Source organism: Ammospiza nelsoni, chromosome 5, assembly GCF_027579445.1.
Source record: "Ammospiza nelsoni isolate bAmmNel1 chromosome 5, bAmmNel1.pri, whole genome shotgun sequence".
Lineage (NCBI taxonomy): Eukaryota > Metazoa > Chordata > Aves > Passeriformes > Passerellidae > Ammospiza > Ammospiza nelsoni.
The window spans coordinates 47,267,513-47,401,534 of NC_080637.1; the positions used below are offsets into that span (position 1 = coordinate 47,267,513).

General features: G+C 45.2%; 23 protein-coding genes across 31 annotated transcripts; 14 read left to right on the forward strand and 9 right to left on the reverse strand.

The window, feature by feature from the left end:
- Positions 1-14,527: 14,527 nt before the first annotated feature.
- MGP (matrix Gla protein) lies at positions 14,528-21,076 on the forward strand. The gene is made up of 5 exons (XM_059473317.1): positions 14,528-14,595; positions 17,211-17,361; positions 18,147-18,182; positions 19,335-19,410; positions 20,698-21,076. The coding sequence occupies exons 2-5, from the start codon at positions 17,301-17,303 to the stop codon at positions 20,837-20,839; spliced, it is 315 nt and encodes a 104-aa protein (XP_059329300.1). The 5' UTR covers positions 14,528-14,595; positions 17,211-17,300; the 3' UTR covers positions 20,840-21,076.
- A 3,090-nt stretch (positions 21,077-24,166) lies between these two features.
- LOC132073259 (osteocalcin-like) lies at positions 24,167-29,141 on the forward strand. Of its 2 annotated transcripts, XM_059472169.1 has the most exons (5): positions 24,167-24,344; positions 24,830-24,865; positions 27,037-27,106; positions 28,354-28,400; positions 28,477-29,141. In XM_059472169.1, the coding sequence occupies exons 1-5, from the start codon at positions 24,278-24,280 to the stop codon at positions 28,650-28,652; spliced, it is 396 nt and encodes a 131-aa protein (XP_059328152.1). In that variant the 5' UTR covers positions 24,167-24,277; the 3' UTR covers positions 28,653-29,141. The 2 variants fall into 2 exon arrangements, with proteins under 2 accessions (XP_059328152.1, XP_059328154.1); XM_059472171.1 differs by having other exon boundaries at positions 28,354-29,141.
- A 2,575-nt stretch (positions 29,142-31,716) lies between these two features.
- On the forward strand, positions 31,717-40,880 carry SMCO3 (single-pass membrane protein with coiled-coil domains 3). Of its 3 annotated transcripts, none has more exons than XM_059473204.1 (3): positions 31,717-32,128; positions 34,225-37,268; positions 39,173-40,880. In XM_059473204.1, exon 3 carries the CDS (start codon positions 39,187-39,189, stop codon positions 39,862-39,864), a length of 678 nt encoding a protein of 225 aa, XP_059329187.1. In that variant the 5' UTR covers positions 31,717-32,128; positions 34,225-37,268; positions 39,173-39,186; the 3' UTR covers positions 39,865-40,880. The 3 variants fall into 3 exon arrangements, with proteins under 3 accessions (XP_059329187.1, XP_059329185.1, XP_059329186.1); XM_059473202.1 differs by lacking the exon at positions 39,173-40,880 and adding an exon at positions 32,652-33,369 and having other exon boundaries at positions 34,225-34,967; XM_059473203.1 differs by having other exon boundaries at positions 34,225-40,880.
- A 2,710-nt stretch (positions 40,881-43,590) lies between these two features.
- Positions 43,591-54,270, forward strand: WBP11 (WW domain binding protein 11). 6 transcript variants are annotated; one of them, XM_059473050.1, is made up of 13 exons: positions 43,616-43,713; positions 44,249-44,395; positions 44,749-44,866; positions 45,670-45,701; positions 46,312-46,405; positions 46,793-46,989; positions 47,837-47,970; positions 48,722-48,921; positions 49,710-49,904; positions 50,385-50,486; positions 51,385-51,699; positions 52,300-52,482; positions 53,181-54,270. In XM_059473050.1, the coding sequence occupies exons 3-13, from the start codon at positions 44,803-44,805 to the stop codon at positions 53,612-53,614; spliced, it is 1,950 nt and encodes a 649-aa protein (XP_059329033.1). In that variant the 5' UTR covers positions 43,616-43,713; positions 44,249-44,395; positions 44,749-44,802; the 3' UTR covers positions 53,615-54,270. The 6 variants fall into 6 exon arrangements, with proteins under 6 accessions (XP_059329031.1, XP_059329033.1, XP_059329036.1 ...); XM_059473053.1 differs by having other exon boundaries at positions 44,783-44,866; XM_059473047.1 differs by having other exon boundaries at positions 44,787-44,866.
- A 1,382-nt stretch (positions 54,271-55,652) lies between these two features.
- LOC132073684 (histone H2A) lies at positions 55,653-56,646 on the forward strand. Its single transcript, XM_059472886.1, has one exon. The coding sequence runs from the start codon at positions 55,680-55,682 to the stop codon at positions 56,067-56,069; it is 390 nt and encodes a 129-aa protein (XP_059328869.1). The 5' UTR covers positions 55,653-55,679; the 3' UTR covers positions 56,070-56,646.
- Positions 56,647-57,893: 1,247 nt separating this feature from the next.
- On the forward strand, positions 57,894-58,937 carry LOC132073406 (histone H1). The gene has a single exon (XM_059472456.1). It carries the CDS (start codon positions 58,216-58,218, stop codon positions 58,870-58,872), a length of 657 nt encoding a protein of 218 aa, XP_059328439.1. The 5' UTR covers positions 57,894-58,215; the 3' UTR covers positions 58,873-58,937.
- Positions 58,938-60,237: 1,300 nt separating this feature from the next.
- On the reverse strand, positions 60,238-61,595 carry LOC132073759 (histone H2B 1/2/3/4/6). Its single transcript, XM_059472987.1, has 2 exons — positions 61,575-61,595; positions 60,238-61,037 (listed from the first exon to the last, which is right to left on the reverse strand). The coding sequence occupies exon 2, from the start codon at positions 60,694-60,696 to the stop codon at positions 60,316-60,318; it is 381 nt and encodes a 126-aa protein (XP_059328970.1). The 5' UTR covers positions 60,697-61,037; positions 61,575-61,595; the 3' UTR covers positions 60,238-60,315.
- A 1,830-nt stretch (positions 61,596-63,425) lies between these two features.
- On the forward strand, positions 63,426-63,806 carry LOC132073133 (histone H4). Its single transcript, XM_059471921.1, has one exon. It carries the CDS (start codon positions 63,431-63,433, stop codon positions 63,740-63,742), a length of 312 nt encoding a protein of 103 aa, XP_059327904.1. The 5' UTR covers positions 63,426-63,430; the 3' UTR covers positions 63,743-63,806.
- Positions 63,807-64,186: 380 nt separating this feature from the next.
- Positions 64,187-64,589, forward strand: LOC132073132 (histone H2B 7). The gene has a single exon (XM_059471920.1). The coding sequence runs from the start codon at positions 64,209-64,211 to the stop codon at positions 64,587-64,589; it is 381 nt and encodes a 126-aa protein (XP_059327903.1). The 5' UTR covers positions 64,187-64,208.
- A 102-nt stretch (positions 64,590-64,691) lies between these two features.
- LOC132073771 (histone H4) lies at positions 64,692-65,191 on the reverse strand. Its single transcript, XM_059472999.1, has one exon. It carries the CDS (start codon positions 65,174-65,176, stop codon positions 64,865-64,867), a length of 312 nt encoding a protein of 103 aa, XP_059328982.1. The 5' UTR covers positions 65,177-65,191; the 3' UTR covers positions 64,692-64,864.
- Positions 65,192-74,715: 9,524 nt separating this feature from the next.
- LOC132073760 (histone H2B 8) lies at positions 74,716-75,824 on the reverse strand. Its single transcript, XM_059472988.1, has one exon. The coding sequence runs from the start codon at positions 75,781-75,783 to the stop codon at positions 75,403-75,405; it is 381 nt and encodes a 126-aa protein (XP_059328971.1). The 5' UTR covers positions 75,784-75,824; the 3' UTR covers positions 74,716-75,402.
- A 270-nt stretch (positions 75,825-76,094) lies between these two features.
- Positions 76,095-76,823, forward strand: LOC132073750 (histone H2A-IV). The gene has a single exon (XM_059472978.1). The coding sequence runs from the start codon at positions 76,159-76,161 to the stop codon at positions 76,546-76,548; it is 390 nt and encodes a 129-aa protein (XP_059328961.1). The 5' UTR covers positions 76,095-76,158; the 3' UTR covers positions 76,549-76,823.
- A 10,062-nt stretch (positions 76,824-86,885) lies between these two features.
- LOC132073770 (histone H4) lies at positions 86,886-87,500 on the forward strand. Its single transcript, XM_059472998.1, has one exon. The coding sequence runs from the start codon at positions 86,896-86,898 to the stop codon at positions 87,205-87,207; it is 312 nt and encodes a 103-aa protein (XP_059328981.1). The 5' UTR covers positions 86,886-86,895; the 3' UTR covers positions 87,208-87,500.
- Positions 87,501-89,581: 2,081 nt separating this feature from the next.
- LOC132073744 (histone H3) lies at positions 89,582-90,041 on the forward strand. Its single transcript, XM_059472971.1, has one exon. It carries the CDS (start codon positions 89,582-89,584, stop codon positions 89,990-89,992), a length of 411 nt encoding a protein of 136 aa, XP_059328954.1. The 3' UTR covers positions 89,993-90,041.
- An 886-nt stretch (positions 90,042-90,927) lies between these two features.
- Positions 90,928-91,316, reverse strand: LOC132073773 (histone H4). Its single transcript, XM_059473001.1, has one exon. It carries the CDS (start codon positions 91,300-91,302, stop codon positions 90,991-90,993), a length of 312 nt encoding a protein of 103 aa, XP_059328984.1. The 5' UTR covers positions 91,303-91,316; the 3' UTR covers positions 90,928-90,990.
- Positions 91,317-96,531: 5,215 nt separating this feature from the next.
- LOC132073754 (histone H2A.J) lies at positions 96,532-97,478 on the reverse strand. Its single transcript, XM_059472981.1, has one exon. It carries the CDS (start codon positions 97,419-97,421, stop codon positions 97,032-97,034), a length of 390 nt encoding a protein of 129 aa, XP_059328964.1. The 5' UTR covers positions 97,422-97,478; the 3' UTR covers positions 96,532-97,031.
- Positions 97,479-97,730: 252 nt separating this feature from the next.
- Positions 97,731-98,268, forward strand: LOC132073761 (histone H2B 1/2/3/4/6). The gene has a single exon (XM_059472989.1). It carries the CDS (start codon positions 97,745-97,747, stop codon positions 98,123-98,125), a length of 381 nt encoding a protein of 126 aa, XP_059328972.1. The 5' UTR covers positions 97,731-97,744; the 3' UTR covers positions 98,126-98,268.
- A 1,051-nt stretch (positions 98,269-99,319) lies between these two features.
- On the reverse strand, positions 99,320-100,229 carry LOC132073742 (histone H1.10). The gene has a single exon (XM_059472969.1). It carries the CDS (start codon positions 100,214-100,216, stop codon positions 99,551-99,553), a length of 666 nt encoding a protein of 221 aa, XP_059328952.1. The 5' UTR covers positions 100,217-100,229; the 3' UTR covers positions 99,320-99,550.
- Positions 100,230-112,243: 12,014 nt separating this feature from the next.
- On the forward strand, positions 112,244-112,622 carry LOC132073769 (histone H4). Its single transcript, XM_059472997.1, has one exon. The coding sequence runs from the start codon at positions 112,267-112,269 to the stop codon at positions 112,576-112,578; it is 312 nt and encodes a 103-aa protein (XP_059328980.1). The 5' UTR covers positions 112,244-112,266; the 3' UTR covers positions 112,579-112,622.
- A 1,350-nt stretch (positions 112,623-113,972) lies between these two features.
- On the forward strand, positions 113,973-114,444 carry LOC132073746 (histone H3). Its single transcript, XM_059472974.1, has one exon. The coding sequence runs from the start codon at positions 113,987-113,989 to the stop codon at positions 114,395-114,397; it is 411 nt and encodes a 136-aa protein (XP_059328957.1). The 5' UTR covers positions 113,973-113,986; the 3' UTR covers positions 114,398-114,444.
- Positions 114,445-117,949: 3,505 nt separating this feature from the next.
- On the reverse strand, positions 117,950-118,853 carry LOC132073774 (histone H3). Its single transcript, XM_059473002.1, has one exon. It carries the CDS (start codon positions 118,845-118,847, stop codon positions 118,437-118,439), a length of 411 nt encoding a protein of 136 aa, XP_059328985.1. The 5' UTR covers positions 118,848-118,853; the 3' UTR covers positions 117,950-118,436.
- An 887-nt stretch (positions 118,854-119,740) lies between these two features.
- On the reverse strand, positions 119,741-120,593 carry LOC132073768 (histone H4). Its single transcript, XM_059472996.1, has one exon. It carries the CDS (start codon positions 120,568-120,570, stop codon positions 120,259-120,261), a length of 312 nt encoding a protein of 103 aa, XP_059328979.1. The 5' UTR covers positions 120,571-120,593; the 3' UTR covers positions 119,741-120,258.
- A 7,524-nt stretch (positions 120,594-128,117) lies between these two features.
- Positions 128,118-128,872, reverse strand: LOC132073740 (histone H1.03). The gene has a single exon (XM_059472967.1). It carries the CDS (start codon positions 128,870-128,872, stop codon positions 128,192-128,194), a length of 681 nt encoding a protein of 226 aa, XP_059328950.1. The 3' UTR covers positions 128,118-128,191.
- Positions 128,873-134,022: the final 5,150 nt, after the last annotated feature.

The window sequence follows — 134,022 nt, forward strand, 5'->3', positions numbered from 1 at the left end:
GAAGACTGTAAAAGTACAGTATAGATGTTAAGAGTTGAAGGCTGTGCCCCAGAGAGAGGGGAAGGGTCTAAGGTGTCAGAATACCTTGCTGCTTTTGCTGTGGGAATGGGCAGAGGTTGTAGCACTGGGCTGGAACGACCTGTGAATGAAGCAGCTTTGGTGTTATCTGTGTGAAGGTGTGAGCACAGGGATCAGCCCCTCTGAAACACCGGGGAGCCAGGGGCTCCCATCCTGGACCCTGTCACACTTCAGCTCTGAGGATGAGACATGGCTCACCTCCCACTGGCCCAGAACCCAGGCAGAGCAAACTCACGCCTGCCTTCCAGAATCCTCATGGCAGTGACGTGTGATGGGTCTGAACTCCTGGTTCTATGCCAGCCCTAGAATGTGCAGGGCTGTATCTCCTGCCAAGAGCCCTGCTCACTTTCCCTCAGTTGGAAAAGTGCTCCTTTTTACAGCAACAGCTTGCTCCTCCCTAGGAAGGGTTTATTCCTTTATCTGCAGTCTGACAGAGAGGGAGAGGTCTTCTGGGGAGACATCTGGGAGGAGTCTTAGCACAGTAGGTGTTTCCAGCACCATGCACATCTGTCTGTGGCCCAGATCAGAGTGTGGGGGCCCTGAGCTGCTGCACAAGCACCTGAAATCTGTCTTGGCCAGCTGCAGAAACTGGGCACAGCGACGTGACTCTTTCTCAGTGCTGCAGGGAAAAAAAATAGGACATGAATGAAGTTCTGGTTCTGCAAACAAGCCTGAGAGTAGAAGCAGTGTCCCCAGTGACTGTGCTCACTGTGTTCACAGCTAATTATAGGGATAACTTTTCAGGAGCTTATGTACACTGGGGACTTTATTCCCTCTGCACCTTCCAGGGCTCTGCATCTAACCAACAAACTTGGGAGCCGCAAGCAAGGCACAGGAAAAGCCTCCTCCTCCTCCTTCTCCTCCTCCAGCGGTTCTGCAGTGCTTTTCGGGACTGACACAGCACAGACAGCCCTGGGGTGCTGCACACAGATGTGCACAGATGTGGTGGCAGTGGAATAAGGGGTCTGCCTTACTCCCTGTGCTCAAAGGCTTCTACAGTGCAGCTTTGGTGGGCTTAGCCACTGCAACAGGGCTTTGGAGGCAGAAACCAGGGGCAGAATCATGTGCATGGGTCAATCTCTTGTTTGCTTTATTTTTGGGCCTTGTGCCCCGTTGTGTGATCTCTGACCTGAACTTGTGATGGATGTGGCCCAGATGTGTTGAGCTGTCTGGGGAGGCTGGTTTGGTTTGCAAATGGAGGAAGTGCTAGATGCAAATTGACAGAGGGCAGGATGAAGGGGTTCCCTTTCCCCTCAGCGCTGCAGACATACTGTGGTATGAGAACCCCTGCTCTGCAACAACATCTGATCTCAAAGGACATTCAAAATATCTTAGATGAAAGCTCCATTTGCCTAACAGGAAAGTGAGGCTGCAGAGGCATGTCAGAGCTGCTGTCTTCACCCCACGGAACAGGGAATTGGGTTGTGTTGTGTAAGATGCAATTTCATATCCATCTTTGGTGGGAAAGGATTTGAACATCTCCAGAAGCAGAATGTTATAGAGACCTGGAGGTTCAGCGAGGGGACCAGCATTTTCTTATTTTATTCCCTGAACTGTTGTGTATGACATTAAACAATGAAGTGTTGCTTAGACATGAACTAGCTCCCATCTGCTTCAGGTTGAACCAAGACTTTGTATATGAAAATCTGTGCCTCAGCTTTGCCACTTCAGTCCCACTGCACTCAGAGTTATGGCTCTGGCTGCGGGGGACTGCTGAGCTGCAGAGAATCTGCCTGCAGAAGGACTGAACAACCTTTGCACCTACCCTGAAGAAGAGGAGAGGGCACTGTAAGTGAATCTGCCTTGTCTGCATTGCTCCTGCTCTTGGCAGTGCCTGGGAGGTGCTGAGAGACCTCTGAGAGCCCGCACAAAGGGAGGAGAGGTCAACCACCAGCACAGCAAGGCAGGACTGAATTTCTTCCTTTCTTGTAGCAATCCTGTCAGCTTTGAATATTGTTTTTTAAAATCTCTCAGCTATTTCCCAGAATAGCTATCACAGAAAGAAATTTATGGCGCCTAAGTCAGATCCCATCTCATGCACAGAAATCCAGCACTGAGCTGGGCCTGAGTTCCCAGCACAGGGAAGAGACAGTGATGATTTAGAATGACATATAGTAGGAAAAATTATCCTCCTTATTATAAACAGATGAAGGACATGGCTGTCTGACACCTCTGTTCACAGAATCATAGAATGGGTCTGGTGGCAGGGACCAGTGGGGTCATCTGGTCCAAGCTCCGTGTCCTAGCAGGGTCATCCCAGGGCACACGGCACAGGATTGTGTCCAGATGGTTCTTGAATATCTCCAGTGAGGGAGACTCCACAGCCTCTCTGGGCAATCTGCTCCAGTGCTCAGCCAGCCACACCATAAAGAAGTTCTTCCTTATATTCAGGTAAAACTTCCTGTGCACGAGTTTCTGCCCATTGCCTGTTGTCCTGTTGCTTGGCACCACTGAGAAGAGTCTGAATCCAACCTCTTGACACACCCCTTTCAGATTACAAACATTGATGATGCCCTCTTTCAGCCATCTCTTCTCAAGCCTGAGCAGGCCCTGCTCCCTCAGCCTCTCCTCATGAGAGAGATGCTCCAGTCCCTTCATCCTCTTTGTTGTCCTCTGCTGGACTCACTGCAGGAACTCCATGTCTCTCTTGTGTTGAGGGGCCAAGGATAGATCATCTGGAAGGAGGCTAAACCAATACATCTGGGCAGAAATATTAGAAACAAACTCTCTCTTGCTGGTGGACAGATCACAGGACTTGTCACTCTTAGTCACCTCCACACAGGAGGATGGCTTCCTCTCAGTACCACAAGTGACAGCCCATGGGACAGCACAGACCTGGGGACAGCTGACACAGGAGGACGAAATATTGTCTGAAGGACACAGCTGGGACAGTGGTTTGCAGAACCATGAAAGAGGAGGGCAAGGAAGAGCCAAAGGCTGTTTTGAGAGGAGAGAACTTGCCCAAGGAGTGATGTGGCCAGCAATGGGTAAGGGTCAGTGAGGGAAGGTGCTGGGTGGATACCACAGAGAGCTGATAATGGTGTAGAAGAGAACACACAAGTGTTTTTTCTAAGGCTGTGAATCAAATACCTCTTTCACCCATTTTGGCTTAGTCACTAAGGAAACTTCAGAGGAATATTTTCAGTGGAAAAATCTGCAAAACCACAAGATGCACATTGAATAAGAGCATACTTGTTCTCTCATTTGAATTTCTCCCTTCTCTGCTGAAGTGCCTGCAGATCCATACAGGCAGGCAGGCTAGTTGCATGATCTGTAAAGCAGCAGTTTTGTCTGGGTTAGAGGAAAGGCCCATGGATAGCTGCATCCCTGCCTGCACCAAGCCTCCACATATGGCAGCTATGCAGAGCTGCCCTCTGCACCCCAGCTGCAAACAGCGCTGTGTCCTCCTCCCCTTGAGCTCACCAGGGCTCATTGTATATCCATGGATCACAACAGCCCCTGGAGAGCCCCACATGGTGTCCACATCCAGGCTGAAACGCCAGCCCCATCCATTCTCCAGCCTGAGCACATGGGCTGTATGAGCACTCCAGGTTTCTCCTTACCCCTGTGTTATGAGTATCAGATATTCTTTGTGTCTTCCACCTTCCTCTCTTCCTAGGCAAGAGCCCACATCTCATCATTTGTTAGGGATTAGTGTAATTCTATGCCAGCCATGTCATGTGTTCTGTCTGTCTACATCACCAGCATTATTTCTTGCCTTTTACCTTGTAGATGAGGCATTGCAATCTGTAACTTTCTCAGTCCAGCTTAGTACAGCACATCATTACTTCCACAGGTGCCAGAAGACATATCATGGGTGCAGTCCAATTCTAGTTCCTTTGTTTGTGTGAGCAACTGCAGACAAATGTCAAATCCTTGAATATTCTAATCAGCTGTCAGAAGAGCAGGATGGGAACTTGCAGTTTTCTTGTTTTCTTGCTCTGTTAGTTGCTGGAAGGAACAGAATAATCACCTCAAGAAAAAATGTTCAGCTGTTTTCTTCTCCACTAAAGGAGGGGGAGATAGAGGAAGAAGAGAGGGCTGTATGCCTGAAAGATTGCATTTTAAAATACAGAGGTGATGTTTTCAACATAAATCTGTTGTGCTCAGAGTATTCTTTGGCATCTTGGAATTCAATGCGGGTGTTGATCCTGGATATATCACGACTTCCCATTGCAATCAAGACTTTATTTTCCTTGGCCAATTTTTTCTGTTCTTTGGCTGAGAAACAGAAAAGACAGACAGTAACTTACCCCAGGCTGTTGATGAAGCCTGTAGGCAGAGCTGGAGACAGAGCCCAGATCTTCTGCATGCAGATCTCCTGAATGTAAGCCATATGGCCACACTTTCCCTTCACCTTCCCTCTCCCTGTGACTCCCAATGGCTATTTGCTCAAGTTGAAATGGCAGTATTTCACCATGAGTAGAAGGCTGTCTTCTTTTGTTGCTTGTTTGGCACAGCTGAAGCCAAGCAGATCAGGATTGTTGTTTTCCCTCCATCTCCCACTCCTTGCCAGTGAGACCTTTCCTCCTGGATGAACTTCTTTATTCTTTTGGGGTCTGATGGTGAATGGGCTTCCTGGCTGCATTGGTTTCTCCGAGCAGTTGCCATGCTTTCTTGGATCTCTGGGCATCCTGGGTTTCAGACCTCAACTCGTAGCAATGTTTTCAGGTTTTCTGCTCTGTTGAGATACTAGTAGTAGAGAAAATATTATGTTAAGCAGATATTAAGAAGATATATTTGTGTCATCAATGTTTTAATTTTGTATAATTAGTAAATTATACAAAATTTTATTTTGTATAATTATACAATATTATTATTTTGTATAATTAGCAAATATTTGAATATTATTTTGTTTAAAATATTTTATTACAAAGATATTAAGAAGGCATATTTGCATAATCAAGAAGTACAGGTGGCAGGTGAGAAGAAAATGTGAATGAACCCTTGCTTGGTACATTTTAGTCATGGCAAGACAGTAGCAGAAAGGAAGGTATTGTTAAAGTGAAAGGCAGTTTCTCATGCTATAATTGAGGTAGTAATACTTATATCAAATGATCAACGGTCTTTAAATGTTCATCAATCTTCTTTCCACTGACCTGTTCTGCCATCCAGGAGTCTGGATACTGCCATGCTTAATGGGGCTTTCAGGTGCTTCCATCTTGCAGGTCTCTAGCATGGGAACAGCACATCTTTGGAGTCTCTGCTGTGACCAGGTTGCTCACAGAGACACAAACCACTCTGGAGAGATGCACTGCTCCCACAGAGCAGCAGGCAGAAGCAGGGTGTCCTGAGAATCACCCTGGTGAGGTTATTCTCAGGATCCCAAACAGGGTCTCCTTTCTCTTCTTTCTGCCTTGCTATCTGCAGGCAGCATGGAGACTTGAGCGTACAAGGCACTCCACAGGTTCTCTCTCAGTCTCCAGGACAGGGCTGGCTCTCACTGCACCCTCCTCCTCCCTGCTGGCCCCCTGTATCTGTGTGAGTGACAGCTCCTCTGACCCTGGTACGATTTTATTTCTCTTTTTGCCCATACCCATGCCCTAGTGGCAGCTCTGCCTCAAGCATAACACTGCTGCTCCCAGGGAAAGTGCCTGCCTTATCGTTTGTGCCCCAGGCACTCTCTTTTAAAAAGAGCAAATATCCTGTGCCAAAGGAGAACAGAGAGAAACCACCAGGCACCCTCTGTCAGAGTGGTGATGAAGAAAGACTTAAGCAACACAAGCAAATGGATTAGCTCTTTGCCTGGGGCCCTGTTCAAAGGTTTCTGAGAGTGGTATTTCAGTGGACTCCTTCTTGGCAAGTCTGGCTTTGTGATTTAGGACACTAAAATCCTTCTTCTTTTAACAATAAAGATAACTGCATCCAGAACATTTCAAACTCAAGAAACTGCTTTACCAGCATTTTACAAATAGGGTGGGATTCTTTCTTTGGCTATTCCTATGGAAATGAGGTGATCTGTGTGTCTGCTTGTCCTGTCCCCACTTTCAAAATATCAGACACACCTGACAGTAGGGCAGTGGTCCCTAAGGTATTAGGGTGCTACTGGTTTTGTGAGACCATGTGTTGGGCAGAAGTGGAAATTCTCAGAACTGCATGATTAGGTTTTTCATGTCAGGGGCACCGTAGCCTTACTCATAACATGCCCTCACATCCTTGCTGGAATCCTCAAGTCCCCCAGGATGAGCTGTCTGGGAGCTGCTCCTTGCCCATTGCCTTTAATGGTACCAATGGTTCTCCAGCTCACTCAGTGCCACCTTCCTGAACATTCATGCAGGATTGTTTACTTCAGTTTGGGCTGGGTTTATCTGAATGTCTGTCCTTGTGCTGGGAATCCATCAAGCATGCAAACCCAAAGCTCCTGAAGTAGTTGGCTTCTATTTCTGGCCATGACAATCAGCCAAAGACTTGGCGCTGCTTTATTTATGTTTGTTATATTAAATCTGTCTGTGAATTTCTCTGTGACAGACAGAGATGTCACAGATGGACAACATGTGTGGGAGGGGACTGTTTCTGGACAAGCACCATCCTCCTCTGCTTCTCACCAAGCTCCACCACCCACTTAGAGAAATCCCAGGGAGCCCATTCCCCAGATCACTGGCAAAATCAGCAAAAGCTCCCACTAAGAGCAAGGACAATGGATGTTCCTGGGGCCCAGGAGCTTTTCAGGGAGCCCACGCCATTTGGCAGAATGAAGCCATCAGGCAGGCAGGGACAGGCAGGAAAAAACTTCAGCAGAAAGACATCAGGAATCTTTTTCTCTAGAGCAGCTTAAGGTAAACCTTGTGCCTCAGTGCTAAGTTTCGCATGGAGGAGGCAGAAACCTGATCTGAGATTTCAGGTGCTTGCTGACAGGCAGGGGAGAAGGAGCTAAGCCAAGCTCTCAGCTGTCATGCCAGCCTTGCAGATCTCTCTTCAGTGGCAATACAGAGCTCCTCATAGCACTCCTGCTGCTGTTTCACTGATGGTGTCCCCTTCAGGAAGTGAAACTCAGTGTGATAAATTATTTTCTTATGTTCCTGCTTACTCAAGATCTTCCCAGATAAGGTAATGACAGAGATTTCTATTTAGCAATCCAGTGCTGCAATAGAGGATTGGGGCAGTAACAGATCATTGTCAGAGTGATAGCACAGAGAGCCCAGAGAGATCAGACAATGCAGAAGAGCTCCAGGGGATGAGAAAGAGAGTGAACTTGGGGGATGCCTGTGTGTCACTTGTCACCACCAATCCCCCTGCTTGGGAAGGCCAGGCAGTGATAAGAGGGCCCTTGGCTGAGGGAGTTGCTCCTGCCAGAGCTCTGCTCCTGTGGAGGGCTGAGGACAGGCACATAGCCACAGGTCTCTCCCTCCTGCAGCTTGTGCAGCACTTGGCACAAACAGGACCTTAACCCTAATGAGATCCCTGGGCAGCTCTAATGAAATGCCTGTGCTGACTGCAGTCCTTACTGCTCATTTCAGGTCTCAAAATAGACAAGGGTCTGTTTAGGAGATAGTGGATATGTCTTATTTATTGTGCAGTGTTGCTATTTTGTTTATTGGATCCTCCAGTAGGTTTGTTAGTTCCTCCTCCAGTTCACTAGTGAAATGACCATCAAGAAAGACAATCACCTGCCTCAGAGAGATGAAGCAACAGACAGATGCTTGGCCAAGTAACACGGGGGGAGGTGTGTTCTACAGATGTGTACAGATGTTTGGTATATAATATATGCACAGCAGAGATTCTGATTCAGTGTCTGCTGTATGGAAATGTATGGCAGCAAAGAACATTGTCACTAATCTTGGGCTTAGCCAGCCAGCAGGGCTGTAACTGCTTGTGTACCCAATATGTGACTCATGAAGTGTATTTTCCTGATAAATGTACAGTAATATTTTCCAGTGGCTGTAGGTGGGAGACAGTGAAAAGAAATCCCAAATAATACAATCCAGTTGGTGCCAGGAAGTATTGTAAGCAGATTCTATTTCTGGAACAGAGGGGAAGAAAACATTGGTTAAAGACCAGGAAGGAAGGGACAAAAGTGTCTTTGTTGGCAAAAGTCTTTAAAGGAAGATTCTGCTGTGGAAAATAGTAGAATGCAATTTCTATGACTGATACATGTTGTAAGTCATATGTGTGTTTTTATGTGATTTTTGACATCTGTATCGAATCTTAAAATTACATCCTTCATCAGGTAGGTAGACAGAAAGGGACAGACAATTTCAGCAGAAGAGACCCTGGTCAGCTTTTTCTGAGCAAATGAGGGGGTATGTTGAATCCAGAACCTCATGCCTGCAGCACTGGAGTCTTGCTCTTTTTCTTGTACACCCATCCTGGTTTTCCTCCCAGTGCCTGGCTAAAAGGATCATGAGATGAAATGGAAAGAGCTCTGAAAGAAACTTATTACCAAGCAAATGACTTTCAAAGCTGCAGAACAACTTGAGATGGGTTTGGATAAAGCGTTTTCCATACTAAGGACATCATAAGAGGTCTTTATACTGCCTTCTGATACATCATTTTGTAGTGATTATTGTTTGCAATATTGAAGTCAGAGAGGCCAATGCAAGACACTATAGAAACCAAAGGTTATTTTATTTCAAACCACTCTGATTTCACTCACTCAGACCAAGACCCTCATAACCACATATTCATAGGCAACAGAAGGCATTTGTTCATACTATTTCATTTTCTGGCAATCACATAGAAGGTTTAATTCATGGGCTGTGGAGTTCTTGTCAGGTCTCTGGTGTTTCTCTTAGTTTGGCCACCATATGCTCATTTTAGATGCATCTTTTGCATCCTGTAGGAGTTGGCAGTAACTGTTGTCTATTTTGTCTCCATCCTTTCCCACCTGTGAGTATCATTAGAACTCATCCTCCTTTGTCTTCTCATCTATGTATCTTAGAGCTCAATCTTGTTCTTCATCCAAGCACCATCATCTCCAGGCATCTAATTTTTTTCTTTTAAAATCTTAGTTGTACTCTGCCTTTTGTTTTAAGACTTACCTGGTTCTAAAGAGTGGTTTATTTTTTCCCCCCCATCTGGATATGCAGAGGATCTGTGTCAATATGCTGGGATTTTAATGATCTGCTAATCCAGCTTCCATCAGTATGGGCTGCTCTTGTAGCCCTTCTTATGCCTTTCTTCCCAGTGCTTCTGTGCCCAGACCTCTTCTTTGTTCTCCATTTCTATTATTTTATTGTTTCTTTTATAATTTGAAGAAAATCAGGACCACTAATGACAAAGACACCTCTCAGAGAGTGGTGGGTTTTGGAGTCCAGTGCCATTTTAGGAAGAAGGAAAAACTAATCTGAAAGATCTGATTTATCACAGAATCATTGAATATACTGATTCAGAAGGGACCATCAGGATCATTGAGTCCAACTCATGGCCCTGAGCAGAAAACCCCAGGAATCACACCCTAAGCCTGAGAACATTGTCCAAACATTTCTTGCATTCCTTTTATCTTTCCTTCTCCTTTTAAAATTCTTTCCTGCTTTATGTGAACACAACATTTCTTAATAAAAATGCCCAGTTGCCAAGTTTAATGCAAATAAAATAAATATGTATACAAAAAGCATATAAACAGTTTGAAATTAATATTAAGGAAGGTCATCAAGTCAAATGATTTGACTACCATATGATGTTAGGAACATTAATATAATTTGTAGTTATGCACAAGAAGATAAGAGTAATCAGATTTCATGCTTCAATAAATAAGAATGCCTTTCTTCTTGCCACAAACAGCATTTCACAATTAGCTGTGTATTGTGTATTTCCCTCCACTCCCTAGCATTCCTTTGTACTCTATCTGATATTAACAACAGAGGCCAAGACCAGGGGCTTGATGTGCCACAGAAAAAGTTATTTGCATATTTGCAAGTTGTTGCTCAAGACAACATTTATGATCCTTTAGATACTGAACTGAGATAGAACAAAGAAACGGATATAATACTGCAGGGATGCTTGTAAATACTTCAGTGGCCTCCTGCATTCAAGACAGACAGAACATAAATGTTTCAATCCAATCTTAGCTTCACAAGGGCTGGCAGATTTGGGATCTAAGATGCTATCCTAAGTATGCTGTTAAAAAAAAAGAAGAAGCATTATTGTTTTGTTTTTTTTTATTTACCAGATGGATGAGAAGAGTGAAACCACAGCTGCTCTTATCTCTTCCCATGTCTGTACAGGAAATAAGGCGGCTAAATCTCATCTGATCCCAAAGAATTAAGCAGGTCAGGACATTTTTGTGTTCATGTGGTGAAGCAAGGGGGATGGGTGTGGAAAAAGAAGAGACATTTCTGTTCCCTTTTCCCATAAATGCAACCCAGAAGCATGCCTTGTTTATATAGACAAAGCCTGAACATTTTGATTGCCCTGTTTTTCATAGGATTCTTCAAGTACAAGAAATGCAGTTTTCTTATATGGGTTATTTAATCTCTGTGCAAGAACCTCTGCCAATTTTTTCAACATCCAAGTAATATTAATATTATCCTGTCTCTTCCTCCTTTCCCGGATTGAAGGAGAAATATGCTGATCAGTGGATGTGGCCATGTGTGGGTGGGTGGGGGCGAAGCCAAAGGAAGCAACAGAGTTAGCTCTTAGCCCTGAAATGTTTTGGTTGCTGTATTCAGTGAACTGAATAACCTTCGTCTGACTTCTGTGAAATTTTAGTCTTCTCTGCTTATGAACTTCCTATTACCAGCCAAACACAGCTGTTCTGGCAAGTCCTGGCCAAACAGAGATAGTCAGTCTTTGAGGTAACTCAGTGATATTCCATGGAGTGTGCAGAGCTTTGGACTTGAAGGCTTGAGCCAGGCTCACTGTTTTCCAACAAGCAGAACTGGAGAGCAGTGTGCTCCCATTAGGCTGTACTGCTGACTCCAAATGCTCCTGTATTCATAGCCAGACTGAGATTTTTCTAGCACACTGGGCTTTGTTTTGAAGCTTGATGGATTACAGGGAGTAACTTTGAGGATCACAGCTGCATAGAGGTTGTGTCTGGACACTAATCTCTGAATTTCAGTAGAGTACATGAAATTTAATTTTCCACTAACTAATTTTCCATCACTAACACAATGCAGTGCTAAAAGCCTCCCCAGTTTACCAACCAACCAACCAACCAACCAACCAACCAACCAACCAACCAACCAACCAACCTCCACAGCTCACCAACTTTAAACCTCTCCTTATGGTCATGATTAATGTGGAGACAGGCCTGAATTCTCTAAGTCAGAGCAAGTGGAAGAAGAATTATCCTCTCACCCTCTGAATTTGTTCAGGGAAGAAGGATCTGGGCCTTTAAATGGTGTTTATTTTCAGTCCTGGTCCTCAGCCCTGGGATACTGAGCAACCATTTGTCCCAGAGCCCAGAGTGACATCCTTCAGGCTGGACATGCAGGTGTACTCCACATCCATGGGCAGGAGAAAGTTACTGGCAGTTATTATGTAAGATGGAAAGGGAAGCTTCTGAACTGCCCAAAATGTTGGAGGAAGCATGAAAGGAAAGAGCAGTAAGATGGTGTGCGAACCCTCCCACCCACAGAAGACTGACACTGTCTGTGAGCTTCAGACAGTGGTTTTTACAACACTCCAAAGACTAGATCCACATTGTTAGAACCAATTTGTATTTTCACACTGGAAACTTTTATTTTTGCAGAAAGTTGTAATGCTGGGGCCAAAATTTTCCACAGGGGAAATGTCAAGACAGGTCAAAGATATGTGTTTAAATATTTTTGAAGAAAACTCCATCACTTATTTGTTATGAAATTACTCTTTTTTCCCCATTCCATCATGGAAGTGGAAATTAGTCATTGCAGTTATTTTGAAAAAAATGTTTGAATGATATGAAACTAGATTTTCCTGTTTATGTGCTCCCCCATTCTTTTAATCTTTAGAAAATTTTAAATCTAGTTTTGAAATATTTTTTTTCCCGAGGTTTAACTAGCATTTGAAGTAATTTTTAATTTTGAGTGGCTGAGTTTTCTGCCAGAGCTAACACACATTCAGATATGTATATCAAGTTCTTTAAATATCTGAAATGTGTTCTGTTTATTTTTATTTCATAGTCTTTCATAGCTTCTGTGTTTAAAAAACATCTCCCTTTCTAAAGCTTAGTGTCAGTATGCTAGTTTTCAGCACGATTTATTCCATGAGGTTGTTGACTTTAATTATATTGTGGATAGTCAAACACTCTTACTTAGTGGCTCAATTATTCTTGCTTCTTGGACCAGTTCCTAGGTATTACTTAGGACTAAATGGAAAAGTAAAAATAAAGTCTTGTTTTCTCATGTGCTGTAGAACTAGTTGTTCTAAGAAGCACTTGTTTATCAGGTTGAGAAATCTCTCCGTAAGCCATAGACCATGTGGTGGCTGACTAACTTACATCCTGAAACACAGAAGCAAATTTGGAAAGGACTGTCCAGATTGGTAAGTCCAGTTACTGTATACTCAGGGTAACCTAGGTTTGGAAACCCTGCTCAGCTGCAGAGCTGATAGGGTTTATTCCCTTACTGGAGCACTCAGCAATCTGCTGAAGCCTTCCTAGTATCAGCTGGGCACTCAGTGAGGGAGACATGGATGTGGATCATGGCTAAAGACAGAGGCTGGAGATGGGACTTCTCCTAATCATGAGAGCTGTGGACTGTGACACAGCCCCTGGGGGGGGACTGGAAACAAAACCTGACTGCTCGTCCATTGTCCTGCTGGAAACAACACCTGACTGCTTGTCCATTGTCCTGCTGGAAAAGCCTTGAGGTCAATGCAGGCATGGAGAGGCTTAGCAACTCCCACAGGCTATGGTGAAAAGGTCTGTCATTTCGGGTGTGAATGCAAATCATATTTAAGTCCTCATCTATAGCACTCCCAGCAGAATTACTCCATGTGGGGGGTGATCTGGGCCATGCAGAGGAATCCTGCTGAGATCTCCTCGGTAACTTATCCAGTGGCACCAACAGATGCCCATATCTGCTGGCACATTCTCAGTAGATATCTCAGAATGCTGTGTCCTTACCTTTATGATTGTTGGTTCATAGTTCTTCTTTTTGTTCCCCAATTACTTCTAGCTTATGAGCTTTTAATTTACAGCAGGATTCTTACTGCTAATCCCAATGGCAGACCTGGACCTTGCCCTATTGCAAATTATTCTGTTCCTGTTAATGAAGATTTAAAGGTCATCCTTTTCATCCTGTAGGAGCTCTCAGACTTCCTTTTCACTGCTGTTGATCTCTTCCTTTGTGTTATCGACAAAATTCCTCAACAAGCACTCATTTTTAAAGCCCGTCATTAAAAGAAGTAATGTAAATCTAGTCCCAAGAGAAATTCAATTGGCAATTTCTCATAATTTCTCCTTTTCACTGCTGAAGTTTTTGGCCCATTTGCCTGGTCCCCTACTATCTTGCCATTTTGGTTTTAATGCCCATTTTCTTCTACTTAACTAAGAGTTTACCAGAGGGCACTGGGACCAATCATTTACCAGTATCTAGGCAGATGAGGGTGACCAGATCTTCTGAGTCCTGATTTATTTCAGGGTTCATCATGTCATAGGGTTGAAACTTAGATGACCCTGAAGAGTGGTAGACAAGGGCAAGAAATGCCCTCCTGTTTGCACTACTTTTTAAAGGTGGTTCCTGATCATGCACCCTTTGCCTTGAGGACAGTTCAAGATTGCTGTCCTCAGGCTCTAAGGACCAACAGCTGCCTGTACAAGGACACAAATAACATGGTACTTCATTGCCACAGTGAAGTCTGAACCTTCCCCAAACTCATAGAGCACTGAAGGAGCTAAAGATAAATCCCTTGGACAGGAGTTGCTCACTGTTCTCTATCCAAACAGTGGTGGTTCTTTATCTCCATGGGTGTGCTATCATTCTCATTTTGGGCCAGGAGCCCAAAGCCCAGTCCAGCACTCACAGGTGCTGGGCTGCCCAGCTCTGCTGTACGCCCCATGTGAGCAGAGGGTGCGCCTCAGGGGGTTGGGTTTGTGTGTAGCTCTGTCACTTTTGGGGGTTTTGGAGCCATGTGAGTTTCAGTCTGATATTAGACTGCCATTAAGAGGGGGATCAGTCGTAAAAGCAGCATGAAATGAGATGGGAGAAGGCTCCTGGCCTACTGTTCCCTGTGGAGGAACAGGTGCCCTGGCTAGCACTGTAGCTTGGGACAGAGTACAGCCAGAAAAGGAGGGGGTGAAAGGCAGGGGGGTTCCTGCACCAAAGAAGGAGACTGGAGCTTGCTCTCATGTCTCTGTCCACTCACTGCTCCCAGGCACAGAAAAGCCACCTGGATGTGGCTGTGTCCCCTCTAGCTGCTGTGCGTGCTCTGGCTCTGTCCCTTCTGGCTCAGCTCTTTGATGTTGCTGGCTTCCCGGCTGTGGGCAGAAGGTGGTTCTGATGGTAGCCTGGGGGTGGACCAAGAATGGGAGAGGGGAGGAGTCACTGATCGATGCTAATGAATAAAAGGTCCCTCTTCTTCGGTCCAGGGTGCAGGACGCCAGGAGAGCTGCCCCCTGAGACAAGAGCTGCAGACTGACAGGGAAGCAACAGCTTAGTGAGTATTCAGGGACTGCCTTGCTTTTCCTGGACAGCTGCTTATTATCATTGCCTTGCTGGTGCTTCACCGCTGTAAAGTGTCAGGAGTGATTGCTACAGCATGTGTAGTGTTGTGATTTTCCACTCCAGCAGCAGACACATCAGGGCTGCTTTTCTGAGCCCTCCTTTATTTGTGAGTCTACAGAGATTTCCCTGGCATGTGCAGATTTGTCTTAGCTCTTTTCTGTATTTCTAACCAGTGGATGCTGAAAGAAAGCAGAGGGATTGGGCTCACTGTGCTGCATGGTATGTTACCCTCAGGGCAGCCCACTGCTGCTGAGTAGGGGAGATGTGTGCTGGGAAAGCATGGAGTGCAGGGGGAGCAGAAAGGAGTGCTTTAGCAAGAGGAAAAATTCCCCGAAGGAGATTTGTTGGAATAGGGCTGTGTAGCTGGCATGCTCTTTCATCCCTTGAAAAATGTATTGCTTCTGTGGTAGCAAATGAAACATTGGGGTTAAAGTGGTGTTTGTGGCTGTTCTCCTGTGGTTGATGGCAGGGTATGCTCCAGGCATTCTGGGATCAGAGTCCTCTGAAATGCGAGCAGAGTCTCCTAGGGAGCAGAAAGCTCTGCCCTGAGTGAAGGCAAATAAAGAGGGTTTGGCTTGAAAGCGTGTTGGAATTTCTCACTGGGCAGCTTCACTTTCTTTCCAAAGTACACCCAGCATCTTCTTTCTGTGCCCCACTGCTTTCCCACTGGAGTCTGTCCTCCAGCCTCTCCCTCATGTTTTTCTTTATTAGCAGCTACTGTACAAGACGTTTGGGAAACCTATAAAATTCACATTCAACAATAAGTCCAAAACTTCTAAGTTCTAAGAAATGAAAAGGATCCCAGAGCAGAGAATTTCCTTAAAGAGACTGGAGTGGCAGGGCACAGAGTGGCAGCAGCAAAGTCTCAGTTCCTGTTTCACCTTGTGTCTATAGCAAACTTATAGCTTTTCCCCAAGTTTTCCTCTTCATTTCAGGCTAAACTCTAAACAGGCAAGAAGTGGATGTGTATGGGGGGACCTTGATGGTGCAGGACTGAGCTGCTCTTGACATGAGATGAAGTGCAATTCTTTCTCTTTGGGCTGAAGTTGAAGTCTGGTCAGTGTTTCTTCTTGAGATAAGAGGCTTCAGGTAAGGGTCATGAGTTTGACATTGAAAGAGTAAATTGCGAAGCCCAGAGAAATATTTCTCCAATGAATTTCACTCCTCACTGATTAAGTGTTAGGTTCTGGCTAGATGCCCCAGTGGTTCTTGGCAGTGTTACCTTCAGTGTGGCTTCACGGATTGGCCTCTGAAGGTGACAGCAGTGACAACAGCACAGTGGTTTGGGGAAAATGGTCTGCAGCCAGGGTGCCTTCACTTTGCATCCTGTCAATGAGAAATCCTGATACCTGCCTATACACAAAGACAAAACAGGCAGTAGTCACAGCTTGGATGAGACACAAGAATGGTTCCTGTGGCTTAGGTTCATCTCCAGGCAGTGTGTGGGGTTCCAGCCCCATCACTGCCACTGGGAGGGCTGGCAGTCAGTGGTGCCCACCTCCCTCCCTACCTTGCCTCCAGTAAACTCCTTCCCTCTCACCCAGCAGGGACAGCCATCTCTGTAACTCCTTTTCTCTTTCACTGCTTTCTACTGTTCCAAGAGCTGGAGAGTGGAACACCCCATGTTTTGTCCATCTCTGCTGCCCATGTTATCGGATCCAGTCAAACTCTTCTAGGTGTTAAAGGCAAGGTAATTCTCCCTGAGACTGCTGGCCTCGAAGATTCATCCCAGATGAAAAGCCTTATGTTGGCTTGTTGCTTAAGTGCCCATGAGGCAAGGACTGCTAGTGCTAGACCAGAGAGGGAAATGTTTGCCTCTGACTCCACCAAGATGCTGTCCTTTGGGCTGCAAGAGGAGTCTGGGGTCAGCCCCACAGTGAGAGCCTTCAAAGATAGAGTTCTGGGTGCTGCTGTCATCTCAATGCAAAAATAATGATAACACCAGCAGAGGGATTCTTTCGGGTTGCTTCTTGTCACTCCTGAAGCAATAAAGTAGGAGATGAAAAGGGGCAGCAGGTTGTATTCCTCCTGTGATAGCTGGCAGGCTGACATTGCAGCAGAGGGCAGCTGGAGAGAGGGGGACTGAGCGGGACAGGAATGTTTGAAGCCTCATGCTCCATGTCTCCATTGGCAAAGCTGACAGAAGAGTTTGGCTTGTTGTATACAGACAGAATATGGTGAAGGCAAAGAGAGCAGATCAGAGGAAAAATCAGAAAAACAAACATTTATATTTGGGATCAACACACACCTCTGCCTTTGGGGCCCTGGCAGCCTGTGAAATTCCTTCCACTTGCCTAGGCCAGCTTTTCTGAGTGTGGAGTGCTAGTGACATGTTTGCCTCTGGATCATGTCCCCCAGCCCTGAGCTATGAGGGGAAGGGGGCATGCCCCTTCCTTCCCAAAACCTAATCCAGTCTGCTAATAGAGGATGTTTTGTAGCAGCTCCAAGAAGAGTGTGTACCAGCTAGCTGTCACCTTGCCCAGGCTCTTTCACAGGCTCCCTCCTAGCTCTGTTTTCATAATAAACATTCCACTGCTAATTTTGCAGTCAGCCCAGGATCTCCAGCAACCCTCAGTGAGAAGAGAGCAGAGCCCAGTGAGAAGGACAGAGTGAGAGGTTGGTCCCTGCCCTGGCACAATGCGCGCTCTCGTCGTCCTTGCGCTCCTGGCTGTCCTGGTGCTGGCTGCCACTTCCTATGGTAGGTGACCTTCATTACTGGGTAGAATGAAAACTCCCAACCTGCAGACATTTATGAGTCTGTTCAGATGTTTGTTATTTAACTTTGTGCCTTCTTTGCCCTTAACTTGATCTCTTAACTGCTTTCCTGCCCTTGTGTCAGACCCTCCTAGCCCTGATCCAGAGCTGTTACCTCCAGCCTCTGGAATTCATGGTCCAGGATGCTTTGATCCCTTCCTCTCTGCTCCAGCTCACCTCACAGACTGCTCCTCTTTTTGTCCCTTTGTTGTCTGAACTATGATAAGACGGCTAATTCTTAATTATTCCTTGCTAATTGGAAGATTTTCCTTTTTCCTTTGGTAATATCATCCCCTTTTCCTGGTGAGGCACACAGTTCCATATTGGTGGAATTAAGATGCTGCTTCATGCAAGAATCAAGTGCATTTCACTGTGCTTATCCATTCTCTAAGAACACATGCAAGCTTTGAAGGCAAATAGGTATCCTATCACTGTAGTGTCAGGAGCAGAAGGTGAGGAACTGTGCTGGACAATCCGGCTGGATGACCAAGTGTGAGTCTGGAAGCACTGACTAAATCACCAGGTAGCTCTGTATTAAACTCCTGAGCACTTTAAACTCCTCATATAAATTCTAGGTCACACCACTGATCCCTTTCTCTTCCTTTGGACATGTGCCTTAAAGCCTGGCTTGTCTTATTTCTGTGTGTGTTCCATTGACCTGTGGTGTATGAAATACTGAATCCCATCAATACAGTGTCATAATACATGTTTCATTCTTTCTTTCCACAGAGTCCCATGAGAGCATGGAGTCCCATGAGTATCTCAGTAAGAGACTGCTTTACTATTTTATTGAATTTGAAGAGTGCTACAGACATGTCCCAAGATCATTTACTTGTACTCCTACTAGGGATAAAATAGGTAGAACAACTGAGCCCAGGGAAACTGAATTTACTGAGTGATGGAGTTTCAGAATGAAAAGGGAGAGAGTTCAAAGAAGACTTCACATGTTTTGGCACAAGCTCATACTCCTATTTTGCATAGAATATAATGAGAATTGGAAAAAAAATTTAAGAACAGAGCTCAGGTCTCTGTTACATGTACCAAAACCAAGTTAACTGACTCTAAAAAAGGGCATTGCTCAAAAAGCTCTGGGATGAGCATGGAAAGAGCCACTCTAGAAGCCACATACAGAATTTATTCTCCCCCAAGTACAAGGAGAGCCTTACTCTAAGCACCTTGGAAGCAGGCAGGGTGTGTGAATAGAAGGGATCCTTTGGCTGGAAGAGAGAAAGAGAGTGTCACAGGAAAAGCATGAAAAGGGTGAAGCGTCTCACTTTGGAATAAGCAATATCCTGGAGAGGTTAGAGAAGAGGTGAATCAAAATTAAAAAGAAATTAGGACATTTGGACATCTGGAAGAAGGACTTCACAAAGCAGACAGTTAGCAACAGAAAGACACGTGACATCCACACGCTCCTGAACTCTGCAACAGGACTGTGATGTTTCTCAAAATTGTCAGAAGGAACTTTCAGGCCCCCCAATCCAAAACTGCCACACAAACTTCTCAATGACTGTCTAACCTTGGAGGCAGATTTACTCAGGCCCCTCCTATGCACAGTTTCACCGTTCTTGTGGTTCTTCTGAGTGTGCTCAGATGTCCCATGGTCTGTGTAGCTTGGTGCCTACCTCTTCTGGGCCAAGCTCCACTCAATCAGAGGGGCTGTGGCAGCAAAATCACAGTAACGTTCCTCTGGGTGGTCTGAATAAAAGCAGCATGGGTACTTCTGTACAGGCTGCACTGGCCACTGACAGAGCCTGTACATGAACCAGCCAGGGGACAGGAGGGAATATTAAAAAGTCCTGGATTTAACTGTACACAGGAGGGCAGACAAGGAAGCTGTTCTAAAGGAGGAAGCCAGCTTTTGTTGAACTCTGGCATTGACAAAGTGCCAGTCTGAATAACCCCTTGCTTTTTCAGATCCCTTCCTCAACAGGAGAAGGGCCAGTGACTTCATACAGTCTGACACCAGGCTCAGAGGCATCACTCAGGAGAGGTATGTCATGGCCTCAGGAGGCTGAGCTTGGGAGTGGGGAGACATTCCTCCTAGCCAAGACAGGCTGTTAGCAGGGGTGGCAGCCATGGTGACTGGTGAGAAGCCTCAGTCTCTCTTTTAATGTGAGGTACCATTTCAGTCCCCAAACCCAGGAAAATCGAGAATTCAGATAACACAGAGCAGGTCCTTTGATTTGGTGACATGTCACATGCTGAGAAGACTGATTAATTTTTCTGAAGGAAGCACCAACAGAAGGAGAGAGAATGAATGTGGGATGGTCCAAAAGAAAGCTCAGTTTGAGATCTTTTTTTAGTCCTCAGCTCTCATGCAGAACTTGCATGACCTTTTCTAAATCAAAGGGCCATCTGAGGGCCTCCTTGCCTCATTTATAAAATACAGGGATAACTAATTTCATGCCTTATTCAAGGCTTGTGAAAATAAAGATTGAAGCACAGAAATAATCTCTTAGCAAGGCATAAGGCAAACCTTCTCCTCAGTTCCAGTTGATCCCTTTGCAGAATATTTCAGGTCTTTTTCCTATGTATATGTTTGGGAAAGAGCAGAAGAGCTGAAGAGATCAGGCTGAGGAAGGCTGCAAAGGGAGGACCCTTCCTCAACTTGAGGCAGGAGCCATTCCCCTCTTCCTATCACCTCACTTAGCCCCTAAACAAAAGGTTGCCTGAGGAGGCAAAACATTCCTGCTATAGTCCCTGGGTGTAGTAAACACAGAAGCTGGTGTGCTAAGAGCTCTGTAGCTGGATGACGGACTCTGATGGTGGATCCTTGTGGAATTTTTCATCACTCGGGGTCACCAGTTGTGGTGGTGTTCACTGGGGTGCCAGGATGAGGGAAGAGACAAGAATCTTGACTCCATATTTCAGAAGGCTGATTTATTATTTTGTGATATATATTATATTAAAACTATACTAAAAGAAAGGATTTAATCAGAAGGCTAGCAAGGAATAGAGAAGAAATGGAATGATAAAATCTTGTGACTGACCAGAGTGTCCGAGGCAGCTGGGCTGTGATTGGCCACTAATTAGAAACAACCACATGAAACCAATCACAGATCCACCCGTTGCATTCCACAGCAGCAGATAATCATTGTTTACATTTTGTTTCTGAGGCCTCTCAGCTTCTCAGGAGAAAAGATCCTAACGAAAGGATTTTTCATAAAATGTGTCTGTGACAGATCCTTAATCCAAGCGAGGAATTCAGGACAGGAAAGGGCTGCAGAGAGATGTTTAAGATGGCAGCGCTTACCCCTCTTCTCTCCTGCCTTTCCAGGATGAGGGAGCGCAGTAAGGCACACTACGAGCACCAGAGGGAGCTCTGCGAGGACTACTACCCGTGTGAGATGTACGCCTACCGCCACGGCTACCCCGCTGCCTACAAGCACTACTTTGGGGGCAGGAGGAGGACTAAGTAAAGGATGGCCTGTCCCCACCCTGGGGCCTGGAGTCCAGGGTATCCTCCCCAAAATTGCAATGGCTCTGAAACGTACTCAGTTGCTTGTATCCCTGTATGTTATCCTGCCTGCTGCTTCTCTCTCATGTAGCCATGGATTCTGACACTGTGTTAATTAGCGCTGAGCTGATGTAGCAGAGATCACAGAGAGTTCAGGATGTGGGTGTTTACTACAAAATAAACTGCTGGTTTGATACTATCTTCTCATGAGTCACAGTATTTTGGAAGGGGGGTATGCAATTTTCCATGAAGGAACTGGATTTGTGTATCATACATTCTGTTGCAGATTATGGGGAAAAATGTCATTACCTGGCAAGCATATGGCTTTGGAAGAACCTATAATGTTCTTGTTCCAGATTCTACAAGTAGCTTCTTTCAGAGGTCACTGGACAGTTTCAGCTCCCAGTCTTAGTCTAAAACCAGGGGGCTGTTCAGAATGTGAACACACTTTTTGAAAATCAAATCTTTCCTCAGTTGGGGAAACAAAATCCAGAAGGCACTTATTTAATCTTTAAACGAAGTCAGAGTGAGAGTTGGTGACAGAAAAAGCCTGTAAATTGCCTTTTGTTTATCCAGCTACCATCAGGTCCTGATGTTAGGTGCTCCTTCAGAAAGGAGTGTGTGGTCCAGACTTAAATTTGTATTTCCTTTTGCAATCCCCTTTCAAAACCCTTCCATTTGAAACTACTCTGGTAGCATTTGAAAGCTGCAGAAATCAAAGCTGGAGAGGGGCTCCTGCTGGTAAATAAAAAGAAAAAAAAAATTCCAACGTTTGGGGTCAGGCCCAACCTTGTTCACATAGAACAATTTCATTTGACTGTTCACAAATTATTTGAAATCAAGATGTGGCTTGACCCTGTGCACAAGTTACTGAGCCCTCCTGCACCTCTGAGGAGTGAGTATGGCTGCATTCTGCTCACCATCACCAGGGCCTTTCCCCAGGCCAAAAGGCACCAGTGCTGGCATGTCCAAGAATTCCGTGCTGCTCTGGGCTTGACAGCAGCCGCAGCAGCTGGGACACGCCTTGGTGAGATTTGTGTGGGAGACATAACTTCCATCTCAGCTCCACACAGATGGTTTCAGCACTCACATCTCCAGGCTTACACAGGCATCTGCAAATTATAGAAGCTGGAAAGATCCATGGCATGCAATCAGTCTGTGATGTATAAAGTATCCCAATGTTGACTAATCTGTGAAATTAAGTCTGGAGCCAAATCTACCTGGCTCATTAGAAACATGCATCTCCTTCCAAAATATGCTTCAAGGTTTGCCAGCTTTGAAACTGAATGTGATTTATTTATTGAAAACACTTCTGATAGGAAACTCCACCCTGACAGTTGCTAAAGTTTTGTCCAGAGGAGAAAGTGAGAGAGAAATAATTTTAAGGAAAAAAAAACCTGTACAGATTAGGTATATTCACACACACTTGCTCTCTATGTGCTCAAGTAGGTGAATCTTGCCATCACCAACCACAGCAAAATCACATATGCTGAAGTCAACAAGTCTGCAATGTCTGGGTTTCACTTGACACTGCAGTGACACCACCACAACAGAAGGGACAAGGTCTAGTGCTATCTGGGTCTGTGTCCAGAAATATCCAGTGATTCCAATCCCCAGTTAACCAGTATAAATAATGAATAACACCAGAGATTTCTGTGGGATTTCATTAGCATAGGCAACAACCAAACAGATTTAAGAGACTACATGCCGGTTAGAAAGCTTGGGAAAAGAATGGAAGGATAAATAAAGCTGTTTGGATTGCTAGAATTGTCCATTTATATATTTATATTATTTCAAGTATTCATATGGAAGCATAACTTTCCTAGAATACCTATTATTTTTAGATGTTTATTTACTTTTTAACTGTTGCTCTTTTGCTGGAATAATATATATACAAGACCTTTTGCTGGACATCATTAGTATATATATTCAGCTTTTCTGACTGTAGAAAAGTTAACAGGGACAAAAGTTAGGGTTTATTTTAATCCTGAAAATTCTCTAAGCTAAAAGACAGTGTTTCTAAGAATTGGAAAAATCCCTAATGGCTCTGATTTTCCTTGGAGCCTCCTAAACTTTACTTCTGTAGCCCTGCCCAAGGATCTGAAGAGAACTGGATATGAAGTGGAGAAAGATTATATCTCTGCTACCAGAAAGAATGAGCACACTTGATTTAAAAAACCCACAAAACTACCCAAACTTGGTCACCTGATCTGTTCAGCCAGGAGGAGATCCCATTGCAGTGTTCAACATCCTCCTAAGGGGCACTGATCGCTCTCTGGTGATCAGTGATAGAACCTAAGGGAACAGCTGGGACTGTGTCAGGGGAGGTTTAGTTTGGATATCAAGAAAAGGTATTTCACATCCAGAGGGTGTTTGGGCACTGGAGTAGTCTTCCCAGGGCAGTGGTCACAGCATCAGCCTGACAGAGCTCAAGAGGAGTTTGAATAATGCTCTGAGGCACAGGGTGTGAGTCTTGGGTATCCTGTAAGGCCAGGAGCTAGAGTTGATGATCCTTGTGAGTCCCTTCCAACCCAGCATATTCTGTGATTCTGTGGTTCCCATGGTCTTTGTGGGATGTGGCTTTGGTAACTTGGGTGGTGAGTTTGGGGAGTGTGGGGTTATTGACACATAGCCCATGCAAGGCCCTTGTTGTACCAAGTAACTTTAGCACTTGGGTTCTGAAGAATAAAACACTTTTGGAGTATAAACATCTATTTGACTATTAGACAAGAGAAGCCAGGATAAAGCTTCTAAATTATGAAGATTTCCAGGAGAAAAATAGAAAGGTTTTCCCTCAAACTAACTTCCGAAGTTCCTAAAAGTATAAAAATCTCATCTCTACAAAGTGATTTGGTGTAACTGTGAAACTGTCGGAAAAACTACAGTGTTTGCCCTATGCAAACTGATTTACAGGTTTCTTTACCCTCAGGGTAATGAGTCAAGGTGGGGTGGAAGAAAAGGTCACCACTGTGTTCAGTCTCATTTGAGAAACTCCACATGAGAGAGCCCCATCACGTGAAAAGAATTGCTCTACTTCAGTGTGTGCTGGTCTCTCCCCTGGCTTTCCAGCATGACAGAATGACTTTCAAGTTTGTAAGAAAAATGATTTTTTAAAATCCAGTTGTTTTTCTTCAACAGCCCCATTCAAAACCTCAGATAACATCTTCTGGAAATGCCCCGAGCCATGAGATGGATGCCAAAATGACTGCCAGGACCCGGTATCTCCCAGCCCAAAGGACGGGCTTTGTTTTGGAGCACACACACAGGAACACAAGCCAGACCCCTGATCTCTCCAAGAAATCACAGGATATAAACTGCTGCCCAAAAGCAAGCCCCGGAGAACTTCAATAACCTCCAGGAAAGCTCTGAGGTTAGGGAGACTAGCACAGCCAAAGAAGACATGAGGAGTCTGCTGGCACTGCTGATCCTGACTCTGGCCCTGGCCGCACTCTGCTGTTGTGAGAAAGGTAAGGGGACATCTTCCCAGGAAGGCTCTCAGAGCTGCTGAGCCCTGCAGCTTGCTGTCAGCCTCCCTCCAGCCAGGGAGAGGCACAGAGCTCTGGGGGAGGAGATCACCCCCAGTCATTGCACAGCTTCAGGTCTCTGCTGGAGAGTCACGGGTGACAGAGGGCTTGGCAACAGAGACCCCCCATCTTCTGCTGGGCATCTTCTTCCACTGGTCAACACCCACTCACCCCCACCTCCGCTGCATATTGAATTGCAGCAGGGAATTTGAACATTTTTGATATGTTTAAGATTTCAACTGGTTTATCATTTAGTCTCTTTCTAAATGATGGGTGTTAATAAAATCATTTTGGGAGAAACAGAGCTTCTATGTAAGTGGGGGGAGCAGGATCAGTCAGTGGTGGGATTCAGTTACAGAGGAGGATGACTCAAAAGCATAGAAGGACTCACAAGCAGACTCCTTTCTGTCTGTCTGTCTGTCTTCCAGATCCCAAAGAACCCTCAGGATCTCTCAGTGCTGACAGTGAGTATACCATTCTGCCTGATGCTCAGCTTCATTCTCCTGCATCTGCCTTCTTTCTCCCCTTTGACAGGTTCAAGGGCTGAACAAGAACCATGCTGAGTCCCTCTCTAACTCTTCCCCTTTCACTCCCTAACTCTGCAGTCCCTGAGGGGCAGGAGCACGTGCAGCAAACAGAGCCCCTCCCGTGTAAGCAGTGACAGGAGGGCAGCCAGTGTCCCTGCAGCAGCAAGACCAGCACTGCTCACAGTGTGCAGGTGGTTGGCAGAGCCTCTCTGCTCTGACCTGCCCTCAGAGACCTGCCCAGAGCGTCTGCTCATCCCCAGGCTGCTGTGAGAGCAGAGGCTGCCCACATCAATGGGTTGTGACATCCCTGCCAAACCCAGCAACAAGGAAACCCTGAAAGGGGGGGGCTTCCTTGGCTGCTCCTGAGTCCCTCCTGTCAGGTCACCTGGGATGCTGGGATTTGCACACCTTGGGTTGTTCACAACTTCTGCAGCAAGCTGATCCTGGCAGAAATCTGTATGGAAAATCCTTTTTGTTCTCTCACATCTCTCCTTTCTCACACTTTAAAGGATAACATTGCTGCTGAGAAGCATGAAAGCTGGTATTTTTCCAGTGAGCCAATACAAACACAGATTGGGAAAGAGAAAAAAAAGATGTAAAGACTATTCAGGGAAAGGTGATAGTTTCTGACAATTCATTAACTGGCAATTTCTGTGTAGTCAGTATTTTGATCCAGACTAAAGCTCAGTTTGCTTGAGATGGGGTACCTCTCACCTCCAAAGAGAAACACAGCCAAACACTCCATGATGATGAGGGAAGGGACAATCCCCACCATCTCCCCACAGGCAGAGATCTGAGAATCTTTTTCCCCCAGAGACAGCAACAATTTGGCAGTTTCCAGGCTGAAATGTGTATTGGTGTGCTGCTGCCTCTGCTGCTGCCTCTGCTGCTGTTGTGGGACCATCCCATGGAGTGAGGCTGTGCTGCGCTGAGCCCTGGCTGGGGCTGGGAAGTGGCTGTGCCTGGTGTTTGTGGGGGTCCTTCACAGCACCATGGTGTTGGCACAATGACAAATCAAGGCAGCAAAGAAGAAATCTGCAGACATAACGTGTTAGTGGAGAGCAGGGGCAAATGCTCTCATGGCTGAAACATCTCTCATGTTCTCCAGGTTCTGAATGCTGGAATCTTTACACATCTTGGGTGAATTTCTCACTGAGTGATGTTTACTGTCACTATTTTATACTCTTCATCTTTCACAGAACTCTGTACATGTGAGCACTGGTATTTCTGTGGGCTGCCTGTTGCTCATGGCTCATTGGAGGCGCTTTAAGGTCTTCTGGTTGGTATCCCACATCATTCTCAGTCAGAGTCCAGACACAGAAAGGAAGTCAGAACTCTAAAATTAACTAGGCCAGGGAGAGAGGGTGCCATTCTCCTAATTTTGTTCTTATTCATATTTTATGCCTTCTGCACATTTGCTGCAGATGCAGATTATGGTGTGTGATAAGGAAGTGGAGTTTATGACAGAAAAAGCCCTTGCTTCATGGAGATGTGAAGGCTGCAGTGAGGAGGGAGCTTTGAGTGGACAGTGGGATGGGGAGAGATGAATGGACCACTAGGATGGTTTGTGGAAGTCATTTGCTTGTGAAGAAAGCAGATTCTGCTTTTCAGAGGTTGGACTAGTGTAATGGACATATTTTATGAAAAATCCTTTTAGTAGGATTTTTCTCCTGAGAAGCCGAGAGGCCTCAGAAATGAAATGTAAACAATAATTATCTGCTGCTGTGGAATGCAACAGGTGCATCTTTGATTGATCTCATGTGGTTGTTTTTAATTAATGGCGAGTCATGGTCCAGCTGTCTTGGACTCTCCGGACAGTCACAAGATTTTATTATCATTCTTTTCCATTCTTTTTCCTTGCTAGCCTTCTGATGAAATCCTTTCTTCTATTCTTTACTGCAGTTTTAATATATAATTCTCTTTTAACATAATGTATATCATAAAATAATAAATCAGCCTTCTGAAATATGGAGTCAAGATTCTCATCTCTTCCCATGCTGGAGTTGCCTGCGAATTCAACATTTGGTGACCCTGAGTGAGGATCAGTTCCACAGACTGGTCTGCGTTTCAGTGCTGCATCTCTAACCTGACGTGCTCTCTCTTGGCAGGCATCAAGATCAAAAAAGAAGTTGCCAATGCCTTTGTGAAGAGGAAGAAGAGAGCCAGTCCTTATGAATGGTAACAGCTCAGGAGCTGGGCTGAGAGCTGGACTCTGGACCTGCTCTGAAGAGGGGGTGGGAAGGCCATAGGGCATGACAAGGCATTATTCTGTTGTACATCTATATTATTACCTTCATATGTTGAAGGAGAAAGGCTGTAGGAGACATTCAGTAATGGAAAAATGGTTCTTTTTTCATGAAAACCCATTTGAAGGCTCATAGCTGGACTCTAGTATTCCTCCCAGGGAGAAAGACAGCACTACTGTGCTAGCCATGGAGACAGTGGGATACAAGTTAGAAGCTGCTCCAACCTACAGGGTCATCAGAAGGAATTTTTAGGATAATGAAAATCACAGAGCCTTGGTCATTGCCTCTGGTTTCCCACAAAGGAACAGCTTTTCCCACAACAGCTTTGTTGCAGGAATAAGACTCGATCAGCTTGGCTGTTCTTTCTGAAGCTGTAGAACATATATTTGCTCGTGCCAAAAAGGAGGCACAAAGATTTGGAGAATCCCAGCTATTTGAGAAATTTCAGGCAATGCAAGGAAGTTCTTCATACGTTTCATGGAAGAGGTTGTTAAGCTACTCTTTCCGATACAGAAATGAAGTAAAAATTCATGAGGTACTGGTGGAATTTCTGTGATGGTGTATACAGTCTTCAGGAAAGATTAACCAAACATAGAAGAGGAATTGAGAATGACATTCAAAGTGTACAGCTAAGACTGTACACTTTGGATGTACAGTAAAAATATTTGGACTTTCTTAGCCTGGCAAAAAAGAAAAGAAAAAACTACGTGAGATAATGCTCCTGTATACAACAGACGTGAGGATTGTTAGAGAGAACTGTTTAAGCTAAAGGAAAATAATGGCTAGTGGGCAAAAATAAAGGTAAGCAGGAAATAATAAAATAAATATATAATTAAATAAATAACAAAGGAAAAAATTTCCTGTGTAGGTGGGGAATGAAATTGAAGACAAAAAAACAAGCCAGATCCTTACAGCTTCTGTGGTATCCTTTGCTGATAAAACCTCAAGAGCAATTGATTTAATTTGGGTTCAATCCCATATTTCCCAGCATTGATCAAGCAGCCTAACTCTGTGCAAGCAGATGTTTAACTCAGCATGACCAGTGCTCTGCTGGGTCTCCCTGGAGGATTGCAGGGAGCATTGCTCCAGAGGATCACTTCTTTCCTGTCAGTGTCAGGTGTATGAGCAGTGCCCAGTGCCTGGGCTGAACCTGCAGAGTGGTGTCTGTGTCTCCTGCAGGTACCTGGAGTACTACAAAAGCCCGATGGAGCAGATGCACGAGCGCTGTGAGAACTACCCCCCCTGTGACTATCTCTCCGACCAAGTGGGGTTTGCCCTGGCCTACAACCGCTTCTTTGGCAGGTACTGACCGTGGGAAGGTCTCTGCTCCTTTGCTTGGAACACTACAAACCCCGCAGGAGAAAGAAACTGTGCCTGGGAAGGAGAGAAGGAAAGCATCTGGACTGGCATCTTCTGTTGTGTCCCAACCAGCTGGAGCACCAAGGCTGGGATTATCCCACTTGTTGAGCTTCCATTAACTTTCTTCCTTTCATCAATAAAGTCTCCCTTCAAATAACTTTTATCGTATTTTGAGCTTCACCAGAAGACCCTGTCTTATTTCCTTCCACCTGAATCCCTAGCACACAATATTTGGAAAATAGGGATTAATTTCAAGAAAACCACTGCATGCCTTAGAATCATCACTAGATCTCTTATCCTCTTCTGCAAAATACAGGAGGGTTATGGAAGAAGAATGTCACAGTGTGTGTAAATGTGATGGATCTGATCCTGGGATGCTCGCTGTGAAGAAAGAAGAACACCTGCCTCCTGCTCCAATTAGTGGGAAAGTTCAGTATTTTCATGTAATATAATCACATTAAATATGCATCACAGTAGGATCATTTGTAAAGATAGAAGCGTGCAAACACTCTTGCATAGATAGCAATCAGCTTCTGGTACACTCTTCTGATTACTCTGTTATAAAATTTGCTGTATAGCAACAATAAATAAATAAATCCCAAAAAGTGTGTTTAAGGAGTCCTTTTAGATGATCCCAGCATTTGTGTACTGCTTTTCATGACTGTAAAAAAGACTTTGAATTCTCTTGGTTTTTCTGGTTATTTTTGGTTTTGGTTTTGTTTCTTTTTTCCCAAGCGGCTCCTAGTGAAACTAAAAATACCCAGCAGAACAAAAGAAAAAAACAACACACAAACCCTCTTCTCCTCTGTTGCTTTTGCATTTATGCTTGAAGTACCTAGACAGCTAAAAAAAAAAAAAAAAAAAAAAGAAAAAAAAAAAGAAAAGAGTGCTCTAAACATTATGAAATTTAAAAAAAAAGAAAATTTGTTCAAGGATGGATTGAAATTGGGGCAGTGTTTTGTTTATTCAAGACAATTGGTAGCCATATATATATATATATATATATATATATATATATATATGTAATGTACATGTGTTTTTATCCACATATTGTCTTCCCTCTGCACTACTTCATTCTGTCCCCTGGCATTAATATTATACCTTAGCAGCTTTCTGCATAACCTTCCTAATTTACTCTGTCAGCTTTCCTTCCCTGAGGGGTGGACAGCGGATCACACCTCCAAGGACAGGGACTGCGGATGCTCAGGAAACTGGCAGAGTCAAATCTCTGGTTACATGTGAGCTGGTGCAACCACCCTCAGCTGCTCACTGCAATAAATTCTGCTATGTAAGGCAGGCTGGTCTGCTGCTTCTTTCTGTACAACCTTTACCTGAGGTAAAAGAGATGCCTGGAAGACATGGCCTGCTTTTGTGAAGCCTGCAGAGCAGGAACCCAGTGCGTGAGGCTTCCTTCTCCCCTCCCATGCCCCAGAGTGAATTAGAAATGATGACACTGAAATTTAGGTCATAGGTTCAGCACTCTGTGACACTGAGGGAGAGGAGGGCCAGAAAAGCCTTGTCCTGCAGTAAGGACACAGGAGAAGTCTGCAGAGGTGGCTGCTTTGCTTGGCAAGCTGCTGTGGCTTGCACTGCTGACACTGATTTTGGCCAAAGAGAAGACAATAAATGTCTTCTCTGCAGGTCTTGATCCAACGCCCGTGACTGGTTCCTCTATTGACATAAACTAACGGGGCTTCACTGCTCACAGTAAAATCCTCCTCTGAACGCCATCTAGTAAAAATTAACAGAGTGCTTCATTGAAAATAGTGAAATTTTTGCTTGGAAAAACACCAGAGAGATTAGCAGAATCCTAATATCCAGTGTAGTAATAGAATAGGGGTATTTTGATTGTTGTATGCTTTTGTTAGCACAAAAAGTTTCCTGTCTCTATTTGCATCTTTCTGTTAGTTTTATATTTTTTCTCTCCCTTTCAGTAAATATTTTTTTCAGGCAAAAAGAGTTACACCCGGAGGCCTCCATTATGTCATCTTCTCTGTGTCATCAGATCTCTTCATGGGCTGAAGTCATTAAGACCTTTGGGGATCTGAGCACTCAGATCGCGTTACAAATTTACTGCTGAAATGGAGGAATTCGATTGTCGCTTGGTCAATGCAGCGCTAAGCACCGCCACAAATCCTCTGCTGCCATCTTTCGGCCTTTGTATTTGTTGTCGTTAATGATAACGCGTTTGGAAATAGAAATTCCTGTCCTCCTGATTCCCTTCATACGAAACATTCACTTACAGGTCAGAGGGGAAAACCAGGGACATAATTTACAAACGGATTATACGCAGCTGAACTGACATTTTAGTGGGGGTGTTTATCATGCCTGCCAAGCTCCCAAGGGAGCCTGGCCCAGTTTAGCTCTGTTTTATCTCCACACAAACAGAGGTGGAGTTGCCTTTGAATAAATTTGTGAGCCCTCCTGTGAACTCGCTTTTAGCAGTCAAACAACCACTTTGTGAAATACAGCCCAAGATAACAGAGACATTCCAGGATAGAGTCTGCATCCATCACTTCATGGCATCATCTCATGTCACCTGCAGCAACTGCTTTGAAAGGAGTCCAATATGAGACCTTTATGTTGCCCCCCACCCCATCTCAGCAATATTTTGTAGATGCTCTGTCCACTGACTCCAAGTAGCTTCACAAACCTCCCTTATCTCAGGGAATCACTCCATGTCTGGAGGTGCCTCCTTCACCCAAACTATCATTATCAGGCCATGGAAAATGGGCTTCACTTTTCTGTAGTCAGAACCAAAGCCCTGACAGTTCTTGGCCTTTTTTCCATACAGAAAAGTTATCAGAGGCCATGGGGCTCTGTGGGTGAATAACTCACTGCCAGTATTTGGAAGGGTGTCCAGAAAGCAGCTGCTAGAGAAAGGTTTGTCTCAGCACAGGATCTGCTTTTACACACTCATTTTGGCTGTGCCAGTGCAAACAGTCCAGCAAAGTGCCACTCTGCAGTGCTGTAGGAGGAGGATTGGCAGCACAGGAGTAGAAAGCAGGGGGCGATAAGGAGGAGGAGAGTTAGGTTATCGCTGCTTCCAGATGGGATCCCAACCTACATTGCACTTCTGTGTTGGCTTTATCAGAGTCAACTTCTTTAAAAGGGCTTTTAAACTCTTAACCAAGGAGCAGTCACCCTGACACACCCCTCCTCAGGGGGAGTGCCTTAGACTTCTCCAAGCCATGGTTTTCTTCCTTTTTGCAAGAACAACACCAAATACCCTGGAATCAAAAGAACTGTCAAGGTGATGGACACTCATGCCAGCTGAAGTTGGTGCAACCAGACACTTCCTTATGGATTTTGGGCACATTTCTGCCAGTAAATTGTCTGCTTGGATTGATTAATGACTTCTGAATTGCAGTGAGAATTTGGCAAATGATCTCTGGCTGAAGAACAGCCACGAAAAACTGAGTGAAAATTACAAACTGCAGAATTTTCCAGTTCAAAGAAAAACAGAAAGAAATAGGTGCAAATTACCTTTCCTTAAAAAAAAATGTTCTTTACAGTGTCTTGGATGGACTCTGGGAAGCTGGTGACACTGGGCAGCCTCCTGTTGCTGATCTTCTCACAAATATTAATAAAAGAGGTAAATATTGCTCTTTATTTGAATTAATGAAATTGCTTATACCACAGAAATTTTTTTTTCCATTTGAAACGCGTTCTTTAAGGAGTTTTGGGTTCAACTTAAACTTTTCTGCTTTCAGTTCCTCTGTTCCATTTCTTACCTTTCTTAATTTGTTTTAGTTACTTGGTTGGAATTTTCCTCTTGTTTGCAGCCAGATGATTTCATGGAGTGTTTGTGAGTAGACCTCATGGAATCTTTCCTCTCATTTTCCAGCCTGTCTATATTGACAATGCTCCTGGGAGATTCTAATGTAGCACATCCATATCAAATAGGAACTCTGTCATCCTGACCTGTGGTGGGGTATAGACAACAACCTGAGGTTGCTCAGGAGGGTTTTGCTAAAGATTTGTTACCTGCCTTGCTTGCTCAGCCAATAATGACAAAGGGGCAAGGAAAGGGTAGAGAAAAACTTGGCTTGCATCCACAAACATAAACAAGAAATTCTCACTTCTGATGCTTATCTTCATTTGCTTTTGTGTTGCAGGCTGTATCCTCCATCCTGATGGATATGGCTCTGCAATCCTTTGACGACCAGTATCTGGGGTGCAGGGAGGAGATGATGGAAGAACTGGACCAAGGAGACTATTTTCAAAAGGAAATAGCTGCTAACAAGGACTACCTGCGTCTCTGGAAGAAGGCTCAGGAGGCTTTGTTGAAGAGTCCTGTAGGTCTGCTGAGGGAAATGCGTGACAGCCATGCCACAGCCCTCATGGCTTACTCCATGAACTCCTCCCTGCACTCCCAGCTGAACTGGGCCACATCCACAGCAGGAATCTCTCCAGAGCACTACAGACACAACTTCAGCTTTAAATACTTTCACTTCTACCTAACAACTGCTATCCAGATATTGAAGGAATGGCAGAGCAGCATGGGGAAACATAAGTGCTACCAGGTGCACAGGGGTGTGAAGGATTTATTTATCGAGGCCAAGGAAGGCAGCAGTGTGCGATTTGGCCGTTTCACTTCTACCTCCCACCTCAGGAGTGAAGCTCAGAAGTTTGGGAATGAAACTTTGTTCACAGTGACCACTTGCCTGGGAGCAGCTATGCAAGGCTTTTCTTACCACACATCTGAGAAGGAAGTCCTCATTCCCCCTTATGAGATATTTCTTGTCAAAAGCTTCCTTCAAACCCAGCAGGGTAACCGGCTGCATCTGCATTCTGTGGGGAACTACAGCAAGTACCAGTGCCAGCTGGTGGAAGGTATTGTACAGAGGCTCCCATGCAAGGGGGCACAGGACAGGCTGCTCTCCACTGCCCCAGGCAGCCCTCACCAGCTGCACCCACATGGGGCCACACTCAAGGCCAAACCTGTAGCTCACCTGCTGTGTTTGCCTATGAGATCCACAAGACCCAGCTTTTACCCTGTTTCAGTTTGCTGTGAAACCTGGGACAGCCCCACAGCTCACTGAAGATGAATCAACAGCAGGTCTCAAGGCTCTTTGCAGCCCCCATTTATCCCAAGGGTCACTGCAAGGATGTTGTAGACTCATGGCTTTGGGTCCCCAGCATTGTTATTGCAAGAGTGGGTGAGATTTGCTTGAACCAAGTAATCTATGCTGGTGTCTTGCAATGCTGCTACACTTCACGTTTCAGGACTGTTCTAGGCTTTGGTCCACTACTACTCTGGCAGGCTAACACTTCCACACTTATCTCTGGCAAGCTGAGAGAAGTGTAAACAAAGCTACTGTCATTTTAGCAGTGACCTCTCTCCTAGCAGGGAGAAAAGGTATCTTTGACAAAGAACACACTGAGTTTCCTGGTTATAGAGAGACCTCAATGCTGGAATACCTCATGGGGCCTATTTCACATCCCTGCCTTTCTGTGAGTCTACCACCAGTCCAGGACTCTTGCTTTTGTCTCTTTGTTCAGCAGTGTGTCAATGCAATCTTTGAGCTCAAAACTATCATTTAGGAATGAGGGTTTGTGCCTCCAAAGCCAAACTAAGAGACAGAGTTGAGAAAAAGGCCTTTGTGGGCAGAGGTTGTGTTAGCAAAACCAAAAAGCTTTAGGCAGTGAATAGAGGTCTGAATGACTGCTCTCTTTATTTTCTTTCAGCTTCAAGAAGCAAGAACAGTGGTTATACTGCACTCGCCTCTGCCATTCTCCTAAGTGTGCTTGGAGTTTCCCTGTGCTTGGCCCACAGTCTCTGATTCTCTGGCTGCATCCAGATATGTGCCCTTGAACAGTAGGCAAGAAGCCTCTGGAGTTCCTGCTGCTACAGAAGGTTCAATCTTCCCTCTGCTTTCAGCTGCAACTCTGCAGCTGAGACTGGAACATTCAGCCTGGTTCATCAAAACAGACATTCCCTGTACCATTTAGGTAGGAGGAAGGTTATCTATGGCCTTTCTGAAGACTAGATCAGGGATAACCTTCACTGAAGACAGCTTTGTCCTGAGGCATTCAGGAAAGACACACAGGGACTTTGGACTCCTTACAGATCTCTTAATAGCTTTATTTTTAGTGAGAAAGAGTCAGTCTGTGGGATGTGGAAGGCACCATGGCAGTAAATTTAAGCGGGTAACTGGGCAGCTGTGCACATCTCCTTTGGGAGCAGGGAAAGGTGGTGCCAAGATGTGCATTGAGGAGTTGGATTATTGTGTTGGCTGAAGAGACAGAGAAGTGCATTAAGTTGTGCAGATTCTGGCAGACCCTGAACAGCCTTTCTTTGCCACTCTTAAAAAAAAGATGAACAAACATTTCTGGAATGATGTCTGACTCTCAAAAGCAAACAGAGGAAATCCAGAAGGTGTTATTAAAGGGGAATTACAGAGGAATAAAGGTGGATATATTTTTTGCTAGATTGTGACATTTCTGAAATCAATTTTCCAAACTGCTAGCCCAGCTGACCTATTCTTCCCCAAGACATTAGCTGGAAGAAAACATAGACAAAGTTCTTGACAGCCTTTGCTGGGACCTTACCAAGCAGCCAGAAAAATATGGCATAAACAGCTGGAAGTATTCTTTCCCTGATGGCTGCAGGAAGTATGACTTTGACTTGCATTCTCCAAAGTAAGAGAAGTGCTGTAAATTAATTATTCTTACATTGTGATGGTTTTTGGTAATTTTGTGCAAGTCCTAGAAAACAACTACTTTGCATCATCCTCAGAACTATAATCCTTCAGTCTGTAAATACTGGTGGGTCTACACAGAACTGAACAGTCATTTTTGGGTGGGGGGAATAGACACAGCAAAGTCAAACTCATAACATCTACGTTCAAGGGACAAAGCAATTGAAGACTGAGTAATGACATGTTTTGTCATGTTACAGTTCCCTTAACATGATTTCTATTAGTCAGGTAATACCCTGACTAGATGGTGCAAGCATCCCTTGGTAGGTGGAAGCCCAAAACATTCTCCTTGCTTGGGTGCCCATCATGATACCATTTTGACTGCTAAGAAAGTTATGTCCTTCTGCTTGCACCTCTGAGTTCTCACAAGGCCAACCAGAGATACACTCCTGGGATAGTGTGCAGCTCAGAGACTGCTCCTGATGTTGCCTTTGCTTGTGCCAGAGCCCTGTCAAGCTGGGCTGGTTGCAGCAGACATTTCATCAGCTATTGCTGTGGTTAGATGTGCAGTCAGCAGTGTTCAAGCAATTGCAACTTCCTGTCCCACTGTATACTTTCAAAACCTTATTTTCAGAACTCAGTTCAACCATCTGCCTTTTCCTCCATTTCTTTCCTATGGCAAAAGGGGTCTGAAATTGCATGAAATGGCAAAATTTATTTTAGCCTTCACTGCTGTTCAGAGCTGAGTCTGGGCCTCCACAACACTTCTACTCCCTCTGGCATCAGAGACCTGGCAAATTGCAGCAAGAAAGGATGACTGACACCCCAGATCAAGTATTTTCCTCCAACTTAATAGGCCTGCAATAATAGCTATTAATCCTCCCAAAAGATCCAGAGTAAAGCAGGAACAAAACTGTCTTCATATTGTTCAAATTATTTTCTGTCTTGTTCCAAACTATGAGGGCTCTAAAAGAAAAGAATTTGTATCCACTGCAAACACAGAAGACCTGAAATCAGTTTCCAGAATGTGACCCACAGGCAGCTGCCAGCCTGATCAATTCAATTCACTTCAATACTGCACGAAGTATTTCAGGACTACATGGCATTCTCAGTGGAAAATACTCAGCAGTCACAACTAATTGACATTTCCAGAACTATAGCAGTTAAATCATTTAGTGCTCTCTTGCAGCTTATGTTCTCATGCCCACAGTTCTGACAATGGAGTTTGGCACTCTGACTGTGTTCATTAGAGTTGAATACAGCAGCTCAGCTTTCAGATGAAAACACGTTAGTGATTGCAAAGTGCACATTTTATGCTTCACCTTGTATTTTCATCTGAGAACTCAGCCATCCTCTAGAGTGGAAGCAGTGTTCCTAGTGAGACCCTTGTGGGCTGCAGGTCCACCTTTCTAAGGACAAGAGCATGAAAGATGTCTAGCTTGGTTGAAGGCATATGTACAAGCTTGTCTTACTGGAACAGACAAAGCCTATTTCCACTCTCTGTGGTGTCTATTTTTCAGTTTATGTGGGACCATTCAATTTTTCTTCTGTAATTTGCAGGTGTACAGAAGCAGTCATTGCAAATATTCATTATTTCAAGGCATAGGTGCAAGCATTAATGTTTATATTTATAAACAATAGAAACCAGTAAAAAACATAATCTTGTATCTATTTGAATTAGAAGTGCTGTCCTACACTTTTTATGTTCTGAGGACAGCAAGTAACACCATTCCCTTTCAGCTGTAGCTGCCTATGATGGCACCTCTGCAGCAGGCAGGAGGGATTTGTGCTCTACCCATTCTCTCCAGGAACAGAAGGCCTTTGGATGATCTAGTAATTGGGAACTAGCATTGAGTAAACTGAATTCTCTTAAAATTGGAAGGAAGGGAAGAGGTGGAAGAAAATGAGATGAATCTGGGTAAACATCACACAATAGAATTAATGACAGGCAGGCACAGGATGCAGCTGAAGCCCAGCCTCTGGATCCCTAACTCATCACATGCTGCTGGAAAACACCAGGCGAGCAGAGGGGAAAGAGGCTGAAGTTACTCTCCCATACACATTTCAACAGGAGCATTCAGACCAAATCAGGTAGGCAGTGTAAATGTTTAATTAGAAAAGTTTCTGTGGTAAATCTCCACAGAGAAATCACTGGAGAAATAGAAATACAGAAATATATGTGGCCTGCCTAATTCTAAAAGGAAAATATAAAAGCTAATGGAAGTGCTAATGTGAAGAGTAAGAAGTAATTTTAACATTAGAAGATATAAAATCTAGAGCAGCTGTAAGAAGATGAAATAATCATATGTAATGAACAGATTCTAAAAGTCTTCTCCACATCTGTCTAGTATGTAAAAGTTGAAGTATTATTCCTTCTGAAAAAATTTGTCTTCTCAGTTTCTACCAATAAGGGAAAACAAATGACCTTACAACAAAACAGCACTGGAGTGGAAAGGTTTTAGTATCACATTGAGTCAGAAAGCAAGCCAGCAACATCCCTGAGGCAGGATTGATACGAAATCATAGCCTGCATTATCATGGCTTTATGTTTCCAGAAAATCCCAAACCTTTACTGTATATGTATTTGGCTCCCTACAGCTTGTATAAGAAGATGTGTTAAGCAGTTTATTCTCTTGGCAGAGATTAAAGGTAAGTGGTATACAGTACTGTGCAAAATATTGGGGGAGAAAAACTCTTTTCAGGCTGGCTTGTGTTTCAACACTGAGATTAAAAGTTGGCAGGGGATTGTGGAATTCATTCTGGTTTTCTACAGTGATCTTGTGGGGGAGGGTGTGTTTAGTAAAATACAGCTGGGTCAGTGTCAGATGATTTGCAGCTAACAGATAGTGCAAGAACTACAAAGGACCAAAATGGCACAAAGGTATCTTTTCAAGAAGAAAAATCTGGGTAGTGCCCTACACATAACTATTTGTAGCTCTAACTGTGGTATGTAGGCACTAACAGCAAGAAGAGAAACATAGAAAAATGCAAAGCACTGCACAAAAGTAGCCCAGATTTGCAATAAGAGGGCTGAGACCATGGAAAGTACCAGCAAAGAAATGAGTCATCCTACTCATTCATGGTTTTCCCCTGTAGCAAAGATGTTTGCATTTAAGATGAAATAATGTTAAAGCGTTTTCACTTTGCAGCTGGTGAAAGGTTAAAGGAAGTGACAGTATTGATTTCAGAATCTTAGTGATGAGGAATTACTCCATGATCACTGTTAATTCAGTCTCTTTGGACTCTATGTTGGCAAGCAGTTTATGAATAAATAAATATCAGGGAAGGAAATACAGTGAGAGATATATGTAAGGTGATATAGGTTAGGATGGGGTTATTATAGACAATTTTACTATTCATTATGAATTCAGAGGATAAGCTTCTTAGTATAAGCACAGAAGGCTTATATAGTATCATTTTCTCTTGAATGTTAGAAGAAAAAGGCTATACTGGCATAAAATGCCTTTATTGTGGCACAAACCATATCCACCAGTCATCAGGGTTGCTGAAAAATTGAACGCCACTAAATGGATAAAATAGGCTACAAATAAAATGGGTACAAAAGGGTGCCTGGAACAACCCTTTAGTCTTTAGGCCACATCTTTAATTTTGCTGATTAGATGAGATTGTTTCATTTTTGAACTAGTGAACTAGTTCAGCTTCTACCATCTTCAGTTTCCAAGGCTGACTTTTGACTTCAATCTTCAGTTGCCAATGGCTCACATCTATTTTACCAATCTGCTCATTACATATTTGTTAGCTATTTTTGTTGCTCTGAGCATACCCAATGTCTTACAAGGTGCTTTTCCAATCACTTGGCAAAGATCCAGAACAAGAATTAAGATTTCTACATTTACAAACTATGACTTGGGATTTGACCTGCTCAGTATGAAAAGAACCAGTGGGGCAGAGACAAAGCAGATTTCACTGCTCTTTAAGGGCTATGGTTATGGGTGTTAAACAGAGTAAGAAATGTCTTTTCTCTCTTGAAGTAGCCTATTTCTGAAGAATGGCATTGAGTGACCTCCTTTACCCAGATAATCCCAAGAGAAAGCAAGAACTGATCCATCTGCATCAGGAATTGCTTGACTGTATGTCCACAAATTTCCATGCAACAAACGAGCTGGTTGGAGTGCTGAATGAGCACCTGGGCTGCACCATTACCCCCATTGAGATGAGAGAGAGCAGTACAGTCAAGGAAAACTGTGAGAACATCATTCAAGTGATGAGTGAGATTCAGCACCAGGTGCAGAAGATTGACAGTGACATGAAGGACAAGCTCGAGCCAGTGCTGTACCAGAAGCTATATGATATCAAAGAGCCCGAGCTGGAGAAAATTGCAATAGCCCAGAGAGTTTTTTCCATAATTTTTGGAGAAGCAACTTCAACAGCTGCAATGGTAGCTATCAAACTTCTTGGCTCCAATCATTTAACTCTCACTGCGAGCAAGCTCATGGGTGTCCTGGCGCAGATTGGGGCCTCTGTTCTTGGGGGAGTTAGCATCACCATCATTGGGCTGGGCCTGGAGATGATTCTCCATGCCATCCTGGGAGCTGTGGAGAGGAGCCAGCTGCTGACAGCTGTGAGGAGCTATGAGAAGCACCTGGCTGAGTTTAAAGCAGCCTCAGAAAAGTACCAGCGTGCCATACATGAAGTGACTTCTTTGGTGAGACAGCAAGTTCAGTAAATGAAGGTGGAGTTCTCTCTCCTGCTGTCACAGCAGCTGCAGCAGCTTATGCTTGCAGAAACCTTTTTGATTCATTATGACAAATGAACTACTGATGGCTTTTTATTTTCTTTTTTGTGGCAGCAGAACAAGAAAAGTGACAGTTCAGGAAATACATTAATAGAGAACTGGTTTACAGGTCTTTTGGGGGGCAGTGTTTCAAATACTTTGCACCTTTCCTTAAGCTTATTTTCTGGGAAGCACTGTAGGTAACCTTGAACTGTAATTCATACTGGAGACAATAATACAGACTGCTGGACTGGTAGTGGCAAGAAGGTGTGTTTCTGTATCAAAGATGACAACACAAAGGGAGAAAACAATTTCAACAAGGCAAAGCATGTGGAGGCTTTATGAAGACATCTAAACCCTTACTGTGCTTTAGTGCTTAATCTGATAGACTGAATTCAATTACAAGAACTAGCTGAAGCATATTTAACTGCTATTTTCTGCCCTCCTAAGGAGCCAGCAAGAGATCTTCTTTAAATAAACTCTAATCCCAGTAGATTGGCAGGTAAGAGAAGCCTGGGCCTACATGCAAACAGACACAACCTTGCTCCACCACTGAGAGAAACCAGCTGCTGCATTCTGGGTGTACCTGGCCATGAATAACCTCTTGTGCTTGTGATGCTCTGCTCCTGCCAACTCACGTATAAAAATTTCTGTGCAAAGTTGCTCTTTTGTTGATTGGAGTGGGATTATACACATGTACAAGTGCCTGTAGGATTGCAGCCCTATTAAACTAAAGTTATTTTCAAGTCTTTACCTGATCCCACCAATGTGGGACTGCCAAGAATATGCTCAGATTCTGCATTTCACAATGTGCTACCAAGTGTCCTTATTTTTTAGATTTTAAAACCAAAGCTGGGAGCAAGAACATTATTTGTAGCGTCTTGCTGTGATTTGCTGTGAATTGTTTTTTCATATCTTAGAAACAAAGGTAATTTAAGAATTAATAAAAATGTACATGAGTATTGGAAGACTTCTCTTTTCTGTACTTGCTTTGTTTTGTTTGAGGTTTTTATTAATCTCAAAACCAATCTTAAACCAAATAATAAATAAGTATTAGAAGCTTCATTATACAAGCAATTTTTTTTTTTTAAATCCATGATAGACCAATCTAGGAGGGTTGTGCATAGCTTCCTTTTTTTAGTACCCACTTCCCCCATACTAAAATCATATCCAAATTCATACATGTTTGCTAATATTCAATATTAGCAATCTTAATTTATTAATAAGTAGATAATCCCTATGAAATAAAGAAATGGGTAAGATTCACAACCCTTCCATTCTGGGGTTTGGGGGGGGGGTTATTTGTTTGTTTGGTTTTTATTCTCTTCTCTCTAATATTTTCTGACTCCTGTTTTATGCACAAAAGCCACTAGATGGCAATGAAACTGCTGGTACCCAGCAGCTCTGCCAAGTCATCAGGGAGAAAGCCCAGGGATCGGGAGCAAAGATGGGAGCCAGGGCCTGAGAAACTGGGACCAGCTGCAGTCTGGGCTATGTGAGTCAGGAAAGGCACTTCAGCGGTGGCAGAAAGCACTGCCTTGCCTGCACGAGGTATTGAGGTGGATAACGTGGTGACCTGAGGCATCACTTCTCCAAGATGGAACATCTCCTGTCTCCTGACACAGATGGCACTCAGTTTAGAGGTACTTCTGCAGAGGCAAGAGACTGTCAGTCAGCAGAACAGCAAAAATCGTGTGTTGGAGAGGCAGGAGTTCCCGGTTCCTGTTTCTATGTGCAAATGTACAATCTAAACTAGGAATTAAAATCAGCTCTATGAGAGGTTGCCAATCACTGCTGTATGAGAACAGTGGAGTCAAAGAAAAACAATCTGTTGTATTTTTCAAGCAATTTGCCCACACGTTCTTGAATGCAAATGCTAAGCAGTGTCAGGGGAAGTGAGGTACACAGTGAAGAACATAGAGCTATAAAACTGCCTCTAGGTATATCCTTCTTCCTGGTGGACTTAAAGGAAAGCAGGTTTCCCCAAAACAGATTTAATTCCTGCTCTCTCTAATGCTCTGGCCATAGTCTTATGTTTGGAGCTCCAAAGATGTCATAACCAATCTGTTGATATTTCCCCTCCAGACTCCTTCAAGCTGCCTCTCAGTGTCACAGAAGTACCAAGTGAAAAACGTGAGAGGACTAGTGTCCTCCAAGTCAGCAGACACTGCTGAGAGAAAGCAGTCAGGGCTGAGGCAGTACCACTGTCCCCACTGAGCCCAGGACTGCCAGGACAGAAGACCCTAAGCCTTGTGGGGTGCAGCTAACCTTCAAAGATTCAGCCATCCCCCTCTACATGGCATGGCACCTGACAGGGATGTGTATGGCCACAGCTTTCCATCACATCCTCTTGAGTGTTCTGCCTTTGCTCAAGCTGTTGTTCCGGACAAACGATTAAGAATTAAAACTGAGATATATGTGCCTAAAAAAAAACGTGCAAATCAGCCCAAACCAGTGTAAGCTGCTTCCAAACCTACGTGGAAAAACAGTATGGTTGCAACCAAAATCTGCCCAGCTGAATATTTTTTTCTGGTGACAAGAATAATACAAAAAGAACATGCCAAAGAGGCACAAGGTGGGGGTGACCATGCTGTGCATGTGGTTAGCAAGGCTCTGTAGGCACTGAGAGCTCCTGAAGCCTTGGCTCGGAGGATGCTCCTTGACTTTGACTTTGTGCAGCTTGTGACTAAATACTGTAAATGCTGGCATTAATGTGATATATAGCTTATACTCCTTTACCCATCCTGCAATGATCCTTACAAATTAGTCAACTGAGTCTCCATTACTTGAAAAATTATAACAACATTGTGTTGCACTGTATGCTCACCAGGAGCAGGGAGTCTAGAAATCCTGCCCAGGGATCTGACCACCTCTACTCCCAGATGCCACCTGTGCAGAGAAAAATTTCCTTTCTACATCTCCTCCCCAACATGCTAGTTCTTTAAGCCTGCACCCATACTTTATTGTTTGCACATTCATGTTTTGTGCATCTTCATCCTGGTTCCTCACATGCTGTGGACTTTTGCTAGAAATTGTGCTTCTGGCGATGACACAAAGCAGCTCCCACTAGGTGTTCACCAGCCTCGTCAGTTCACCACAGCGGGGGCTGTAGGAGGGGACAAATACCAGAGTATCTTCTGTGGTGCCCGACGGCATCAGATTTTTATCAGATTTCGTACAGAGGGGTCCCAGCCCCGCTCGCAGGGAAGCAGCGCTGCGGGCCCCAACAAACCATGGAAGGGCCTGGGGCTGTGGGCAGTCCCTGCCCCCGCAGCGCTCTGCACCTATGGACACAGGGGCAGCGGCTTCCCACACGTCCCTCGGCTCTGCCTTGTTTCAGGGCACGGGGGGCACTTTGGGGGATCCTCCTGGAGAGCGTGAGGGAGCAGAGGCCGCGTTCGCAGCTCTGTTTCCAGCGCAGGCCGCACGGGAGCATCCCTCCCGCGCCGCGTGTGTCCACCCGCTCCCAGAGCCCGCCGGGGCCGCCTGGGCGCTGGTCTCTATTACTATCTCTATCGCTATCTCTACCGCCATCTCTATCCCTGTCTCTATCTCCGCCAGTCCCCGCTCCCGCCCCGCCTTCTCGCCCCTGCCCAGCCCCAACCATAGAGTTGAGGCCGCCGAGGGTGAGCGAGCGGCGGCGGAACCATCGAGCCGCGGCCGCTGCTTCCGGAGCGCGGCTCCGCGCCGCCACTCGGTGCCGGTGCAAGATGGCGGCGGGGCCGCGGCGGCGGCGGGCGCGGGGCTGAGCGAGGCCGCGGCCGCCCGAGGGAGCCGGAGCCGGGCCCGGCCGGCCCAGGGGTGAGAGCGGCGCGGCGGGGCTGGGCTGCGGGGAGAGGAGAGGCGAGGAGGGGGAGGTGGCAATTCGCGCTGCCTCATTTTCTTCCTCCTGCCATCGGGCGGGAGTAGGAGGGGGGGCTTTCTGCCCTGTTCCTCTGTCGCCAAAAGAATAATTAATTTATTGCTTGATTATATATCTTTAATTTTTTCATCTTCGGCCGTTAACTTGTTGCGTTGAAACTCTTTAGTCTGGGTCCTTAGAAGACGTGAAGTCGAGGTTTCAGAAGTTTGTTTTCTTTCTCTTTAGCCTTTAAATATTAGAAAGATGGGAAATACAAGGTGTAAATGTAACTCCTGCCTGTGTTTGCTGAGCTTCCCACCTAAGGAAGCGATAGTGTCTTGCAAAAGCAAAAACCAAACCCACCCCGGTGCTTTGGCAGGGAAGCAGTTTTGGAGGGGAATGGAGAGAAGAAACATCCCTGGCTGTGGTTTGGACACTTATGTAGTCATCTGTAAGCTGGAGAGATATCTAAAGACAGGAAATAATTTTTTGCAGAATAATCCTACACTTGCTGATACAATGGGGGCTGGGGAGAGATACCATGAGCAGTTAGAAGTCTGAGGAAGGGAGGAGATCTATGGGGAAACATTTGAAACAGAGGAAGGTGAAAACTGGAGAGCACTTACAAGAGTGAATGACAAGGTAAACTCTGATATGCTCTTGGAAAAATAAAGTATGTGTTTTTCCCTGCCCTGCAGCCCTCAGTACTGTAAGCATAAAGCTTCTTGGTTTGAGTTGTAATGTGAATAATAACAAACTCATCAATTAGCTTAAAATTATGGCCTACAAAATTAGCAATAAGTAGGTACTTAGTTAAATAGTAGTACTTTGTTGGAGTAGGGCAGTTTTGATACAGGTGCTGAGCTCATAGTCAGGTTTGAGGACCTTAAAGGTGTTTGGGCTCTTTGAGGGAGTAACTTGCTGATAGACAGAAGAGAAACAAGCATCCTCAAGCTACCAGTGTGTAGGACCTGATACCATATTATCTTTTCCAGATCCCTCCCTCCTTTTTAAGTTTCATTTTTTGAGGCAGAAGAAAAAAGATCAAAATGGGGCGGAGATCTACATCATCCACCAAGAGTGGGAAGTTTATGAATCCCACGGATCAGGCCCGTGAGTATCCATGAAAGCTGAGCAGGGAGGAATGGGGAGTGCCTGGAGGAGCAGGTAAAAAGCTTTCTCTGAGGGTAGAATCCTCAGGATAGAACTGAGTTTCTCTAATTTGAAAAGTATTATCTCAGTTTTGTGTGGGAAGGCTGCTTGCTTTCATGCTTCTGCTTCTCTCAAGTATTTACCTCTTGGGTCTCCACTGGTTATCAGTGTTGGAAGGCCTTTGTACTTAGCTGCTGGATAAACTGCAGGCTGCTTCCTGGGACAGAGTTAATCTGTCCCAGGCAGGAATCTGAGGAACATGTCAAGTTTTGCAGGTGCTCTGGTTAGAAGGGGGAGTTGTCTTACTGTTTTTTGTCTATTTTTGGTAACATGCCAGGTGCTATCAGTGCTCAGTGAATAAAGAAAATCCCGACTCCCACAGTGGATATGCTTTATTTCAGAGGCATTCTCAAAGCCTACTTATTTTTAAAGTGTGTTGTCTGATGACTCTGTTTCAGCTTCTGTGCAGCAATCTTTTCATGATTGCACCTATCACTATGACTTTGGTTGCCTATTGTTCTTTTTTGTATAGCAAAAGCCTTGCTTCTGCAGACATGAAGACTGTAGTATCATTTTTTTTCCTGTATAAAAGACAAGAAATAGAAATCAATTTCATGCTATATTTCTCGTTCACTGGGAAGCAGTAAATCTTTGTAAAATGAGTGAGCTGTTGAGAAACAGCCCTAGTCTTGATGAAGAAAAGGTTATTCATTAATTTGATTTTGTCTTTCAAGTTGTTACTTTCTTTTTCTTTTCCCCTGTAGGGAAGGAAGCTCGGAAAAGGGAACTAAAGAAGGTAACTAAAGAGATTAGGGATCGTGTAGTTGGCATTTCCTATACTGTGTATTGTGTGTGTGATTGTAAAGGGCCACGAATAGACTGTGGATATTTTAATTGATATCCTAAGACTGACTACTTTAGAAATACTATCCAAACATGTAGTTCAAAAAAACATAGAAGTCTTGTTTGGAGTAAAGATCCCCAGACATTCTTTAACTTGTATTTATTTTAAAACGTTGCTGGAAGTACTTAGAAATTAAAAAAACCCAAAATGATAAAGCAAAGAAGCAAGCAACAAACCAAATAAAAAAAAAAATCCAAGCATCCAAGAGTCACACACTTCTTAGTGTGTCTAATGTATTTTGTCAGTTGGTTGTGTTGATTGCACTTGACTTAGTTGGAGTGAAGAAATGATAGTAGCATTTGCAATTACCAAGATAGTGGAATTAAAATTACCAGAAGTTTTAACTACATTTGCTGCTCATTAGTGCCATGGTGAATGTTTTCAGGGCATTCTGAGGTGTGATTTTTTTTTTCTTCAGACTGGAAATACTGAAAAAGGGGTAACAGATGTTTTGTGTCTTTCTACTGTGAAACTTTTCTGTCTGCTTGATCTCTGATCTTAGAACAAAAAGCAGCGGATGATGGTCCGAGCAGCTGTGCTGAAGATGAAAGATCCGAAGCAGATTATCCGGGACATGGAAAAGTTGGATGAGATGGGTGAGTGAGAGGTACCAGGTGCTGGACTTAGGCCATGGTTTATGGAGATGCACAGTGTAGTTTTGACTGCCAATGGGAGAGACTGAAATAGAGTATTTTTTTTTTTCCTTTTCTGTAAGAAGGGGGGATTGTGTATCTGGGGATTGATTATGATTTGAGATGTTGTGGTGCCATCAAAGAGGACTTTTTTCCCAGAAGATGATTGATAAGAAAATCAAGTAGTGTGTGAGTGCTGCTAATGTAGAATTCAAGGAGGGGATTGTCAAAAGGCTGCAGATTTCCTGAAAATAGGGATTGGAATTTGTTTTGAAATAGTTCCATTCATCACAGCTGTGCAGTAGAGTAATTTGCAAATTTTTGTCTTTTTGTTTTGCTGTCTTGGATCAGAGTTTAACCCGGTACAGCAGCCACAACTTAATGAAAAAGTGCTGAAGGACAAACGCAAAAAGCTCCGTGAGACTTTTGAGCGTATCTTGCGTCTCTACGAGAAGGAGAACCCTGACATCTACAAGGAGCTGCGCAAGCTGGAAGTGGAGTACGAGCAGAAGAGAGCACAGCTCAGCCAGTACTTTGATGCTGTCAAGGTAATGCTTGCTGTATCTCAGTCTTGTAACTGTGGTAGTGTATTCTGTTTGCTCATTAGGTGTGACTGTTACAGAGGAAGGGAGATTTGTGTGAGTTCAGCATCACGTGGCCCATATGAAATATTAATTTGCATGGTACCTCAAATTAGAGCATTTCAGTGAGGACAGTATGGTGGTTGTCAGGTCACTGTTTGTCTCTGACATGCTGATCTCATTCAAAATGAAAGGAGGAAAGGGAAATTTGTATTGCAAATCAACAATATCAGACATTTGTTTTCTGTATTAAAGAGAGAGCGAGCTCGTGAGTGTGCAATTGGTATTTCTATGAATTTCTGCTAAATCTCTTGCTGGAAATAATGAGAAATCTTTGGCATTCCTTTAAAAACCTTCCTCTAATATTCCTCCCTACCGTGCTGGAGAACATAGTGTTTTGCAAGTGCAAGGATCTGTAAGACTTCTTTTTTTTCCTCTCCTTTAGAACATGCAGCAGTCTCTGACTTGAATACTTAAAAAACACAAAAGCACAGCCATGCTTGCCTGCAGTCTCTTCATTTCGTAGACTGAAGGTCTAAAAGAAGGTGAAAACCTGACTCAGTTTTGACTGAAATACTAAAACTTTTCTTGGGTGCATTGCAAGTTCTTTGGTTTGCATTGAAGGCTTTTGTTGTTAACACTTTCCCAGATTTCTTTCATGGACTGCTGCAAGATAACACACCCTAATAACAGGCAGATTTGACAAGTGGTGGCAGGTTCCATATGTTCTGTACTTTAAAAAGTAATGAGATTGTGCAGTAGCTTCTGTGGAAGTAGCCTATTCTCTTTTTCTATTTTCTCCCTTCCCTTTCAGAATGCTCAGCATGTTGAAGTGGAGAGTATCCCCTTACCAGATATGCCTCACGCTCCCTCCAACATCCTCATACAGGACATCCCCCTTCCAGGGGCTCAGCCACCTTCTATCCTCAAGAAGACATCAGCCTATGGGTTAGTGGAAAAATAAACTTATGGGGGAAGTAAAAAGAAAGCATTCATATTATGGGGGAGGAGCTAGGGGTAGAAGTAGAGGAAATATTGACTTGTAGAGGTTGGGAATTCTATGCAAGTGAATTGTTCTTTCTTTTAACCAGAGCCCTTCTTAATCTTTCCCCACCATTAGAGCTTTTTGTTTAAATTTATTTGAGTAATACATTATGCCTTTTAGCTTTTGTCTTTTTCAAATCAGGAATGTAGATCAGTAGTAGTAGTATCAGTTCATATTGGAGCCCTACTGTTATGAACATAAATGCCCTTTAAATTGCCCTATGTGTGTTCTGTTGTCCTGCTGCCATATTCAGTGTATATGGATAGTTCATATAAACTCCTAGTTTGCTTGGTTTTGTTTTGATTGTTTTTTTTTTTTTCATTCTAGTGCTATTTTTTTTCTATTTCTTTCTGAATAGCCTTCTGTTTTTACCAACTCTGATTATTTCATTCTTCTTCTGCGGTAGGATTCAACAGCTGATTTTTTTGAGTATTGTCTTCAGTTGGTTTCTGAGCAGCTTTTGTCTGATCTTCTTCAGTCATGTCTTTGTTTGATGTTGTAAACTCCTTGTGTCAAATCTGTACTTTCTAAATGTTCATGTTTCTTTTTTAGAAGTCTGCATAAGCAGTGCTGAGAGAAGGCTCAGTAATTCTACTAAAGGCACATTTGCTTTAATTGTGTTCCTACATTTCTCATTTCCTTTCATACTTCCAGCCCACCGGTTCGCTCCATTTCTGTGCTCCCTCCCCCGGGGCTCGGTGTTCCGCGTTTACCTCCGGGCAGGAAGCCCCCAGGCCCTCCCCCAGGGCCGCCCCCTCCTCAGGTGCTGCAGATGTATGGCCGCAAGGTGGGCTTCAACTTGGACGTGGCGCCTCGAAGGCGAGAGGAGGAGATTTCTTACAGTTCTGAAGCAGGTGAGGGCTTCCCTGTTCCTCTCTGCAGTTTTCCTTGACCTCTGTTCGGCTGTGGATGGTCCTGCTGTGAATGCGGCGTGCCCCAGACAAAATGTTCTCTGGCATTATGAGTGTTAGCACTATTTGAAGGACTCTTACTAAGTGATTGCTCTCTGAGGTAATTCAGATAGATTCATAATATCTGCAATTTTGCTACCAGCTGTAGTTTTAAATGTTGAAACTTCTAATTGCATGTCTCAGATACTTTTTTTTTAGGTTAGGTTTCACAGATTAGATTTTTTTAGATGAATCCTTAACAGTGCTGGAACACTGTTCATATTAAAAAACCTACTCTCAGAGAAATCGTCTATTTAAAAAACCCATCAAATAAACACCCCCAAACCAAAACTACAACAAAACCCACAATGAGCTCTGGATGTGCATTTGCTAGGAGAACATAGGTCCTATTTTTCATACAGTTCATCCTTAGAAATTTTTGTGACTAGATGAATTAGCTTTATTTAATGCCAGAAGACATCAAAATATTTCAGTGTTGGGTAAATGCTGAATAGAAGTTGATGAATCAGTTGCAGTAGCAGTTGCCTTCACTTTTTTGCTGTGTAAATTAATTAGCAGGTTAATATGAAATCTTACAGATTTTCCAAAATATCCTTTAAAAATATGTGCTAAAAAGTACAGTTTGTCAGTGCTTTTGCTAAGGGGAATGTTGTGACTGCAAACATACACTGGTTTGAAGGAATATTTTGTATTTGGAGTTGATGCATTTCCCAATACTTTGCTTTCTGCAGGACAGCGAGGCCATGATGATGACATGTCCAGCACCAGTGAAGATGAAGGTTACCCTGAGGATATGGATCAAGACAAGCACGATGAGAGCAGCGATGACAGTGACAGCGATAGGTCGGATGCAGACAGTGAAGGAGAGGACTTCCTGCATCGTGATAATGACAAGGAGAGGGAAGGTGGTGAAGAAAAGAAATCAGGTATGAAGGGGAAATAGAAGACAGGGAGTTACTTCTAAAGAAAAACACTACTTGACACAGCTGAGGGTGTGTGTGCAATTTATTTAGTCAACTAACAATGTTCTAACTCACCTAAATTCCAGCTAAAGGATTTTTAATAATAAATGAGTCAGAAGGAGGCTATCTAGAAGTAAAGCAACTTTCAGATAAACCTGTTTTCTTAGAAGTTGAGTTAGCCTATAACTCACAAGCCATTTTTCACCTCAATCATTGCAAAATTACGCCTCAATATAAAATATGCTCACTTGCTTGGGGGAGACCTGTTTGTAGAGAATACTAGGTTAGCAAAACTTGAAACAATCAGAAACACCAGTGCAAACTCTAATCTAAGAAGCATCATTATGTTAGACTGATGGGCTATCCATACCAGGTATCAACATAGCTATCTGATTTTTCTTATTTTCTCCCCACTTCCTGTCACCCTTACCCTGCTTTCTCCAGGTCACAGTGTCCGGTTTGCAGACATGCCTGGCAAGTCACGAAAGAAGAAGAAGAACATGAAAGAACTGACTCCACTCCAGGCCATGATGTTACGAATGGCAGGTGAGTCAGGTGGATATAATATGTGGTGGGATGCCTTTAGGCTTCCAGTTAAGGTTTCAGTTTTTCTGTGGGCAGCTTACTTTGCCCAAGTTTTATTTTATAGAGTAAATATTTTACTGTCATAATGTAACCTCTGCTGAGAGTATCAGCTCTCATTAGGTATTTGAGTTATAGTTTGGGTTTTGTTCTTTTTTTCTTTTGTTTGTTTGGATTTTTTTTGGTTTTGTAAGTTTTTTTAAAATTTATTTTCAAGTAATGTGTGTGTTTTGCATAGCAGAGTTGAAATGAAGAGTAGCAATTTACTTTTTTTTTTCTTCTAAGCCTTTTCTCGATTAGCTTTTAAACAGTTGTTCAAATGAAGTACAAATCTCTTTCTGAAAGAGAAAGGGTAACATTGTGTATGTGCTCAGCATGTAACCTGTAAGATTTGTACTCCTTAAAAATACCCTTCTGCTGAGATAAGTTAACCAATAAAACAAACTTTGTTTTAAAAAGAAACTCCAGTATCTTTCAAAGGTGCAGGAGTTTCTTGGACATGGGGATTTTGTTTATTGTGGCGTTGTGTCCCCAACCCCCTATTGCCTCGCCTCCCCACAAACTCCTTTAAGGCAGAGATTAAATAGCAGAACTTTGGGCTGGTAGTACAAGTTTCAGGTCCCAGAGGAACACATAACTCTTGTTGTCAGAGATCTCTCTAGAGCAGCAACGATTTTTCTGTTATTATTTTTATTTGTTTTCATTTTATGTTTACCAATAAAAAGTGGTCAGATTTCTTCCCTTTGAAGGTTTATTTTTCTCTTGCTTCTTTTTATTTAATTCTGTGTACTCAGTTTTCTCTGATGTTCACAAAGATGTTATGCGTAGACAGATTTTGTAAGGGTATCATCTCCATATCTAGGCCAGGAAATTCCAGAAGAAGGGAGAGAGGTGGAAGAATATTCAGAAGAAGAGGAGGAGGAGGAAGAGGACTCAGAGTCTGAAGAGACATCACAGCAACAGCAGCAGCAACAGCTCAGTGAGGAGGCACTTGCAGAGACCGGGTCATCCACTGCGACTTCCCAGGCGCAGCAGCAGCAGCAGAGTGCCCAGGCTGTGCCTCCAGCTCAGATACAGGCACCTCCCATGCCTGGGCCTCCTCCTCTGGGACCACCTCCAGCCCCTCCACTGAGGCCCCCAGGCCCACCCACCGGCCTTCCTCCTGGCCCTCCACCCGGTGAGTGCTTGGTTTGCCCTGCTCTGAGGGGTGCAGGCTCTCAGGCAGTGCTGTCAGTGTGGGACTCTGGAAGCTGCACAGTGGGTTGCAGGTGGAGTATATGTAGCCACTTAGTGAGACCTGGCTGTCATAGTCTGCATCATTGTTGCTGTACCTTGCTTTTGAGGCGTCAGGCTCCTGTAGCTGTAGCCTTCCTGATGGTTGTCTTTGTTAGAGCCAACACTGGCAGACAGCAGCAGAGCCAGTGTACGAAGTGGAGTAAAAGAGCAAAAGTTCCTTAGCAAAAAAGAAAAATCAAATGCCACAGAAAAAGGTTTATAGCTATTTAAATTCTAACAAACTCAGCTCAGAAGCTGTTACAACTTAATTGTATGGGGAGGAACCCTTTTTCTATTATACACTTTGCCTTCATAAAGATGCTTTAACAGTGTAACTGCTGCCTCTCCTTGAGATTTTTAGAAATTCTATTTAATCTGGCAGCTAGGTAATACAGCTTTCATTGGTATGTTGAAGATCTTTATCCTTAGCTGACGAGAAAGTTGCTGGGACATATTTTTAACTGTGAATTAAATTTCTTGTTTGTTACATGAACGCTTTCAGGAGCTCCTCCGTTCCTGAGGCCTCCAGGGTTACCGGGGTTGCGTGGGCCTTTGCCTCGGCTGCTGCCACCTGGTCCTCCCCCGGGGCGACCGCCTGGTCCTCCCCCAGGCCCCCCACCAGGCCTGCCCCCAGGTCCTCCTCCACGTGGCCCTCCTCCTCGTCTGCCCCCTCCTGCCCCCCCAGGTAAGGGGTTCTGTGTGTCTCAGTGCCAGGTCTCTTTTTGCTTTCTTTTCACAGTCTTGGCTGTGGTGATCCAGCCAGTGAGGCATAATTGGCTGGCAGTTTGCCTTTGTTCCTGGCTGGGGCTGCATTGTGCCGTGTGCTATTACATTGTTCTGTGCAGTAACACGGAAGTGCTGTGCATAGTTTGGTAGCAAAAAATCTGCCCTGAAAAAAAAGGGAATTTCAGAGTTTAGATTTTTACTCTGCTGGACTCTTTCTGAAAAGCATCTGAGTGCTGTAATGGCACTCCACTAAATAAATTGGGGATCTGAATATTTATTTTTTGTGCCTGGGTCAGACATTTCTGATGACTCTGAAATTCCAGTGGGATGGATTGTCAAGAAACTTTATTCTCAGATTATAACTTTAAATTTAAAAGGGAGTGATTAAAAAAAATTAAATTTTTAAATTTAAAATTCAGATTTAAAAGGGAATGATAAAAAGCTCCTGTGGCTTTCAGAGCCTGAGGAGAAGCATTTTCAACCTGGCGCTTAGTGCAGATTTGAAAACCTTTTTTTTTTTTAAACCAGTGCTGCTGCATCTTGTTGGGGATTATTTCATTTTGCTTTTTGTTCTTGGCATTCTGAGCCTGTGCGCTTTTTTCCTCAAATATTTTGAAATTCCCAGATGTGGAGACAGCTCTCGCTTTCGTCTTCCAGGTATCCCTCCTCCTCGCCCAGGCATGTTACGGCCGCCCCTGGTGCCTCCCTTAGGACCTGCCCCACCCGGGCTGTTCCCACCAGCTCCCATTCCAAACCCTGGGGTGCTGAGCGCCCCGCCCAGCCTGATCCAGCGGCCCAAGGCGGACGACACCAGCGCTGCCACCATCGAGAAGAAGGCCACGGCCACCATCAGCGCCAAGCCGCAGATCACCAACCCCAAGGCGGAGATCACGCGCTTCGTGCCCACCGCGCTGCGCGTGCGCCGCGAGAACAAAGGCGCTGCCGCCGCATCCCAGAGGAAGCAGGAGGATGAGCCTGCCCTGCCCTTAACCAAAGCTGCCCCTAAGGCTGGCGCGTCTGCCCCTATCTCTGTACAGACAAAGGATGATGTGTATGAAGCCTTCATGAAAGAAATGGAAGGTCTCCTGTGACCTGTCCTAGTCCTGGTCAGCTTTCCTGCCCCTCTGAACACTGTGGAGGGAGAAGAAGGGAAAGTCCTCCTGCAAGCAACGAAAGGGCATGACTGGAAATAGTTCCCTACCCACAGGTTAACTTGCCAGTGTGCTGTGAGCAGAGACCGCTGCAGCTGAGGTGTGCCTGGGCACCTCCTTTCAGAGCCACCACGTCCACCTGGGGAAAGGAGATTGCAGTAAAGGAGGCGATGCTGCTCCCCTCAAGTCCTCCCCCTTCCTTAGAGGGAGATAATGATACTCTGGGGACGGGGGTGACTATTCCCTGCCAAAATCCCCAAAATCCTTACACAGCCTGAGTGCTCTGGTGAGGGTAGTGGAACAGGTTTTTAACGAGCCAGAAAAGTGTTAGCAGCGTTTCATACACAAATGGTTGTCCAGTTTTTATTTTCTGTACTTTTTTTTTTTTCTGTAAATATTTTATAATCATGTTTTTAGTTGCAGTGAGGTTGATCAATCATCTTTCTTCCAGGGTAGTCAGGGAGGTCATTTGTTGCGTATACTGTACACTGGAGTTTTGCATCCTATCCCCTTTATGGTCATCTTGATGGGATTTTGTTGGCTGGGGAAACTTCATTTTGTCTTGTGAAAGACAATAAATGTTCAGTGTATCAAAATACCACTTTCCCTGTGATTTGTGAGAAACTAACATGCAGGTGGAGAGGGAGGGGGGAGGGTTCTTAGCTCGCCTTGGAAGATGATAGAGTCATTCAGAACCTCAGAAAAGTAATAATCACATTATTAATAACATATACTTACTTACTTTTTCCTACTAAGCTTCTGCTATGTTCCTAAGTTCCTAAACATCCCTTTTAATACACATATCCCTGGATATGGAGATGATACTCTTATAAAATCTTTATTGGTAGGTAGTAAAAGCTGAAATCCTGATACACTACTCATAATTACAAAACAATTCATTTTATACACTCTGGGAGGTTTGCTTCATATCAAGCCTCAGATAACTGTTGGGTGCATCATGGACAGGCTACCTTAAGTAAAAATTAGTAAACAATTTTAATGTTAAAAGATTGACATAATTTTAGTTGTGGCTAATATTAGGATAGCAGACTAGCAGATAGCTCAGACAATATGTTTAGTTTGCTCTACATTTCAGGTTTTGCTGAATGCACCATGTTTTGAGGTTAAATCTTCTTAAAGAAGACAAAGTCATTAGCTAACCAAATTTACACTTGAAAACTTTGAATCTGTTTTCACAAATTTCACAAATTCTGGACATAATCAAAAATGGTTGCACGGCAGTTCTCTGTACCGAGAACATAAAATTTACATGAGCCCACCCACCTAATGCATATTGTGTGATGTAACTACACAATCCTTGAAACACGAAATTCTTTGTTTATTAAGCAACTTCTGTTGTGGAAGTTAGCTGATGACATCAGTTATGTTTACCAAAGTTGAGAAAATTCATCTTGAAGTCAGATAATTCAGTTTGAAAACACCAATGTGAGTGATTGCAGCAATACTGAAGTAATTTGTCTCTAGAATCAGAGAAACGTGTATTATGTCTTCCTGCTTAGTTTATACACCTATCAGTAGTGCTGGGGTATAAATGCTCCTACTGAAAGTAAAGCTTCTCTTTTATCATAGCAGTAACACATTTTTAAAGTAGCCCTGCAGGTTTAAAATACAGGATTATTTCTGAACCGGCAACCATGGCATTGAGCGGGGTTCTGGGGAGGCTGCTGTGCTCCGCCCGGCCGGCCGGGCTGTGCTCTCGCGCTCTCCCGGGCCGGCCGGGCGGAGCCGTTTCCCCGGCGCTGCCCTCGCTCCCGGAGCGGGGCCGGGACCGGCAGCGGGGGCGGCACCGCGGGAGCGGCCGCCGGCGGCTCCCATTGGTCGAATTTGGATCCGCGGCGCCATTGGTCGGAACGAGCCGGAGCGCGCCGCGTCCAATCAGCGAGCCGGCGGGGCGCGCGCAGGAGCTATAAAACCGACCGCTCACGGGGCGCGGAGGCACGTGACTGCGTCAGTCGGTTCGTGCGGCGGCGTCGGAGCGGGAGCCATGTCGGGTCGCGGGAAGCAGGGCGGCAAGGCGCGGGCCAAGGCCAAGTCGCGCTCGTCGCGGGCCGGGCTGCAGTTCCCCGTGGGCCGCGTGCACCGGCTGCTGCGCAAGGGCAACTACGCGGAGCGCGTGGGCGCGGGCGCGCCGGTGTACCTGGCGGCCGTGCTGGAGTACCTGACGGCCGAGATCCTGGAGCTGGCGGGCAACGCGGCCCGCGACAACAAGAAGACGCGCATCATCCCCCGCCACCTGCAGCTCGCCATCCGCAACGACGAGGAGCTCAACAAGCTGCTGGGCAAGGTGACGATCGCGCAGGGCGGCGTGCTGCCCAACATCCAGGCCGTGCTGCTGCCCAAGAAGACCGACAGCCACAAGGCGAAAAGCAAGTGAAAAAAGTCCGAGGAGCGCTCCCAACCTCAAAAGTAACCCAAAGGCTCTTTTCAGAGCCACCACTTCCTCATAAAAGGAGCTGTACATCCTAGTAAAAAAACCAAACTAAACACTTCCCTTCCCCCTCCCCTTTCTCAGAAAACCTAAAATGTAACTAAAATGAACAATCCCCCTAAAACACCCCAAATCCTTTTAATCTTAGCTCTTGGAAAAAATCCAAAACCAAACCGCCCTAAATACTTTGCATCTTAGCTCTTAAATGATGATCAAAACTTTGTGAAATCTACTGTGTAGTAAAATAAATCACTTCGTGTTAATTAAAGTTTGTTAAGATTGTAGGAAAGAACCTCCACCCCCATCAGGCCTCTCCTTTTATCAGCTCGGCCCTCTGTGAAGTTCAGGTAATTCACTGATGTATTTAAAAACAGCCCTGTCCCCTCTGAACAACTTTTAGACCTACAGATATTGTTGGAAGTTTTTTGGTTTTCTTGGTTTGTTGTTTTTCTTTTTTTTTTTATTGGTTTAGTTTTGTTGTTGTTTTGTATTAAAAGGCATTCTGAGTTACTTATCCTTATTTCTCATTAAAAATCTTTGAGCTGCTGAGCCCATTTTCTGCCTCAAATCTGAAGCAGTTTGAGAATAATCATTCATCACAACACCCAGGCAATCTGAGGTGAAAGGGACTGTTGCCAGTTTTGATTCCATCTTCTACATAATGCTAAATATAAACCATAAATATGCTGAAATAGAAACATAAAATCTGCTATTATTGGTCAAAAAACATATTTTAATAATTATCCATTTGAAAACATAAGTTACATTAATCATAACATTGTCCAGAATTTTAGTATCACCAACAGTTACAATATCAAGAGGTAAAAAGGAGGTTACAGGCCTTTGTCAAAACAATGGGTTATAGGCATTAATAAACATGTCATAGAATACTTCTTTTTATGCTTTGTACTCTGAAAAACAAAGTGCATTTATTTTTAATTGAAGCTTGGTCTTGGAAAAGAGCTTCTAAAGAGTGTCCCCCCTCTTGCTTAGCAGCCAGCTGCTCCAGTGCAGCAGATCCATCAAGACACGCCATTTTTAGCATCAATTCCAGTGTAGGGAGCAATCACTGGACAGTAAGAAAATGGAATATTTAGGAAATTGCTGTGAAAGAGGAATCCTGACTGATCACTGGAGCAAGTTTTAATTTGTTCAAGTAATGGCAAAATCAGCAGCAGCAGTGTCTCCTTAAACAATGATGACTCAGATTTTTGCCAATCCAGCTGTATCAAAATAAAAACACTGACATACTATGAAATGAGAGGCCACTGGTTATTATTATTAACAAAAATTGGCCGTGTTAAGTTTTTATGTCACCTAAATTATTAAGAAAGTGAGTATTTCTGTGGCAGAGGACGAGGGAACCATGTCTGCATTGTGTGCACTGAGCAACACAGCACAAACTGCTGTGCTGTAAAAAGTCACCTCCTTCGGTAGGACAAAAAGCCCTTCACGGGACTTTAACCCGCTCCTTGCCTTGCTGCATAACACACCAATTTAATTTCTCTTCATTATTTTGAAAGAGGTAAATGGTTTTGGACAAAGGAGCTAATTTCTAATCCATATTCAGTGCTCAGGATGAGCCTGTGTTACTTACTCCTCTTTGAAATCAAATTGCGACTAAAATATCGATCTAAATCCCTCCTTTTCAGTTCAGATTAAGAGAAGACCCTTTAAAGAACGTTAATTAATTACTTTGGAAATCTGGTTCCCCACATCGCGGATTTTATTTAGAAGGAAAAACAAAAGTTTCTGTCTCCCGAGGTCTGTTCAGGTCCAGGACTCGGTGTTTATCGCCTCTTTTTTAGCTCACCCATTGCCTCTTCGAAAGGAAACTCGGCCGAGGGGAGCAAGAGTCTTTCTTCTCCACGCCGCCGCGAACCGGGGGGGGGTCGGTGGCGGAATTTCCGCTAAAAAGGGCCCTTTTGGGCTCCTAAGAAACACAAACCGAGCGGGGCGAAGGCACCTTCCAGCCGGCCGCCGGGGCGGGCCCTGCAGCGCACCAATCAGCGCGCGCCTCGCTCTATAAAAGCCAGGCCGCCGACTCGCTGCAGGCCCAGTGCTCTGCCCGGCTCCGGACCCGGCCGGCACCATGTCCGAGACCGCGCCCGTCGCCGCTCCCGCTGTCTCCGCGCCCGCCGCCAAGGCCGCCGCCAAGAAGCCGAAGAAGGCGGCGAGCGGCTCCAAGGCCCGCAAGCCCGCGGGGCCCAGCGTCACCGAGCTGATCACCAAGGCCGTGTCCGCCTCCAAGGAGCGCAAGGGGCTCTCGCTCGCCGCGCTCAAGAAGGCGCTGGCCGCCGGCGGCTACGATGTGGAGAAGAACAACAGCCGCATCAAGCTGGGGCTCAAGAGCCTCGTCAGCAAGGGCACCCTGGTGCAGACCAAGGGCACCGGCGCCTCCGGCTCCTTCAAGCTGAATAAGAAGCCGGGGGAGACAAAAGAAAAAGCGACCAAGAAGAAGCCCGCAGCCAAGCCTAAGAAGCCGGCGGCCAAGAAGCCCGCCAGCGCCGCCAAGAAGCCCAAGAAAGCGGCAGCGGTGAAGAAGAGCCCCAAGAAGGCGAAGAAGCCGGCGGCTGCAGCGGCCAAGAAAGCGGCCAAGAGCCCCAAGAAAGCCGCCAAGGCCGGGCGCCCCAAGAAGGCGGCCAAGAGCCCGGCCAAGGCAAAGGCCGTGAAGCCCAAAGCGGCCAAGCCCAAGGCAGCCAAACCCAAAGCGGCCAAGGCGAAGAAGGCGGCGCCCAAAAAGAAGTAAGGTGCCTGAGAGAAATTGAGTCTGCTCATCTAAATAAACCCAAAGGCTCTTTTAAGAGCCACCCACTTAATCTCAAAAAGAGCTGAAACACTATGGTGCTACATCAACAGCCCCGAATCAGTCACAGATTTCGGTGGGAGTTCACAGGGCGTTAATAAAGTTCAGATTTTGGGTACGAGTGCGCTCCTCAGCGCCTGCGTGGGAGATTGGGCTCCCTTTGCAAGGCAGCGTGTCCCTGGGTGCGTTTGGGAACGCTGCGATAACAGCTGTGCCCGCCCCGCCCCTGCCCATTGACCGGCGCCGCCCGGAGCCGAGGGAGGTGGTGTCGGCGGAGCGGCGAGCGCCCTTTGCTCCGGTGCCCGGGGCCGTTTGAAAGTGCCGCCCTGGGCCGCGATTGGGCCCGCGCCGCCTTCCCGCCGCTCCGCCCTCCGGGGCCCGACCCCCCCGCGGCCCCAGCCCGGCCGGACGGTGACGCGCGGAGCCGCGCATCGGCCCTCCCTCCCTCCCTCCCTCCCTCCCCTCCCTCCCTCCCTCCCTCCCTCCCTCCCTCCCTCCCTCCCTCCCTCCCTCCCTCCCTCCCTCCCTCCCTCCCTCCCTCCCTCCTTCCCTCCCTCCCTCCCTCCCTTCCCTCCTCCCTCCCCTCCCTTCCTCCCTCCCTCCTCCCTTCCCTCCCTCCCTCCCTCCTTCCCTCCCTCCCTCCCTCCCTCCCTTCCCTCCCTCCCTCCCTCCCTCCGAGCCGGGGGGCTGGGTAAGGCGGGCCGGGGATCAGAGCACGGACGGGAACGTGCGGGCCGTGCCACGGCCCCGTCCGGCGGCAGCTGCAGCGGGGCCCCGGTGCCGCGGCGGGGCAGGAAGGGCTGCGCCCCACGCTCCGGTTCTCCCCGGCTCCCTCTAAATCCTGCAGTAAATCACTGAGAGCCCTTTTCTCGGCAGTTATCTCCTGCGTGACTCTGGGGCCATGGGTGTTTTAAGCCCGAAACGCCGCAGTTGAAATATCTAATCCTACTACGTGTACAGACCCCCCCTCTAAATTAAGCCACCAAGACAGAAAAAAAACCTTTTTTATTTTACTGCTTTAGTGCATTTGGAGTATGTGCTACGTGTTTTGCGTAAAAGGCATTTAACCCTTAGAAAATTTACCAATTTCACCTTCTCCGCGGGACTTGGAATTGGACAAGTTGTTGCTGCTTTTTAGTCCCTTTTGAGAAGGAACCGGATTAGAGGTTGTGAACAAGTTGATATACCGCGCATAAACAAGATACTTTCTAAAAATATTAGTAGGTACATTTAAACTTGCTAGAACACCAAGTGATCTAAAATTAACGTGCAAATGTTAAGCTATTTACATACCTCCCCACTAAAATCATTGATTCAGCTCTTTTATTGAAAAAATTGGTGGCTCTTAAAAGAGCCTTTGGGTTAAAATTGACGGTCCGAGGCGCCCTACTTGGAGCTGGTGTACTTGGTGACGGCCTTGGTGCCCTCGGACACGGCGTGCTTGGCCAGCTCGCCGGGCAGCAGCAGGCGCACGGCCGTCTGGATCTCCCGCGAGGTGATGGTGGAGCGCTTGTTGTAGTGCGCCAGGCGCGAGGCCTCGCCCGCGATGCGCTCGAAGATGTCGTTGACGAAGGAGTTCATGATGCCCATGGCCTTGGACGAGATGCCCGTGTCGGGGTGCACCTGCTTCAGCACCTTGTACACGTAGATGGAGTAGCTCTCCTTGCGGCTCTTCTTGCGCTTCTTGTCGCCCTTCTTCTGCGTCTTGGTCACCGCCTTCTTGGAGCCCTTCTTGGGCGCGGGGGCGGACTTGGCCGGCTCGGGCATGGCTGCTCTCCCTGACTGCGCGGTCACAGCGATATGCCGGATAATGCGATTACTGCTGTATTTATAGGGCCCTTATGCAAATTGCTGGTATCAGAAAGCAGCACTTCCATTGGACAACTTCCGTAGTGACGTCATTCGCAGACCGAGGTGCTCTGCTATTGGTACTTTTTAAACACCACGCTAGGATTGGTCGTTGATTCGAATACTATCAGCCAATCAGAATGAGCTCTCTCAATCCAGCCCTGGTGCCGAAGCTCCGCTGCGGCGCGGCCTCTCCCCGGCCCGGGGTCCCCCCCAGCACCCGGCGGGTTCGGAGCAGCAAAACTTCCTTAAGGGCATTTCTGAGGAAAGAAAAAAGCAAACCCAGAAACAAACAACTTGTGAGGGTTCTGCTACTGTTTTTTTTTTCTTCCTTTTTTCTTTTTTTTTTTTTTTTTTTCTACAAGAAGGAGCATATCTTCATAGAACAATCTGTAACAGCCACGGCATAAATGTAAAAGGGAAAATGATGCAACAGATGCAAGGAAAGATATGGAGTCTGGAATACAAGCACTGTTAATCGTGTTTAGAACTAATCCTTTTGGCCCATAGAGTGTGGTTTCTTTTTCATCAATTTAAATGAGATGGAAGTGGTGATTTAATTTGTAACATTAAATGATTGGATTTCTTCTCAGATGGAATAAGTATTGGAAGTATGTGTTTAAGCCAAAACCATGATAACCCTAAAAATTAGATGTGGATTTTATTCTGTAGTTGGAAATTATCACAAACCAGAAAATCAAGCTGTTTTCTTGTTAATATGAATTCATTGTGCAAGAGGAAAATATGATTTTATTTCCTTTTGGAAACTTTAAGGACTGTTCAAAGAATGGACTTACCTGGTATCAGAGGAGAAAGGTTTCTTGTGTAGGCTCATGCCACCTGTCGGGGACAAGGGAAAAAAGAGATCTTAGCAAGCTGGTCTTGCTTCTGCTCTCTTTTCCATTTTACCGTGCTGAGCAGAAGCACAGATCCACAAAGATCTCCGGTCTGTTTGCAAAGTAGTGGAGTCTGAAGGGAAGCAGACAAAGAAAGGGTGGAATATTTTTCCTTCCCAGTGAGAAAGGCTTACTTGAAAGTGCTTCTGCTATTCATATCTCCTAAACTGTGGAGGCAAAGCAGTGTTGAAAAGAGCAGCTCAATTCTGCCTTGGTTATCTCGCTGCTCTGCTTTAATACCTGCCCTCTCTCCACAGCCCTGCTGCCTCTCATCCACAACAGGCATCTTTGCTGGAGATTTAGATTAATTTCTGAACATAACTTTATTTTAATGTGGTGTAATTTTCTATGGGGAACACAGAGAAAGGAACCAAGAAGTCCCAGGAAAAGGTAAAGAACAACTTGGCCATCAAGAGGAGACAGCACATAGCAATAAGGAAAATTGCAAATTTACTGATGATGATGAGACACATCTGTCTTGTGGTTGGGATTATTTGGGAAAATTTTAAAGTGCATGAGGAACCTTAGAATCACATTTGAGAAGCTGGGTTGCAAGGCTGTGGGCAGCTATTGTAGATCTTTCAGTTGTTGAGACTGAAATTTTAGGCATAATTGCATGATTTGCTCCATACTTTGTCACCTGTAGCTGCAAGTTTTCTATTCTAGTTTTGTAAATTGTTGAGTGTTGTTATCATCTGAAGACCCTGTAACTCCCTGGAGAAACATTAAATATATGTGTCATTTCAATAACAAAATTTAAGTGTACTAAAAAAGACCAAGATAAAAAAAAAAAAAGAGCAAAGAGGGGAAGGAGGCAAACCATGCATTTTTCAAAAAAAAAAGAAAAAGAAAAAATGAACATTTAAAACTATTAATACTAAAGGTAACTAAGATGACGGAACTCATTAAAATGAATGCAGCTGTAGGACAGCAGTAAGGAAAAAATACTGGTTGTGTTCAAAAAGTAATATTAAATGAAAAAAAAACAGTGAAAGGAATAGTTCAATAGCTTCAGTAAAGAGTGAGACCATGAAAATCACCACCACGTGCCACTTTTTAAAAGCACATGAAGTGTGGTATAGGTTTTTGTCATAGGTATAGCAGCAAGAGGCATAAATCAGCTCCTTCATCAACACATCAGACCCACAAAAAAACCAAAGCTATGTGATCATGAAGTCTAGGACATGGGATACAAAAAAAAATTCCACCACGGTGGAAATTTAAAGGGTTGCCCTGACAGGGAATAAAACAAGCAAACACATGCGTAGCATCTTACTCCCGTTTCTGAGCTCTCGGCAGAAAAGGGTTCATTTACCGCAGAAGCGGGACCGCTCTGTCCCCTGCCGGGCCGGGCCCTTTGTCGGGCACAGCTCGCTGGCGGCGGCGCAGCGCGGGCGGGACGCGGTTCCGCCGCCATTGGCCGGGCTGTGCCGCAGCCCCGCGGCCGGCGGGGCCCCGCTCCGTGCGGGCACCGAGAGCCCTCGGGCGGGGCCGGGCAGGCGGGCGGAGCGCGGCGGGCACGGGGAGAGCCCGGCCGGATCCGCTCCGGGCCCCGCAGGGTTCGGGCTCCGGGGGCGGGGCCGGGCCCGAGCCGGGAGCGACGGCGGCAAAGGCCCGGCCCTCGGGGGGAGGGGCGCGCACAGAGCCCGCCCCGGCCCGGCCCCGGCGCAGTCCTCAACCAGGTCGGACCGCCGCCCATATAGAGCCGCGCGGGGGCTGGCTTCCTTCATTGCCTTTGCTGCTTTGAGAGTGTGACGATGTCTGGCCGGGGCAAGGGCGGCAAGGGGCTTGGCAAGGGCGGCGCCAAGCGCCACCGCAAGGTGCTGCGCGACAACATCCAGGGCATCACCAAGCCGGCCATCCGCCGCCTGGCTCGGCGCGGCGGCGTCAAGCGCATCTCGGGGCTCATCTACGAAGAGACGCGCGGCGTGCTCAAGGTCTTCCTGGAGAACGTCATCCGCGACGCCGTCACCTACACGGAGCACGCCAAGAGGAAGACGGTCACGGCCATGGACGTGGTCTACGCCCTCAAGCGCCAGGGTCGCACCCTCTACGGCTTCGGCGGTTAAACTTAACATAGTTCTAACTTACACTGTTTTAAACACCAAAGGCTCTTTTAAGAGCCACACACAATTTCACCATAAGAGCTGTTAATTACTAATCCTTATATACGTGTTGATAAGGTTATTAAAAAATTCTTACCTGTAAAAGGTAAGAATTTAGAAGTCCTCATGGGGCTATAGTCATTGGTGGTGAATACGCTAGTGAATGTCCACCCAGTGCAGCTTGCATCACGCGCTGCTTATTTGTTTTTAGACCCAGGACCCTAACTGCGGCACGATTGTGTAAAAGCGGCGCCTGAGCTCTGGCGGTTACAGGACGGAAGTGTCTGACGTTACGTTGTACTTTCTACTCCAATAGGAATGGACCAATTACGATGCTATAATTTGCATAACGCCGTTATAAATAGGGGGGGTAGGCGCCATTTTCGATGTTGTTGTGTTACGGGGAAGATCCTGGCAGGAAACATTAAGGATGCCTGAGCCGGCGAAGTCTGCTCCAGCACCGAAGAAAGGCTCCAAGAAGGCGGTGACCAAGACGCAGAAGAAGGGCGACAAGAAGCGCAAGAGGGCAAGGAAAGAGAGCTACTCCATCTACGTGTACAAGGTGCTGAAGCAGGTGCACCCCGACACAGGCATCTCGTCCAAGGCCATGAGTATCATGAATTCTTTCGTCAACGACATCTTCGAGCGCATCGCGGGCGAGGCCTCGCGCCTGGCGCACTACAACAAGCGCTCCACCATCACCTCGCGGGAGATCCAGACGGCCGTGCGCCTGCTGCTGCCCGGCGAGCTGGCCAAGCACGCCGTGTCCGAGGGCACCAAGGCCGTCACCAAGTACACCAGCTCCAAGTAAAAGGATACAAATTATAAACCAAACGGCTCTTTTAAGAGCCACCACACGTTCCTTATAAGAGCTGTGATTGCAAATACCACTTTTTAAAAATGTGGATTATGTACTATGAATCTCAAGAACTAACAGTATAGGTTCGAATTATTACGCAATTTTTCAGAATTCTTATCCTCTGCATTACTAGCTTAAGTAATTACAAGCTCTATTTGTGAAACTTGTGTGTGGCTCTGAAAAGAGCCTTTGGTGTTTTAACAGTGTGAGTTAGAACTATATTAAGTTTAACCGCCGAAACCGTAGAGAGTGCGACCCTGGCGCTTGAGGGCGTAGACCACGTCCATGGCCGTGACCGTTTTCCTCTTGGCGTGCTCCGTGTAGGTGACGGCGTCGCGGATGACGTTCTCCAGGAAGACCTTGAGCACGCCGCGCGTCTCTTCGTAGATGAGCCCCGAGATGCGCTTGACGCCGCCGCGCCGAGCCAGGCGGCGGATGGCCGGCTTGGTGATGCCCTGGATGTTGTCGCGCAGCACCTTGCGGTGGCGCTTGGCGCCGCCCTTGCCGAGCCCCTTGCCGCCCTTGCCCCGGCCAGACATGGTCACACGCTCCGCTCAACACCGCACTGCACTCTGTTATCTTCCCTCAGGGCCGCTTTATTACCCGGGAGCCGACCTGGTTGAGGACTGCAGGAAAAGGCGTGGTCTCCTCCCCGGCCCCGCCTCCCTCGCGCGGCGCGACCGCGGCGCTTTCCCGCTCCCGCTCCCGCCGCTCGCCTCCCTTGGCTGCTCTCCCGTCCCGCCCCGGCCGTGCCCCCGCGCGGTCACAGCTCCCCGGAGCTCCGAGTCTCCGCCCGGAGCAGGAGCCGGGATCGCCGCACCCTCTTCCGGCGCCCCCTTTGCCTCCCTTCCCCGCTGCCCGCGGGTCTGCGGCAAAATCCTGCCAATGCGGGCCCTCGCCCTGCGCTCCCTCCCCGCCTCTCATGCGCTGCTCTCGCCTCGCTCATCCCAGCTTCTGCTCCTGCTTTGGACGCTTCAAGTGTTCCTTTTTGATTTTTCGGTTGTTCGCATGTGCCTGCATCGACACCTTCCTCGGGAGAATTTTTATAATCTCTGCCAACCTTGTTCTCTGCGACCTACAGCTTCTTTCTAAGTTCTTTTTGTTTAAAACAGCAGGGGAAGGAAATGCTCAAGCCGTGTCATGCCTAGAGGACTTTTCCTTTATTCCTTTTTTTTTTTTTTTTTTTTTTTATGTAATATCGAATTTCCTCAGTGAGGATTAAAGGGTGAACAGTCCTGTGGCCTGTGTTTGTTTTACTGGGCTTTGTTTGTTTGTTTCCCTGGAAACAAAAGCGCTCACATGTGCTAACACATACATCTTGTCTGTCATACCTTTACCTATGCAGGATATTTTTCACCATTTCTAGGAAAGCTGAAAGCATAGAAAATAAGAGACCATAAGGCAGAAGACATTGCTTGCCACAACATTTTCTGGGAATGCTTCTTACGAGGGAAGTAGGAGACCTCTTCTTGCCCCACACTGTAATGGAAAGACAATTTCAAGTTTCTCTCATTTGGGTTATCCCCTTGCTAAACATGCACCATTTAAAATAGGAATGCTACTCATAATTTTACAGTCAATACCAAAATACAGGTGAATGTTCCAGTACTACTAAGTTTCCTGGATTAAGGCAGGATTGAATAAACTGATAAATTTTCTTTCCTGACATAGATGCTATAAAACTAATTTATATTGAGATTAAACTCAATTTCACAATTAAAGAACATTTAGGGCCACTTGGCATTTTCTTTTTCTAATTTTATAGCAACATTTTTTCATAAATTTCTATTGATTTGGGGTAATAATGAATAATCTTTACAGTTACTAGAGGAATATTGACATAGAAATAAATAAATCTTTTAAAAGTATGAAAATAAGAATTTACCAAAGAACCTTTTAGGGATTTTGTTTCGGTGTTTTTTTCTGGTTTAATTTGCAATTAGTCTTCATATTCTGAGAACTCTTATCATTATAAAACATTTTCACTGGAATGATTTTGTGTAACTTTGAAAAAGAAAAGGAAAAAATGTGCTGCTGTAACAATAGTCACATTCCTTAGGATCATTCTTTCTTATTAATGACTCACACATTTTAGGGTAAGAAATTTCTTTCTTTACCTGCTCTCATCCTCTCAAAAGTGTAGTAGACACATGATCAAAAAGGAATCTGCTGTCTTTTATAAGACAGATTTATCCAAACTACTTTTTCCAAACACAGGAAAATAATGAAACATTTCTGGATTTGGTTGGTTTTGCTGGGGTTCATTCATTTGTTTGCTTGCTTGTTTTGCTGTGGTTATCTTTCAGCTCTTTTTCTATTTCCCTCTGCACCAGACAACTTTGTTCAAAGCTCTTCAGCCTTCTTTTATGAAGCCATAAACTTACTGATAGAATCTATTCTATAACTCAGGCAACTGCTTGGTTTGGAATTGCGACTCCAGCGTTTAGGGATGCATCATAGTGCATTTGCTTTTCATTCTTCCCTAACATGAGGCCCTCTTGGCTTTCCTGCTTGGTCACCTCCTGATAAGCACGGCCAGCCAACCTTCTGTTTGATTCCCACATTTCAGCTGCAGTCTTCCACAAGGCAGTGACCCATCCATTTGCACCTGTGTGACACTCTCCTGTCACATCAGCCTGTTACACTTAAAAAAACCCATAAAAAAACTAAAAAAAAAAAAAAACCACCCCAAAACAACAAACCCCCCAAAAACCGACAAACCTCACCCTCTAAAGTCTTGAGGATAAAATTTTATTACTTGAAAGCGTTCTTAAAATACAGCATATACAGCTGCTTGCAAAATACTGTGTGTTATGAAATACCTCTATAATGTAGTCTTGCTGCCATGCATTTTAGGGCCTTTAAATCAGATGAATTTTATAAGCATGGTAAGAAATTATTCCCATTTAAAGATCCCAGTTACAGATCTTTGAAAACATATAATGACTGCATGCACACATGCACGCACACACATTACAATTGTAATTCAGTCCTCACATCATGGAATCAGTATTGAACTCACTTTTCATTTTATTTCAGCGTAGGCTGCACTCGTGCTGCTGCGAGGTGAACTCAAACTCTGCATGCACCTGCCTAAACAACCACAAAACCCAGCAAGGACTGGCCTGGAATTGCTGTAGACTCTGTTACAGTTTTCAAGCATTGGATGCAGAGCTGAGGTGACACTTCTGTTCTGGAAATAGTTCTGTGTTATATTGGCCTACACTGAGAATACCAAAGGAGCCTGAGAGTGACAGATGCTGGCAACCACTCCATTTTCCTTTGGCGTCTGTATATTTACCACTCTTGGACTCTTAAATGCATCCCTCCTGGAAGTGAACCAGTCCATATCCATGTAGTGATCTTAAATTTTTCAAAACATGTTCCTTTTCCCGAAAAACAAAACCACAACAACCTGTCAGATGAGTCTGCCTGGAAGAACTGATGGGAAGTTCAAAACTGGCCCAAATAAGGGAAATAACATTTAATTTCAGCAACCAACAGCATACTTCATTTAGGAAAAAGGAGGGGAAGATAACCATCCTTAATGTTCTGTTTCACAACATAACTAACTTGAATTGCAGCTGGCCCTGTCTGTTGCTTAGAAGTGTTTCAATCTCAGTGTGACAAGGATTTTGACAGATCTAGCTGACTGCAGCAAAGCATTCAGAAATTCTGAAGTGCCACTTATCATTACATTGGTGCAATGGAGATCTTACCTGTTTTCCATCTATTATCAGGAGTTGGAATTAATTCAGGAAACATTCAGACCTCAGCACACTGAATTGGCATCTAACACACACAGAGATTTACATTTGACTTTTTGTTGTTCCTGAAAAGCTGCGTCTCAGAAACACTTTTTTGTTTTGTTTTGTTCTGTTCATGTGTTTTTTGGTTTTCGTGTGTGCTTTGTTTTTGGTCAAGCCTCTCACATCATGCCTTCAGCTCTAGATCCGTATGTTCATTACAGCATTGGCACACTGTCCTAAAATCCATGGGACCATATGGAACACTTACAGAGAAGTATGTCATGTGCCCTCTGGATCAATTACTTTCCTACTGATGGCATCACAAGTTGAAGGTCTTACAGGCCAGAATTTTTTGTGGCTTCACAGATCCATCCTGATGGATCAGTGCTGTGCTTGGAATAGCATAATAAATGAAAATCCATGTGCAGAGGGAAAGGGAATACCCATAAATACATCAAATACTCCTGGCACTAGATCTTCAGAAACAGAGTGATGAGCAAGAACAAAGTGTATAGAGAGAAGCATTAAGGACATAGAGGATATATAACAAATTTTTTTTAATATCTTAACTACATTTAACCCCCTCATGAGAACAGATGACAGCACAGCAGGGCACAGACTTGGCTGATGTGTAAAGACAAACTGATAATTAAAAAAGCATCTTCATGTTAATGGACTAAAACCTCACAGTGCTTAAGGGTAAAAGAACACGAAGGATGGGGAACCAGATATGGAACTGAACTTTGTCATTCCATGTAAAGCACTGGATAAAGCGCCAGAGGTGACCCAGATGAGAGAGGTGAGGAGGGAGCAGTGTTGGGGCAGGGCCACGCTGCCCTTGTCATGTCCTTTGCCACGCCAGTGTCCCTGCAGGAGTGGGTTTGTGACTCTGACACGTCACCCTCAGAGCAGGCTCGGGCTGAGGCTGGAGTGCCCAGGAAGAGAAAGGGGTGGCGAAAGCAGGGCTGGGGCAGTGCCAGGTTCACCCTGGCATGGCTTGGGTGGCACCACTGCCCCTGGGGCTCTGGACTTAGGGGCTCTTTGAACCTGGAGCCAGACCAAAAAGCACCTTTAGACTGAGGTGCAGGGCACCACGGCTGGCACAGATGACAGCAGTATGGAGTGAGCAAGGTTGGGGCATGTCCTTTGCCACCCCAGTGTCCCTGGAGCTGCAGGATTTGTTTCTCTGATCCCTATCACTCATCACAGACTTGGGCTAAGGCCTCCAGCCAGATGGGCTTACCCTGTTTTATGTACAAATGGGTTTAATTCAAACTCAGTTTGCATTGGTTTGATACATTAGTGTTCCTTTAGTTTGTTTTCTTTTTATTACTAAACCCTGGTATTGCCATAACAGCTTCACTGAGAACAGAGCTTTCCATCTTGTGTTACAGGAAACTTCCATTAACTGCATTCTGCATATTCTCATGATGTATTAAGTAGTTTAGCATTAGTGGCTGGAGTGGTTGTAGCATTAGGCCACAAGAGCTGATCAAAATAAAAGGTTTTGTTAAAAGCTAATGGTGCTACAGTAACCAAAGCAGAATCAAAAAGGTAGGGGAAGACCAAGAAACAACTACAAGAATTGAGGCAATGTCAGATAAAAAAAAACACAGAAAAAAACAAAAAAAAACCCAAAACCAACCAACCAACCAAAAAAAATAAAAAACAAAAACAAAAAAAAAAACAAAACCCAAACAAAACCCAAAACAAAAAAAAAAAAAAAAAAAAAAAAAACAACCACAAAAAACCCAAAAAAACACAAACCCAAAAAAAACCCCAACCCAAAACAAAACAAAAAACCACCTCACAACTCCTAAAACAAAACAGACAACTGACCAGAAACAAGTGATGGACTTGGGAATTGAGTGCTGGGTGCCCTGTGTGGGATTAAAGTTTAATTTTTGGTGTAGTGGTCACCCTTCAGAGACACCCAACTCAAGCTGAAACCTGAGAACCAATGAAACACAAATTGGAAACATTCACTAGGACAAGGGCATTAATCAGCAGGATCCTAGGGTCAGACCCTGTTATTGTGGCCAGTGTAATTAATGCCATCATGGGAGTAGCTGACAAAGTGCTTTCTAATATATAATATAATTTTTTTATAAATGTGGATAGTGTTGTGACCATGTTGTTTGCACATCTACAATCTGACACGTGCTGGGGCCCAGGCTGAAGGTAGAATGTGACCTGAAAGAGAGGAGAGGAGAGGAGAGGAGAGGAGAGGAGAGGAGAGGAGAGGAGAGGAGAGGAGAGGAGAGGAGAGGAGAGGAGAGGAGAGGAGAGGAGAGAGCAGAGCAGTGATGGCCAGGCCTGTAGGAGAGGTGTGGTTGGCCAAGTTCAAACCTGAATTTGGTGGAATGAACAGGTGATTCAGATGGTGAAGAAGCCCTCAAGAGGGACTTGCAGATTGAAACATGTTTAGACCTATCTTTGCATGCTGGCCTGCATGGAAAGCACCTTTACAAAATACTTACACTAAAATAGTTAATTCAAATGAGAACCTTGCTTTCATATGGATATTTATCTGTTCAGATTTTTTCAGAAGCTAATAGCTGTCAAGTAGGACTGATTCAATTTCTTTTTTTTTTTTTTTTTTTTTGTTCTAGAAAGATGCTGTCATCAGACCTTTTATATATTTGGATGAAATGAAGAATTTCAGCAGAATGTCAGTAGTGATGCTCTGTTTTACCTGTTGGGCTGATAAGAACATTCTTCCAGGCCATGATTTTAATTTGAGCGAGTTCATCCATGGAGGATGATAAAGGGCCAGGAACAGTCCTAGCCAAGTATCTTGCTGAGCATCTAAAATCACCTGCAAATGCACCTTAATTACCAACAGCAGCTCTCAAGCCCATCCTCAGCTGCTCAGCACAGAGCTCTTGCTCACATCCAGCTTTGCCTTGGCAGCATTCTTTTATCTCAGGCTCCCCTGCAAAAAGCAAAAAAATGCAGCTGAACCTTGCTGGCACCAGAGGAACCTCCACGTTTATTCCCGCTTGGACTTAGGGAATCTTGCACCACATCACCTGTGTCTGCCTGACACCCATTTGCTGTGCATTACACCCCAAAACTACTTCAGGCTCAGGCATTATAATTTATGGTTTATATAAGACCTGAGAAAATAAAGAGCACTGCACATCTTTCTTTCTCAGCTGATGAAGTGTTAAGTGTTTTTCTTTTTTTACCATTCGAGCATGCAACTCTCTCTGAATTAATCCAAATACTTAATTTAGTAAAACAGTTTGAGGTCTTCAAAAGACAAGAGGAAAAGAGAGATGAAGGCAAATAAAACCTGTCTCCCTGTCTCACTGCTTAAATATAATTTGTTTCTTCAACATGCAAAAAAACCCAAAAAACCAAAAACAAACCACAAACCCAAACCTCCTCTCTCATCCCAAACCAAAAAACCCATTAATTCTGATGCTACATTTTTCTGAAATGTAACTAGTCTGACCAATAGCTTCTATAAGATATCAAATCTCTTCTAAACAAACCGCTAGAAAAAGCGATTTTACTTGATTTAATATTTATTTTTCCTATAAGCATATGCAAACAGGTCCAGGTAAACATGTCTTTGGCCGCATCAGAAAATGAAATGAGTTAGCTTTCACTACATCTCATTTCTGCAGTCCCACTAGCAATCTGCAGAAATACAAAAATCTGTTTGGAAAAACACCAGTCATATGCAATGAACAAATCTGGGGGGATGGATGAATAAATCTCAGCAGAGACTTCTGAATTCCCAAAGCCCGGCTCCCCACGCCTCCCCCCCTCCCTTTTAACCCTCCGAGGCTCAGAAACAGAAAATGGCTGAAAGCGAGAAAAACAGGGGAAAGAAAATGGTGTCGAGGCTCTTGATTGGTCGGATTTTGCTGCAGAGTCCAAGTTTCTCACGGAGAGAAGGAAATATTCCTAAAATGAAGGTTTTATCAGCAATTAAGACTAAACTGAACCTTGCAATCTTAGGCTTTCTGGGAGAAATATTTCCTCTAAGCATTTCTCAGCGGCTCCTTGTTTCCTGGTTTGAATGAAGGCTGTGTTTAAGCTTCTTAAAGCCACCGGTACTCATTTGCAGCACCGAAAAACCAGAGGAACATAATTTCCAGTAATTCAGTGGAACAGCAGGCTCCCCAGATTACCTAAATCTACCTGTAGCATTAATATATATATATGTAAAGGGACCAGAAAGTCCGAAATAATTTTAGAAATGTACATTTTTCAGGCAACTACACATCTAATGACTAGGAGAGCAGGGGTGTGTGTGTGAGTGAATTTACAGTCAGGGAGAAATCCGTTTTCTGGGTAGGTTCACAAAAATCACTGAACACGACGAATGGGGAAGAGCCTCCATTTAGAAATTATTCTAGACTTGCTAAGTTTTCAAGCACAGATGCTTCTTGGAAAACACTCGGCCTGCGGTAACTTCAAGAAACCTTTTTGGGAGCCTCGATAACGACAGAGAAGATTGATGCAGCCAAAAATCCCCAACCATCCATTAAAGATGTCACACGTGTGGTCCTCGACGAGACTCCAGCAAGGAGTACGCACACGGCTCGGGAAAAGGACTCTGAAAACATCCTTGCCTCCACCTTGGAGTCCACCCGCCCCTCCACCGCTTTTGGAAATATTTTATCTCGGGAATAAATTGCAGCACTTGAAATGGGCTGGAAATGCCCGCGGGACGTCGCTCACGACCAGGAGCGATAGAGCACTGAGGAAAGCACCGATGGAGAATCCTTCCAGGGAGGGCGGGAAAGGAGTTCTTGCGCTCTCAGAAACAAAGTGAGTGCCACAGGCCCTCCCAAAAACAAAACAATAAAAAAAAAAAAGGGGGGGACGGGACGGCGAGATACAAGATACGATATTGAAATATTGATGCTGAAAAACGGTGAGGTTAAATGAGGGACAGAGAGGCAGCGCATCGGCAACACACAGGAGAAATTTAGAGTGCATTAAACTTCTCCAGCCAGGGGAGCACGATTCTACAGAACTTCCCTTTGCGAATTCAAATAAATTATATCAAGACATGCTAACAGATAAAACCCACTTATCTTTTAAGTAGATAGCTTCCCTTGGAGAACAGTGAAAGCTGTTTCCTACAACCAAAATGACGTGAGATAAAAAATGGAGACCAGTTTTCAACCCTAAAAGAAAATTTGACTTATCAAAATCACTTTAAAAGAATTAACTGCACAACAGTTTTGCAAAACTCAAGACCTGACTCCTATAAAATACAGTTTATGCGTAATTTTGTACTTACTTGACGCGCAAGATCCTCTCGACTATAAGCCACCCCAAAAACATCACTTCTTACACATAATTAGGATTTTACAGCTCCTTAATGACATTGTGGTGGCTCTTAAAAGAGCCTTTGGGTTTTCGATGGTCTGAAACTTCCGTCTGCCGACAGCTCAGGCGCGCTCTCCGCGGATGCGGCGGGCCAGCTGGATGTCCTTGGGCATGATGGTGACGCGCTTGGCGTGGATGGCGCACAGGTTGGTGTCCTCGAAGAGCCCCACCAGGTAGGCCTCGCTGGCCTCCTGCAGCGCCATGACGGCCGAGCTCTGGAAGCGCAGGTCGGTCTTGAAGTCCTGCGCGATCTCGCGCACCAGGCGCTGGAAGGGCAGCTTGCGGATCAGCAGCTCCGTGGACTTCTGGTAGCGCCGGATCTCGCGCAGCGCCACCGTGCCGGGCCGGTAGCGGTGCGGCTTCTTGACGCCGCCCGTGGCAGGCGCGCTCTTGCGGGCAGCCTTGGTGGCCAGCTGCTTGCGGGGCGCCTTGCCGCCCGTCGACTTCCGCGCCGTCTGCTTCGTGCGCGCCATCGCTGCCCGCCGAGGATCCCGAGCCGTGCAGGGAATGGACACTGAGCCGGCAGCGGCCACTGGGGCCGCTATTTATGGGCAGCAGCGCGCTGTGATTGGCCAGCGCGCAGAGCCGGGCTGCCATTGGACAAGGGCCGAGTTTGAAAATCCCGCGCGGTGCGGGCCGTGGGGGGTGAAGGGGGGGGGCAGGCGGGAGCCGCCATCGCCGCCGCTCCCCGCCCTCCCCCGCCCCCCCCCCCTCCCTGCCCGGAGCGGCCGCGCTCCCTCCTCTCTCATCCCTCAGCTCCGCCCTGCCGAGCGCCACTGGCGGCCGCCCGGAACACTCGCACAGCTGCAGCCCGCAGCAGACGTGGAGTTTTTACTCTGTCTCTGCCGTGGGTTTCTCGCAGCCTCTGCCCGGGACATCCTAGATTTAAGCCTCTTTTAAAAGGCGTTTACCCAAATGCAGCCTTCCCTGCGCATCCCGAGCTACCTGAGGTTCGTTAAAGCGCTCATCCTCGCTTTTCTGTTCTTTTTTTTTTTTTCTTTCCCCCAAGTCTCTTATATTTACTTCTGATTTCCTATTGTGTTGTCACTTGCGCATTTCTTAATTCTGCCGTATTTCCACTGCACGGTGGTGTATTTTACTAATGTCTTCGACATTATTAAAGTACACCACTTCCTTATGAAATCTCTAGGACTAATAAAATTATGCTGTTCTCTATACCATAATGCACCTGCATTGCCTGTCACTATTTGTTTCGTTAAATATCGTCTTTAAATCATTACAGGTTAATCCCTAGTTTCCCGGTAAACAAGCCCCTTTGGTTTATGGCCAAGTCACTCCAGAATGACATCTCGTATTTAAAGGGGACAACAAACTGTCTTTGTGAATAACTAGTACGAATAAATAGTCTGAAATTAAGACAGAAAGCTTTAATGGCTTTAAAACTCTTTAGGGGCTTAACATGCTTTTTATAGACCTGCGGGGCCAACTGACAGAACAGAACAGACAAGAGGACCCAAATCTTTCTAGATACCTGAACAGGATAAACATTTTTCCCTCATCTTCTGACAGCGTGTTCTAACCCAGTAACTAAAACAGTACAAGCACCACTCACCGATAAAAAACTGTGATCGACTCTTTTACTGAATATATGGGTGGCTCTGAAAAGAGCCTTTGGGTTAAAATTGACGGTCCGAGGCGCCCTACTTGGAGCTGGTGTACTTGGTGACGGCCTTGGTGCCCTCGGACACGGCGTGCTTGGCCAGCTCGCCGGGCAGCAGCAGGCGCACGGCCGTCTGGATCTCCCGCGAGGTGATGGTGGAGCGCTTGTTGTAGTGCGCCAGGCGCGAGGCCTCGCCCGCGATGCGCTCGAAGATGTCGTTGACGAAGGAGTTCATGATGCCCATGGCCTTGGACGAGATGCCCGTGTCGGGGTGCACCTGCTTCAGCACCTTGTACACGTAGATAGAGTAGCTCTCTTTCCTAGTCTTTCTACGCTTCTTGTCACCTTTCTTTTGAGTCTTGGTGACGGCTTTCTTGGAGCCTTTCTTAGGAGCAGGAGCGGATTTGGCTGGTTCCGGCATTTTACGGGTCTGTCTACACCTGGCTACCGCAGGAACGACGTAGGTACGAAACCGGAGCCACCCTTATTTATAGAGACGGTATGCAAATGAGATGACTCAACACTGTCCTTCGCTATTGGACAGCTCCGAGCTCAGTGACGTCAAATACATTGGATCTTCCATTGGTTGACTTTCTTATCTTCATTCCCATTGGCTAAATTCACAATCCCTCTCTCCTCCAATCAGAAGCCCAAGCCAGCCTCAACAGGAAGGTATAAAAAGGCAGCGCTAAAGCTTTTAGTGCCTTTACTCATTTTCGCGGCGTTTTTTTTTTACTCCTGTCGCGCAGTTTTTCCGCGTACTCGGCTTTTTTTTTTTAATCCAGCTCCGTGAGCCATGTCGGGTCGCGGGAAGCAGGGCGGCAAGGCGCGGGCCAAGGCCAAGTCGCGCTCGTCGCGGGCCGGGCTGCAGTTCCCCGTGGGCCGCGTGCACCGGCTGCTGCGCAAGGGCAACTACGCGGAGCGCGTGGGCGCGGGCGCGCCGGTGTACCTGGCGGCCGTGCTGGAGTACCTGACGGCCGAGATCCTGGAGCTGGCGGGCAACGCGGCCCGCGACAACAAGAAGACGCGCATCATCCCCCGCCACCTGCAGCTCGCCATCCGCAACGACGAGGAGCTCAACAAGCTGCTGGGCAAGGTGACGATCGCGCAGGGCGGCGTGCTGCCCAACATCCAGGCCGTGCTGCTGCCCAAGAAGACCGACAGCCACAAGGCGAAAGCCAAGTAATTCTCGTCTGACTAACAACCCAAAGGCTCTTTTCAGAGCCACCCACGTCTTCCTAGAAAGAGCAGGAACGCTTGACCCCAGGAATACATGCTGTATTAATATACCGGAAAACTTGAATTCTTAAGAGGCGGTGTCTATAATGTTATGTATCTCTAGGCTCTGCCTTGGTGTTCTGTAGCTTCCTCCCTTTTTTCTTTATCCTAGAAGTTACTTATGTAAGCGTGCATCAGTAACCTTTTTGAAAAAAAAAAAAAAAATCAATAAAAGGCAGCGGTTTCCACGGATGAATTCGGTCACCGCTGTATGGTTTGAGAGGAGATGTGGGCTCCACCAGGCTGCCTCTCCCTCCCAGCCGGTGGGTTCCGTGGGGGGCAGCGCCGCTCCCCGGGGCAGGAAGGGCGGGGCGGGCCGGGGCGGCCAATGCGGCCGGAGCGCGGGGCTTTCAAACCGCGGGGAGCGGGGCCCTGCCCTGGGCCGGGCTGGAACGGAGGCTCCAGAGCCTCCTGCATAGGGGTTCCTGCCGTTTGCTGCTTTCTGTGCTTCTCTTTTCTCTGTTTTGCAGCCTTTCAGGCTTTAAGATAACCGTAAGTACTTTCCTGGGGCGCAGTCCAGGAGGGTTTCCAAAAGGTGGCATCAGGTGTTTTGAATTAAGAGTTCATTATTGTGATGGGTGATGGTGACAGCTGCAGAACTGGCTCGAGTGTCAGTTCGTGTAGAAGCCCTATGGAAAGTCACATATGCCCGGGAAGGGAGTCAGGATGTACTAGTCTGGCCCTGAACTGGTGTTGTAATTATTTCTCCTTCATCCTGGCAGAATGAGGTGCTCTTGACATTTTTCTGCAAAAGTCTCCTTTACTTATAAATTATGTTCTCCTGGATCCTGCTGCCTTTGGCTTCTCTCAGCTCTTAAGCACCGCTTTTTTGGCTTTGGTAGCCTTAGTTGTCATTTCAGGGCCCTTGGTTGCTACGGCTGCCTGGGCCTTCTTGGCTGCGGGAGCCCCTGGCGCCCCTAGAAGAGGGCACGGCCTTCAGATGTGGAAGCTGTGTTCTTTGGAGCTGCCAGCCTCTGCATCGCCCCTCTCGGGGTGCCAGGGGCTGGAAAATCCCGGTTACATGCCAGGGATCGGGATTGGCAGGGAGGAGCTTCCGCGCCATTGGTGCCTGCGGGGCCGCGCTGCTGGGGACGGCGGCAGCTCCTCTCTCCCTCCTCCGAACGGGGTAATTTTGGGGGTTTTACCTTTGTTTGTTTGTTTTTTTTTTTTTTTTATTTTTAATTTTGTTCTCGCTGTAAAAAACATGGCCTACCCTCCTTTGTTAGAATAGGGAATAGGTGTAGATAAATGACGCTGTAGCTTGGTTTTCTATCAGTAATGTTTTATGTGGAAAACTGCCCGAAGGGAAGGCAGGAATGCAGCGCCGGGAGCCTCCGAGTGAGGCTGCCCAGGGGCTGGGGAGGGGGTTTTCTTTGTTCCTGAAATCCTCCCTTGAGAACTAAGGCGAGGAAAACTCTGCTTTTCCTTTCCCCCTTTTTTTCCTTTTTTTTTTTTTTTTTTTCTTTTTTCCGGTGTTGTGCCTCAGGAGGCGGAGGAATGAGTCACTGGGGCCTTGTGTTAATGGAAAATGTTTTTCAGGCAGAGGGAGATAACGTGGGAGTGCCCGGCTGAAATCTCGCTTGGAAACAAGATAAGAATTGTGGCTCTGTTTCTAAGTGGTATACGATTCTTAAACAATTTTCAAAGGTTGTGTTATTTTCTGTTGCTTGGTGATTTTTTTGGTTGTTATTGTTTTGGGCTTTTTTTTCCTTTTTTTTTTTTTTTTTTGGGTTTTCTCCATGTTTATTATTTTGGATTTTCCTTTTTTTTCCCAAAATAGACAGAAAGAAGACTTCTCCCCCCCCTCCTTTTTTAAAATAATCTCTGTTCTGCTGGAGAAATTGCATTAGATATTAATAATCTACCATTCAGAGCTGGACTTTGACACAGCAGGAACTGCAGGACTTTATTGGTAACCATTCTGAAATTTGATGCTAGAATTAGGTTTAAAACACTTCAGGGTTTTTTGGTCGTTTTTTTTTGTTTGTTTGTTTGTTTTTGTTTGTTTCATAATTGCAATTTTGCTCTATTTTGCATATTTGGCAAAATAAGCTTCCATTGGTGTATATTTAGTAGAGAAGGAAGAGATTATGTGGGCCTGGAGAAGGGAGTTGATTTGTACAAGGTTCTGATTGGGCCATTTGAAAATCCTGAAACAGAAACCTCTCGGGTTTCATTTTTGCCCTTGAACACAGGGTGTGAGGAGGGAGCATCTCTTTTCAAGACCAATATTCGTATTTCCTTCTCAGGCACTTCAGGGTTTATGTTCTGCTTCTCTTGGAAATCGCATGTTTTGGTTTTGTTGGGTTTATTTCTTATTTCCTCTCTCCCTCTCCCCCCTGCTGATGTTTTAAAAATAATTAGGAAAATGTATTTTAACAGTTTTCAAATAAGATATAGGTAGGTTGTATTGTAGTGGGAAGTGTTTGTTTTTTTTTTTTTCCATCATGTTCCTCACTGGACACTCGTTAAGCTCAGCATTGTAATCCATTATGTTCACGATTTTCTAGCCATGTTTCCTCCTTGAGACAGCTCATGTAATGAGCTGGCTTTCCTTATACAGAGATTTTAAAATATCATGACATTTTCTATGCCACCAACAGGATTTTCATGATGGGTTTAAGTATATTTTTGTTAGTAGAGGAGATTTGATGAGTTCTGTATGCTAACTCCTCTTTTTCTTCAGCTAAATTATGCCTGGAATGTTTTAATGCAATTGCTGCATATCTGAGTTTCTCCTGGCCAGTCATTCACAACTAATGGAGAAGGGCAATATGTTTTTCTACCTCGGGTAACTGCTTGTTATAAATGCACACATTTTCTGTCTGCATACCACAGTTAAATGAAAGACCATTTCAATATATAAAAGGTTTTTATATATTGAAATAGAAGAGAGAAATGTATTATATCACTTCTTTGAGTATGGGACAAATGAGGGTTGAAAGTAGTGTTTTTTTTAAAAGCACAATATTTTATTTCATTGCAGATGTGGAATTTCCCTTCCCAAATACAGTTTTGTCTATCCAGCCAGCCTAAATTCTTAAAAAGGAGGAAGGCCTTAGATTTAAGAACAGCGCATCACAGATGCTTTTGATCATGAAATAAACATTTTGTATCATATGACTCTAATTTACTTTAGAACTTTAGGTCCACACAAAATATATCCTTATGCTGTAAAGTACTAACCATAACATAGGCAGGGCAATCTCTCTGATCGCTTGCTCCCGTGTAAATGCTATTTAACTTGTAATTATCCAATAGCTTCTTGTTTTTCCATAGAGCAGGGAGAGATAATGTGCAAGACAATATTAAAAAACCAAAAACAATCCCAAAGAAAAACAAAACAAAAAACCCAAAATGAAACTATGCTCAGTTGCAGAAACATTCAAAAGGATGCTAAGAATCAAATTTTAAAAACATGATGTTATAAAAGAACATTTACTTTTTGGCTTTGTCTTAGTAAACATAGTGTACCAGAAAAAGTCCTTGGATATTAATTTCCTTCCAAAAATCTTATTCACATTGTTTTGGTCTTGTTTTTTGGTTTGGTTTTGAGGTTTTTTATTTGGGTTTTTTAGTTTGTTTTATAAAAAGACTGTCTATGCTTGATTTTTGTCTAGAGACTTGATTGAGGACAGGATAGAAATACTGTTCCAACTCCCTTGGTAGTAAGCAGTCTTCCAAAGTCTTAGAGGATGACCTGATTTTAATTTTGTTTGTTTGTTTCATGAGAATTTTACTTCAGGCTAGAAATTTTATTGATAATGTAGGCAAGCTAGAGTGTTTACCTAGACCAAACTGTGAATGGAATTGAATTAATTACCTCATACCAATGCTGTCCCCACGATGCTCTAGGCTCTTCCTTGCAAAACTTAAATGAACATTTGCATCACATAGTCTATGCAATGGTTAAGCTTTTATAATTCTTTTATTAAATTGCTCTCAAATTCCTTCACTCAAATTTTTAGTTTCTTTAGTATCTTTCTGCAATACCAACATAAAATACAGTTGGAGCATCTTCCAAATCTGGTGTTATTCTATGTAAATAATTGGAATAATACTATTAGTAATTTACTTTTCTTAAACACTTAAGCCCAGACCTGCTTAGACACCAGAAGTACTTTTTAAAGAATAAGTTACTGTTTATTTCTCTAAAAGGCATAGGTACAAGATCAGTCTAGACTTTGGAAAACATGTAAGAAATTCGCTTTTCTCCATCCACACATGTTGGAAGCCATTGATGCTGACGCTCAGGACGTCTGTGTGGAAGTGGAAGCCAACAGCAGATTCTACAGCTGTAGATTTGCAATGGCAGCACACCGCGTCTGCAGGTCACAGAAGTGCTTTGAGTCTATTATGTTTGTGTGAATATCATATATCATATCATATCATATCATATCATATCATATCATATCATATATCATATCCTATCATATCATATCATATCATATCGATATCAGATATAATATATCTGATACCAACAGGACAGCGGATTGCCGTGAGCCCGACCCTTGTGTGCTTTCCCTTCGCCTCTGTGACACCCCTGTCGTTCCCGTGGCACAGCTCAGGGAAGGGGAGGCTCCATCGCTCTGGAGCGCTGCCCCTGGGCCGTATCCCGGCTCGGCCCGGCCCGGCTCGGCTGAGTTCGGCTCGGCTCGGCGGGGAGCGGGGGCCGCAGGCACCGCCCGCTTGGGCTGCAGCAATTTCCAACCAATCCTGCCCGGGCGGCAGCTTCCCTCCCTCCTCCTCCTCCTCCTCCTCCTCCTCCTCCCCCCCTCCCCCATCCCTTCCCCTCCATTCCCTGCGCTGCCCTCCCTGCCCCCGCGTCCTTTTCCTTTCCCTAATCCGCGGCCGGTGAGGATGGATCCGCTGGAGCACCCCGCGATGAGTGACGAGCATCTCGCCCTGCCTGCTGTAAAACCAGCCCGTGTTTTGAATGCTTCTAGTATTCCTTTCCTCAGCTGCTAATCTGTGGGTTTTGACTGCTGTTTTGTTATACCGCGGCTGCTGCCCGGCCTAAGGGGGGAAAAACCTCAACAACCAAACAAAACCAAACAAATAAACAACCCACTACAAAACCAAAACAACCCAAGGAGCAGTTGGGATGTTCCAGCTTGCTCCGTTAGAAAATATTATTTTCGTTCTGCAGGCTTCAAAGCTGAGAGATCAATGATCCATCCTACATGATAAAATACTTCTGTCAGGAGCTCCTGATCATTGCATCCTTCCCCTCTCCTTGCCCATTCCGTCCTGGAACACTCAATGCATGGCTGCAGGTACAGAAACAACCCTGCCACAGTAACAGGGCTGATGCAAACAAACCTTTTTTCCTCTCCAGGAGGCACCTCTGTATCACATCTTGGAGGGGTTTGATTGTTTCAGGCCTCTGCACTCTGCATACAAATGATGCCTCCTTTCTCAAATAGAAAACAAGTCCTCTTCCTGTAGAAGTTGCAGGTGTTTCCTGTCTTGGGATTCCTTTATGGCCTTCATAAGTATTTTCTGAGGGAATCATGAGAATACTGGCACAAACCAGGGAAAACACAAAAAACCAGTAGTTAAAAACTCAAATAGGAGCTTTTTTGAGGGTGAGTTTTTTGTTTATTAGTTTGGTTTTATGTTTTGGCCGGGGTTGGGAGGGAGGAAAGGGTAGAATAATTTTTTTGTTTGGGACTGGTGTTTTTTGGGGAGAGGATTTGGTTTTGGTTTTTTACCTTACAAAAAAAACAAACTTGATCCTAAGGACATGCATGTAGTGAAATGGATCTGTTTATGAACTATTTACCACCAGTGTTAGGGCCTGTGCAAGCAGCTGTGTAGTCCAGAATTGATTTCTGTGAGGAGGGAGATGGCACCAATTTCTTTCCACACATCATCTTTCTCTCTTCTATCTGATTTGAAAAAAGCCTATAGAGTAAGGATCTATTTACTTTTAAAAACTGCCTAGGAAATTTAGACAGCATTTCTGATGTCAATAACTCTTTGGTTGTAACTAATTTTATTATTAGATTAGACTTCATAAGTTGGATATATTTAACCCCTGACCTGCTAGGTAGTAAAGGTAAGCAAGAACATCTTCAGTCAGTGGTCTTTGTTCTGAAGGTGTCCTAGTATGCTTAGTAGAAAAGCCATTTTCACCATTAAATCAGCTTTATCACTTTTCTCAGAAATTTCTTTACCTCTTGCAATAGTTTATTTATTTAGAGGCCAGAAATTTGTACAGTGCTGGGTGGAACTATTGCTACAATGGCAACAAGATACAAAATCCTGTTTTATTCTCTTTTCCTTTTCTGGTGTTTCTAGACATTCAAGTAAATTTCATTGTAGTGGTTCTGAGCATTGAACAAATTTGTTTATTTATGGTTTTCAAATATGGGAAGATTTTTTTTTTATTAGGTGCAGTAAAGGTGGAAAATGGTGGTGAGACAGTTCTGAAGAGCGAGTTGGGAATCAGGCACAAGGGGAGGACAGGCATTGAAATTAGAAACCATAGTTGGAAAAAAGTAAATAAGTGAAAATTTAACTTTAAAGAGTCTGGTAGTAATTTAGGCACACTGAGGTGTGGAGGGTGCGATTCTCCTTTATTGTGTGCAGATAACCACAGGGGCTGCACAGGGATTGCCAGCTTGGAGTCTCCATGTCAGTAGGGTGCACAAAGCCTTAATTTTGCTTGTGCTGCAACTTTCAAAAATATTTTCTTTTCCTCTCAGTGGAATTAGGCAAGTTCTGTAATACCTAGTTGTGTTGATCATCACTCTCGGCAAAAATCCATCTCTATTTTTAGCTGGGCTTGTACATTTCATATGAGAGTGCTCTGGGATGCTCATCTCCCTAGGAAGATGATGCAAAAAAAGATTATTCCTTTTCCCTCACAAATGTTTCATCTAAATAAAGTAGCACTATCATAAGCTTTTGCTTTAGGAGATGAACCAAATCTGTATCTCTGATTTCAGTATTTCCATCAGGATTCTTTTAGCTGATTTAAAAAACATACCCACAGAGAGTTTCTAAGTTAATATTAATTCTCCTAAGGATGTAAAAATACATGTGCTGGCAGATCCACTGAGAGATCAGTGACTCCTTCAGCTCAGCTAACAGCTTTCCTGAAAAGAAAAGCAGATCATTAAAGAGAAAACAAATTTGAAAATCACATTGTTTCAAAAGCCTCCTCAAGGGGATGGTTTTCTTTTGGGATGGACTGGAGTGTTGGGAGGAAAGTCAGGATGAGAGATTGAAAGCAGATGCAGAGGGGAGGAGAAGTGCTGAATTGCTGGCACTCCTAGAGTGAGCAAAGAAGTGGAGTCACTCTCTCGGTCATTCCTCTCATCCCCAACCTGTCCTGCAACACTGGCCATTAAACATGAGACTGGCCATAAAGTAAAAATGTCATATAGGAAATGAAGTGTTATTTCAGGATTCGGTGAATTCAGATTGCTTAGAACTCCTTTTTACTTTTTCATAACATTGAAATGTTTGAGTTCCTGTGAAAAGGTTGTTTGCTCCTCCTTTTGGGTTAATTTTGTCTATCTTCAGAAGTGTCCTAATACTTCAATACTTCACTACTTCACACATTTACTTTATACCCACAGATGCTGGCAAGAAATTTAGAAAAGTAACACCCAAACAAGGTATGTTAAAATAAAAACAAGAAAATTAAGCTACATAGTGTGGGAAAAGATAAATTTGGGTAAGCATTACATGGACAACCTTGAAATATAGAGTATTTCCCTGAATAACCCAAGCACAGTGTAATGCATGAATGTATTCTATGTACTTTTATATTGCTGTCATATCTACAAGGATTCTATGTAAAATTTGCCATAATAAAAAGTTACTCTAAATAATCTGTGGAGTTTATTCTTTTGAAGCTAAAGTATTGCTTAGGAACAAATTAGACTGATACCTGTTGTAGTTCTTCATCTAAGTTTGTCTTAAGAATACTTAGAAAGTGAAGGACCCCGGATAAAAACTCAGTAAAAACTGAGTTCTATCTATGTTGTAACCCATAAATGCAGTGACAGCAGGGAAAAGACTGTGTATAAATATCTGGGGTTTTTTTCCTTGAGTAAGTGTAATGATAAATACTGTGCAAAGACAGTGATTCTAAATCTGTTGGTTTTGGCTGGCTTGGAGTTATTTTCCTCACAGTGGTTTGCATGGGGCTATGTTTAGCATTTGTGCTGAGCACCAGGTTGATAATATAGTGATGTTTCTGGTGTTGCTGAGCAGGGCTCACACAGAGCCAAGGCCTTTTGTGCTTTTTGTGATGCTACAATGGGTGAGGAAGTTGGGTATGCCTGGGAGATTGTAACAAGACCAGGACAGGTGGCCCCAACTGCCCAAAGGGCTATTCCAGACCTTGTCACCTGATGCTCAGAATATAAAGCTGGGAGGAGGAAGGAGGAAGGGCAAGGCATTTGAAATGATGGCATTTATCTTCCCAAATACGCATTTCAGTGATCAGAGCTCTCCCAGAGATGGCTGAACACCTGCCTGCCCATGGGAAGTGGTCAATTCATTCTTTGGTTTGGTTTTCTTGTGTGTGAGTGCAGCTTTTGCTTTCCCTTTTAAACTGTCATCTCAACCCATGAGTTTTCTTGCTTTTACCCTTTTCATTCTCTCCTCAGTCCCACTGGTGGAGAAATGAGCAAATGCCTGCATGGCTCTTGGTTGCTTCCACAACAACTGGAAGAGTTTCATCTGTCCTACAACCATCATCAATGTGGAAATTCAAAGATAAATATGTGTTTGCTATACCTGTAGAACAAATAATTTCGTATTAATAGGTATAAAGAGATGTAAACACTGCTTGGCTATCTGCAAATGAAAATACGTATCAGGGTGATGGCCAAACATAACCTGTATTAAATAACATGCATACAAAAGATCTACAGAGAGAGAAAAGTAAATCTAAAAGTCCCCACTATCATCTCCCCTGAGAATGAGAACTTTTCAGAAAAGGTGGTGAAAAAGGACAAGCAAAACAAAACAGCGATGGCTCAAATGTAAAAATGTGCAAAAGTACCAAGCAAAACCTTTTCACATTCAAGAAGCATTGTATAGTAATAGGCATCCATTGGAAACAGGGAAAAGAAGGGGAGGATCAAACAAATTGAGAAATAGCTCACCAGCAAAAAACCCCCAAACCTGTGCACTGCACAGAGGCAAAATTAACCAGAGGATAACGCCTGCCAAGACAGATGGTATATAGCCACTGCGTGGGATAGCATTTATTTGACAACCCTTCCAGAACAAAGTAAAAATCCCTCAAATATATATTCATAGTAAATTTAAATAATAACTCGGAAAAAGTAAAAGTAGTTGTGTACATGCAAAGCTTGAAGCCTTTTAGGAGTAATTTCAGCAGAATTGACTCATGCAGCCAACAGACAACCCAGCAAAAAATAACACCTCCAGACCACTTTTGTCTTCAAAAAGTAATAAACTGAGAAGAAGGAAATTTTAAAAAGTAATGCTTTATATGTTTCAATAAAGAATAGGACCATGACTATTATCCAACACATACAACATCTTTAAAAGCACAGACATAATGCAGATTGTTTAATGGGTACAACAGTAAGAGATACAAATCTGTTCTTTCCTTAGGCCACCAGTCCCATAAACACAGCAAAGCCAAGTGATTATTAAGTCAGAGATGTGGGACAGACAAGACTTCCCTACAAGGACCAAAAGAAAAAAAAAAAAAAAAAAGTCCCACTCAAAGGGGAAAAGAAATAAAAATCGCAACACATTACAGCACATTACCCGCCTTTCTCAGCCTTCGGCAGAAAAGGTTTCATTTACGGTAGAACCGGGACCGCAGCGCCCACTCCGTCCCCTGCCGGGCCGGGCCCTTTGTCGGGCACAGCTCGCTGGCGGCGGCGCAGCGCGGGCGGGACGCGGTTCCGCCGCCATTGGCCGGGCTGTGCCGCAGCCCCGCGGCCGGCGGGGCCCCGCTCCGTGCGGGCACCGAGAGCCCTCGGGCGGGGCCGGGCAGGCGGGCGGAGCGCGGCGGGCACGGGGAGAGCCCGGCCGGATCCGCTCCGGGCCCCGCAGGGTTCGGGCTCCGGGGGCGGGGCCGGGCCCGAGCCGGGAGCGACGGCGGCAAAGGCCCGGCCCTCGGGGGGAGGGGCGCGCACAGAGCCCGCCCCGGCCCGGCCCCGGCGCAGTCCTCAACCAGGTCGGACCGCCGCCCATATAGAGCCGCGTGGGGGCTGGCTTCCTTCATTGCCTTTGCTGCTTTGAGAGTGTGACCATGTCTGGCCGGGGCAAGGGCGGCAAGGGGCTCGGCAAGGGCGGCGCCAAGCGCCACCGCAAGGTGCTGCGCGACAACATCCAGGGCATCACCAAGCCGGCCATCCGCCGCCTGGCTCGGCGCGGCGGCGTCAAGCGCATCTCGGGGCTCATCTACGAGGAGACGCGCGGCGTGCTCAAGGTCTTCCTGGAGAACGTCATCCGCGACGCCGTCACCTACACGGAGCACGCCAAGAGGAAGACGGTTACGGCCATGGACGTGGTCTACGCCCTCAAGCGCCAGGGTCGCACTCTCTACGGCTTCGGCGGCTAAACTCGCTTTCTGCAATAGCCCAGCGCTTCTACAACACAAAGGCTCTTTTCAGAGCCACCCACAAATCTCTAAAAAAGAGCTTTAAATCGCTTTTTTAGTAGTGATTTGTTTTGGGCTAGAGGCAAAAGGAAAATAAGAGTTTGTTTTTCTCGGCTTCCCCAATACTCAAAATTGCTTAGCCTATTTTTTGGGGTCTAGGGAGCAAAGTCTTATACTTGAAGAGGCACGAATATCCTCGTCTTCACTCGGGGAACGAAACGAAGGGTTATGGCTGTAGTGCTTGACTGGGGGCTCTCATAGCTGTAGGAAAATACCTTCTGCAACTTACGTCCTTTTGTTTCCCCCATTCTCTTACACGCCGACCGCCACCCGCTCAACCCACTCCCGCTTTCCAAAGGGCAAGAGAAGCGACACACAGCCGAGAAAAAATAAACTCGGGGGTAGGTCGGGGCGAGACACTGTTCCCATAGCCGCTGGCTATGGCGGCACCGCTTTTACCGCCACAGCCTGCAAGGGGAAGGGAGGGAGCTCCTGAAATGGCGGCGCTCTTCTCTCTGCCATTCGGTGGGCGGGACGGAGCGGGAAGAAGAAACAGCCACGAGCACCCCTTAGCGCCCTGCGCATCACAGACGGGGTTGCGAACCCCGTGATCATAAAATGCCCCCTCGCCCACCCCCGCTCCTGAGGCTGCCCCTTCTCTGGCACCGCTCCCGTCTGCACCAGCACAGCACCGCCCCTCACCCCCTCTCAGCCCCGGCGCCTTTAGACAGTGGTGAACCTCACAATGACCCAAAAACACACGGGGCACAAGGGGAGGGCACGGCTGGACACTGCGGAACGCTCCCACGCCCCCAGTTATCCCTGAATCGGCACTACACGCCGAGCAATAAAAGTGCTTGGCACGGGCTGCCCCTGCCTGCAACGCAACAGAGACAACAGCTCTCTCCAGTGGCCGTGTGGTGGCTCTTAAAAGAGCCTTTCGGTTTGAAGGAGAAGGGCAGGGAGCTCAGGCGCGCTCTCCGCGGATGCGGCGGGCCAGCTGGATGTCCTTGGGCATGATGGTGACGCGCTTGGCGTGGATGGCGCACAGGTTGGTGTCCTCGAAGAGCCCCACCAGGTAGGCCTCGCTGGCCTCCTGCAGCGCCATGACGGCCGAGCTCTGGAAGCGCAGGTCGGTCTTGAAGTCCTGCGCGATCTCGCGCACCAGGCGCTGGAAGGGCAGCTTGCGGATCAGCAGCTCCGTGGACTTCTGGTAGCGCCGGATCTCGCGCAGCGCCACCGTGCCGGGCCGGTAGCGGTGCGGCTTCTTGACGCCGCCCGTGGCCGGCGCGCTCTTGCGGGCAGCCTTGGTGGCCAGCTGCTTGCGGGGCGCCTTGCCGCCCGTCGACTTCCGCGCCGTCTGCTTCGTGCGCGCCATCGTTACACCACGCACCGATCGGCCTGAAACAGTAACGAATCGCTCTCTGCTTCCCCATTTATAGAGCTCGGCGGCCCCGCCTCCCCGCCTTGATTGGTCAGATAGCGGAGAATTTAATTGGGTTACAACTGAAGCCGCTCCGAACCTCAGAGATTACCATCAAACCTTGTATTGTTTCCTTTTTCTCAGAAAAGCATCAGCATCTATAGATGTTATATTTGCATTATGTCTATTTCTAATATTTATTTTTCCCAAAGTTTTATTCCGAATAGTACTTGCGGCTTTGCATTTTAAAAAATGTAGCTATTTGTAAATCTTTACATGAAGAGAACTACAATCCCCCCAAACCACACACCAAATAAAGCAAACTTATAAGCAAGTAAACGAAATAGAAAAAAAACCCCAAAACAAAAACAAAAAAAACCCGAAGTAACAAGCAAATAAGCAAAACAGAATCAGAACAAAAAATAAAAAATCCACCAGGAAACTATTAGGTTAAGAATGCACGCAAAGCACCTGATTCCTTTGTTACTACTTGAATAGGAATATAGGATGACAAAATATAAGTAACCAGTTTAAATAGAGAATAAAATATGAGTAAGGAAACCTGATTACAAACAAGTTATAGGCAACTCTTGGAAAATAGGTCTTTTATCTTTACCCACTTGTAGTGGCAGAGTAATTAAATTAATTAAAGCAAGTGGTTAAAAAGCAGCCATGCCGGCTCGGAAGAAAGGGAAGACTAAGGAAAAAGGCTGTTTTGGGTTAGGTATTTAAGAGCAATGCTCAGGACAGGAAGGGGTTAACGCGGGATTTTCAAACCTCCCCCCTGAGCGCGGCTGTTTCCATCGCCCAATCAACAGGCAGCGCTCGGATATAAAAACGAGCTGGGAGCGCTACTTGCGGTCATTGTTGGATTCTCTGCTGCTCCCCCTGCGCTAGGTAGGGTCGGCCGCGATGGCGCGCACGAAGCAGACGGCGCGGAAGTCGACGGGCGGCAAGGCGCCCCGCAAGCAGCTGGCCACCAAGGCTGCCCGCAAGAGCGCGCCGGCCACGGGCGGCGTCAAGAAGCCGCACCGCTACCGGCCCGGCACGGTGGCGCTGCGCGAGATCCGGCGCTACCAGAAGTCCACGGAGCTGCTGATCCGCAAGCTGCCCTTCCAGCGCCTGGTGCGCGAGATCGCGCAGGACTTCAAGACCGACCTGCGCTTCCAGAGCTCGGCCGTCATGGCGCTGCAGGAGGCCAGCGAGGCCTACCTGGTGGGGCTCTTCGAGGACACCAACCTGTGCGCCATCCACGCCAAGCGCGTCACCATCATGCCCAAGGACATCCAGCTGGCCCGCCGCATCCGCGGAGAGCGCGCCTGAGCTCCCTGCCCTTCTCCTTCAAACCGAAAGGCTCTTTTAAGAGCCACCACACGGCCACTGGAGAGAGCTGTTGTCTCTGTTGCGTTGCAGGCAGGGGCAGCCCGTGCCAAGCACTTTTATTGCTCGGCGTGTAGTGCCGATTCAGGGATAACTGGGGGCGTGGGAGCGTTCCGCAGTGTCCAGCCGTGCCCTCCCCTTGTGCCCCGTGTGTTTTTGGGTCATTGTGAGGTTCACCACTGTCTAAAGGCGCCGGGGCTGAGAGGGGGTGAGGGGCGGTGCTGTGCTGGTGCAGACGGGAGCGGTGCCAGAGAAGGGGCAGCCTCAGGAGCGGGGGTGGGCGAGGGGGCATTTTATGATCACGGGGTTCGCAACCCCGTCTGTGATGCGCAGGGCGCTAAGGGGTGCTCGTGGCTGTTTCTTCTTCCCGCTCCGTCCCGCCCACCGAATGGCAGAGAGAAGAGCGCCGCCATTTCAGGAGCTCCCTCCCTTCCCCTTGCAGGCTGTGGCGGTAAAAGCGGTGCCGCCATAGCCAGCGGCTATGGGAACAGTGTCTCGCCCCGACCTACCCCCAAGTTTATTTTTTTTTCGGCTGTGTGTAGCTTTCCTTGCCCTTTGAAAAGAGAGTCTTTATTTAGCAGGTGGTGCTCGGTGTGAAAGGGAGGAAATAAAGGATGCAAGTTTCAGACAGTATTTTCCTACAGCAGTGAGAGCCTCTAGTCAAGCACTATAGCTGTTACCCTCGTTTTGTTCCCCGAGTAAATAGGAATATTCCCGCTCAGTTGAATGCGAGACTTTGCCCCCTAGACGGCAGAAAAGTAGAACCAAGCAGCACAGGCTTTGGGGAAGCTGAGAAGAACGTCCCTGTCCCCTTCCTCCCTACCCCAAAAATTCTAGAACATTTCTAGAGAAGCGATTTTAAGCTCTTTTTTGAGATTTGTGGGTGGCTCTTAAAAGAGCCTTTGTGTTGTAGAAGCGTTGGGCTATTGCAGAAAGCGAGTTTAGCCGCCGAAGCCGTAGAGAGTGCGACCCTGGCGCTTGAGGGCGTAGACCACGTCCATGGCCGTAACCGTCTTCCTCTTGGCGTGCTCCGTGTAGGTGACGGCGTCGCGGATGACGTTCTCCAGGAAAACCTTGAGCACGCCGCGCGTCTCCTCGTAGATGAGCCCCGAGATGCGCTTGACGCCGCCGCGCCGAGCCAGGCGGCGGATGGCCGGCTTGGTGATGCCCTGGATATTGTCGCGCAGCACCTTGCGGTGGCGCTTGGCACCGCCCTTGCCGAGCCCCTTGCCGCCCTTGCCCCGGCCAGACATCGTTACACGCTCAAATCGACGACAGCAGTGAGCGGGAACAGCCCCCGCGCGGCTCTATATGGGCGGCGGTCCGACCTGGTTGAGGACTGCAGAGGGAGGCGGGGTCTGCTGCCCTGTCTCCGCCCCGCGCCCCTCGTCTCCCCTCGCAGCGGCTCGGCCTCCGCTCGTGCCCGCCGCGAGAAGCGGCCGCGGCGCTTTGTGGGCCGTGTTCCTCGGCCGCGCGCGGCTCCGCCTCTCCTGAGCGGGCCCGGCGTCGTCCAGCGCTTCCAGCGGCTCGGGAATCACGAAATATTCTGAGAAGGGAAGGGACGGGACCCACAAGGATCATCCAGCCCGACTCTTAAGTGGCTGGCTCATCCAGAGATTGAACGTACACTATTGCCCTTTTAGCACGGGGCTCTAACGAGCCGAGTCAAAGTCGAGCCTCACTTCATTGTCTCTGCCCGCCGGCAGGCCCCGCGTCCCTCTGCCGCTCTCCCGTCCCGCCCCGCTGTCCCCTGCGCTGCTGGCACTTCCCCGGCACCTCTGGGTAACCCTCAGCAGCAGGAGCGGGGGCTGGCACCCCCGGCCCGAGTTTCGGGCTGCGGCGCCCCTTCCCCGTCCCTCCCCGCGGGTCTGCGGCAAAATCCGACCAATGCGGGGCCTCGCCCGGCGCTCCCGCCTCCCCCCGCCGCCCCTCCGCCTCCCGCTCGCGGGGAGCCCCACGGAGCCGCCTTTCCCTTTGTTCGGGTCCGCCATGGCGGCTTCACGGTTGTTTTGTCTCCACGGCCGCTCCCACAGCCGCCCCTGCTCCGTGCGGGGCTGGGCCGGAGCCACTGCCGGTCGGTGCGGAGGGAGCCGGGAGCGAGTCCTGACCGGCCGCGGGAGGAAGCGTCAGCCAGGGGCTGCAGCGGGAGCGTTCGGAGCAGGGATTGCCCGGAGGCAGCTCGGAGGGGCTGTTTGAGGGAGGGACCGTCCCTCCTGCCCGGCCCAGCCCCGCATTGCTGGCTGCAGCTCCGCGCCCGCTCCCGGCAGCCGCCGGCCTCGGGAAGCAGCATCCGCTGCGGGGCACCGGGACCCTGCAAGAGAAAGAAAGCATTACGGACATCACAGACAACTGTCTGTATGACATCTGAAGGATGAGCACTAGCCAAACAATTTTTATTCCAATGAGGAATCCAGATTTTTTTTCCATGTGTTTCACCCTTTTGCGGAAAACACGTCATGCATGCTGCTGAGTGGACGTCGGACTGTATTTGTGAAAAGAATGAATAAATACTGAGAGAGCTATGAGACTGTATTTCTAAATTAAATCTTAAGATTTAAAATATTACAGTCATGAGACTGTATTTTTTAATTATATCTTTTACGATTTTAACTATTACTCACACAGAACTGATATGCCTAAGGTGCTTGCCAATTCTTAAATTTTTAGTATTTTATAGCCTTTAAACGTGCCCACTACTATAAAATTTTTCATATCCTTTAAAAATGGTGCAGTCATTTATTTATGTTTATTCCTTAATATAATGTAGAGAACCTCAGCAACATCTCCAAAATTTTTCTGGGGATAAAACATTCCCTAAATTCAGGGGGAAAATGCAACTTAGATAGTCATGCTTTCAGTTGCAGGGTGACAAAAAGGTGCAAATATTTTTATAAATATTACTGTGAATTCCTTCTTTCAAATTTAAAGAATTGCTACAGTATTAGGAGGAAAATACATCTTTAATTTAGATTAGGTTTGCTTTTTTGACTGAACAGAATGAAGTTAGACCCTTTATAGACTAACTGGGAGATTTGTCAGTAGTGGCCCTGCCAGGCTGGTGCCCAACATTCCCGTTTGGCTCCACAAATTCTGCTTTGTTCTTCATATCTGAAAATCTGTGTCTAGCTATGTTCCCTGAGGCAGTCAGAAACAGCTTTCTGATTACTTAAGAAACCCGAAAGAAATTATGCAAAATCTTTTGGTATGGCAAAATAATAATTTATTCCTAAGGCTTCCTAAATGCAGAGCGAGGATCCTAGCATAACTTTTCCTTCCAGCAGCATAACCACTGCAAGGCTTGGAAAATCCCCTTTGATTTCTGCCAGAGATGGGTGATGGAGAGGCTGAGACCAGCAGCCCAAAATAAATAAAACAGCTGCAAAGCCCTTTCCTCAGTAAGTGTAGCACATTAGGTACAATTTAACATCATCCTTTCTGGAAGGCTGCCTTGCCTGTGTGTTGCTGCAAGTGCACACAGACGTGTTTCACAGGTGTGTCTGTTAGGGATATATTCAGTTCTTTTATGGATCACAGCATTTTCGTAGGCAAAAATAATTTTAAAAGAGAAAAAAGAAATTTTTGCTGCTCAATAAAATCCCTAATAAAGTTATTTCTACTGTTTATTGGAGATAATTTTTTAAATCAAAATTTAGTGTCCAATCCGCATGTTTTAGATACTACATTTTCCTCATGAATTTGGGCACACAGCACCAGGGGTTAAATGAGAAAGGAAACCTTTGCGAAACTCAGCTTGGTTAAAAAAAATTAAAAATCTGTAGCTTTTCAAGTGTTCATTAATTAGGACAGTTGCCCTAGCTCCTCATTAAAATATAATGAGGAAATTTCATTTGTTTATTACAATAAGGCAACAACTCACCATGACTGCACAAGAGGCTACGTAATTTGTTTAAAAAGTCATTGCATCAGTGGATTATAACCAACTTCAAAGATTCTCATAATTTTCTTGAGAGCCTAAATGGTAATTTAAATCCATATTTGTATCTGCTGCAACTGCCATAATAGGTGCAATAATATGCACACTGAAGTGATGTAAGAGCTGCTTAATAGGTGCATTTTTCCTAGAATTGCAAGCAATATAGATGAAAAGGGCTAGAAAATCTCTACAAATATTTAACCATGCAGTTTTCAGTCTTTTGATACAGACTGACATCACTGAGTTACCCCCAAGCATAACAGTGATCCATATCATTTAAGTAACCTTGATTGCAGATTCAGATTTTCATTTTTGTCACAGATTCTTTAGAACGTGAAGGTGCATTGCAACCCAGTGACACAGCTAAGGCACCATGTGATATGGATATCCTCTTTTCTACTGTTTATTGCATATCCAAATGAAATGAATTAATTTATTTAAGCTTGCTTATCTGCATTCCTTCATCCACTGGAATTTACCTGAAAGCTGTCTTTAACACAGATTTTCCAGCTCTGCTACCATTTAATTAATCTCATTTTACTGGATTTTTACATTGCCTGAAAGATGTCTTTAACACCAGGAGATTTCCCAGCTCTCCTACCATCCAACTCATCTCATTTACTGGATTTTTACACTGGAGACCTCATCACTGGTGAAGGCACTGCTGGCAAAGACAAACCCGGGGAGTGTTCAGGGGTGGATCTGAGCATCACAGAGGATGAAAATCCAGGTACTGAAGTAAATGAGTGTAAATAAGCGTTTGGAATGAAATTCTGAAGCATATAATGAATTCCTGGTCAGATGGCAGGAAGAATTTGGAGGGATGCACTGGGCTTAGCTCCACACTCAAAGGATGGGGCCCTCTCTTGTGCTGCCAGCTCTGACCTCCACATACAGGAGTTTGTCCACAGAGAAAGCTAGCTCATATCTCTACCCCAAAGCCTTTTTTTGTTTTTCCCTGTAATCCCAGTGCTCTGACTTAGAGATACACACTTGTGGCCCAAAAACCCATCCTAACAAGGGCTGCAACAAAAGCAGCCTGAACTGAAGGTGGAGGTGATTCTCCTGTTCCACTCAGCTCTCCTGAGCCCCCAGCTGGAGTGCTGCACCAGCTCTGTGATCCTCTGGCAGAGGAAAGACAAGAATCTGTCACAGCATATCCAGAGAGGGCCACAGAAATTATCAGAGGGCTAAATCATGTCACCCATGAAGAGAGGCTGAGTGAGCTGTGCTTGTTTGGCCAGGGAAAAGCAGTTTCTGAGGAAATCCTACACCAGTCTTTCAATACAGAAAGGCTTCTTTTCAGGCCTGTAGGGACCGGAGGAAGGACAATGATTTTAAACTGAAAGAGACCACATTTAGAGCGCACATATGTAAGGACTTTTTTGCAAGGAGGCTTGTGTGACCCTGGACAAGGCTGTCCAGAGAAAATGGGGATGCCCCATCCCTAGAGGATGCCATCCCCAGAGCCAGCCAGGATGGGGCTTTGAATAGCCTGGGCTGGTGAAAGGTGACCCTGCCCACAAGCAGGGTTTGGGTGAGATAACCTTTAATGGTCCCTTCCAACCCAAACCATTCTGGGATTGAAATTTTCTGACAAACATGTGTGCAGAAATCTCTGGAAACTAAGTGTAGAATGTTCATGTGTGTTAAAATGAAATTTTAATTACCATTGCAGTTTTTAAAGAAGAGAAGTGTAAGGGCCAGGAGATATTTAGCTGTAGCAAATAGTAAATAAAACAGCATAATAAAACTACTACAACCCTAAACGTGTCCACTTAAAACCAAAACCTTTTACCACAGATACCATCTGTGGATACCAGATTAGTCTGGTGCCCCAGCAGCTCTCTTCTTTATCTTTCTCTCCACAAAGGATCCCTGATGCCCTGCTTTGGCCATGGCACAATGCTGCCTAAAAATCCTCTCAGCTGCAGCTTGAGGAGGCACAGTGGGAGAATTGCCTTCCCCCAAGCCCAGGGCACTCCTCCTCCTCTCCAGGGGATGGGAAGGGCAGAGGTGCAGCAAAGATGAGAGCAATCACCTCAGTGCAGTGTGCTACATACAGACCATCAGATGGGGCTGCTGGGAATGTCCTGGCAAGAGGAATCAGCCAGTTTTCCTCATAATTTATAAAAATGAATATGAAAAGATTTAAGGTTGTGCTCAGGGGCGATATTTGTGCCAACAATATAGAAAACTCAGTTTTGCCCACTGTTAATTGATGTAAAAGGAGTAGCAGCAATGAACAGTGAATTTATGAGTAGAAAGTTTGAAAATGCCTCTTAAAATGGGAGCATACTACCACTAGAAGATTCTCCTGAATAGAAGTGTTACACTGTTTCTTTAGATTGCACATCTGATTAAGTAGAGATGTAGATCAAATGCCATCTTTGCTAAGGCATTCCTCATTTTATATTACATATATTTAACATATATGTTACAATATATTACTTATATTTAACATATAGGAAACATGTATTTACGTATAATAAACATACATGTAATATATTTATATATAGGAAATACATATATTTAACATATAGGGAACTTGGCATCTTGCAAAGAACAAAGGCCTTCAACAGGAATGAAGAAAGCCTTTTTTCACGGTTAGATGTATCTACATCTGGGCTTTAGGGTAGTTTATTTATCTTCATGCTGCACAGCTTTTGCCACTCCCACCCGTGCTGTAGCCACCGTCCTGCGTTCTACACCCTAAGTAAGCTGTGGAACCATGAAAGGTGAGCGGAATAATCAAGTTCTTTACTGAATGTAACAATGAGCAAATGAAACAATTACAAAAATACTAACATTGATTTAGAAACATGGTTGAGACAGCAAATGTATCAAGTCTTCAGTATAAACAAAGTTTTAAAAAATCGAAACACAAGTTCGTTTGAGTTAAATTTGTACTAATAAAGACTCAGCACCAGAGCACCTTTCTAAAGAGAGCAACACAACTCTTTTTCTGAGTACGTGGGTGGCTCTGAAAAGAGCCTTTTGTTTAAAATGTTATGTCGCGCAAAGTCTGAGCGGCTTTGCTCGCCAAATTTACTTGCTCTTGGCTTTATGGCTCTCAGTCTTCTTGGGCAGCAGCACGGCCTGGATGTTGGGCAGCACGCCGCCCTGCGCGATCGTCACCTTGCCCAGCAGCTTGTTGAGCTCCTCGTCGTTGCGGATGGCGAGCTGCAGGTGGCGGGGGATGATGCGCGTCTTCTTGTTGTCGCGGGCCGCGTTGCCCGCCAGCTCCAGGATCTCGGCCGTCAGGTACTCCAGCACGGCCGCCATGTAGACGGGAGCTCCAGCGCCCACGCGCTCCGCGTAGTTGCCCTTGCGCAGCAGCCGGTGCACGCGGCCCACGGGGAACTGCAGCCCGGCCCGCGACGAGCGCGACTTGGCCTTGGCTCGGACCTTGCCTCCCTGTTTGCCGCGGCCGGACATGGTGGCTGGACGCGCTGACGAGCGAGACCGAGCACGGAGCAAACCGGGACAATCCTCCTGACGCACCCGCCGAGGCCCTTTTATCCCCTCCCTGGGCGGGACGCGACCGCGGCCATTGGCTGGAGCTGGGCTCTGCCAAAAGAACCAATCAGCGGACGGATCCTGCTGAGACCAATCGGCTGCAGGGACACGCGCTGCACGGCAAGGGCCAATCGAATTTCGCGGTGCTGATACCGGACATTTGCATACACGTCTGTATAAATAACGGGCGCCGCGGCCATTTTGTATGCTGAGCTTCTCCTGGGTAGAGCAGCGCTGCCGAAATGCCCGAGCCGGCCAAGTCCGCCCCCGCGCCCAAGAAGGGCTCCAAGAAGGCGGTGACCAAGACGCAGAAGAAGGGCGACAAGAAGCGCAAGAAGAGCCGCAAGGAGAGCTACTCCATCTACGTGTACAAGGTGCTGAAGCAGGTGCACCCCGACACGGGCATCTCGTCCAAGGCCATGGGCATCATGAACTCCTTCGTCAACGACATCTTCGAGCGCATCGCGGGCGAGGCCTCGCGCCTGGCGCACTACAACAAGCGCTCCACCATCACCTCGCGGGAGATCCAGACGGCCGTGCGCCTGCTGCTGCCCGGCGAGCTGGCCAAGCACGCCGTGTCCGAGGGCACCAAGGCCGTCACCAAGTACACCAGCTCCAAGTAGGGCGCCTCGGACCGTCAATTGTAACCCAAAGGCTCTTTTAAGAGCCACCCACGTACTCCATAAAAGAGCTTTAACACATTAGTGCCTCGGTCTTATTGGGTATTGAAATCTTAAAAAAAAAAAAAAGTAGAATTTTAAGCAAACGTTTAGTCAGCTACTTAATCTTGCAATTATAATTACGGAGTCCTTGAATATTTTTTCAAATTGGAGGTAATTTACTCTTAAATGTAAACGTTTAAACAGTTTTTCAATAAATAGAATTAGTATTTTTTTACAGTAAAAATAAGAGACAATACTTTATAATTTGTTGTATCCAAATAAAAATTTCACAGTTAAATTATAAACATGCTTCACCAAGATTAAAATAATGTTTAATAACTTCTATGAAAAGGCGGATGGAGAAATACTCGGCCCTCTTTACCTTTTGCTTCAGAATTTTCTTGTGCTGAAACATTTTGCCTTGTGTATGAGAAGGACTACAGGGCTGGGGAAGGCAGAGCATCCCTGAAATGGGGCAGACGCTTTGGAGGGCTGAGATCTCCCGAAACGCGGGGCCCGGGAGCAGGGGTGGGCTCTGGATGGGGAGGGGGGCACGGAGCGCTGCCCGCGCTTTCTCCGTTTACCCCCATCCCCTCCCCCTTCCCCAGCAGCGCGGGCTTTTCCAAATTTCCCCGCGGGCCAATGAGCGGCTGCGGCTCCTCCCAGCAGCCAATCACAGGCGGCCCCGGAGTTGCGCAGCGCCGCGCGCAGCCGCTCCGCCCCCCGCCCGCGGCGCCGCTGCCCGGCCCGGCCGAGCCGAACTGAGCCGAGCCGAGTCCCGCCGCCGGCCCGGCAGGGAGCGGGCCGGGATCGCTGCCGGCTCCATCCCGCCCCCCGCCCCGGCAGGCGCCTCCTCGGGAAAGTAGGTCGGTGAAATCACGCAGAAATCGAGCCCTGCCCCAGGCCGGCGCTGGCAAGCGGAAAGGTCACTGCCACGGAAGCGGAGGAGCCGTGCTGACAGCAGTTCCCGGCTGCGGTCACTAAGAGGTGTGGCGGTCGCATCCGTGCTGTTAGGAATGGCGCTGATTTAGAGCAACGAAAGGAACCTCCACGCCCCAGAAAGGTACCCGCCCTTAGTAGTCCCTTTAACATAAACACCCACTTGCGGTGCTCCAAAAAAAAAAAAAAAAAAAAAAAAAGAGAGAGAAAGCAGCCTTTAGAAAGCGTTTTCGCCGGGAATGTAAACTTTTATTTTTCCAAGTCTTAGTGTAAAACCAGTCCGTAAGTTTAGCGTCCCATCCACTCCACAGACGAACGTCCCACACGGATAGTTGGCTCTGCTGCAGGCACGGAACTCAGTGATGGAGTGTATCAGCCCTTTTGGGGACAATAGTGGGTGGCTCTTAAAAGAGCCGTTGGGTTTAAAAGTATTTCCACTTCAACACTTCATTTCTTCGGCGCTGCCTTCTTCGCCTTGGCTGCTTTCGGCTTGGCCGCCTTGGGCTTGGCTGCTTTGGGCTTCACCGCTTTCGCCTTAGCCGGGCTCTTGGCTGCTGCCGCCGCTTTTTTGGGCTTGGCAGCCTTTGTCGCTTTCTTGGGGCTCTTGGCCGCTTTCTTGGCCGCTGCAGCCGCCGGCTTCTTGGCTTTCTTGGGGCTCTTCTTCACCGCCGCCGCTTTCTTGGGCTTCTTGGCGGCGCTGGCGGGCTTCTTGGCCGCCGGCTTCTTGGGCTTGGCCGCAGCTGCTCTCTTCTTGGGGGCTTTCTCCTTCACTTCCCCGGGTTTCTTGCTGAGGCGGAAGGAGCCGGAGGCGCCGGTGCCCTTGGTCTGCACCAGGGTGCCCTTGCTGACGAGGCTCTTGAGCCCCAGCTTGATGCGGCTGTTGTTCTTCTCCACATCGTAGCCGCCGGCGGCCAGCGCCTTCTTGAGCGCGGCGAGCGAGAGCCCCTTGCGCTCCTTGGAGGCGGACACGGCCTTGGTGATCAGCTCGGTGACGCTGGGCCCCGCGGGCTTGCGGGCCTTGGAGCCGCTCGCCGCCTTCTTCGGCTTCTTGGCGGCGGCCTTGGCGGCGGGGGCCGCGACGGCGGGAGCGGCGGCGGGAGCGGTCTCCGACATCGCTGCAGAGAGTTCTTCCTAATCAAAAGAAAGTAATTGGGCTACAGTAACCCCGATGCCTGAATTTATAGCGAAGCGGTGATCTGTGATTGGTGCTTTGCAGAGCCCGCCTAACTGTTAGCCAGGAAGAGCTTTTCCTCCTCCGAGTCTGTGTTTCTTCGGAGTTATAAATTCATATTTTTCGTAAAACGAATGGCGCAAAATCACCCCAGTTTCTTCGGAGAGTGAAGAGAAGACGGTGGACTTTAATTCGGGCAAGTTTCTTGCCGTTTGGACCGCAGATGGGAGAGAAAAGCCGTTTTAAACCCCGCGTTGTGAAGCCAGAAAGACCCCGGGAACGGCAAACTTTTGTTTTTCCTTCTAAATTAAAATAAAACACGTAAATAAAAAGTCTTCCCCGTAATGCAGGCTTACTCTTTGGGGGGTTTTCTTCAGATTAGGACAGAAACCGAGTGAGCAGCTTGAGTATTTTTGTCGTAAATTGATTTCAAAGACAAGGAAGTAACACAATTTCATGGCTAAGCTTTGAATATGGATAAAGATTCGGCTCTCTTAACCATATCTTTAACTATTAAGGATACGGTATTTCAACATATTTTCTTGTTTGGGGAAAGGAGGAGACCTTCAGAGGAATATATTTACTGTTGAAAAGTGTTTGGAACTTGCCAGGGCTACGCTTTTTGTTGTTGGGGTTTTTTTTTTTTTGTGTTGTTTTGTTTTGTTTTTTTTGTCTGGTGCTTTATAAGTGGATAGAAAGATTTTGATATTTTTACGAATAGTCTGTCTGTAAAATGAAGCTGTTAACACCTAGTTGATGCCTAGAAATCCCAGAAAAACGGCTAGTTTAACACTTTCTCTGTTACAATAGTGGATGCTTTTCTTTATGACTTACAAACATCAGAGGCAGACTTGGAGAGGAAAAATGTCTAACAGGTATAGATACACTAGTATGTATAATATGCTACTTAAACAATTATGGAGCCATCTGAAGCATCAGTTATCACCCAAAAAAATGAATACTGTGGAAATCTGGCCTTCATGAATCGAATGCTACAGTTTCAGTATAACTTACAAATATTTGGACACTAATTGTTGTGGTTTTGTGGGGTTTTTTGTTTGTTTTGTTTTTGGGCTTTTTTTTTCCATAGGTTTCATATTCCTCCAATTCTTTTCTTTAAAGGAAAAGGAAAAGAACTCCCTATTGAGGTTTCCATCTCAAGCCTAAGAGTACTGAAATAATTTTCAGACAATCCTCATAAATCAGAATCAGTTTTAATTATCATAATCCTTCTTAATTATCGAGTTTCATAAAGTGACCAGAGAAATTAATTTAAACTTTTAAGGATATCAATTAATTGTTTTGGCTAATTTTTTATTAAGTTAGAAGACAAAAGCCTCAATTGGTTTCTAACTAAAAAGCAGCCAGAATTTTTTCCCCTTACTTTAAATGAACAAGTTAAGATCAAACTTAATATTTTACCACATTGTACTTTGTAAAAAATTGTCATGCAAAATGTCAGTAGGTTATTTCAATAAAAGAACATCTTTTCTAGCCTGGATAAATTGAGATTCAAGATGACATGAGGTATGTTACAAAGGGGCCTGACATGCATTTTGATACATTGAACGCTGAAGACACAAAGTTATACTTGATAGCAAGAAGTTTTAATTTAAATAAGGCAGATGAAAAGGATAATGATACAGTAGATATATTAAAATTACATTTCAAAACAATAAACTGCAGTGCTTCCATATTCTCTTTTATTTCTAGTTTTATTTTGTTGTGCTTGCATGCAGGTGAGATAAACACTCTGAAGGAGGGGAATGGTAAGGGGACATTGTCAAAAATTAATCTTGTCAGTACTGCACAGTAAAAAACTGACTGAAAGGGATTTTGAGGTGGGCTCTGAGATCTGCCATGCCTCTCGTGAATGTGACATTGGTCCCACAGCAACAACCAGACCGAGTCCACAGGAGATTCTGAAAGTTCAGTGTGGCAAGTCGTGTGAGCAGTGTGAACACGTGGGAGAGGCAAAAAAGTGTTTGGTTAGGTAGGATGAGGGCATTGTGCATATTTTCCAGTCTAGATGAACAAAGATAAAGCAGAATCTGACTGTAAGCGATACAAGAGGAGTCGGGAGTGTTGTCATCTCTGCGGATCTGTTTAAGGTGGTGCGCATTCCTCAGAGAATAAAGGCTGCACGACGATTAATGTGCTTTAATCCCTGCAGCTTTGACAGCTGGGTGTTAGAGCTCCCTGACTGCTTTATTACACTTGAAACTGGCCAGGAACCTGGGAGGGACAGGGAGTGGGCAACAGCTGCTCCTACAGGAATGCAGCTGCGGCCCCAGGGGTGCATCCTCCTTGCACCTCCCTCACATTCTCACCTTTGAGCTCCAGGCTTACTGTTGGTAAAGCTGTTCCCAGCCCACCAGGAGAGGAGAGGTTTCCTTCCCTTCCCCCATAAACAGACCGGAGGTTAGAAATAAAGACAAGAAAGAAAGTGGTGGGAGATCTTAGATCTTCCTCGCTGAGCAGCGCAGGCATTAGAACTCCGCCTGCACCAGGTGAGGATTTCTCTGGTAAATTTATCTACTCTTTAAAATTTATCTACTCTTTAAAATTTATCTACTCTGTGATAAATTTCAAAGGCACAGGAACGTTTCTGGGTGAATTAGGGGTTTCTTTGTTTGGTTTCTTCTGTTTTTGTAAGGAAAGCATAGGAAGAGAATTGTAAAGGTTGTCATGTAAAGTATTTAAAGGGTAGAATGTAGGACTTCTCTCACTTTTGGTTCTGGGTGCATCCCTGTAAATCCTTTGTGCTCCCTGCTCCCTGTTTGGAGTTGCACTTCTAGAGTCCTTTGCTTTTTCTTAGTAGCCTGACATTGGAACATTGGGAGTCTTGGCAGCTGGCCTCCGGCATTGTGTGTCAGCATCCTTTATTGTATCTTCTCCTTAGCCATCACACTGGCTCTTATCTGCAGAGAATTATCCCTGGCCTACTTCTGAGAGGACAAAATGTTCCTGGTCTCACCATCCATTTCTGGAGAAGGCAGTTTTGTTTTCTCTTTTTTCTCTCTCTTGTTTATTTTTTCCTTTTTATTTTTATTTTTTTCTTTTTGTTTTTTTTTTTTTTTTTTTTTTTTTTGTTTTTTGTTTTTTGTTTTTTGTGTATGTTAATAAAGAGAGGGGATTTAGAAATATGAAGTGGTGAGAAGGGGAAGTTTTTTAGGGGTTATTCCTGCTCTCCGGCCAAGCAATGACATTTTCTACTTAATTGGGTTAAACAAACTTGTCAATTGCTTTGAGCAATTTTCAGGTTTGCACTGCTGGAAATGGCTGTTAAATGCAACTCTGAACCACAATGAAAATTCTCCTATTTTAGAGACTGATCATTACAAACATTGACATTTGACAATTGACATTGCCTTTGGTGTTTTACTGTTAAGAGGAAAAAGAAAACAAAGCAAGCATCTGAGCACATAATTTATCAAATCAGTGGTAGATTAGGGAACAGTTTTTTAACAGTCAAAGAAATTTCCTTTGTGTGGAGCAAAATTACTTGAAAATAAAGAGAGTTTTGAGGGTGAGCTGATAATAAAAATTGTTTCCATTTTCCATGTGAAAAGATGATATTTAAATGTGACTCATGTAATAATTAATGAGTCGCAGCAAACATTTTAATTAATTAAACAGCAAACATTTTTCAGTATTCTCCCTGGTTTCCTTTCCAAGCACCCTGTACAATTGTTGTCTCAGTTTATCTCTTACCGAGGAACTCAAGCAATTTTTTTTTCCCTCTTTAGATGTGCACCCAAACAAAACACAGCCTCACTCCCTTGCACCATCACACTCATGTCCAGATTCTCTTGCTCAGCTGTGCAGGTTACGGAGGAACCTACAAAATGACAAAGTGTTTTCTAATGCAGGGGTCTTCCAAACGAAAATAATTCATATATAATGTAAGAATTCCTGAGACTGTATAGTAGACAAAAAACTTCTTTTCAAGAGAGAAGCTTCTCGAGGAGGAAAAACATTAGACAAATAAAGGCAAATAAGACATTCAGACTGCAGGAGGAGAGCAATCCAGATAAGCTGATTAGACAAATTTAGCTGAAAGCCTACACTAACTTAATTACAATTACTATAGTTAGGACAGTGAAGATACAGAGAAATTGACAATTTTTAACTGAAGTATGCTGTTTTCTTTATAAATTGTAATTTTGCAGTTGCTCAAGTAATCACTCTCAATATTATTAATAAAAACACCATAACAAGATCAAAAGACATTAGTCAGGTTTCTGCCATGCTGAAAATATATTGACAATACTGATTCAGCAACTGCAAAGTTTATATGTAGGGAAGATTAAGATTCAAGTTGTCAAAGGTTTTCAGTAGTAAAGAAGTCTACATCCTTTTAGTTATATTTAACCCAAACTAACAAAAATATATGGATGTGTATTTCAGTGTTAGGACAATCACATCTCCTAAAAAAAGTATCTCATCTTTTAATCTAAGACCTGATGCAGTAGGGCCTGGCCATGCTCAAAGCAGGATTAGCTAGAGCAGGGGGACACCGAATCCTCTATGGGGAGCATGCTCCAAAAAATTATTTCTTGCATTTAAATAGAATTTCCTGTGTTTCAGTTTGTGCCCACTGCCTCTTTTCCTGGGCAGCACTAAGAAGACTGGATACTTGTGAAAGCCAAGTATACATTAACCCTGAATGGCACTCCGACAACATTTTACATTTTTGTAGTTCAATTCAAAAATTAGAATTTGCAGTACTCAAAGCAGATATAAAGGAAGAAATGGAAACCATGTTTAATAGGCTTTTTCCAAAAACCACTCAACCTCTCACACAGTCCTTAGTTTCAAGGCTTGTCAAGATGAGTTTGGGCAACTCTGATTTGGCTTGGTGCTCATGCGGAATGTGACTGAAGGATTTGTTAAGGCCAGTTAGAGTCTCAGCAAAACTTAAATTCCTTCAGTTTGGAGCGATCAAAAAGTGACTGACTGATCAAAGAAGTGACTCCTCTGCCATAACTGCTAAATGTTTGCCAGCCAGCAAAACAGAGCTGTGCATTTTAATGAATGACCTCCCAAATCTTCTCTTTCCCCCCATATAATGACAGCTTAAAGCAGCAAAATATTTCTCCTGAAAGCTTCTGAAAGCCTTTGGTTTAGAGATCCTCTTCTAACCAAATTTTGCTTCTCTCCATCCATCCATGGGACTGAGAATTATTGCTAGTAGTAGTAGAATTATTGCTAGTAGTAGTAACACTGTTTTTAAGCTTAGGAACCTCAGTAATGAGCAGGATTCTCTGTTCCCCTGCTCCACAGACCAACTAACTTTGTATGGATTTCAGCTGAAGAAAAAGAGGAAGAAGGTAAGTGCAGAAAGATGAAGAAATATAGGGATCTACATGCAAAAATTTGGAAATGTAACCCCCCCTGTAACTTTTGCCTGGAAGGAACTGGAATGTGGTATTTGAAACTGTGTGACATGCTGTCTATCCTCCCAGGGGTGTGCAACAGATTAAATTTTAAATTTTTTTTGTGATGGATATGGTGAATACTGATTCAGTCAGAGGTACAAATTGAAACTACACCATCCATATATAATAACTCTATCCTAGCTCTTCAGTGAGGCCCAGGATGTGCTTGTTGTCAGACGCCATTTTCTGAAATATCAAAGGTAATTCCAGCCATTATTTCTGAGTGGAGGGAAAGAGGATGCTGAAAGTTTTCCTGGGACAATATGCTGCAGGCCCAAATATGCACCCAAACTATGCACCCTCTCTACTCTTTAGGAATCTGAAGAGTATGGCCAAGACCTAAGCACAAAATCAGTCATTTTGGGTCACACATGAATGCATTTCTCAGGTTACAGACTCAGCACACACTGAGGAAGGGATAACTCATTGATGTTGAGTTGTAGTAATTACAAGGTCAAACAGTTTCTAATTTTTATTCATTTTATATGAATAAAAATTAGAATTTACAGTACTCAAAACAGATATAAAGGAAGAAATGAAAACCATGTTTAATAGGTTTTTTCCAAAATTTAGTATCAGTACAAGGTGCAATGTTACTCTAGAATTTGCTGATACACTACAGATATTTTTCTCAGTTTCATTTTGTTTCATTTTAGAAAAGTATTGGAAATTAAATTAATAATCAGGAAACACTAACACTTCCAGGGCAGAAATTTATATTTAAATGTTTATGTTTGCCAGTTATGAAATTAAACTGCAGTCTCAAACAGCTTCGGACTGCAGGGATCAGTCCTTGTTCTGGTATAATCTTATTTATGATTTGAATTAAAGTCTACAGAGCTTGTATATAAACACTGGGAGTATCAACTAGGAAAAAAAATTAAAATGCTTGAGGACATTTCATGTATTGAAAAATGTTGGATAAGAGACACTGCCTTCAAAGGTATGTTAGATTCTTCATCTGGAATAAGCTGCATCAGCTTTACAAATATTAGGAAATACTGCAAAACTGCTACTGTCAGCAGGAGCTGGCAAGCACCTCAGTAAATCTGGATCTTCATATTGAAGTTCTGTGCTGATAATGAATCAAGAGCAGTGTGTTAGCAGAAAAGGATCACAATGGCTGCTTCCCTGAGACAGGTGAATAAGATCTTCATCTGTAGACAGGAATGGTATGCTCCTATGTGGAGTTTTAGGCCTAGTTTTTAGTTCCAAATTTCAGGCAATGAGAAGTGAACAATTAGTCAATACACAGAAGGGGGAAATGGCAAATGTCAGATGTCTAAAAATTCTCCCCTGATGAAAAGGCAAGTGTTATTGAAGTACCCTGACTGAAGGAGAATGCTGAAAAACTAAAGTTTCTTCTTAAAACACTTAAAACCTGATGAGAAAGGAAGTGAATTTTCTTTAACATACATTGTTGAAAGTAGAGGAACTGATGTTCTTTGCCGCAAGTTAGCAGCAAGGAAATAGCTTCTAATATGGAGTAGAAAATGTTGCAGGGAATGACAGCAGTCTCCAAGAAGCAGAGTGACAAAGTGTCAGAAATCAAATGGGTTCTGTTGACTTGGTAGTGGATAGAGTGCAGTAGAAACTGCTCATGCCTAGGTATAGGTAATTATACCAGAACTGTTGATTAAAGAGCATCTGTGTGGACAAAGGAGGAATGTTGTATGCAATATACTTGACATTTCATGATATTTTTGGAACCATCTCCCAGGTGCTCTTGTTTGGGATCAGAGAGACTACAGGCAGGATCAGCAGGCTCTTAGATATTTGAAAATTGTCTGTAGCACAGGGCCAAGGGGCTGTAGTCAACAACTGAGTGTTTGCAGACAACTGGTAGTGAAAACAATGCTCCAGGGCTGGTATTATTTAGTGTTTTCTGGAACAACCCCGGTGCTGAGGCAGAATGTACACTATGCTTGTGTGGATAGCACAGAGTGAAGAAGGCTATACAGGGCCAAAAGTAATGCTTTCAGACAGAAGAGATGCTAATAAACCTGAGGTATGGGCTGACAGAAATCTTGTGCTGTTTGTTGAAGAGAAGTGCCAAGGTGTGCACGTGAAGGCACTTGGATGCCATTGCCTCAGCACATCCAGGTGATGGCTGGTGTGACCTGGGCAGGACATGGACAGCATGGTAAATTCCTTAACTGCTGTATCCTCAAGGACAAGCTGCTTTGTCCAATGTGGAAACACCCGGGCACTGGGAATATTTCTCTGTCTGCTCTGGGGTGCCCTGACCCCCAGGGGAGCTCTGACCTTGACCCTCATTCATGGAGAAAGTTTCCCAGACTTCAAGACAGACTAGAATTCACAAAAGTGTGAAATAGATTATAGAGAGTAGTGTAGGGGTATCACTGGTGGGAAATTTAGGTTTTGGGATTTTTAGTGTGTTGTGGATAGAAGCAAGATGGAAGGCACAGGGTGTCATCTTGGGATTCTCCTTCATGCTTCTTCTTCCTTCTTCTTCATGGGTTTGGGTGGCATTTTGTGATTGGGCAGAAAAGTCCCCATTGCAGCTTTTTGGGATCAGTTATTGGGTGAAAAGGGAAAATAATCTAGGTGTCAGTTCTTAATTGGATAGTTTAGTCTTAAAAGGCCTTGTAACAAGAGATCGTTAGCCATTTTGTGCCTTCTAATGAAAAGCTGCCAAACTCACAGTAGTGAGCCTGTTTTACTAATAAAAAATAATAAATACTTGGGTCCAAACATGAATTACTGTCTCAAGTGCCTTCAGTCCAGCCCCAGAGAAACCAACAGCCGGTACTGCCACAGTCCAGGGCACGACGATAAACAAATCCCTGGAAGTGCCTGGGGTTTTCAACTGGAATTTTTCTGTTTTCCAACCAATTATTGCTGTAACAAGGACAGAGCACAACAGCAGTGTCTGGAGTCCCTAACAAATGGCAGATTGCCGTTTTTCAGAGCTGGCTTCCTCCAGAAACACATAGCCTCACGCAGTATTCAATAAATTCCTACAAGGATGCTCACATTAGTTTTGCACTTGGAAAATTATGCCCCAGAGAGACCATTTAGGGAAGGCAGCACTTCAGCTGCTTTTAAGCAGTTACAGCCTGTAAGGGTTGGCAGAGCTCAGCTGAAACTGTAGTGCCCAGCCCAGCCCTGCATGAGCCCAGGAAACCAGAGGAGCTACTCAGCCTCAGCTGTGCAAAAAATGTGGGGCTCACAATTCCTCCTGGATTCCTCTTTCTGGCTTAATCAAGGGACAGTGCATCCTGAGGTCTGTGCTGCTTCAATCAAATGCCAGTTTAGAAAGAGGACAAAGGATCTGAGAGAAGCAAAGCTCCTGAGCATCCCTGCAGGCTGGGGTGCTGGGTAGCTGGTTTGCTGTTTGCTGTGTCTCTACCAGAATGCAGGAGCAGATTTCCATGGAGTGATGCTGAGCTCAGAGCTCCGCAGGCCACCCTGGGGCACTTGTTTGTTAGAGCAATCTTTGATGTTTTCCTCAGAGAAGGCCAGAAATGCTGCAGCCATGGCCAGAATTTGCTCAACATGGTTGCCCTTAACCCTTACAGGTTATTGACCCTGTCCCTTCTCTCCCATATCCTATAAAAGCTTCATGTGAAAAACTTGGTTATTTCACTAACTTCCCAACACCCCAAACCTGATCTAGGAGTTCCTCCAGCCTTTTTTCCTGGATCTATTCAGTTATACCAGCTGTGTCAGCTGTGCAGCGAGCCTGCAAGACTTCAGCTCGTGCTTGGAGTGATGGGGGTGAGGCCATGTGAGCCTTCCTCCCAGCAGGGACTCGGACAACAAGCCCACAAGACAATTTTGGGAAGATTTTTCCTCTCCGTGGATCATCTGATATGTAAGCCACTCTGTGTGAGTGGCAAACTGCATCCTCAAAGGTCAGCCTATGCTACTGGACCACAACAGAAGTCTTTTCTTGATTTATCAGTCCCTGTGTATTTTCTGAATTTGGCAGCAAAGAAGGAAGCTGGAAACAGCCCAAGCCAGGGCTACAGCCCAAACTCTTATCTCTGACCAGCTGCAGTGGTTAAATAAAGAGATGAGAATGCGTCTCTCCACCTCTGACTCTGAATTAGCAGGGAAAGACAGGGAAAATACTAAATTAGTTATCAGTGCACCAGTCATTAAACAAAATTTGTGGTATTTACTAGTTTTCCTTGGAGAGCATAACGCATTTCTGCACTTATGCTACTGCCAGAAAACTCCATCCAAATGGTAAATCCACACACGCAAATATTGATTTTTGTGCCTCAGTCTCAAAACCAGAGCTTTCTGTGCTCAAAACATTTCTTACCAAAATGGTGTTTGCTGGTCTATTTTAGTAAGCACGGCTTCCCAGCATGGCCTAGGTGCTGAACTGAAGGGGTAGTGTGTGGGCATGGGGGTACAGAGAACAAAAACTACTGAGGTGGATTTAGCAGCTCAAGGCCTGCCAAAGAATTCAGATTTTGTTCAGTTTACAGTCCTATCTGGAGGCAGGTCCCAGCTGATCCCATCTCCAGGCTGTGGGAGTTGAGTACTCCCCATCCAGGTTCTTTCAGATATTACATGAGGAGGGTTTAATGTTTAATTTCAAATTTTCCTAATGAGCATATTTGATATTAGATTGTGTCTTTAATTAGCAGAAGGATACTGCACTGAAATTACAGCCAAGCATAATAAAGCATTTGCAACAGACAGCTGAATCACTGTAGAAACAAAATTTTCATTAGTGGTGTTTGTATGCTCAATATCAGTTCTGTCCCCCTGCCCAGTCCCTGGGAGGGAATGGCTTGGTTGAAATCATCTCGAGCCTGTTGCTATCTCCAAACTTTTCCATTTGTTCCCCAGTTTTCACAAGTTATATTGGGCTGGTTCACGTGTACACGGCCCATCCTCCCCACCCCTCCTTTTCATCTGGCTTGCTCAGGAAGAAGGCAGGCTTTGCTGATGCTCTGAGGAAATCTGATGACCCACTGGTGCAGCTCTCTTGTCCGAAGCCATGGTAGCGCCTCCATCTCCCTGATGTTGAAATAAGCACAGTTTTCTTTTCAGTGCCTTATTCCTCCAGCTCCTGATGGTTCTGCCCCTCTCCTCCGAGCTCTCCTCTCCTGTGGCAATATGCTGCTCCATCAAAAATACTCAGGTTTTCTGTGCAAGGGAAGATTTTATTTCTTTCCTCCAGGTGAGATCAGTGTTTTCAGCATGGCAGAGGACCAGGGCATGAACACAGAGCAAAGCAGGATGTGTACAGCCCGCCTCATCCACAGAGGGCTTGGGGCATTTCCATTCTGCCCTGGAGAGTGACACAGAACATTCTGAAGGGAGGAAGAAGCACCAGCTGCCAGGGGGTGGAAAATAAGGAAAATGAAAACTTATACAATACTTATATTCAAAACTATTAGTTTGAAAGTACAAACATAACTCCAGAATTTTATTCACATATATCCTTAAAATATGATGTCTGGCAATATATTTTTGACTAATATTGACCTAAATTCAAAGTAGCATATAATGAATGATCTTTTAAACTTTAACACTTTAAAGGAGTACACAGAAATTATGTTTACCTTTAATACATAAAAGGATAAGAGAAGAACAACATTATTTCGAGATCAGTTTTTCAGCTGTGCCAGCTCAGGATGTTTTTACATGATGACATTTGGAATGTCCTAAGACCACTCCTGACATTCACTGAAGATAATTCAGAATATCTTTTGTTTCCAATATTGATATACATACACACACACACACACAAAAGAAGGAAGAAAACAGAAAGCCTAATCTATAGTAAAAACAAGAGTGATTTTTTTTTTTTGCTAATCAAGGAGCAGAAATTTCAGTCTATAGTTATAGTAAAGGTCATTTTGCAAAAAATTAAAGCCCAAAAATTTACTCCACTGCAGTAGCTCAAAATGAGCAAAACTAGCAGAAGTCACATGCTAATATAGCCTTAATAATATTTTAAAAATTCTATTCCACCTTCTGGTTAATATGTGATTACAGACAAAGGTTGCTGATGTGAAACTGGAATATTTAAGAAATGGGAGGTGAATATTAAAATAAACCAATAAAATTATTATTATCATGAAAAATTATTTAAAGCTGTTAAGAGATCTGAAATCATTAAAAATCGTGAAACAAAGATTATAGCACTTTGAATACAAATTAACCAAGAGTATTAATAAAAGACATAATGAAAATAACGAGAATTTTAAGTAATTCACACCAACCCCTGCCAATGATACAAAATATAACACGCGCACATATGCAAATGGTTTATACAAATCTAGATGGGGGGAAGCTTTCCGACTGTATGAACACTCACATCAATGCAATTTTTTTCCTGGAAGAGGATTATACCTCGCTTTACTTGCCGGACTTTACAGCGTCCTAAACGGGCAACAGCGAGCGATACTCCAGCATCGGTGACGCAATGGGGAAAATGGGCGGGAGCCCCGCCCCCTCCCTTTGCAGTCCTCAACCAGGTCGGACCGAGCCCTATAAAGGCCGCGGCGCGGGCGGTGTTCCCGCACACCGATAGCATCGGCAGCAGCAGCGCGCTTCTCAACATGTCTGGCCGGGGCAAGGGCGGCAAGGGGCTCGGCAAGGGCGGCGCCAAGCGCCACCGCAAGGTGCTGCGCGACAACATCCAGGGCATCACCAAGCCGGCCATCCGCCGCCTGGCTCGGCGCGGCGGCGTCAAGCGCATCTCGGGGCTCATCTACGAGGAGACGCGCGGCGTGCTCAAGGTCTTCCTGGAGAACGTCATCCGCGACGCCGTCACCTACACGGAGCACGCCAAGAGGAAGACGGTCACGGCCATGGACGTGGTCTACGCCCTCAAGCGCCAGGGTCGCACCCTCTACGGCTTCGGCGGCTAAAGCCTCACATTCCTGTCTTACAACCGCCTGAAAAAATTACAAAGGCTCTTTTAAGAGCCGCACACCTTACCAGAAAAAGAGCTGTGTTGCTTTAAAAGTGGCGTGTTAATTTCTTCCGATCTTGAATCGTTACTTTGTAACTCGTTGCTATATTGTAAGGTAGCATTTATTTTAATTTCTTGGCCAGAGACTGGCTAATAAGCGGGAAGCCAATATAGTTATCTAAACGTTCTGTATTTGGGGCAATGTACTGGCTGGCTAAGAAAGCTAAAAAATTGGCCAAGCAGCCTACACGCGTAGCCCCGTTTCGTGCTGAGGGCTGTAAGGTACCTAAGCGGGCATCTCTGAGAGGATTTCCCCCCTCATTGTGTAAAGAGTAGAAGTGGATACTTATTTATATTTACATAAAGGTAATGTCGGTTGTAATGCGACATTGGAGGCATCACCTCCCTAAGTCCCCTCTTAATGTTCAAAAAAGGTTCCCTTTTTTCTCTGAATGTCGTGTGTAGGAAATTCACCATTCATTCTTTGTGCTTTCGCTGTGTTTAAGGTTAGGAATACACTTCCTTTTAATTCAAGGTGCCAGAGGTGCTGTCCGTAGGTGGTGTCAGTGCCTGCCTTTCACCTGGAAGCCCTTCTGCGATCGGGCTCCAACGACAGCGCACCCGAGTAGGGAAATACTGCACATATATACAGTGAGGAAACGGGAAAATCACCTTACACCTCGTTGTGCTTCAGCAGCAACCTAAGGGTGCTTTACATGCTGAAAGATCCGGTCATTTGAAACCACTCTCCTTTGGATTAGAAAACTTACATTTGCAATTCAGTTTGATCCCCGAAACATCTAGTCTGCCAGATGAAAGGTACACGAAGTGGAACCCAGCCTCTCCCACCAACACTCCCTCATAATACACAACTCCACGCACCGCATAGTAACGAAAATCCAAGCCCCAAAAATACTGTTAATAATACTATTGAGGAAAAAAAAAAAAGGCAATTAGAGAAAAAAGCCCCCTGAATTTTCTATGCACTAAGCTCAGCACCATTTGCGATTTCTCCTTTCCCGTTTGAACATTTCTCGGTACAGGGCTATGTTTGAGGGGGTCTGTACAAACTGCGATACGAACCGCGCACCCTCGGAACAGGAGCGGCGGGGCCGGGCCCGGGTGGGGGCGGGGGTGGGGGGGGGGGGTGGGGGGGAGGTGAGCGCGGGCAGCCGTTGGTGAAGGCGCGCGCGCGCTCCGCTAGCGGCGGGCTTTTCGAAATTGAAAGCACCCAATGGGAGAGGCGCATTCCTGGCAGCCAATCAGGGAAGGCGCCAGGGCTATAAAAGCGGCCGCAGCAGCACCCTGCGCTCATTTCGTTTGTTCCGTTCGGCTCCGGCAGCTCTCGTCGTGTCCCGGCAGCGATGGCGCGCACGAAGCAGACGGCGCGGAAGTCGACGGGCGGCAAGGCGCCCCGCAAGCAGCTGGCCACCAAGGCTGCCCGCAAGAGCGCGCCGGCCACGGGCGGCGTCAAGAAGCCGCACCGCTACCGGCCCGGCACGGTGGCGCTGCGCGAGATCCGGCGCTACCAGAAGTCCACGGAGCTGCTGATCCGCAAGCTGCCCTTCCAGCGCCTGGTGCGCGAGATCGCGCAGGACTTCAAGACCGACCTGCGCTTCCAGAGCTCGGCCGTCATGGCGCTGCAGGAGGCCAGCGAGGCCTACCTGGTGGGGCTCTTCGAGGACACCAACCTGTGCGCCATCCACGCCAAGCGCGTCACCATCATGCCCAAGGACATCCAGCTGGCCCGCCGCATCCGCGGAGAGCGCGCCTGAGCTCCCTGCCGTAACCCTCGCAGACCCAAAGGCTCTTTTAAGAGCCACTACATTGCACAATTAAAAGAGCTGTAGCACTGCTTAAGATTTCCCTTGAAATTCACCTGGGATACTTTGCAAAACCACAAAGTAACGAGTGTTTTGAACACTGGTAAGGGGAAGTGTGAGACATGTCAGTTAAAGAAGGGTGATTACCGAGTCTGAGGCAGGATGGAGGGGTTTACATCCATGTGAGTGAGGGATGTGACACAGCTTTAAAGAGAAAGGGGGGTGGAGGGGCCAGACAGGGACACTCCCGTGTCTGGAGTCGACCCGTGCTAAGGAAATCTGCACCCTAAACCCTGGCTGGGTGTTTCAAGGCAAGGGCAGAAACATCCTGTGTCACTGTGCTGTATCGCTGTCAAACTTAACAGATTGCCTTAAGGGAGCCGTCCCTTTGCTCCAGCAGTTCTTAATACTGGGAACAGGAATATCCATCAAAATAAGTCACTTTAGATTATCTCAGATTTGATAATTATCATTTTACCTGGTATTAAAATAAATTGACTGCCACACTGAATGCACAGGATTCATGAGGCCTCTTGCATCACAGAAAAGTAACAGATTGAATAGTACTGTAGACACGAATAACTTACCAAATATTTCCAGATTTTTTTACCATAATAATACATAACTGGAGGGGAGGAAAGTTGTGGGATTTCTTTTGTTTTGGTTTGGGTTTTTGTTTTGTTTTGCTTTTTAGGTTGTTTTGTTTTGTTTTTTGTGGAGGGTGTTTCTTTCAATAAGTTTTATAAAAATCATGGAGTGAAAATTTATATATTCTTGCCCTAATGAGAGTTACTATATTTGTCTTTTAACTTGCATTTCTCCAGTAGTGATCACCATACATGATGTGTGCTGAGTTGACATTTCTGCAGCCAGTCCTTCAGCATTCTTCACGAGTTTCTGGAAGGACAGATATGTACACCTGCAGTTTTCGGCCTTCGAAGGACTCATCTCTGTTCAAATTCTTACTATGAGGCAAAGTCAGTCTAAGAAGAGTCTGAGAATCAAAAGGAGGAGTTAAAAATTAAACCTCAGATTCATAAGTAGCTGATGTTTCTCCAGTCATTTTTGGAATAATCTCCCTTTCTTCTCTCCATCTGCAAAAAAATCACATCTGGCACTTGGGATGCCACAGCCCTGAGGAGTGGGGAGCACTTGAAGCTGCTGTTAGGGGCCAGAGTGGCCGCCTGCTCTCTTTAGAGGCTCCTGGGCCCTGTGTGGCTGCTCAGAGATGCTGAGCTACAGATCCCGCCTGCCACAGACAGCGCTTGGGAACAGAAAGCAGAAAGACTTGCTGAGTTTGTCAGTCAGATAGAATAAAAATTTGTTGGGGGGGGTTCTGCCTCTTATCCCTTTTTTAATTTTCTCCCTTCTTTTTTCTTCTGCACACATAAAGCCCCCTGAATTGATTTATTGATCGTCATGGCCTGGTTTTGGAATAAGGTTGGAATTGAAGGAGAGTTGTGTAGTCAAGCATGATGAAGATTTCTCACTATCTTGATTAAGCTGCATGATGTCAAGAGAAAATTTTAACTAACAGCCTGGGGAGAGAAGGAAAAGTTTCAGTAGGCCATAAAAGTTCCATGTTCTTTTAAAGTCAGAGAAAAGAATAAACGAAAGGATAACCTCAGCCTTTCTTTCTTCCTTCTGCTTCAGTTGTAACAGAGCATATTAACACTAACTGGGAAAAAAAAATAAACTCTGTATTATTTCTAACAAGCAGCACCATTTTAATGCTGTAAGATCCTACTCAGTCCCTTTTAGAAATTTTACTGGAGATCAATAAGAAGATATTAACAACTTCCTCGTCATAATGAATAATTTTCTCATTCACTTTTGGGAGCAGTTTCCATAGACTGGAATCAGGGAAGGCTCTTTGTAGAGCCTGGGTGCGCACTATGAGCAGGCAGCAGTGACCCCTGCCTCTTTATTTACAATTGTAACACTTCTAAGGCTTTAGTCCTTATACTCTTTACTAACCTCTAATTTGGGCCAGGTCATGAATTTTGAGTCAGTTATAAATTGCAAGTGTGTAGCAACAAGTAGCATCGGGATAGAGGCTGCTGAAGTCTTAGAGAGTAGGCAGATATATTGTTACTTTTAATATTATAACGATAGAGTTCCTTTTAAATTACACTCAGGCACAGCCTCTGTACTTTTTCAGCAGGAGCATTGCCATGTGTAAATTCTCACCCCACTCTGCAAGTGGTGATGCACAAAAAAAAGAATAAAAGATAATAGAACCATTTCAACTAAAAGAGACTCTTAGTGATCATCTAGTACCAGCTGTGAAAGAGTTTCTATTATTTAATCCACCATATAACGTTGGAACTGCAGGAAAACATAGTGCGAGATGGAGGCAGAGGGGAGTGAGAAAGAGATGGATGGATCTGAAATTTATGAATGGAAAAAGAAAATAAGAAGGTGTTCATACAGGTATATAACATTTACATAGATGCATTGATATTTACTTTCATACCTACATCACTATGCTATGAGTATTTCTTGTATGTACCTTGGTTACCTCGTGGGTATTGTCTCAGAAAAATACCACAGGAATCCTCTAACAGGATTCCCCACATGCCATACTCAAATGCTTGAATTTTAATTTCAGAACAATTTGGCTGGTAACATTTACAGAGGGGTTTTGGACAGGCTTGAGCTCATTGTCAAGGACAGAGGAAAAGATGTGACAGCAAAGAAGCAAAATCAATAGAAATCTCAGTGCTTTATTTGTGAATTTGTAAAAAAGTTGACCTCTCTAAGATACTAAAAGAGTTGCAGTCTGTAAGACTTGGCACAACCAGAAATGGAACTAAAGGCCAACTGTAATTTCCTGACTACAAAGTTTTATTGAATCAACTGAATTCTGCCAAGTGTTGGCCTTTGGCGCATGTTCCTTTTCTGACTCAGTTTTCTTGTCTTCAAACACAAACCACTTGTCTTTAACTCCCAGAACTGCACAAGCCTATTTCCCACAGGCCTCCCCTTGGCTGAATCTGCCAAGCCTGGCAGCTGCTTTCTGTTCCTCGGCTGATGTGGCCCCAAGCAGAAGCCACAAAACTTTCTGTGCGCCACTGGTCTCCATGAATTGGGAAAAGAGGAGAGGAGACTTGTCAGAAACAGCAAACCACCAGATTCTCTTTGCCTTTCCAGGTACTCATTGGCATCTTCTCCAGCCTGTCCTCAGACTTAACACATATAAACCAACCCACCCACCCCCCGTCCCCCACAAAAGAAAAAAAAGATATTAGACTAAATTTTTGAATTTCTCAATTTTTAATCCCATCATTGAGTTTATAATCTTAGCACTCCTCTTTTAGTCGCATTATAGAACTGAGATATCCAGTTAAAATTTCAAGAGTACATCACAGTTGAAGCATATATGTATACAATACTTAATAAAACTATATATAAACTTTATAAAACTATACATATTCAAATATAAACTATGTAAAACTATATATATATACTTAATACCATAATACTTAATCAAAAGCTGTTTGAAACTTGATAATATTTTTCTTGCAATGCTAACTCAGGTTATACCTTTCAGTGTACTTTAAAGTATCTAAACTATTCCAAATAGAGTATTTTACAGAAAATATCACGTTGGAAGTAGGAGAGGGAAAAGGGGCAGGGAAAAACAGGTGTCAGCTGTCTGACCTAGTATATTTTCCAGTCGATGTATTTGAAGGGTCAGTTGCTTTGCGCAATTAACTTATTCTGTGCAGTTGAATGGGCATTAGGGAGCACCGCACTAGAACAGCATGCAACGCTGCCTAAAACAAGAAAGCAGCTCAAGTACTTAAAATTACTGGCATGCTTACATTGAAATTGCAATAACTTTTGAGAACTTCGAAATCGCTTTTTTTTTGAGTATAAGGCAGGCAGTGTTTCAACTCTCTTGTGCAATGTAGTGGCTCTTAAAAGAGCCTTTAGGGTGTGAGAAGAATAATTCAGGACGACATCGAGGGCACTCGGGGCAGGGAGCTCAGGCGCGCTCTCCGCGGATGCGGCGGGCCAGCTGGATGTCCTTGGGCATGATGGTGACGCGCTTGGCGTGGATGGCGCACAGGTTGGTGTCCTCGAAGAGCCCCACCAGGTAGGCCTCGCTGGCCTCCTGCAGCGCCATGACGGCCGAGCTCTGGAAGCGCAGGTCGGTCTTGAAGTCCTGCGCGATCTCGCGCACCAGGCGCTGGAAGGGCAGCTTGCGGATCAGCAGCTCCGTGGACTTCTGGTAGCGCCGGATCTCGCGCAGCGCCACCGTGCCGGGCCGGTAGCGGTGCGGCTTCTTGACGCCGCCCGTGGCCGGCGCGCTCTTGCGGGCAGCCTTGGTGGCCAGCTGCTTGCGGGGCGCCTTGCCGCCCGTCGACTTCCGCGCCGTCTGCTTCGTGCGCGCCATCGCTGCCGGGAGTCAAATCCTCCGAAGCAGAGAGAGGGAAATGAATACTGCGGCGCTTCCAAGGCCGCTTTTATAGCCCGGCCCCGTCTGTGATTGGTCGCAAGAGGCGCCTCTCCCATTGGCTGACGTGCGATCCCAGCCCGGTGCTGAAGCTCGGCCGGAGCTTCCCGGCCCCGCTCCCTCTGCAAATCGCTCGGGGCGGGCCGTGAATGTCGGACGCTGTGCTTGTATCCCTGCTGCTTCTCCCGCTCTGCATCTCTGCCGATCCCCCTGACAGATGGGAAACAGCGGAGAGGCCAAAATTCTGCACGTTACTTGCACTTTATATTTTCTTTCTTTGTGTCTTTGTTTTGGTTTGCTATTTTTAATGACGGGCTGATTACAAGAGAAGGAAAATGTTCTTTCAGTGTGGTACAGAGCTCCTTACGTGAATAGGCACGTTATTCCCTAAGACACAAAGCACAGATAAGCTGGTACCTGGAAACAGTGGCACTCAAAAAAATCCGTAGCACACGTTTGTAGCTATGACATGTAACAATCTGCAATGATGGAGGTGATTTTTAAGCTACTATTTTCACGTTTTTCATGTTTTAATTTCACTAGGAAGTTCTGAAGGAAAAGCTTTACATATGATCAGACAACACAGTGATGATGATAATACTTAGGCCATTGACTTTTTTTTTCTGAAAGTAATTGAAAGAGAAGATGGTATTAGTCTCCCACCTAATTTTCCGCTAATCATGAGGCTGTGAGAAAACCAGACTAGACCACAAATCCATATTTATATCATTGATTGCAGGTGCCGAATAATTTTCAAAGGTTTCATATAAAGTTAACCCATCCCTTCCGTCTCTCCTCCCAATCACGCCCCAAATAATCACTAGGAAACAGTATTAAATTTACTCGTTTATTTTAAAAGTAAATGTGTCATAGACAAGGAAACGAAGGGGGTGGGGGGAGGGAGGGAAATAGAAATATCAGAAAGAAAACATTCACTCCAGGGCAACTTTCCGATTCTTCCGTAGTTGAAACATTATTTCAAATTAATTCTTAGTCTAATACAAAATTTTAAAAAATTAAGACATGGAAGGACTTCACATAATTGTTTAAATCAATGGACATTGCAAAAATACATTCAAATTAAAGAGTATTTGAAGCGATTTTTACAAGAGAATTTGGAACTCAAAAGAACCGTCTCATTCAACTCCCTGTTAACAGCAAACAGACACACTGCAGAGCCCCCATAAACATTAGTAGCATTGCGCTAACAGCTTTAGAAAGACTTAAAAATAGTATAGTTTTCTTTAGTTCTTGCAACACTGTAACACAGCTCTTTTCAAGGAATAGGTGGGTGGCTCTTAAAAGAGCCTTTGGGGTTTTTGTGGCGGTGGTCCGGCAGGACGTTCACGTTTTAGCCGCCGAAGCCGTAGAGAGTGCGACCCTGGCGCTTGAGGGCGTAGACCACGTCCATGGCCGTGACCGTCTTCCTCTTGGCGTGCTCCGTGTAGGTGACGGCGTCGCGGATGACGTTCTCCAGGAAGACCTTGAGCACGCCGCGCGTCTCCTCGTAGATGAGCCCCGAGATGCGCTTGACGCCGCCGCGCCGAGCCAGGCGGCGGATGGCCGGCTTGGTGATGCCCTGGATGTTGTCGCGCAGCACCTTGCGGTGGCGCTTGGCGCCGCCCTTGCCGAGCCCCTTGCCGCCCTTGCCCCGGCCAGACATGCTGAGAAGCGCGCTGCTGCTGCCGATGCTGTCGGTGTGCGGGAACACCGCCCGCGCCGCGGCCTTTATAGGGCTCGGTCCGACCTGGTTGAGGACTGCAAAGGGAGGGGGCGGGGCTTGATTCTGGCTCCCGCCACCTCCCCGCTTTCTCTGCGGCGCGGCCCGCGAGCGGAAAATTTCGGGATTTGTGTGAATTTCCCTTCCCCCAGGCACAATGGGTTCGGTGTTTCTGTCGCTTTTCGGTGCGTTTCTTGTGTTTCAGGTAGCAAGGACGGCATGTCTGGTTTTTTATGATGTTTCATGTATTTTTTAAAGCTTTGATATTTCGTGATATCTTAGGGAAAAAAGCTCATTCATAGAAAGTTACCCCACTTATCGATTCACTTTAATTATGCTCCAATTTGTTATTTTCAAGGAGTCATATCTTACGTATTTCGGTTTCACCTGCTTGTATGGATTCTCCTGAGCGGCTGCTCTGTTTATACAGTTACTTCACTTTTTTTATCAATGGATAATCTTGCAGCAAATTCTGTCCAATCATGTTCCTGAGAAATTCTACCCATCCTCATTTTTTTTCTCACATCTTCATTTCCCACCATCTCTGAATGTTATCTCAAGGTGAATTTACCAGGCCAGGTATGCTAACCGAGATTTTACAGGTTTCAGTTTAATATTTTAAAGTAAAAGTATATTTTTTTGACAAATATTTTTACAGTATTTTCCAGTGTGGTAGTGTCATAAACAGGAGCATGTCTATTTTTAGAGCAATTGAAAATCAAATATTGAAAAGAAGGTTGTTTTTGCATTTTTCGGGTATTTATTTATTCTGGGTTTGGTCTCTTTAGTGGAGGAAAATGTTCTGAGATTTTGCTGTTGAAATCAAGCTGTATTTAGCAAAAGTTATTCAGTAAATAATTTTCGACCTGAAAATTTTCTGGAAGGATAAAAGAAGTTTCCTGCGTTGGGTGTTTGCTGCCCTCTCATTGATGTTTTTTGATTGCTTGATAGTGTTTTTTTTTCTGACTGTCTGGGCAGCTTTATGTAATGTGTGCTTTCATGAGGATCCAATGATTGAACAATCATCAATCCATCTTCCCACAGACCACAGGCAGAGAAGTTGCACCTGTTAGCAGAGAAATCACTGTTCAGTGGCCCCTCCTGCTCTGAGAAATTAAAATAATGGGACCTGTCATATGTTCATGCACCATCTTTCCAGCACAGGCCTAAGGGAAACCCAAATGGGGCAAGGCAAATATCAAAACTCTGAAAGAGACATCCTGAAATTTCAAACCTCTGACAAAGGCTCTGTTCCACAAGGAACTTGACAGTATTCTCACCTGGGCTGTGGAGATCCTTCTGGAATGCAGGGGGAGGGAATGCCGCAGCTCAGGTCACGGTGGTGCCTTTCCCAAGGTTAGTTTGTTCCCTTCAGGGAGGAACTTTCAGGGACCTTGCCTGGACTGCTGAGGGAGATCAGGCTGTCAGGAGAAACTGGGCACTCTGCAGTCAGCTCTGCTGTCACTTCCAGGAGATTTTGGGAGTAAGGTAAGTGTGTACTGCACAGGTAAGGATGCACTTGGTGTTGTGCTTGCAGAAGGTTTTTCAGTCTCTGAGTCCCCAGGGTGTCACCAACAGGGCAGTTTAGCGCTACCTGCTGCAGAACTCCCTGAACCACTCTGCTCTGAAAATCCAGACCTTCAGGCCATTCAAGCAGACTTCAGGGACTCTGATTCCATCACAGCTCCTCACTAGGAACTGTTTCCACTTGCAGATGCCTGCCATGAGGCTATCACAAAATCCTGGGAAAATCACATACCTAAGCATCTTGTGATAAGTTGTCCAGTTCTGTAAAGCTGAGCTTTTCTTTCTGTTTCTTTTTCTTTTTACTTTTTTTCCCCAGTGGGATAAAATGAGATTAAAGCCTCATAATGTAAATCCTGCTCCATAATGAGCTGCTTCTGCCCAAGGATCTGTGACTACCTATAACATTTTCCTCTGTCTCTTTCTGTCTGTTTGCTTTGCAAAGGGTCAGAAACCACTTGGAAAAGGACTTTAAAAAAAAGTAATAGATACATGCTTTTTCATAGCATTAGTGTTTTAACTGTTGACAGAAATTCACAACTAATAAAAGGGAGCAAGTTTCATGCTAAATTCCAGCTCTTCTTCACTCACAGCTGATTCTAAATTATATATCAGATATCATCTGTTCTGTGAGGTACCTTTGATAAAATTGAACAGTAACTTAGGATCCATTGAATCATTTCCTATGGAAGAGACATTCAAAGATCATAAAACTGACCTCTGTGTGGCATTAAGAGTACAGAAACTTGGCAGAAAATGAACACTCTTGCATTCCAGCTGGTTCTCACACATCAGAGGGGCTGGGTGCAGCTGGCCTTAATTTCTGATTCTTGAAAATTCAGCCCTGTAAGCCTGGTAGTGTAAAATAAGAAGCATGAGCACAGATTCACAAATAGTGCAGTTTCACAATTCAGCTCTATAGATGTGGTTGCATTCAATAAGAACTGCTGTAATCACAGACTGGAGAGCAGATTTGTTTCCTGAAGAAACAGAACTACAAACTCAGAATTGCCAGGGTTAAATTCACTATGATAGAGCTTCAACAAGAACAATAATGTTGTGTTAACCCAGACAACATTATTACTATTATTATTATTATTATTATTATTATTATTATTATTATTATTATTATTATTATTATTATTATTGCTGTTATTGCTATTATTATGTGATGAAGCTTACCAAGAAGGCCTGCCCAGCTGGGAGTAGAGAGAGGAGAGTAGCCTGTGTCCTGGCTCCAAGGTCTTTTTGTCTTCCCCCCAAACAGGTTACATTTCTACCCCCCTTATATAAAACATAATCTTATCCCACTCTCCCTCTTATGTGTGGCATGATCTAGGTGGAGAGCTGAGTGCTACAGTCACACGTGTGGTAGCACATACCTTGTAAAAGTTATTAGCATATGCAGTAGCTTGCAATTTAACATATAAGTGACTTTAGGCAAAAGTTACTTTTTTGGTCATGTGCCCTTAAATATTCAGATCATGACTTTCCTCCATTTTTGCTGTTCCTCAGAGCTGAAGTGTGACCATCCTATCTTCACCTCCAGCCCAATCATTCTCCCTTGGCATCAAGAACACATCTCCCGATGTGCAGAGACAACAGGAGGTGCAGTGCAGGCATGGGCAGTGAGCTTCAGCCCTTGCCTTGGCCTTGGTTGTCATCCCACATCTCTGTGCTGTAGGCAAGGACTTCTTTTACTAGATGAAATTTCAATGTTTGATGTAAACCATAATTCTATTTTTTTTTTTCATTTTAATTCTTTCATAGCTGCTGGAAGCCCAACCCTGAAATCATTGAAAAAAAGAGTCCTGCAGTCACTGAAGTTTTTCATGATGTCTCAGCAGTTCATGCAGGACTGATGAACAAAACTCATGTGGGAATGGAAGTGCAAAGAGATTGACAAAACACTGTGTGCAAAATCAAAGTCAGAATGCAACATAACTCCAAATCTAGAAATAATTGTCCAAAATTCACTATCGAGAGTGCATGGGGATCCCAGGAGGAGTCACATTGATGCCTTCATTGTGCTTTGACAACATGTTATGTAGAGGAGAGATCTCAAATTCCCACAGAAAAAAGTATTTTATAACCCTGTGTCCAGCAGAGCACTGGGTGCATTGTGATCTAGATGGTAAAAAATAAACTTGGGAAGGAAAACTCTGTTGTGTAATCTTACTGTCAAAGGTGTCTAAGTTGAAAAGTGTTTCTGTGCCCAAATTCAAGCTGGTTCAGGTCTGTACTGACAAGCAAGCAGCAGAGACCAGGTCTGGTATAATGCTATTTATGTTGCCCTCTTCCAGAGTCCTCATCTGGCTGTCCCCAGCTTCCTGCCAGACATTGTAGGTGTTTCACAACTGAAAACAGCTCCTTCCTTTTGAGACCCTGTAAACTTAGTCTTGAAATGTACATAACTTACATTTTACAGCTTGATTAGCCCAGGTTAATAGGAAGGACTTTTTCCCTTCTTTACTCAGCTGTCATGGTTTAACCCCAGCCAGCAGCTTAGCACTGTGCCGGTGCTCCCTCATTCTCTCCCCACAATTTTACCTGCAGTGCATGAACCTGTATGATTTGGAGCATCCCTGTGGTGAGCTGGGATCAGCTGTCCTGGCTGTGTCCCCCCCACCTCCCTGTGCACCCCCAGGCTCCTCATGGGTGAGGTGAGAAGCAGGAAAGGCCTTGGATCTGTGTAAGCACTGCTCAGCGATAACTGAAACATCCCTGCATTATCAACACTGTTCCCGGCATAAACTTTAAACAACTTTGTGCCTGAACTGACACAGTTTGCTTTTTATGGAACTCTAGCTTCTAATTTTCTCTACCAAACGTAGAAGATATCTTAATAAATTAGTAGAACAGTTTCACTAGCAATAAAACTGCACTTTTGATGTTATTAAGAATAAAGCCCTTAAGGGAGATTTGTTTATTGTTTTTGAAAGACATGATGAGGCCAGGCAGAATAAACCTGACAACAGCTGCCATTAAATATATAGATATACACAAGAAGTACAGGAATAACATAACCCACTAAGAGAGAATGAACACATAGAGAAACACATGTTTGAAAATTCCCTGGTTTTGTGGTAATCTGACAGGCCATTTGGCTTTGTGGTGATTAATGCTCATGAAAAACTGTGTAGCCCCATCATAAAAAAGTGATCATCAGTAGAAAATTATTTGTTATTCTTGGGGAGGGGGGTAATTTAAACAGAATCCTTGGCAGGATCCTATGTCTGTTTTGTTATATGTAGGCTTTATCCAACTCAGTGGTTCATTTGGCACTATTGGAACACCACAGATTTTTGATATTACGTTTATTAAGTACATATGTGAAATAAACAGCTGACCATATGGAAGAGAAAATGTGGGAACCCAGGGCACTGGGAATATTTCTCTGTCTGCTCTGGGGTGCCCTGACCCCCAGGGGAGCACTGACTTTGACCCTCATTCATGGAGAAAGTTTCCCAGACTTGAAGACAGACTAGAATCCACAAAAGTGTGAAATAGATTATAGAGAGTAGTGTAGGGGTATCACTGGTGACAAATTGAGGTTTTGGGATTTTTAGTGTGTTGTGGATGGAAGCAAGATGGAAGGCACAGGGTGTCATCTTGGGATTCTCCTTCATGCTTCTTCTTCCTTCTTCTTCCTGGGTTTGGGTGGCATTTTGTGATTGGGCAGAAAAGTCCCCATTGCAGCTTTTTGGGATCAGTTATTGGGTGAAAAGGGAAAATAATCTAGGTGTCAGTTCTTAATTGGATAGTTTAGTCTTAAAAGGCCTTGTAACAAGAGATTGTTAGCCATTTTGTACCTTCTAAGCTGAACTCAGCTTTTCAGCAAACAGAGGTGAAAAGTGGTGAGCCTGTTTTACTGATAAGAAATAATAAACACTTGAGTCCAAACATGAACTACTGTCTCAAGTGCCTTCAATGCAGACCCAGAGAAACCAACAGCCGGTACTGCCACAAGAAAACAAATCAAACAAGGTCTTCCTTGTAATAAATTGCAATACTGGACCCTTGGTTATTGGCTTTATTTTTTTTTTTACCTTTATTCTAATTTTGGGGCAGTTTAATATTTAATCATAAAGTATATCCTTTTGCTTTTTGTTGAAGTTATGTCCAGACACAAGACACCAGCATGTAGCACACCTTAGAAAACACTGAGCAGAGCTCATCTATTTTCTCTCTTACTTCAGTATCATAAAGTAATCTTAACATGTTTAATGAAAAAAATTAATGACCGTATGTCAAAAAAATATGTCAGAAGAGTGAGATGTGTTCCCCCTCTTCACTGCAATCACGAATCACACAACTGAACCTCAGTCCAGTAGGTTAGCAAGAAATTTGAGCCATGACAGCAAAAGAGTAAGCCCTGAGTTTTTCTTAGGATATCAGCTTTTCTTATGTCCAGAATAGGAATCTGTTTAGGAATAGGAATCTTATTCTTATTAGCTAGAGGAACCTGCTGAGGGTGGTGTGGGGTCCCGAGGGAGAGACAGTGATCAGACACCGTGTTAGTGACTTGGTAATTTAACATAAATTGTTTCTGAGGGAGAATCAGTCTGGAGCAGTGCACAGCTCTCCCCCAGCCGAGCTCAGATGGCATCTGCAGGGCCTGTAGTGGCCAAGCCGAGGGGAAAGGTGGATGAGAAATTATTGATTTGGGTTACTGACTGATATGCCAATGGTGCAACTGGTATAAACATGACATTGCTCTTATCCCTGCAGGATGAGTTTTCCCAGGCCACTCTTGCTCTTTGCCACTGCACTCCCTTTTCCCAGTAGGTACCTTTGCTGTGCTGTGCTGCCCAACTCAGCTTCACCAGTTTAACAGGAATTTTTGGTTTGATGATAATTTTGCTCCTGTAATTGACAGTATAACCTCTGGAGCTCATATGTACAGTGCACTCAGTGTTCCTGCACACATACACCCCTTCTTGTTGTGTGGAGCAATTTCCCACAATATTTGAGTCATCTCCCAAGTGAAGGATCAGCTTTGCTCGATCTTTGTGCTCATTAACAAGGTAAATCCCCACCCGCAGGCTCTGATCACCTCATCCTCCCTGTAAGCCGCTTCCTCACAGAGCAGTCGCAGTGAAAGGAAGCGCGCACTGCATCCTTTAAACGGAGACGGGAGAATCGCCAGTGACCCCAGCTACAGGCTGCTATGTGTGCAGAAAATATCTAGTTTGTATGGTCCGATTTGTGCAAAAATGAACACCCGGGAAAGAAGTGAGCGCGGCAGCTCCAATGAGCGGATTTTGTGCGTCGGAGCGGAGAACTGCACCGAGGCAGCTCGGAACCTCGAAGTCCCCGATCCCCGAGGCCCTACGGCTCCCAAAGCAGGCAGGGAACTGGACGGGAATGAAAAGGCCGAGGGGATGAGGGAGGCGGGAGAGGCGGTACAAACCTAGCAGGGAATTCAGGAGCCTCTCCCGCCGAGTGAGTGTGGGTAGAAAGGTGGAGCGCCTTTTTAACCTGAGAATTGCCGGGCGCTAGAAAGGCCCGAGAGCGAGGGCCAATGCTTGCGGAGCGCGGGCTTTTCGAAAAGTGCCCGGCTCGGGGGCGGTGCGAGCGGCGCTTCCCTGCGCGGCTCTGCCTGATGGGAATGAACTCGGGGAGCCGCAGCATCCCCATCCTCATCCCGATCCCCATCCCCACTCCCCTTCCCCGGAGCACACCGAGCGGTGCTCTCGCTACCCCGAAGAGCTCCGGTTAGCCCCGATTCCTGCACCGAACGGGGAGCTGTTCGCTCTAGGATAATTTGTTTAAATGAGCCGTGCCGCGGTGAGCTCCGCTGCGGTGCCGCTGCGCACCGGCAAAGAACGAGAGCGCAAGGAAGTTACCGGGTACACCTAAAAGCGACAGCAACGGGGAAAACAACAACAAAAAAGTTTTTAATTGCGCACGGATAACACGAAGATAGACTTTAAAAAAAAATTATTTAAGAGTTCCAGCTCCTTTTGTGAAAACTTGGGTGGCTCTTAAAAGAGCCGTTGGGTTTATCTGCAAGGCAGACGGGGTTTTTCAGCACCATTTATTTTTTCTTAGGTGCCGCCTTCTTCGCCTTGGCTGCTTTCGGCTTGGCCGCCTTGGGCTTGGCTGCTTTGGGCTTCACCGCTTTCGCCTTAGCCGGGCTCTTGGCTGCTGCCGCCGCTTTTTTGGGCTTGGCAGCCTTTGTCGCCTTCTTGGGACTCTTGGCCGCTTTCTTGGCCGCTGCAGCCGCCGGCTTCTTCGCCTTCTTGGGGCTCTTCTTCGCTGTTACCGGCTTCTTGGGCTTCTTAGCGGCGCTGGCAGGCTTTTTGGCCGCCGGCTTCTTGGGCTTGGCTGCGGCAGTTTTTTTCTTCGGGGCTTTCTCCTTGCCTTCTCCGGGTTTCTTGCTGAGGCGGAAGGAGCCGGAGGCGCCGGTGCCCTTGGTCTGCACCAGGACACCCTTGCTGACGAGGCTCTTGATGCCTAGTTTAATGCGGCTGTTACTTTTCTCCACATCGTAGCCGCCGGCGGCCAGCGCCTTCTTGAGCGCGGCGAGCGAGAGCCCCTTGCGCTCCTTGGAGGCGGACACGGCCTTGGTGATCAGCTCGGTGACGCTGGGCCCCGCGGGCTTGCGGGCCTTGGAGCCGCTCGCCGCCTTCTTCGGCTTCTTGGCGGCGGGGGCTTTGGCCGGGGCCGGGGCGGCGGCGGCGACGTCGGGCGCGGCGAGGGGAGCGGTCTCGGCCATGTCGGCTCGGGGCGATCCGGGCGAACAATGGAGGCGCCGCCGCCGCCGCCCCTTTTATAGCAGCGCCGCGCGCGCTGATTGGTGCGCGGGCCCGCGCCCCGCCGCCCGCCGCCGCGCCCGCTGTGTTTCTTCACGGCCCAAAAATGAGTTTTTCTTCGCGAAATCTGCCGCCCGTGCGCCCCGTTTCCTGCCGGGAGGGAAGGGGGGAGTCTGTCCTACAGGCTTGTGGAGTTTCCCCCCAGAAGGAGCAGAAATGAGGGAAACGCGACCGCTGAAACTCGGCGGCGGGCGGCTGCAGAGACCTCGGCAGAGAGAAACCTTCGGTTTATATTTTAAATTAAAAATTTACCGTGAGCTAAATGGGCACAAAAGGCACAAAATCCTGTTCTTTAGAAGGTTCTCTACAGAGTAGAGAAAAACCAGAGTGGTTTAAGCGGTTGGTGTCGGAGAAAATGGACATTTAATCCGAGGAAGTAACACAGTTTGCCCCACGGTCCCAGGCGCTGATGCAGAGCCGGCTCCGCGGCTGAGCCGCTTCCCCCCGAAAACACCGCGCTCGGTCTCTTCTGAGATCGCGGCCTCTCAGCCGGTGCCTTTTGGGAGATGTTCGTGCTTTAGCAGCGTGTGGGAAAGTCCATGTTCCTTTCCTTGTGCTTGGGCATTTCAGTGGAACAAAGCACCGACTGCGTGCACCCTCTGTACGTTGATGCTCCTGTCGCTGCATTTTCCATAAAACCTTAACGAAGCACCTTTCCTTTATTAAATTCAGAAATCGGGATAACTGCAATTACAGTTTATCTGCTTTTAGTGTTAATACAGACAGAGTAATAAGAGTATATTGCAAGAGTAATTATTCTTCTATGCCTCAAAATTAATTAAAATTGATTGAGAAACAGAATCTGGAGTATACTGAATTCTGAATTGTACGGGGAGTTAAACCTGAAAACTCATCTTTTGAGGGTATGTTGCGTAGCGAGGAGACTTAAAGCAAAAGTGGTTTCTCGGTTTTGATGAAAGAATGTTGATTGTGTAAGCTTGTATCTTTGATAACACCATCTGGTGATTCACCACTTCTTAACTTTCAGAAGAAAGGAACCCACACCTCAGCAAGAGGATTCCTGCCCTGGGAAGTGGCAGCTCCCTATTACAAACAATGGATGGATTCTCATTTATTTTTTTCCTGTAGTTTTCAGTGCAATGTCTCTTTCTTTCAAACACCGACCAGTTAACACTCTGCCGGCAGCAGTATTGTCTTCTGTACCCTCCATATCCGGGGCTATCAGCAGCTCCTAAAACCCCGCGAGCAGCTAAATTCGGTGCTGAAAGGAGGTGCGAAAGGATGAATGAAATGTCGGCAAAACCTGGAGTCCCCGCTGTTTGAGAGTGTGAAAATAAAGAAACACAGCGACCTCAGTAATTTGAGAAACGTCACGTTCTTTTCTTATTACCCATGTTTAATTGAAAAATCTAAACTGAGACAATCAGAGGAAACACCGGATTTATTCTAGTAATTTGAAATACCTTTTTTTTCCTGCTTGAAGGTAAATGTTGAAAAAATACAGTTTACTGAGGTGTCCCTTAGTAAACGTATAAAACAAAGGTAAATGCACGTGTTGGATGGTTATAACAAGCATAACAAAACCCCGGTGTGACCTTGCAGAATGTTGCATTCTTTCTTGATTAATCACAGAAATGGGAAAATAAATTTAATGCCCACTTAATCTGATACCATTTCCTATAGTGGGGGAGGATTAAGGCCTTCTGTGACACTACTGAAGGCTACCAGAATGCTGAAAATATTTTTTTTATAAACTAGTAATAGTAACCCAATAGCCAAGAACGGTTCAAAACCTCCCAGAGGCACTAGTGCTAAGATCTGGAGTTCTTTAGTCCCTTGATATTTGTATAAAAATGGTTATTCATGTCAAGATAGTCACATTTATTGGCAGTTTCTGTCCACTTTCTGGGCTTGTACAGGAACTGTTGTAATCTTGATCAACCCCTGAAAGACTCGGTAATCCTTTTATTTCTTCCTACTTCATTGTGGCAGAAAGGAATTCTGAAATTCCTGGAAATATAAACAGAACAATTAGTATTTTTCATTATTTTCATTGTCATGATTGTGTATTGATTTACTTAGAAACTGGAAAGTGTTTCAAGCTGTGATTCTACTCTCTCAAGCTCATCTTTCCTTCATGTGAGATATCACGGAGCCTTGGAGATAACCCCTATCCACCGTGAGAGACCAAGAAATGACAGAGTGGATGCTCGTGGGAAATGAACCATTGCAGACTCCTACTCAGTGCAGACCAAAACAAAGGTGAGCATGAGGCAGGAAGGGCAGACCTGAGTGTTAGTGCAAGCCAGAGATCACTTGCCTGCCTTTTTTTCTTCAGCTGTGTTTTGCTTTTGGATATTCAAGCATAATACCTTAAAATCATCCAAGTATTTCTATTGTTATCCAGTAAGTGGGTTTTAATTTCTCAGCCACTGTAGACTAAAATTTATTTTTTCAGCCCCTATAGAAAAACCCAAAAAAGGGAACATGTGCTCAACACAGCAAGTTGGTGAATTTGCATGTGTAAATTCATGTGTAAACCAGGGAGGCTTCCCAAGGCTTTGATGCTCCATCATTTCCTCACATTGAAGTTGTGTTTGGGTATCATCACTCCATTCACCATCCCCATATTTTTAAAATCTGCAAATATCAATAGAAACATCAAAATATTTTAGTAAAATATTGTTGCTTTCTTTCCAGGGAATAAACATGTTTATAAATTAGCACAGGTCTGTACAGAGATTCTGCTCAGAATTTTTTTAGAAGGTTAATAGAGGGGAAAAGGAAAAAAAAAAAAAAAGAACCATTGCCAAGTGGATTCATGTTCTGCAACAAAATCCTACACATGCTGTAAATTAATTACTCTTTATGCATATTGCTTACAAAAATTGGACATCTACCCCTGCCCCTGTTCCAAAGACAAATAGGGTAAGTAGTAAGAAATTATTGTTTTTCTGTGCTTTAATGCTAAATTTAAAGCTGATGGCTAGCATGGGTGTTCTAATGTAAAATAAACAATGAATCCTTGCTACTCCTGCTTAAATAAGTGAAAGGTTACCATTATTTTCCTCTGTGCCCACTGACATTTATTTTTCTGAATGACTAGTAAAGTGAAAATGTCCTATAACAAAAGTAGATTTAGTATTTTCATGACTCCTTTCCTCAATGAACAGCACCCAAATTCCTCACCAAGTGTTGTGGCTTCCACAATGGTGAGGTTCCTGGCTTGGTTGTACAGTAATCTTATTTTATATATCTAATAATTTCTAGGTATAGGCCAAGGCCTGAGGTGAGATATGCACTTCAGAATGTTAACAAAGTCTGTATTCCACATTTAAAAGACATATAAACTTTCTTTTTTTCCCCTTATGCAATTGAACATGCCTCATTTGCAGGAAATGAAACAATTCTTAAATCACAGAAATGAAAATTCACACTATTCAAACACAGATGGAAACTGTATCGCTGTCTTTCAACTTTGTCCACTAATACCATTGAGAGGACAGAAATCCTCTTGCTCAGCATGCAGAAACATAAATGGAATGTAATTTTTTTTCCTTCTTACGTGGAACACAAGGAGTTTCTGACACAGCATAAGACCTAAATCTGCTGCTGGAGCTGGAAAAAAAGTGGATTGTGAGAAGGGATATTTTATGTTTAGCCAACAGTACAGATCTGGTAATAAGCATGGAATGAAAAGAGCCACTTTCAGGTCAGATTCCCAAAGTTGAGTGAGGAATGCTGTGACCTACAGTGGTTTTCTGGGAAGGATGTTGGAGTTTTCCAGAACTGTAGTGGCAGGAGGCGAGTGAGGCCTTCTTGTCTACAACCAGTGATCAGGAATTGCCCTTTGGAAACTCCAGGTGTGGCACAAGCAGATAAAGGTTTTAGACAGTGTAGTGAGTGAAGTCAAGGATGATTGCAAAATTTCTAAACTGTGTGGATTTTTTTTCTTTTCCCCCATAGGGCAAAATCAGTTCATGCAGTTCCCCAGGTCCATTGATACCAGGTAACTGAATTCCTGTTACTGTGTAGCAGACCGGACTCCTGGCGTTACTTTAGACCGCTCCAGGTCTTTCTGCATTGAATGGAATGTCTGCCTGCCTTCTTCAAAACTTATAAAATCAATGTTGTAGTTTTAACAAAGTACATCTTTTATTGTAACATTAAAACATATTTTTACCTTTGTTTCTATTAAACTAACTTATAGTATAAATTGTTTCTTCTAAAAAAAAGATACTTAATTCCTCCTTCTTTATTGATGTTTCTTTTATCTTGATACTGCTGCATTAAAATCTCTTTACTGAGTATTTATAAAAGAGGGAGATTTATTCTTAACCTAATGGTGTAAATTGCAGATGAATGGAGCAAGGCTTCCAAGAGAACTTCAGTGTAGTCTTTGGCCCTTGGAATTTCAAGTAAACAACCAAAATTCAAGGAGAAGTGTGTCCCTGCTGTTTGCAGTTTTGTGAAGGTTTTGACTCCTGCATATAAAAGGAGATTATCAAGTTGATCCTTCAGCATGCATTGTAGTAGATAAAAGAAGGGAGTATAACCAGATGGCTCATAAGTGAGTATAAATATTATTCAAAAAAGTGCTAAATAAAAATACAATGATTGAGAAACTTTGGTTTCCAAGGCTCTGCATATCTGTAAACATCTGGAGGCATCTGAGGCTCAGGGCAGCCATTTCACAGCAATTTCGGCTGCTTCCTGTGGCTGGAAGTCATTTTGAGATTCAGTTCATAGCTGACATGCTCACATTCAGTGCTGGTCCTCACTAGTGAAATATAAAGAAGTCAACAACGTGTGTTTGTAACATACAAATCAAAATATCTTCCACATAAAATAATAGTTCTCTGCTGATTTTGTGAAAGAAAAAAACAAACGAAGCCAAAAAGAAATCAAGCAGAAAATCAAACACCACCACATCCCTCAAAAAACATAACAATTCCCCCCAAAAAACCCATCTAGGAAAACTTAAATGGGAGAAATAAATTAAGAAAAACTGTTGGAAATGCTTTCAGAATTTTTATGATTAATTAACACAATACTTGCCGTGGTTAGCCAGTGCTTTAATACATTATTAAGC

Excerpts from the sequence above, each read along its gene's own strand:
- LOC132073760 (XM_059472988.1), bottom strand. The coding sequence starts at position 75,783 with ATGCCGGAACCAGCCAAATCCGCTCCTGCTCCTAAGAAAGGCTCCAAG.
- LOC132073769 (XM_059472997.1), top strand. The coding sequence starts at position 112,267 with ATGTCTGGCCGGGGCAAGGGCGGCAAGGGGCTCGGCAAGGGCGGCGCC.
- LOC132073759 (XM_059472987.1), bottom strand. The coding sequence starts at position 60,696 with ATGCCCGAGCCGGCCAAGTCCGCCCCCGCGCCCAAGAAGGGCTCCAAG.
- LOC132073746 (XM_059472974.1), top strand. The coding sequence starts at position 113,987 with ATGGCGCGCACGAAGCAGACGGCGCGGAAGTCGACGGGCGGCAAGGCG.
- LOC132073742 (XM_059472969.1), bottom strand. The coding sequence starts at position 100,216 with ATGTCGGAGACCGCTCCCGCCGCCGCTCCCGCCGTCGCGGCCCCCGCC.
- LOC132073761 (XM_059472989.1), top strand. The coding sequence starts at position 97,745 with ATGCCCGAGCCGGCCAAGTCCGCCCCCGCGCCCAAGAAGGGCTCCAAG.
- LOC132073768 (XM_059472996.1), bottom strand. The coding sequence starts at position 120,570 with ATGTCTGGCCGGGGCAAGGGCGGCAAGGGGCTCGGCAAGGGCGGCGCC.
- LOC132073754 (XM_059472981.1), bottom strand. The coding sequence starts at position 97,421 with ATGTCCGGCCGCGGCAAACAGGGAGGCAAGGTCCGAGCCAAGGCCAAG.
- LOC132073770 (XM_059472998.1), top strand. The coding sequence starts at position 86,896 with ATGTCTGGCCGGGGCAAGGGCGGCAAGGGGCTCGGCAAGGGCGGCGCC.
- LOC132073740 (XM_059472967.1), bottom strand. The coding sequence starts at position 128,872 with ATGGCCGAGACCGCTCCCCTCGCCGCGCCCGACGTCGCCGCCGCCGCC.
- LOC132073744 (XM_059472971.1), top strand. The coding sequence starts at position 89,582 with ATGGCGCGCACGAAGCAGACGGCGCGGAAGTCGACGGGCGGCAAGGCG.
- LOC132073259 (XM_059472169.1), top strand. The coding sequence starts at position 24,278 with ATGAGGAGTCTGCTGGCACTGCTGATCCTGACTCTGGCCCTGGCCGCA. Across the intron at positions 24,345-24,829 it reads ACTCTGCTGTTGTGAGAAAG|ATCCCAAAGAACCCTCAGGA; the intron begins GTAAGGGGACAT and ends TCTGTCTTCCAG. Across the intron at positions 28,401-28,476 it reads GGAGCAGATGCACGAGCGCT|GTACTGACCGTGGGAAGGTC; the intron begins GTGAGAACTACC and ends CTTCTTTGGCAG.
- LOC132073771 (XM_059472999.1), bottom strand. The coding sequence starts at position 65,176 with ATGTCTGGCCGGGGCAAGGGCGGCAAGGGGCTCGGCAAGGGCGGCGCC.
- LOC132073684 (XM_059472886.1), top strand. The coding sequence starts at position 55,680 with ATGTCGGGTCGCGGGAAGCAGGGCGGCAAGGCGCGGGCCAAGGCCAAG.
- LOC132073750 (XM_059472978.1), top strand. The coding sequence starts at position 76,159 with ATGTCGGGTCGCGGGAAGCAGGGCGGCAAGGCGCGGGCCAAGGCCAAG.
- LOC132073773 (XM_059473001.1), bottom strand. The coding sequence starts at position 91,302 with ATGTCTGGCCGGGGCAAGGGCGGCAAGGGGCTCGGCAAGGGCGGTGCC.
- LOC132073406 (XM_059472456.1), top strand. The coding sequence starts at position 58,216 with ATGTCCGAGACCGCGCCCGTCGCCGCTCCCGCTGTCTCCGCGCCCGCC.
- WBP11 (XM_059473047.1), top strand. Across the intron at positions 46,406-46,792 it reads GGAAAAGTTGGATGAGATGG|AGTTTAACCCGGTACAGCAG; the intron begins GTGAGTGAGAGG and ends GTCTTGGATCAG. Across the intron at positions 46,990-47,836 it reads AGTACTTTGATGCTGTCAAG|AATGCTCAGCATGTTGAAGT; the intron begins GTAATGCTTGCT and ends CTTCCCTTTCAG.
- SMCO3 (XM_059473202.1), top strand. The coding sequence starts at position 32,036 with ATGTTCTTTACAGTGTCTTGGATGGACTCTGGGAAGCTGGTGACACTG. Across the intron at positions 32,129-32,651 it reads CACAAATATTAATAAAAGAG|GCTGTATCCTCCATCCTGAT; the intron begins GTAAATATTGCT and ends TTTGTGTTGCAG. Across the intron at positions 33,370-34,224 it reads CCAGTGCCAGCTGGTGGAAG|CTTCAAGAAGCAAGAACAGT; the intron begins GTATTGTACAGA and ends ATTTTCTTTCAG.
- LOC132073774 (XM_059473002.1), bottom strand. The coding sequence starts at position 118,847 with ATGGCGCGCACGAAGCAGACGGCGCGGAAGTCGACGGGCGGCAAGGCG.
- LOC132073132 (XM_059471920.1), top strand. The coding sequence starts at position 64,209 with ATGCCTGAGCCGGCGAAGTCTGCTCCAGCACCGAAGAAAGGCTCCAAG.
- MGP (XM_059473317.1), top strand. The coding sequence starts at position 17,301 with ATGCGCGCTCTCGTCGTCCTTGCGCTCCTGGCTGTCCTGGTGCTGGCT. Across the intron at positions 18,183-19,334 it reads GGAGTCCCATGAGTATCTCA|ATCCCTTCCTCAACAGGAGA; the intron begins GTAAGAGACTGC and ends TTGCTTTTTCAG. Across the intron at positions 19,411-20,697 it reads AGAGGCATCACTCAGGAGAG|GATGAGGGAGCGCAGTAAGG; the intron begins GTATGTCATGGC and ends CTGCCTTTCCAG.
- LOC132073133 (XM_059471921.1), top strand. The coding sequence starts at position 63,431 with ATGTCTGGCCGGGGCAAGGGCGGCAAGGGGCTTGGCAAGGGCGGCGCC.